The sequence below is a fragment of the Nuphar pumila genome, chromosome 1 (assembly GCF_984573655.1).
Source record: "Nuphar pumila chromosome 1, dmNupPumi1.hap1.1, whole genome shotgun sequence".
NCBI lineage: Eukaryota > Viridiplantae > Streptophyta > Magnoliopsida > Nymphaeales > Nymphaeaceae > Nuphar > Nuphar pumila.
In genome coordinates, this window is record NC_143249.1 from 174,874,645 (window position 1) to 175,017,603 (window position 142,959).

A 142,959-nucleotide genomic window follows, 5' to 3' on the forward strand; every position below is an offset into this window, starting at 1 on the left:
TGTTAGACGAGAACTCAAAGGAATAAGGCATGTCAAACATTAACTGGCTAACGGAAATCAAATTTTTCTTAATTTCAGAAACAACAAAAACATTATCTAGTATCAATTCTTTAGTTTCAACCTTTAAGTTTGTCGTTCTAGTGTGAGTAATAGCAAGTTTAGAGCCATCATCAATTGTGATTTTTTTAACCATAATACTTATTAAGATTGTCAAATTTACCTACATCTGAAGTGACATGGGCAGTCGCTCTTGTATCTAGAAACCAAGCATTATCTTGACCATCAGAGAGTTTTAATACTGTGAGCGCTTGAGGAACATCTTTTGCTTGAAATTCCTGATTGAATCGATGCCAACAATTGATAGCGCTATAATTTGGCTTAAAGTAAATTTTACAAGCCACACCATTTTCTTTATTTTTTTATTGAACTTGATTTCCTGCTTGACCATGGAATGACTTTTTTGGGGCATTTTCACGATTTATGGTTTGACCTGCTTGAGTGAACTCATGACCTTTTGAAGAAAACTGTTGCTTTTTGTTGGAATATCAAAATTTTTTATTTTCAGTTCTTTGACTAAAAAATGTTGAGTGGTTATTCACTCCTTCATAAAGATCGTATCTGGTTTGATGGCTTTGCAATATTCTGACAGCTTGTTCATATGACTGGGTTGGTAGCTTTAGCATGATTGTAACAAATGATTCATAACCAGTTCCAAGCTCATTCAATAACCAAAACACCTTGGTATCATCATCAATTGGCTTGCCTATGGCCATAAGCTCATCACATATATTTTTTAAACTGTTTATATAATCAACTATAGGCCTCTCATTTTTTTGATGCAATTGAAATTTTTGAACAAGAAAGAACTCACGTTCTTTAGATACATAAACAAAGGAGGTTATTAAAGCATTCTATACCTCTCAAGAGGTTTGAAGTTTAACAACAATTCCAAGGACTTCTTCTGTAAGAGTACCAGTGATCCATCCTCGCAGTAAACAGTTCGATTTCCTCCATGCTATGTATTTGGGATTCATGACAGTACCAATTGGGGTATGCATATACTAAGGCAGTGTGGGGTATTCCCCATCAAGAAAGTTGGTCATGTCTTGACTTTCAAGAAGACCAAGAAACTAGGTTTATCATAACAGAAAGTTGTTATGTTTGAGTTTGATTGTCACAAACTTAGTGACATTAAGGTTAAATGAGTATGAGTATTTCACTAATAAAGTTAACTCAGTTGAGATAGCAGCCATAATAATATAAAAAAGCAATATGAACGAAAAAAAATACCCTCATCAGGCAATCGGCTCTGATACCATGAAAAAAAAAACTAATTGAAAGAGCAACTTACTACACATGATATTACGTGGTTCGGTGTTGGGATCACTTCCACAGCACAAATACTATACTCAACTCAACAACTTGAGTAGGTTCCATTATTGAGAGTCTTTATATAGGTTTTACAATTAGATATTTCAAACATATCTGGACTCTCTCTCTCTCTTTAGGATTCATGTTAAATCCTTTTAGCCTTAGCTGATCATTATCAATAACCTTCATTTGGTTATCAACCTTAATTAGCGATAGCCTTCATTTGCCTTAGCCTCCAATGATCATGTATCCGGTTATCCACCTCATCATGAAACGCCTTATCTAGAACCTGATTATAGTGTAATCGGCTATCTACCTCATTATGAACCTCCTTATCATGTATTCAGTTATCTTGATCAAGACCCTTCATATACGCCAGTCGATTATGCCTCTTATCATGAACCTAAACATGAACCTCCTTATCTTTATCATTATCATGGCTGGACAATTACAACCAAAATTCTTAACCTGTAAGTGAAAGCACCAAAAGATCAGCCAAAATTGAGAAGATTGCAATAAACTGAGGCATATTAATTTTTTATAAGGTCATTTATTTCACAGTTAATATATAGTATCTGATCGTTCCCTTTGTAGCAAGAACCGAGCCACAAATAAAGATGTCAGCATACTCGCAACGTAAGTAAGCATCTTTGGATGGACGTTAAATTGTTTTTTTTATTTTTGGTTGATTATGCTACTTTCGATTTTATTTATTCCAGGAAACTTATGATTTTAGTCTTAATCAGTCCAATTTCAAAGATTTAAAACCTGATATATTTCATTTGGAAAAAATATTCACTCTTTGAATGTATTCACTGCTCAATCTGTCATCCAAAGCGTCTAATTGTTTACTTCTCTAGCTTTTTTCTCTTTTTATTGTCAAGACTGATAGTTATATGAAAATTATAAAAGGTCTGATATAGACAAAAAAGATGACAAAATGAAACCAGCTTGCATGTCATTCTCTAAACCCCAAGGGTTTTAGAAGTATATTCATTGTGTGGACACCAGAATAATATAAATTAAAATTAGCATCTTCGAGTGGTATACTTGATAAGCGATGGGTTTTAGAAACAGTGTATTTTTATATATAAAGTTTGGACTTTGGTGCATTGCCATAGAGGGGAAGGCTTAAAACTATGGATAGCGAAAGGGTGATGGAGGGAGTGACGGAATCGTCGATTGTGTGGTCACTTGTTGCATCACCAAACAACTTGGTTCCCTGCACTGTCAAACAGTTTGAAACAGTGCGGTGGTGACATCGGCGTCAATCTTTGCGGGAGCAGATCCTGCCATATTATATTGTATGTAACAGATCGTGTAATGTTCAATCCCCACCACACATCTCACTTTGGAACTTGTGCAACCTCACTTAGTATCTTTGAGACTTGGGCCCACGTACGACTCCATCAGGTGAGATGTGATGTGGGAATTAAACATGACTAATAAATCGGTTATATAACATAGCAATTACATGATTCGCTCCTAATATATGACAGTTTTATTGGTGGACATAACATGTAAATCTGGGTGGTAATTAGAGGTGTCAACCGGTATGACCCAACCCGGATCCGTACCCGACCCTATAAGGTTAGGGTTTGGTTGCAAAGAAGGGGTCCGAATAACTGATGGACCCATCAATGATGAGCCGGGCCAAAGGCCAGGTTCGGGCTGGCCCGTTGGAAAAACCCTGACCCACAGCCTGCCGGTTAGGCCCATGGGCCTAATCGACCTGGGTCAGGCTGGGCCTATTATCTAATATGTAATATATATTATATTATATATAAAATATATCATATATTTTTTATATTATATATTATGTTATATATATAATATATAATAATGAGCTGGACCGTGCCAGAGGCCCGGCCCACCTCTATGAATAACTATCCAGGTCGGACCCATGAGATCCGATTATTAAATTAGCCAGGTATGGTTTATACCGAACCCAAGCCCGACCAGAGATACTGTCAAGATCTGCAAATTTTAATGTAAAAAACTTAAAAAATATTATTTTACTGTATATAGAACAGATCTGATTTATTTGATTCTTATATGGATCTAAGTATGATTTCTCTTATGAAAAACCTGGCCGGACCCAAATCTCGATACAATACCTGCGTCACTTTTTTTTTTTTAGGAATAATAATCATATTATAATGAGCAAGATCAGCAGATGGCAAACCAAATGATGGGAGATCATTTGGAGGTCAATACAGTTCAGAAGATCAAATGTACAGTTAGACACAGCTTTAGAAAACATAATTTTGTAGAAAAAAGGAAGAGAAGACAAAGCGCTACAGAAAAAACGCAGTTGTGGTGGGCAGTGTTCTCCTCGCTCACAAAACACAGGGAGCATCGACTTGGGAGATGAAAGCCCCTCTTCTTAAGGATTGCTTCTGTAATTATCTTGTCCAACAATACTAGATAACCCGTAAATGAAGCTCGTGCGGGCAAGCCCTTTCCCCACAATGAAGCTGAGGGCAGCCAACATACCGTGGGGATCGATGCATACTCAAATGCACACTTTAAATATAACTATGGGCCATCCGAAGCCTTCCACCATAAGCGATCAGCATTGTTATTGAGCACAATGGGAGACAACAAACCCATGAGCTCAATCCATTCAAGAGTCACTTGAGGGAAAGGACTAAACCTCACTTCCACATCCCATCCTCCGTTGTGTGTCCAACGACTCGCCTGTTGGAAATAAAGCAACAAACTAGAGAAGAAGATTGTTCTCTAGAATGAAAAACACACAGAATTGGTGCAAGAGAAGGAGAAGACTACAAAATGCTTCAATACATTCCAATGACTTTTCCAAATGATGATACATGACTGCTATATATATAGCATTCAAGTTCAACTAGAATTTAATTACATAATAAATTTCTACCATAGGAAAACTAAAAGACTATTACATTTTCAAGGAGAAAAATTAAATGAGAGGGGAACCCAAAGAGTTGCATAGAAAACTGCAAATAGCCTTAATGTAAAACGAGTTCCCAAAATGAGGGAGGAATACGAATAGTCTAGCTTATAATTCCAACAAGCCTTAAAGTAAAATGAGTTTCCCAAAAATGAGGGAGGAATACGAAGAGTCTAGCTTATAATTCCAACAGCCCCTCTTAAGCTAAACTATGACAACACCTAATTTTTCTCTCAATTTGTTGAAAGTTTCATTCTTCAATGCTTTTGTAAAGATATCAGCCACTTGGTCTTGGGTCTTGCAAAACTTGACATTGGCATCTCCATCTTTGACCAAGTCTCTAATGAAAAGATACTTGATTCGAATATGCTTGCTTTTGCCATGAAAAACTGGATTTTTGGTGAGTGCTATGGCTGAACTATTGTCACAAAACAAAGGAGTGCTTTCCCATTGAGGATGCTTCAGCTCATGAAGAATCCACCTTAGTCAGAGAGCTTGACAACTAGAAAGAGCCAATGAAATATACTCAGCTTCGGTTGTGGAGAGAGCCACAACTGCTTGCTTCTTCGATGCCCACGAGATTGCACCTGAGCCAATGTGAAAAACGAAACCTGAAGTGTTTTTACTATCATTTCTGTTTCCACCCCAATCACTATCACAAAAACCCACCAATTTTGAATCTTCGACACATTTATAATGAATTCCATAATTGATAGTGCCACACACATATCTCAAAATTCTTTTGCCTATGTCCCAATGAATATTAGAAGGAGATTCCATAAATCTGCTAATCATGCTGACAGCAAACATAAGATCAGATCTTGTAGCAGTCAAGTACATAAGACTACCAACAAGGCTTCTATAGAGAGTTGCATCGATCTTTCTCTCACCATCATTTTTGCTAAGTTTCAAGCCAACTTTCATGGGAGTATTAAGAGGTGTAGCACCCTCCATTCTGAACTTCTTTAATATATTTTCAGCATACCTTTTTTGAGATATGAATATTCCATCTTCGGCTTGCTTTACTTCAATGCCCAGAAAAAAAATAGAGAAGCCCCATGTCAGTCATTTCGAATTCGTGCATCATATCCTTCTTAAAATTTTCACACATGGTTGCATTAGTGCCAGTAATTATTAAATCATCAACATATAAGCATATGACTAAGAATTCTCCTTGATTGCCTTCTTTGATGAACAAAGTATGCTCAAAAGGACACTGTTTGAAACCATTCTTCAAGAAGTATCCATCAATGCGACTATACCAAGCCCTTGGCGCTTGTTTCAGCCCATATAAAGCCTTCTTCAATTGACACACTTTGTTTTCTTCACCCTTCTTTACATAACCCGAAGGTTGATCAATATACACTTCTTCTTCAAGGAGACCATTCAAGAATGTTGATTTTACATCCATTTGAAAGACCTTCCATTTTCTTTGAGCAGCCAAAGCTAACACCATGCGAATTGTTTCAAGGCGAGCCACAGAAGCAAAGACTTCATTAAAATCAATGCCATACCTTTGCTTGTAACCTTTTACCACCAGTCGAGCTTTGCATTTTTCAACTTCTCCATTTGAGTTGAATTTTTTTTATATACTCACTTGACACCAATAGATTTGTGTCAATTTGGGAGCTCAGTCAACTCCCAAGTATGATTTCTTTCAATGGAGTCCATTTCTTGATTCATAGCAATTCTCCACTTCTCTTCTTGAGATGCTTCTTCATAAGTAATTGGATCGGCGTCCGCAAATAAAGCAAAATTCACCAAGTCTTCCTCAAGATTTCTTCTTGTTGTTTCATAAATTTCTTGAAGACTTCTTGTCTTCATAGGAGGAGATTCAGAACTCCTTGAAGATGAGGAAGATGGTGATAAATGCGTAGATGGAGAGGAGAGTGAAGTATCTCCATCACCACTTGGCTCATGACTCTCTTCCTTATTGATGAAATGTGAATTTTTATTTTCATTCTCGCCATCCCAATTCCAAGATTCTTCTTCACTGAATTTTACATCTCTGCTTATGATAATTTTCTTGGTGATTGGATTGTAAAGCTTATAAGCCTTTGAGCATTCACTGTACCCAACGAGGATACATTTTTCAGATTTATCTTCAAGCTTGTTCCTTCGTTCATTGGGAATATGAGAATAACATATGCTACCAAATACTTTCAAGTGAGCAACACATGGTTTTTGCCCACTCCAAGCTTCTTGAGGAGTTAGATCTTGAACACTTTTAGTGGGGGCACGATTAAGAAGATAGATAGCACATGCCACTGATTCAGCCCAGAATATGTTAGGCATACCTTTAGATTTCAACATACTTCTTGCCATCTCCATGATCGTGCGATTCTTCCTTTCCGCAACGCCATTTTGTTGAGGTGTGTACCGAGTAGTCAACTGATGACGGATGCCCTTCTTTTTCAAGAATTCCTCGAACTCATTGGACATATATTCAGCCCCACGATCAGTACGCAAGGTTTTAATAGAAAGATCACTTTGCTTTTCAACAAATGTCATAAATTGCTTAAAATATTTGAACACCTCAGATTTTTCTTTTAGAAAATAAACCCATGTCTTTCGACTGAAGTCATCAATGAATGTTAAAAAATAACGATTACCTCCAATAGATGTGGTGCGCATAGGGTCGCATATATCAGAATGAACCAACTCAAGTGGTTATGATGCTCGCCAAGATTTGCCACCAGGAAAAGAGTCTCTGTGATGTTTCCCAAGAACACAACCTTCACAAATTTTGTCTTGCTGTTGAATATTAGGCATGCCTCTGACCATATGTTTTTTGCACATGAGAGATAAAGAACTGAAATTCAAATGCCCATATCGAAGATGCCATAACCATGATGGATCTTTAATAATAGTATTAAAGCAAGGAAGAATAACACTTTGAAATGTAAATGGAAACATTTTGTTTTGAGTCATTTTCACCTCGGCTATGAGAGTATTCTTCTTGTCCTTGATTTCACATCTTTCTCCTTTGAAATGAAGATCATATCCTTTTAGAATAAGTTGCCCAACACTCAAAAGATTGTGTTTGAGGCCTGGAACATAGAAAACATCGGTGACGTGCTTGCTGCCATGGTTAGTTTTAACAAGAATATCACCACGTCCCTTGACAGCAAGCCTATTATCATCACCTATTCTAACTTCAGTTTAAACCATTTCATTTAAGTCCACAAATAATTTTTTGTTTCCAGTCATGTGGTTACTACAACCACTATCAATATACCATACTTCATCATGTGTTTCTTCTTTGGTATCACAAGCAAGAAAGAGAATATCATCATCAAGAATTTCATTTTTCTCATACATGAAAGTTACCTCCTTTTGGTTTTCTTCTACCAATCGCTTTCTAGAAAACTTTATGGTGTGACCATACTTCTGACAATGAAAGCATTGAACTTGTGAGAGAGAGCGACCACGACCTCGACCTCTTCCTCGCACAGAATAAGATGAATCACAATCATCTTCTTTCGTTTCTTGATTTCTACCACCTCCATATCCTCTTCCTCTTCCTCTTCGTCCTCGAGCACCACCACGAATAGAGAGTTGTGTCTGAAACGCTTGTTCGATTAGAGGAGGATCAAATTGCTTTATACGAAGTTCATGAGATTGAAGTGATCCCATTAAACTATCAATGGACAAGGTGGATAAGTCTTTAGATTTTTCTATAGCAACAACAATATGTTCAAACTTGCGAGTTAAGCTCCTCAATATTTTTTCAACAACTCTTTGATCTTCAAGTTTTTCACCATTTACTCGCATTTGATTAACAATGGAGAAGACTCGATTGAAAAAAGCTTCAATCGTTTCAGATTCCTTCATTCTTAAAGAATCAAATTCACTTCTTAGAGTTTGTAGTCTCACCATTTTTACCTTGTCTTCTCCTTTGTATGTTGTATAGAGAGTATCCCATGCTACCTTTGCCAACTCTGTCGAGGATATCCTTTCGAAAATGGCTTCATCAACAGCTTGATAAATATAGAACAAAGTCTTATTGTTCTTCTTCTGGTTTTCCTTCAACTCAGTTTGTTGTCGTTGAGTGATGCCCTCCGCATTGTCCATCTCATCGAAGCCACTTTCAACGATGTCCCATAGATCTTGAGAACCAAAGAATGCCTTCATTTGAATACTCCACTTGTTGTAATTTTTTCAGCAAAGCAAGGAACTTGTGGTTGCACCATATTATTGGAAATCATCCTAGCTCTGATACCACTATGTTGGAAATAAAGCAACAAACTAGAGAAGAAGATTGTTCTCTAGAATGAAAAACACACAGAAATGGTGCAAGAGAAGAAGAAGACTACAAAAGGCTTCAATACATTCCAATGACTTTTCCAAATGATGATACATGGCTGCTATATATATAGCATTCAAGCTCAACCAGAATTTAATTACATAATAAATTTCTACCATAGGAAAACTAAAAGACTATTACATTTTCAAGGAGAAAAATTAAATGAGAGGGGAACCCAAAGAGTTGCATAGAAAACTGCAAATAGCCTTAATATAAAACGAGTTCCCAAAATGAGGGAGGAATACGAAGAGTCTAGCTTATAATTCCAACAAGCCTTAAAGTAAAATGAGTTTCCCAAAAATGAGGGAGGAATGCGAAGAGTCTAGCTTATAATTCCAACATCGCCACCGATCATCCCTTATGCCTAGCCGCTCGCTAAAGGTTGAGGAAGTCAAGCAAGGGGCGAGTGAAGAAGCCATGCATCCTTTTAAAACAAGATAGACATACCATTTTCAATCTTAACCAATGACTTCCACAACCAGATCTACTACTTTGCTCCAAGTCTTCCATATTCTAGAACCTGCCTTCCATTTGGGAATGAGAGTCCACCTCCACGGCCAACCATACAGCTCATACTTAGCCCTCATGTCTATAGCACACTCTTTGTCAGCAGTGCATAAAGAATAAATCCATTTTATCTGAAAGACTACATTCAGTTTTATCAAATCCCACAAACTCAACCCACTGTGATCAATAGAACGTGACATAACCTCCCAGAACACAAGATGAGGGGCCTTTCTCGCAGTGGGTCCACCCCAAATGAACTTCTTAATCACCTTTGGGAGTCACCACTCAACAGTGGTGGGCATATTAAAGATCTGCATAAAACGAGAGGAGATAGTGAAGAGCACATGCCTCACCAAGATGAGTCACCCTGGAGCCACTACTGTTCTCCCAAGCCAACTATCAATCCTCTTAGATACTCGATCTTCGACCTTCATCCATTGGGTTTCTCGAGTTACCTTAACATGTAAGGGGATCCCCAACTAATAAGGTAATATTTGCAATCGAAGATAATCGGAGCCGCAATTGACACATATCTCCCCCCGCATTAAATAGAAACACCTGGCTCTTATTAGCAAAGAAGGTCATCTGGATAAAGAAGATAGCTAAAATGGGGCTTCCAGGTAAAGAGACCCCTCTGAATGCCCCGTTCTCCTAAGCTGCATCTAACATGGATGAAGGCCCCTACATAGCAATATCAATAACAGTGGGGGGAGAGGATCGCCCTGCTTAAGTCCATGCTTGGGCTTGAAGGGCTCTCCTTTGCTACCATTTAAAGAGATGTAGCCGAGGAAGATGACAGAAGGCACTTAATCTATGATGTCCATCTGCTACGAAAAACCATAGCAAGAAATGATGTATTCCTAGCAAACTCGATAGAATGCCTTAGCTAAATCAACTTTGAAGACGAAGGCACCTTTCTTTGCCTGATGTATATGGTGCAAAGCTTTATATGCCAAAATGATAGTCTCATGAAGCCTTCTGACAATAATGAATGCACATTGTGCAGGGGAAACCACCTTGTGAATGACAGCTGCAAGCCTCTCAGTTAAGGCCTTAGAAATGATCTTGTACACACAACCAAGCAAGGATATGGGCTGAAAGTTGACTAATGTCATCAACCCCTTCATCCTTCGGAATAAGAACCATCATAGATTTGCAAAGCTCTCTCGAGAGCCTAGCATGATCAAAAAAATGTACAAACAATTGCTTAAAGCCTCCCTCGCATGTGTCCTGAATGGCACAAAATAACTCAATAGGGAAGCCATCCATGCCTGGGAATTTACCTAAGGGAAGGGCCTAGACGACGCCCCTGATCTCCTGTCTAGAGAGTGGCTTCTCAAGAGAGGAATTGTCCTCCAAAAAGAGAGGGTAGGGAGACGAAGATCCCCCAAGTCATGTGTCAAGTCAATAGAGGTACAAAACTGTTGTTTGAAGAATGAGGTTACCTCATGAATGATGGAAACACCTTATACATGATAGTTGTTGACAGAAATTGCCAGAATAAAGTTATGATGATGTCTCACTGAAGCATACGAATGGATATACAAAGTGTTTGCATCCCCTTGATGCAGCCATTGCACCCTACTACGTTGCTTCCAACCAATCTCCTCTCTAAGCCTCCATTCTTTGATGAGAGCAATTAACCTATCTTGGTCCACTGAATTTTGTTTTATCTCTTCACAGTTGAGGCCATCCACCAATGATTCCTGCAGTGCGCAAAGCTCTTCCTCCCAAGAAGAGATTAAAGCAAACTTGCTATGCCCTTGATCCTAGGACCAAGCAGTGATTTTAGCCCTAACATAGGTCACCTACTTAGAAATGCGCATTGTCGCCCATCTACACTGAAAGTCCGAGCACCACCAGCCATTCACCAATCTGATGAAGCTCTCCTCTCGAAGCCACCATCATTCGAGCCTGAGCCTTTTGGATTGGCCAGGCAGCCATTCCCCCATTTGAGGGTGATGACTGCATGGTCCGAGATGGAATAGGGATCCATAAGTACGCAGATATCCTGATGCTCCTGTAAAAAGGAGGGGGGCAAGATAAACCTATCGAATTAGCGGAGGTAGGGAGGATTCCATCTATTGGACCAGGTAAATTTTCGTATCTATATGAGAATTCACCAAATCTCATTTTTCCAAAAATTTAGCAGATCGATGCATGCCCCAAGTTAACCCTTGAGTGTTGTCCAAAGTAAGAATAACATTGGCGAGGATCTGACCTGCATCACTTATAATCAGATCTAGGTTTAGACCAACCCATTTTAACGGGGATCCAACTTGTTGACATCCCTAATGGTAATGTCCTCATTGGGTGTTTTACTTCACTGGGTGAACTCATGAAGCGATCTGGCCTTCATTGAGGGTTTATAAAAAAAAAAAAGATGCATATGATCATGCATTCATGTTGAGTATAAAAGCCAATGCAACTCTCTCTCTCTCTCTCTCTCTCTCTCTCTCTCTCTCTCTCTCTCTCTCTCTCTCTCTCTCTCTCTCTCGCTTGAAACCATAGTTACCAGCAAATGGATACAAGAAGCAATGCCCTTGTACATAAAATTTAAAGCGATTATGAAGCAGGAAGTGGGGTCACAGTTGTGAAGGGATTATGCAAGTGCATAAAAAATGAAAAGGAAACACATAGTAATTGCAATATGAAGCAGGATGAAAGCAAATAAAAAATGAAGTGAACACAATTATAAAACGATGAGAGGGTGTTGTGTGTTCACCCCGGAACACAAATTCGCGTGTTCCGATGTGTACGGAGGAATATCTTGGGACCCACGATAATTCATATGCTAATGTTGCCCACGATGACTTTATAATAAAATAACATATAAAAAAGGTAGATATTCTTTTGACGGAAATGTCCTCCCGTAAGATGGATATGCGTTGGACGAAAATGTCCTCCCGCTCCCCGTATATAGATTTGCACATACCGCCTTTGATTTTAGCTTGTGCTACATCACATGGCCGCCTTCTCATTTCTGCCTTGTGTTAGATAGAAAACTTTTTTGGGTTCGTTCCTACCTCGTGGAGATAACTATAAATCAAATGATTGGTTCGATCATTGGTGGGCGTCAAAGGGGGATTTGTCGGCCATCTCTCTTTTTACAGTCTTCTCTTCTTCTTCATTTTCGTTAGGCAGTATGGAAAAAAGTAATGACACACAAACATTCCAACAAGTGTCATTAAAGCGTGGTGAGTACCTTTCCATGTTATCATGCTATCACTACATGACCCCCTGCCGGAAAAAAAGAACGAGGCAGGGGGGGCGACCCCCTGCCGGAAAAAAATGACCCACTTACTTAGGAGATGTCGGGCGAAGGGCGGGAGGCGACGGGCGGCAGAACGGGAGGCGATGGGATGGGGGAGGGACAGGCGGCGACGGGCGGCGAAACGGGGGGCGATGGGCCAGGGAAGGGATGGGCGGCGGAACAGGGGGCGATGGTCCGGGGGAGGGATGGGCAGCGACGGGCGGCGGAACGGGGGGTGATGGGCCGGGGGAGGGACGGGCGGCAGACCGGGGAGCAACGGGCAGCAGGCAGCGGGCGGCGGGCCGGAGAGTGCGTCGGGTAGGAAAGACAAAACAGAAAAGAGAAAAAAGGGTTCTGATTAGGGATTTACGAGAAACTTAGCGACGAATTTGGCAACGACCTACTTCCGTCGCAACTCCGTCGTAAATTTACATGACCAGTTAGCGACGAAATATTTCCGTCGCTAACGTCGTCGCTATGTAGCGACAGAAAAACCTTTGTCACCAAATCTGTCGCTAAATGCCATAGGTATTGCGACAAAAACCTGACGTCGCTAAGCCATCACTAATTAGTGACGGATTTGGTGACGGAAGTTTTTTCGTTGCTATTTTCGTAAATATTACGGATTTTAGCAACAGATTTGTTTCTCTTGTTAATCTATCACAAACTTCCGTCGCTAATAGCCATTTTTCTTGTAGTGTATTGTTGAAGAACGTATGTCATCGTGAGTGTCATTAAGGCGTTGTTTTGTTTTTGCAGATAGATTTTATCGTTTCGACGGTTGGAAACTTGAAGATATTTGTAAGGCGGTGGGATCTCCTGGCAAGAATGCTTGGTTACAAATGTGAGCAAGGGCCTCTACCCTATTTAGTATCGTTCATTCACTCAGTATATGCAATGTATCAAATTACAGTTGTAGTAACATGTATATCAATTTGTGAGATATTGTTTTGTTTGTTAATATCAATTTGTAATATATTATGCTGAATTGTCATATATCGATTTGTAAGATATTATGTGTTTTCTAGTATCGATTTGTGAGATATTGTTTTGTTTGTTGATATCGATTTGTAATATATTATGTTGAATTGCCGTATATTGGTTTATAAGATATTATGTGTTTTCTAGTATCGATTTGTAAGATATTGTTTTGTTTGTTAATATCAATTTGTAATATATTATGTTGAATTATCGTATATCAATTTGTAAGATATTATGTGTTTTCTAGTATCGATTTATGAGATATTATTTTATTTGTTACTATCGATTTGTAATATATTATGCTGAATTGTCGTATATCGATTTGTAAGATATTATATGTTTTCTATTGTCGATTTATGAGATATTGTTTTGTTTGTTAATATCGATTTGTAATATATTATGCTAAATTATCGTATATCGATTTGTAAGATATTATGTGTTTTCTAGTCTAGTGTCAATTTGTGAGATATTATTTTGTTTGTTACTATCGATTTGTAATATATTATGTTGAATTGTCGTATATCGATTTGTAAGATATTATGTATTTTCTAGTGTCATTTTGTGAGATATTGTTTTGTTTATTAATATCAATTTGTAATATATTTTGCTGAATTGCCATATATCGATTTGTAAGATATTATGTGTTTTCTAGTATCAATTTGTGAGATATTGTTTTGTTTGTTACTATCGATTTGTAATATATTTTGCTCAATTGTCATATATCGATTTGTAAGATATTATGTTGAATTGTCGTATACCGATTTGTAATATATTATGTTGAATTGTAATATATCGATTTGTAAGATATTATGTGTTTTCTAGTGTCGATTTGTGAGATATGGTTTTGTTTGTTAATATTGATTTGTTAGCTATTATGTTGAATCTTTGATACTGTGATTCATTCAATCGTTTTTTTGACTTGCTTAATTAACTAATCGGTAGCCATTGTTATATGCATCTTGAATAAATCGTAATAAATGTATGTGTTGGATAATGCAAATTGATATTTTGCTCATGACAGTGTTGAGCATATCAACTAGTTGCAGTGAAGATGATGTATCTTAATCATTGGGAAGTCATGGAGCAACGAACATCCGTACTATCGATGCACCTGAAGAATTGAATATGTACACTAATTAATGATGCACATGATAAGAAGGGTGTAGGCATTGGATTCACTCTTGACTTGAATATTTCAGCAGACGAAATGCAATTCGATAATGAGGTAGACGATCATGACAGTGCAATTGACAAAGGTGCAGGCACATCAAGTCTACATGATAGTACACTTGACTCTGTTCCCATAGAGGGAATGCAGTTTAATAATGAAGAAGTTGCATACAAATTTTACAATGATTATGCCTTAAAACTTGGCTTCAGTGTTAGAAGGTATTCTTGGGCAAAAAATGCATAGGATGTCGTGGTGAGTAAGGCATATGTTTGTTCTAAGCAAGGTTGTAAGAAGTCAAGTGAAAATCCAACAAGGAGCAAGCTAGATTCAAGATGCGGTTGTCCAACGAGAATGATGTTAAGAAGACTTTTGAATGGAAAATATGTAGTTCGTATAATCAATGATCATAACCATGAATTAGCCGCTTCATTTATGACTCCTATATTAAGGTCATATCGTAAAGTAATTGAAGCGCATGCTGCAATTGCTGAAATAGCGTCGGCATTGCACTAAGGAAGACATACAATTTGTGTGCGCACGTAGATGGTGGTCGCGAGAATGTACCATTCATACCTATGGATCTAAGAAACTACTTGAGAAAGAAGAGGTCAGAAAACATAAAGAATGGAGAACTATATTCTTTGGTTGATTACCTACAGAAGCATTTAAGCAATGACCCTGGTTTCTTTAATGCAATGCAAATGGATGAAGATGGGTATGTTGTGAATATGTTTTGGGCAAATTCAAAGTCAAGAGTAGATTATGAATGCTTCAATGATGTGCTTTTTTTTATACGACAGTGAAGATTAATATGAAATAATGGTCATTTACGCAGTTTGTTGGAGTGAACCATCACTCACGGAGTTGCATATTAGGCGGCACTTTTTTGTATGACCAGACCAAGGAAACCTTTGAGTGGTTGTTCAGAGTATTTACACATGCAATGAATGGGAAGCACCCTAGAGTTGTACTTACAGATGGTGATCATGAAATTGCGGTTGCAGTGTCTCTTGTATGGCCATATGCACATCAATGCCTATGTTTGTGGCATATCTTTCAAAATGCAACAAAGAACATAGGACACATTTTTAATCAAAATACAGGGTTTGATAAAAAGTTTAGACAGTGTGTACTTGAGAGCATAGACAAGGTCACCTTTATGTCTGATTGAGAACAAATGATTCAAATGTATGACCTTGAAGACTGTGTGTGGTTACAACATTTATATACAAACAAAGAGAAGTGGGCATTGGCATATGGAAGACAATACTTTTGTGCAGGTATGATAAGCACACAAAAACTGGAACGTGTTTGTCTTATGGTTTCACTTATTCACCAGGTAGGTCATGGTGTTCCAGCAATTTTTAAAATAATATTGGTCCAGAAGGCCGCCGAACTGCACCTTTCATAATCGGTCCTTCTGATATTCACTCAGCTTTCTGAACCACGACAGAACTATAGGCCACTGACACCGCCCTTTCAGCTTTTCACCTGCTACTTTGCTTCTCTTCTGACCTGCCTGTAACACAAAATATCAAATCATAGTTAATCGTTATACAAAGTAATTGTTGTCGCATTAATTGCTATTGCAGTAATCGTTATACAGAGTAATCACTATATATAATAATCACTATACATAGTAATCGTTATATAGAGTAATCGCTATTCATAGTAATCACTCTACATAATAATACCTACAACAGTACATCGCGACATACAGTAGCGATTAATGTACCTTGGTCACACTTTTCTCCTCTTCATCCCCTCCCTTCCTCTGCTTTTGTATTTCTTCCTTCCTTCTGGTATTAACAACCATCATTTGTTTTTTTCTTTTTCTTTTTCTTTTCCTTTTCCTTTTCCTTTTCCTTTTCCTTTTCCTTTTCCTTTCTCTTTCCTTCTCTTCCTCCTGCTTCTTCCTTTCTTTTTCCTTTTCTTTCTCGTCCTGCTTCTTCCTTTCTCTTTCCTTCTCTTTCTCATCCTCCTTCTCCTTCCTTTGCCTTTCCTTCTCTTCTTCGTCTGCCTTCTCCTTCCTTTGTCTTTCATTCTCTTCCTCGTCCTCCTTCTCCTTCCTTTGTCTTTCCTTCTCTTCCTCATCCTGAATATGCTTCCTTTGCCTTTCCTCTTCCTTCTTCTTTAATTGTATTTGCTTCTCTTTCTCCTCCTCCTTTTTCAACTGTCTTTGCTTCTATTCCTCCTCCTTCTTCTTCTTCAATTGCCTTTGCTTCTCTTCCTCCTTTTCCTTATTATTCCTTTGTTTTTTCCTCTCCTCCTCCTCCTTCTTTTGCCTTCACTTCTCTTCCTCCTCCCTATTCTTCCTTTGCTTTTCCCTCTCCTCCTCTTTCTCATTTTGCATTCTTTTCTCTTCCTCCTTCTCCTTATTCTTCCTTTGCTTTTTCCTCTCATCCTCCTCCTTTTTTTGCCTTCGCTTCTCTTCCTCCTTCTCCTTATTTTTCCTTTGCTTTTCCCTTACCTACTCCTCCTTTTGTCTTCTCTTCTCTTCCTCCTTCTCTTTATTATTCCTTTGCTTTCCCCTGTCATCCACCTCCTCCTTCTTTTGCCTTGATTTCCTTTGCTTTTTTTTATTATCCTCCTCCTTCCTTTTATTTTGCTTCTCTTCATCAACCTTCTTCTTATTTTTCATTTATACTTCTTCATCATCATTCTTCGTTGAATTATCATCTTCAATATCTGACGGATTAGGCTTCGCTCTATACTTTACCAACAATTGCTTCCTTTCTTTATAATTTTCAATCTTCATTATTTTATAGTATGCTTCTAATTGCTCATACAAAATATATTGTTCGATAATTTCATCGAGAGATTTCCCCGCTGACAATGAAGTGTTTTTTCTCTTAGGAATGTAAGCCATTGGTAACCTGCACAACACAAAAACTCATCGAGACGGCAAAGGGTGCTCCGACGAAAGAAGATAAAGCATTAGATTTTTTGTGGAACGTTAGGGGGAAATATTGTGAAGAGCTCCTTTTATAGCCGAGGAGTTTAATGCTTATGCGACTCACCAAAGATTTTTTGGCGGTTTATATTTTTGGCGGTTTACGTTTTATAATAAAAGATTTTATAATGATGTCTTTGTCGTCCACAAAGATTTGCCTTTGTTATGAAAATATTTTTATAGTATAATGCAATTCGATGATCAAATATCATACAAATCAATATGGAAATTATTGTTGATAGCTTATAAATCGATATACAGAATCAGGATAGAAATCGATATTTAGAATCAAAACAATATCTTAAATCGAGATTAAGAATCAAAACAACATCTTAAATCGATATGGAAATTCCTATTGATATCTTAAAAAATGATATTTAGAATCAAAACAATGTCTTAAATCAATATTAAGAATCAAAACAATATCTTAAATCGATATTAAGAATCGGCATAGAATTCGATATTAAGATTCAAGACAATATCTTAAATCGATTTAGAAATTCGTATTGATATCTTAAAAATCAATATTTAGAATCAAAACAATATCTTAAATCGATATTAAGAATCAAAACATCTTAAATCGATATGGAAATTCCTATTGATATCTTAAAAATCGATATTTAGAATCAAAACAATATCTTAAATCGATATTAAGAATTAACATAGAAATCAATATTAAGATTCAGAACAATATCTTAAATCGATTTGGAAATTCGTATTGATATCTTGAAAATCGATATTTAGAGTCAAAACAATATCTTAAATCGATATTAAGAATTAAAACAATATCTTAAATTGATATGGAAAATCCTATTAATATCTTAACAATCAATATTTAGAATCAAAACAATATCTTAAATCGATATTATGAATCAAAAAAATATTTTAAATCCATATTAAGAATCAGCATACACTACAAGAAAAATGCTAAATAGTGAAGGACATTTGCGACGGACAAAATCCATCACAAATTGGTGACAGATTAGCGAGAGAAAGATATTTGTCGCTAAAATATCATTTATTTACGATTTTAGCGATGAAAAATATTCTGTCGATAATTTGTCGCTACTTTGCGACAGATTAGCGATGAATTTTATTTTGTCTTCATATATGTCGCAACTTAGCGATGGATAAGCGGTAGAACTATTTCGTTGCTAAGTCGTCGCCAAATAGCGATGACTTAGCGACGGAATTTGGTCATCGCGAATCCATCGCTAATTTCTCCATAAATCCCTAATTTTTTCTCCTTTCTTTCTCTTTTATGTTTTGTCTCTGTCGTGTTTCCCTGGCTCACCTCATGTCGCCCCCCGGCCCGCCTCCCGTTGCCCCCCGGCCCACCTCCTGTTGCCCTCTGGTCCACCTCCTATCACCTCCCGGCCTGCCCCCCAGCCTGCCTCCCGTCACCCTTTGGCTCGTCTCCCGTCGCCCCCAGACCTGCCTCCCATCGCCCCTCGGCCCACCTCCCATCACCCCCCGGCCTGCCTCCTGTTGCCCCCCGGCCCGCCTCCTATCGCCCCCCCAACCCGCCTCCTGTCGCCCCCCGACCCGCCTCCTGTCGCCCCCCAAACTGCCTCCCATCGCCCCCTGGACCGCCTTTTGTCGCCCCCCAAACTACCTTCTGTCGCCCCCAGACCGCCTCCCATCCCCCTCTTGCCCACCTCCTGTCGCCCCCTGACCCAACAACATCGTTGTCGACCCTCCTACCTAACTCGCTGTTACCCCCTCCCTCTCCAGCAGCCTTGCCGACCCCCTTCTGCCACGCACCCGACCTAGGCCGACACCCCCATCCGGACATCCCCTTTCCCCCTCTTTTTCGCTCGTGTTCTGAACATCCCTGACGCCTTACCCTTGTCTCCAACGACCTCACAAGTAACCCCCCGGCCTGCCTCCCTGTATTGTATTATTCATGTACGTTGTTGAGCTAATTGCGCGATGCTTAGTGCTAAGCATCGCATGTGGCTAAAAATGCAATACAAACATAAATAAGAAAAAAATGCAAAGGCATAAGCAATTCAAATTGGGTAAATACCCATGGTAAGTAAGTGATACAAGTGCATCACATGTTATTTAATTTATTGGATGCAACACTTTTCTGTTCACACACTCACTTAGTTGTGGATATCTAGGACTGTTTTGATGGAGTTTTGAGATCATGCTGAGCATGATTTTAATGTATGAGAATAGAAGTGTTCTTATTTTTTTAGTATGGATTTCATGCTCAGCATGGTAGTAGTTAGCGAGATATTGGAGTGTGTTTGCTGCAGGTACATGTTTGATATATGTTTTGATATGAATGATTTGAATGTATTGCAATGTTTGATGTGTCTGTATCCATGCTTGCACGAAGTTATTTTTCATTTGATTTTGCCTTTCATGTAAAATTGTATCCTAAAAACATGCTTCAAATAAATGTATTGTTTTATGAAATGTGATTTCATATTTCTAAATATCCTCGTGATGTGTATAAATATGATGTGATAGTGTTACACACGAAAATTTACACATTCAAAAAATTGCTCACAAACAATCACCAAACAAGAATTAATAGATAAATTAGATATTTTTTTCATCATAGGATTATTAAGATTCTCTTTTGACTGGTGATGATAATATCTATAATATTATAGGACAAAATGACTGCAAACTGTAAATAGATGTATTGTAGAATAGTTGATAATGAGGTGTCACATGAATATATGGATGGTATTGACAGTTTTATTGAATTCGCAACGGCAAGTGTCAATACACTGGATCGCACTAGTCGGATCAGATGCCCTTGCACGATGTGTAAGAATAATCGATTTGCAAAACCTCATGGCGTTAGACATCACCTATACAGGAAGGGTTTTGTTAGTGATTATCAGAATTGGATGCTTCATGGTGAAGAATTTTGGAATAATTTTAATGCATGGGTAAATGTGGTGCACAATAATCCATATGTGGATTTGATATTTGATGTCGTAGGACTAGAAATGGGTTATGCTATGGGACATATTGATGCACCAATTGAGGTAGAGGAAGAAGCAACAAACGATGTAGCTAGTACATTTTATGACTTACTTAGATATGCTGATGAGCCACTGTGGAATGGTTGCGAGAGTCACACTATCTTGTTTGCAGTTCTTCAACTACTGAATTTGAAGTTAGAGTATAATTTGAGTCAATCATGTTTTGACCGTCTATGCTCTATTGTGAAGGGTATGTTGCCCAAAGATGAGAAATTATCACAAAATCTCTACCGTGCGAAGGTTATGATCAATGATCTAGGTATGGGGTATCAAAAGATAGATGTTTGTCCCAATCACTGCATATTGTAATTCAAAGATCAAGAAAATAGCAGATCATGTCGATCATGTGGACATCCTCAGTTCAAGCCAAAGATAAAGAGAAATGGTAGCACAAGGTCAAAAGAAGTGTCATATAAGTCACTCTGCTACTTCTCTCTCACTCCTAGATTGCAACAAATTTATATGTCTTCGAGGACAGCTAAACAAATGATATGACATGCATATAAAGTTTGACATGATGAAGACAAGATCACATATCCTATTGACGCAGAAGCTTGTAGGCACTTTGATCGTACTCATCAGAACTTCGCTTTGGAAGTGAGAAATGTTAGGCTGGGTTTATATATAGATGAATTTAATCCAATTGGGGGTAGATCAACCCCATACTCGTGTTGGTCGGTATTTGTCACCCCATACAACCTTCCTCCAAGATTGTGTATGAAGCATCAAAATCTTTTCTTTTCTCTATTGATCCCTGGTCTGACATCTTCGGGCCAAAATTTTGATGTATATTTAAGGCCATTGATTGATGAACTGAAAATACTGTGGGATGACGGTGTTCTCATATACAATGTCCACAAAAAACAAAACCTTAATATGAAGGTTGTTGTTCTATGGACAATCAATGACTTCCCTGCATATGGTATGTTATCTGGTTGGAGCATACATGGGAGGTTGGCATGTCTGTACTGCATGGAGGATACAAAATCATTTAGATTGACGCATGAAAGGAAGTCATGCTGGTTTGATTGTCACTTTCGATTTCTACCTAGCGATCATTTGTTCTGATGGCAAAAGATTATGTTTCAAGCAGGTACAACTGAAATGGAAGGTTCACCCACAAAGTTGTCTGGCATAGAGATTTTAAGAAGATTGCAATACTTTTCATGTGGACTGATAGATGCTCGTAGGCCAATGCCCTTTATTGGATTTGGGAAGGATCACAATTGGATAAAAAAATCTATATTTTAGGAACTACCATATTAGTTGACCTTGTTGATAAGATATAATTTGGATGTCATGCATGTGGAGAAAAATATGTTTGATAATGTGTTTAATATGGTAATGAATATGAAAGGGAAAACGAAAGATAATCTGAAGGTCCGTATGGATTTAAAAGTAATATGTAAAAGACCAGAATTGGAACTCAAAGAGTATAATGGCAAAGTACTAAAACCAAAGGCAAGGTACGTGCTTGGACTAGATCAAGTAAAGTTGGTATGTCAATGGTTGAGACAATTGATATTTCCAGATGGATATGTTTCTAATATTGCTCGGGTTGTGAAGATAGACGAGGGACAGTTATATGGGTTGAAGAGCCATGATTGTCATGTCATTATGCAACGGTTGATACCCCTAGCATTCCATGATATGTTAGACAAACCTATATAGGGGGTATTGTCCGAGTTGAGTAGATTTTTTAAAACATTATGCGTATCAGAAGTCATAGTATCTGAGGTAAAGAATCTCGAGGAATCTGTCGTAACTACTATTTGTCAGGAAGATTTTTCCACTAGCATTTTTTGATGTTATGGAACGTGATCATACATTTGCCATATGAACTTAGGGTTGGTGGACCTGTGCAATATCGGTGGATGTAACCATTTGAAAGGTATATATTTTTTTTTAATTTTTCTTTTCAATGCTATTAAGAAATTTATTGTAATCTGAGATATATATTGTTGACAGATGCATGTTTGACCTAAAAAAAAAGGTTCAGAATAAAGCAAGTGTAGAGGGCTCTATTTGTGAGGCATACACTTTAGAAGAGATTTCAAATTTTTCATCTATATACTTTGACCTCACATTCCAACACGTTACACATGCCCACCTCGTAATGATGATGGAGAACAATTAACTGTAACTAACAAATTATCTATATTTCAACCACTTGGGCATGCATTTGGCAGTTGCCGGTCAAGACACTTAGAAGATCAAGAGCAAGACACAACACAAATCTATATCCTTTTTAATTGCTCAGCAATCGACCCATACATCAAGTAAGTATACTTAATATGTAACACTAAGTTCTATACGTGCGTACATAGTTCGATAAAATAAGTTTTTGTTAATTACAGACGATTTGATCTGGAGTTGCGAAGAAAACTTTCACATCTCACTTATGTAAAAGTACAGAAAGAACGTGAAAATAAGTTTGTGGCATGGTTGAAAGAGTTGGTAAGGACGATTGTATACATTCTTTTTCTGTAAACAACAATAAGATACTTAATTGGTCGTGATCACAGTCATTGTTTATGCTTGTAGGTCCGCCATGGTGATGTTAAAGATCAAGGAATATGTGATTTACAAAATGGTTCATCCAAAGTTGTGCAATGTTACAACGGGTACATCGTAAATGGTTATCGATTCCATATAAAAGACTATGGTGTCAATAAGTCAATGATGAATAGTGGCATGTGCGTCAAGGGTAGCAGCTATGATGAAAATAAACATGACTACTAAGGTGTTATAGAAGAAATAATGGAGTTTACTTACTTAGGCACAAATAATAGCTTAACTTTATTCAAGTGTCATTGATTTGATCCCACAGTAACAAGAGTTGACAAAGCCTCAGGCATTGTAGAGGTGAATCATAAATCAAGGTTTGGAATATATGAACCATTCATATTAGCCTCGCAAGCTCAACAAGTTTACTATACTTCATATCTGAGTACAAGAAACTCAGATAGAAATGAATGGTGGGTAGTTTGTAAGGTGAAGTCTAAACTATACCCCAAGTATGATCAATTACAAGAAGACAAGATTGTTGAAGAGGGTGATTACTATCAATCAGATGATATGTATGACTTCTCTTATGGTCACGATGTCGCACATGGTATGCATGTCATATCTCCATTGTTCGATGACACATGCATGGAAGAATGTGATCCAAATGATATACCAAGTAGATGAGAGCTAAATGAAGAAGAAGAAGATGATGACGAAGAGGAGGAGGAGGAAGAAGAAGAGTATGAAAGTCAAATAAGTGATGAGGAATCATTCTCGAGCTAGTGAAATATATCTTGTAATACATACCTGTATTTGATCTGAATGATTTGGATGTATTGAAATGTATTGTAATGATTTGAATATTTTGAAGGTATTGCAATATTTGAATGTATTGCATGAACTTATTTTTTAATTTGATTATGTATCTTCGATAGGTATAGAGTTATGAATTGAATATATTGTAACGTGTTAGAATTATTTGAATATATTGCAATATTTGAATGTCTTACATGAAGTTTTTTTCGATTTGATTATGTATCCATGAAGATATAGAGTTGTGTAACTGATACAATTGTATTGCAAGTTGTAAACACCCCAAATTTTTCAAAAATTTGTAAAAATAACCTTTTTGCCCTTGTTTCATTTTCTGAGAAAACCAAAGCTAAATTTTGATCATTCTTCAGATTTTCTGAATTAAAATCCATATTGATATATTCAAAATCGACTCCGGATCCGAATCCAGTGCTTTAAGTCCATATTTCTTCAAAATCCGGATCCAAATGTATTTTCTGAAGAAATTTTCTTAAAATAGCTTTTAAATTCTCAGAAAATTTCCCTTTTGTAAATATTTTTGCAAAAACACAAAAAAATTAGGTTTAAACTTTGTTTTCTCACAAACTTTAGGATTTTATTCTAAAAATACAAAAAAAATGAAAAATAAAACAAAAACCAAAAAAAAAATGGAAAATTTCAAGAAAAATGAATGAGTTTAAACTTTTTAAAGTCGATTTTGCTAAAAAAATCATTTTTAAACCATTTTTATGAAAAAATTTTGTTAAGGGAGCCTCTTTTTGGAAAAACCAAAAATTTTTACAAAAAAAAACCCTTCTTAGTGTTTCTCTTGGAGAGACCTCGGAAAAAGAAGGGATGGTCGCACCCTTCTTCATCGCCCTTCTCTTTCTCTCTCCTCCATTTCCCACCGAAACCACCTCTCTCTCCACCCTCAATCGCACACCTTCCCGAACCGCTCATCTCTAACAAACCCCCTCCTGAAGCTTCTTCTTCCTCCTTAAGAAGGGACTCAGGAGACCCTCTCTTGCATCCATTCTCATCCTCCCATGCGCATTTCCTCTTCTTGATCGTTTTTCACCCCGGCACCCTTCTTCCTCTCTACATCGCTCCTTCCACCGGCCTACCCTTCTTCCTCTGCTTCTTTTCTTCCCCTTTTCCTATTCTCCTTCTTTTGGGTTTTTCCCCCATTCGGCTGATCATTCCGGCAGCAGAGTTACAGGAAGCCCTACAGTCAAGTGTCATCCCTCCTTCAAAGTTCCTGCCTCAATCAACTGCGGCTAGAGGTAAGTAATCACCTCCTTCCTCCTTCGACCTTCGGTGGAAAACTATCTTTAGGTCTTGTTACATTTTTTTAGTTTTGATGGTGTTTTGATTTAATTTTCTACTCGTTTTTCTTTGATCATAATGCATCGGTGGTAGGGTTGACCTGTGTGTAGCAGGATCGCCCTACCCATTGCAACATTAACGGAATGGTTTCATTCCCATATATTTTTTTTTTCTTCTTCTTCTTCCTTTTTTTTTCTTTTCTCTTTCTTCTTTCATTTTACCTTTTGTTTTTGTTGATTTTGCATATGTCAATGTTTTCTTTATTACCTTGCACCTTGAGATTTCAATTTATATTGTTTCTTACATCCAATTTCTCGCTTTAATGGTGTCTGACTGCATTTTTTTTTTTAAAAAAGCTTTTCTGATGATTAGGCTCCCATCTAGATTTCATTTTTTTTTAGCAGTTGCAAAACCCCTTTCACCATTTAGCTGCATTATCAATGATTTTCATATGATATTATGTGTCAATCCATTGATAACCATTCACGGTCAGTGTTGACAAAGGGAAATTCCACTTGCCTAGATCGAGTATCGATTTCCAAGAGCAGCAATGGAACCCTCCTCTAGTTGATTTCAGGATGTTACTTTACCTTCATGATTCTCCCATTACAAATACTCACAACAGTTCACGGTTGTTACACAACCACACTTTTCATAACACCTAGCAGGACGACATTATCAAACATAACAGAAGGTTCAGAGACATGATCATATCCAGCGTTTTCTGGGTTGCCATGATCGTCAATTCCAGCTTTGGGTTTAACCATGACCCAGCTCCTTCACATCGCATCCCTATGATTTGTTGAACATCCAGGAACGGTCAATCATCATCACATCCAATCCCAACTTACAGCTAGGCATTCGTCGTATTTCTTATACATATGTATGCCATCATGCATTATATTTTCCATTGTATCATATTGCATTAATTTGGGCATATCATTTATGTCGGGGGATTCATTTTAATTCCTTATTCTGGCTATTGAGTTCAATATATGTATTCTTTACAATTTTTGTAAATGCTGTTGTATGGTTCACATTGGACTGACATTAATTCTCAACTTCAGTAGCCTATTCAGCATCATTGACTCACATCAGGACTGATGCAGTTCCATTTTTTATGTGGAAAGACATTCTCCTGTTAATAATATTTGGCGTCATAACCTGGGCAAATAGACAATTTTATTCTCTACCTAGATGTTTCTCAGCCAGAGGGAGGACTTAAAATTATATTTATCCATGTTAAAGGGAATCACTGCAGAGATCATCTGGTACCAAGAAAGGAAGTGATGAGTACTTTGATTACTTGTTTGTCTACTAGACAATATATCTGTTATATCTATTCTGCTTTCTCACAGGGAAAAGATCAAAATACAGGAAATGTGACTTTTCAGTGATAATCTATGAGCGTGAAGATGGTTTGCCCAAAGTGACTGTCTACAATCTTTCGGCTGCTGGAAAAGTGACAGGATGACTTCAAGATGGTCAAGTCATTGAAATTGTGTGATTATAACATGGTCAGTAGAGTCACTATCTTGAAGAAAGATGACATGGGGTTGTGAAGACTCAACACCTCATCCGGCCCGAAATGATTGATCCGGCAAAGGCATATATGATAAGAGGGGTCATATTAGGTGCCATTATCCCAGGAGCTGTCAAAACTCAATATGCATTCATATAGTCACTAAACCAGGACTTTCCTTCACCATTAGCTTCAACGCCCGATTTTATATTTTTCCACCTCCAATCACTGACAACTTTTACTGTGAACTAAAACTTTCATTTGTTTATTGTGTAGGCAGCCAATATGGAATCCAATTATGGATTGGAATGGATTGCTGCATCTGGTAGCAGTTAACTACATTTGTCAGTTGATCCCTGTTTGCCCTTTAATCTGATGTTTTGGGTCCCTCTCTCAAATCCCCACTTCATGCTGGTATGAGGTTTTGCTCTGTTTCCCCATCATGTACACAAATTTTGAGTAATATATTATCCTGTAATGATGTTGTCAAAATTGTCGTGTCATTGCTATGTATCCTCTCATTATGCTTACATTTCCTAGTTTTAAAAAAAAAGCTCAAACTAAAAATAAATGGTCATATTGATATCTGCTCGTATATAAGATTGTTTGGGTTCATTGGTCAAGCACCCACTCACCTGCTGTAAATATACCTTCCCTTCCCTTTTCATTTCCTGCTGTCACCATATACCATAATTTGATGTAACATCCTATCCCATTCACTGTAACAAAATATGGTTATCTTTTCCTGTAAATATACAAAGTCTGGTTTAAAGTATAAGAATGGTTTATCAAATATTTTGTAGAAAAGGAAGAAACTCAACTTAATTTCCTTCAAGCTTCAGAAATTTTCTGTTGAACTTTGCTATCGCTGGATAAAAGATTAATCTCTATAGCCATGTATGTCCATTTTGAGGTTCATTCACCATAATTCCATCTATATTTAGCATGTTATTCCAGTATATAATACTGCTCTGCATTACACCCCTTCACACACTGCAACAAATGTCGAGCCCTGTTGCAAGTCACATTTCATTTATAATATCATCACTGCACATACCATGAACCCCTTCTGTAGGTATGGAGCATTCAGATGCTCTGATGGATGAATTAGAATTGTGTAACATTTTGAAGGAATAAAATTGAGATGGAATTAACAGATCTCTGGTCTTAATGATCACCAATATTAGTAACACTAAAGTGGATAATGGTAACAGTGAGCAAGGTCGGACTCCTCGGTCTTGGTCTGGCTCCAATATAGCCTGTGGGATAAGTGACTCCACCATGTCAAATGTTATTCTCCAGATGGATTCACTGCTGCTAACCTCCAGTGGAATGCAGATTCGTCAGTTACATAGGGTGTCTGTTATAATTGATAGGGATGGGCCTGTTCAAACGAGCTAGTAGGTCACATCTTGAGGCACTAGACCCTCAAGGTGGGAGAGATGCCATCACCCAGAAACCTGTTCTATGAAAAGATCAGCTCCCTCATAAGCTCCTCTATCCAAAGTCGAAGAAGAATCAGGTGAACCAAGGGGATCAGGACATCTTGAGTGTAATAAATCTCGCAATTTCTCTTGATTCCTCTCCAGAAATTTCAGTTTTAGGTGAGATTCAGGTTTGTCAGTTGCTGACATTTTGAGTAAATTTCATATTTTCTTTTTTGCTATTTCTGATGGGTTGGAACAATAATGTTCTCTCACACATATTCTTTATTTTTTTTTCTTTTCTCCATTTTTCATTCTAAGCTGGTAGCTTGGCAAATGTGTTGATTATAAATGCAATTTTTTTCCCTGTACAAGACTCCATGGTACTCAATTCATACATCATATGAAAATGCAATATCGGTATCTGTTTAGAGATAGGTTGCTGATAACACACGGCATATCATCACAGCCCATTCACAGTTATCACGGCACTCAATTTTGCTCTCTTCACCTGCTATACATCCACTTCATCCTTCCCTTCACATTATCTGCTGTAAATATCACACACAACACCTCTCATATCTGCTACCTGTCAATACCATTTTTTTTCTTTATCACCTTGCCACAATTTTTCACCCCATATGGTATGTTTTCCTGCAAATATAAGTGGATATTCACTTACACAACACTCAGCTTCCCCCTCCATTACATTATCCAGCACGTCTCCACCATATGCTGTTCATTTCCTGCCATGCTTCATAAACACCATTGTTAATAGTATCCCTTGCACTTCTCCACAGCAACACCCATGCCACATATATGATATGTACCTATATATACAAGTGTACACATACACACACACACACACACACATATATATATATATATATATATATATATATATATATATATATATATATATATATATATATATATATATATATGTATATCCATTGGTGTGTATACATATATGTATGTAAATATACATTATCTTTCGTCATCTTACATTTTAAATCATGAACATTATGGGATATGTATATCCTACCATCTTCATCTCTGAAATTCATGTGATATATATCATTTTCCTTCCATCTTCCATACTAATCAAGTGTTTTGCAGGAAATATATGGAAGATATCATTATTTGAGGTTGTAAATTTGATTCTACATGTTGTAATAGCTAGATTTGAATGAAAATTTACATTTCCTGCTTTAGGTAGAATGAATGAGCATTGTAAATATCATGAATTGTTCGTTTTCATGCATTTTTCTTTATTTCTCAAAAATTCTCACAATGGTAAAACACGAATGGCACGTGCACCATTTCGTAAGAGATAATAAATACTAAGTTGATGATCCACATCAATGGCCATAGTCAGGGTGTGGACAAAACTTAGCATTTTTATCATTTACAAAATAACACTGGATCCATTTTTTTAAAATTCATCATATTTTCCTAAAATATTTTCTTCTTTTATCAGAATTTAACTTAAAATTAATTCAAAATATATACCAATGGCCATAGTCGGGGTATATTGAGGGATAATTTCATTTTAAATTCTATAAAAGCACCAAAAGGGTATTTCATCCTTCATTTGAATTTAGATATGACTATTATATAATATATTCAATGACCATAGTCAGGAGTGTATTATGTCATTAATCTTATTTAAATTCATTTGAAGAATGAAATATAATTTTCAAATCCAATTTCAAACTTATTCAAATTCATTCATCATATAGGATAGAATTGCATCATATTTTCAAAATTTCCTTTTCAAAATTCCAAGTGATTCTTCTTCTTCATGTCTCCGATCAAATCTTATTCAAATCCAATTCTATCTCATTTCAAGATTCAAAAATTCAATTTCAAAGTCCAATTTGACTTTGAAATTCCAAAATCATTTTATATTCAAACTTCAAATTTCCAACTTAATTCAAAATTCAATTTCAAAGTTCAATTTGACTTTGAAGTTTCTGATTTATCTTCAAATTCAAAAATCAAGTTTATCTTCTTATCTTCAAAATCAAAATCACAAGTTTGAGATTGATTTTGAATATTGACTCTTCTTAAATTTTAAATTCAATCTTGGCTTTCAAAACCCAGATCCAGCTTCAAAAGTCCCACTTGGACTTTCAAGACCCAAATCCAAAGTTAGACCAACTTTGATCCAGTCTTCTAAACACAATTCTACTTTTTGGATCTTAGACTTCAGACCCAAATTGCATCATGAATTTCAGACTTTAAACCCAATCCCTTCTAGGATCCAGATCCTCATTCCACTTTGGATCTCAAATTACAGATCAAAATTCCATTTAGGATCCAGATCCTCATTCTACTTTGGATCTCAAATTACAGATCCAAATTCCATTTAGGATCCAGATCCTCATTCCACTTTGGATATCCAATTACAGATCCAAATTCCATTTAGGATCTAGATCCTCATTCCACTTTGGATCTCAGATTATAGATCCCAAATTCTATTCAGGATCCAGAACCCAATTCTACATCAGATCTCAGATTTCAGATCCAAATCCATTCTAGGATCCAGAACTCAATTCCCCTTTGGATCTCAGACTTCAGATCCAAAATCTATTATAGGATCCAGAATCCAATTATACTTTAGATCTTAGGCTTCAGATCCAATTCCATCTTAGGGTCCAGAGTCCAAATCTACATTGGATCTTAGACTTCAGATCCAAATCCATCTTAGGATCCAGAACCCAAATCTACATTTGGATCTCAGACTTCAGATCCACTCCATTCTAGGATCGAGAACCAAAAGTCCATCTTGATTTCTAAATCTCGGATCCCATTTTTTTATCTAGGGTCCGGAATCCAATTTCAATTCTAGATTTCAATTTCATTTTTTTAGATCTAATTTGAATCTCTTAAATCTGTTTCTATTCTTAAATACCATCTGGATTTCTCAAATCCATTCTAAATTTCCAAACTTCAAAAATCTAAATTCAAATTCCATCTCAAGTATTCATTTCCTTTCCTAAATTCAAATTCAAAATTCAAAGTCCATTTCTAACTTTGAAACTTCATTTCCTTTCATTTCAAAAGTTTCAAGTCATTCTTTCTCATTTATTCTTCCAACTCTGATTTACTTCAAAGACTTAGAACTTCTCTGATCTATCTCAAAGTTCTAAGTTAAATTCAATCATTTCTTCACTCCCTTATCAGATTCATCTCAGAAATACTTGGGAATTCTTCAAAACATTTTTCAAAAAGAGCATACATCTTTGTATTTCGCACAAGCATGATTCTTTGTGCACCTAGACTTAGATAATTTCTTAGCAAAACAAAAGGCATAGATTCGACCCTTGGTTCGATTACCCCTGGTAAAGGCGCCAGGAACGGTCGAACCTTGTACCGACGAGCGAATCCCGTCTCCCAGTTTTTCCGCAAACATTTCAAAAATGGAGGTGAGTTATTTTAAATATTTTCAAAATTAAGGTCAAGTGAGACCCCGCAAAAAAATTCCTCTTCTCTTTCTTTTCTCCTCTCTCTTTCTTTCTGCCCTTTTATTTTCTCCCTTCAAAAGGAGGAAATAAAGGTTGGAAAGGAAAAGAGAAGGAAGAGAGAGAATATTACGAGAGAAAAAATTTTTGCGATGATCACACAAGTTAAGGATAAGTTATCCATGATTAGCAAGTGATTTCATATCTTATGTTTCAATGTATTGCAATATTTGATGTGAATGATTTGAATGTATTGAAATATATTGCAATGTTTGAATGCATTGCATGAACTTATTTTTTATTTGATTATGTATCTTTGATAGGTTTTAACTACTGAATTAAATGTATTGTAACGTGTTAGAATTATTTGATTGTCTTGCAATATTTGAATGTCTTGCATGAAATTTTTTTTGATTTGATTATGTATCCATGAAGATATAGAGTTGTGTAATTGATCCAATTGTATTGCAAGTTAAGGATAAGTATTGCAATATTTGATATCTTATGTTTTAATGTAGGTCCATGAAGATATCTTATGTTTTAATGTATTGTAATATTTGATGTGAATGATTTGAATGTATTGCAATATTTGAATATATTGCATAACGTTTTTTATTTGTTAGAATATGGTTCATGGAGGTCACAGTCGTCGAGCACCCAGTGGTAGCCAGTCTGAGCCTTCATCTTCATGGGCTACTTCGACAGGTATATCCTTTAAATAATTATATAATTGATTAGTTTAAATGTGCATTGTGTGAATTTCTAACTCATTGTTTTGTAGGTGATGTTTCGCCTATACATGACCCACCTACACAGGATGCAGGGTCTTCTCAGTGTGACACATGATGATTAATTCAAATAGTGTACATCGATAGTCCACTGTAAGTATTTCATTGTCACTTGTCCATTACTTAACTTATAAAAAGTGTATATTGACAGTCGATTGTTAATGTGCATCAATTCATGTGCAGTGCAAGGTTTGAGCAGCAAGAAATAATACGATAAATTATGAAGTCATTATTGCATCATCTTCCAGGACTGGTAGCGCAATGGAAAGAGTACCTGAGAGAGGTGTTTGACAGATTAATGTCTTCATTCATGGTATGCAATCGTTTATTATAACAAGAAGTGTTTCATATTTATGTGTCTAACTTTCTTAAAGTATTTGTAGGCTTCCCATCACTTCATGACTGCAAACGAGGAGAAAGATGTGAGGGTAATGTGGCAGAAGGTGGCTGACAATCAATTTGTCGATATGTTGCACAATATGAAGATTACAGCAAAAAAAATAGCTGGTAGGATAGATGATCCACTGCAGTGGAAGGGTCATAGACCTTCTACTATCAGGAGAGATTATTGGGCAGGCATGTGCGACAAGTGGGCGAGCAATGAATTTTGAAACAGCTCAGCAAAGGCTGCACAAAACTGAGAGAAGATGCCTGATGCCCATCTACACACAGGTGGATCTAGGACTTTTGGGAGCCACACGAAGAGAATGGTAACTTATCAATATATATATATAAAGTCAAATTTATAAGTATTTCAGCATACTTATTAATCGATTTTTTATCATTTAACATTACAGGAAGCAGAAAAAGGAAACATTGTGCCTTACAAAGATGTGTTTGTTGAAACACATAAACGTAAGAGCACAAGAGATTTTGTATCAGAGAAGGCGAGAGCGGCATTAGTATGTATTTATTGTATTAATAAACATTGTAATATACAAGTTACTTTGAATTACGTTATCATAAACATTATAATTCTAAATTATTAATTCATATTCTAATCATTACTTTGTAGGAGTCATATGAGCAGCAAATGGTACAGCGATATGGCGATGACTCCACTTAGCATCCGCCTTTTGATCCTGCAGCATGGGTGACTGCAACTGGTGAACCCAAAAAGGGTCGTGTGTTCAGGTTTGGGAGTAACATGATGTGAACACCCCAAATTTTTCAAAGTTTTATAAAAATGACCCTTTTGCCCCTAACCCCGTTTTCTGAGAAAATCAAAGCAATTTTAAAGATAAACTTCAGATTTTCTGAGTTAAAATATTGATATATTCAAAACCTATTCCGGATCCGAATCCAGTACTTTAAATCCATACTTCCTCAAAATCCGGATCCAAACCCATTTCTGAAGAAATTTTCTCAAAATAGCTTTTAATTCTCAGAAAATTTTCTTTTGTAAATATTTTTGCAAAAACACAAAAAAAATAGTTTTAATCTTTGTTTTCTCACAAACTTTAGGATTTTATTCTAAAAATACAAAAAAACAATATAGAAAAATAACATAAAAACCAAAAAAATGAGAAAAGCTACAAGGAAAACGGATGATTTTCAAGCTTTTGAAGCCGTTTTTACCAAAAACCTCATTTCTTAAACATTTTTCAAAAATTTCTTAAAAGGGGAACCACCTTTTTGAAATAGGGAAAAAATCCAACGACCCCTTCCCGCGCGTTCTCCCCTCCTTACTCCATCGTCCGATCTGCAACAGCTTACATGCTCCTCCACCATCCATCTGCAACAGCCTTCAGTCTCGAATCATCTGGGCTCTCTTTAAGAAGAGGCACCCCATCTTCTTCAGGGAGAGACTTCACCGATGATCGGGTTCCCTTTTCCATCCACATTCTTTGAAACGACAAGGCATTGAGGATCCGTTTTTCCTTCTCTAGCACCCATTAAACCCATTATCGTCGGAGCTTCTCGGCAAATCAATCGATCGATTGTTCTTCTGAAGGATCCATCCTCCGTGATTCGGATCATCCATCGCCTTTCTCGCTTACCCTTCCCTTTTCTGAAGCTCATCTCCTCCACAGTAGAAGGAAAGAACTTGACTCCTTCATTTAGAACCTCTGCGATACGTCTGTAAGTACCCCTCCTCCTCTGTTTCCTATTGGTTTCCTCTCTTTTCGTTTGGCCCCCATTAACGCATGTTTGATGGTGTTGATGTTGCGAGAGCAACGTTAACTCGTCCTTGTGCCACAGCAAAAGGAATAATCACTTTCCGACAATCTCTTGTGCTTAGTTTATTTTACAGATCTGCAATCTCATTCATTTTTTTTTGGTCATTCCATTGATATGGTGATTTCAGAGACTCGATTATTTGCTTTTCGTGTAACTTAATTTCACCATTCGATGATCGCCAGGCATTTCATGTTTTCATGATGTGAACATCTTCTGAATTCTTTGTATTTCTGATGGTCGTTATGTATTCCATTGATCTCATTTCCGGCATTTATGTTCTGATGTCATCATCTTGTGGGTTCTATGGTCATCCCCTGCATCATGCGGTGTTAGCATCAATTCAGCCAAGTGCACTACTAAATTTTGTTCACCCTGTAATTATTTCCATTCTGTTTACATGGCCTTGATATCCTATCATTGCCATTTCAATTACTAGTTATATGTGAAAATTGGAAACCACCCTGGCAAGGCGCCTAAATTCTGATGACATGACACAAGAACTAAAAAAAAAGGGGGAGAGAGATGGAAGAGTTAGCGCACCATGTTCTGCCACCTGCAAGGGACCCTCTATGCCGAGCTATTCTCAAGGATCGTGTCCTCAGGAATATGAGATGCTGGAATGACTTCTGTTTTTGTTCTTCAGTACGTTAATGCACGTTGTGATATTGTAGAATATTATGTTGCTCTTGTATTTTTTTTTTCTTTTGTTGTTGTTTCAAATACATTCTGCCGGGTGTGATCTCGTTGGTATCTCATTTACAAAGCACTATTCTAGCCCATGCCTATGCTTGAACCAGATCCTTGCAGGAAGGATTTTGGAGTTTTTGCTGAAGTTTGCCCATATTTCAAAATGGATAGTTGGACAGATTTACATTTTAGGAATGAATTGGACCCTCATGGGTCTCTGTATGATTGCTATCTTAATTTTTTTAGTGGAAATCTTTGCGCCATCATCTTCAGGTGTATGGTCTTTTGTCAACAGCAGGATTACGGTCCTGATTACAACTTATAATAATTCTGAGTCAATTTTCCGTCAATAACTATGTTCCCTTGTTGGTCGATTATTACCTTAGATTTGATGCAGCTTACCAATCTTAGAAAGTGATATTCTCATCAGCAACAATATATCATCATTCTTTCTTTCTTTTCTCCACCAGCACACCCATACACCTCAGTCCCTCTCCCATAACAAAATATTGTTACGTCCATCTTATGTCATATACCATAACAGCCCAGCTAACATATGTTTTACCCACTGTATATCCGCCATCTACATTCATATTACCCATTCTTTAGTACCTAGATACAGTACCATCTTGCTGCAAAAAGCCACTGTTAATCACCACTCTCCAAGCAGTTAGGCTATGGAAATGTCATCATCTCTGTGGATGGCTGCCATACCCGTGACCCCCAAAAAAAAATGGATGGTGACAACCACTTAAATTAGATTGGAAATAACTCTGAATTTGGAACACTCTAAAGACTAAGGAGATGTTATGTGTTCTCTCTGGTAATGGAAAGGGGCACTTTGTCCCTGTTTCATGGTTAGAAGCTAATAGAAATCTGCAAGCTTTACCTGAGAAATCTGGTTGTTCAAATGGACTTAAAACATTTGTGGTTGAAATCTCACTCAAATTCTAGTTCCATTCAGAATATTGTTATTCTGTACTCCCTTATTGATCCCCACAGCAGCCCCAGCTGGCCATCTCTATGTTTCCCCAGGTCCAGCTATCATTCCCTCATACCCATTATCATTCGCATTTCTTCTTCCTTTTAAACTGTATCCACCATTCCAGCTTCAGTTGCTTACATCAAAACCACCCATGCCACTACCGGAGTTCTCACCGCCTGCACGTCGGAGGAAGTCCCTGCTCACACTGTATCCACGTCCCTCTCCCACCCGCATAATAAAGCTTGAAGGTGGTGGTGTTTCCAGTGGAGGTCTCTGCGAACTTATACCAGGTATTGCAAGGACATCTGTTGCAGTTGGAGTGGATGTGATCTTTATGGAGGTGCATGATGATCCTCTAAATGCCCCTGTTACTGGTCCCACACAATGGCCTTTACGCCATTTAGAGGAGCTATTAGAAGAGCTCAAAGTAATAGCGAGTATCAGCAAAGGGAAGCAGGAGCTCAAAATTGATCTCACAGCATATAATGAGTCCGAGGACTCTTGAAAACTGTTAGAAAAGAAAGGAAGGCTAGTTTCTGCAATTTCTGCTACTTCTCCTGCATATATTTATTAATTCTGGATAATTCTTTGTTTTTTTTTTTCCTGCAATCTGATTATGTAGACTTCATTGCTTAACCAATGCACTTGGATTTACTAAACTCTATCTTCACTATCTTGGATGCAGAGATCTTGTTTTCTGTTGTTATTTTCTAACTGTTAAATAGCTCAGAATTTAAGCACCTACTTGCACAGAGTCTGTTCCAACCACCAACCATATATTGTACACTAATTGGCCAAAAGGCCACTGTGCTAAATTCAGCACACAAGGAGCCATATTCTGTATTCATAGCCCAGCGAGCCTCCTGATCCAGTCCAGCCCACCACCCTCCCTATTGCAATATGCATGCTGCTTCATCATGCATCATCAAAGCCATTTTCTTTTTCTTTTTTTTATCTCATCTTACACTGTTACACTCTACCTAATGTTGATATGGTTTTCATTACATACTAATCCCAACATTTCAACATCTTACCATAACACTTGCATTTTTCACCTTCCTGCTTTCATTGTTGCAACACTCAGCTTTAACTGGAGTGCTCCCTGCTATACTACCTTCACAGCCATCAATCAGCTCCACCTTGGCCTTACTTCTCCATCCTTATCATCTGTCAAACATCCCTTCAGTTCCCATTTCAGCCTCAGCAGGGCTAAGCACTGCAGTAGCCTCCTTGCATATGCCAAAGATAATCATCATCGTGATGATTTTCCTGCATCTACAGCAATTCCCTGAGTTGTTGTAGTTTCATGTTTAATTGTTGTAAATCACAACTAAATCCACAGCAAACTCAGTTGGCTGTATCTGTCAAACATACTCTCATCCATCTACACTAAGTATCTGTTATATATATGTACGTATATATGTATATATATACATATATATATATATATATATATGTATGTGTGTGTACCCATACGTATGTAAGTATATATAAGCTCTCATGTACATATATATATATATATATATATATATATATATATATATATATATATAAAAGTATGCATGTCATTCTTCATCTTTTTTGTATATCTTGATATATGAACATTTTTTTTTACCATTAATATCCATATGATATATGTGATTTTCCTTCTCTTTTCATTACTAACCAGGTTGTTTTGCAGGAAATATGTGGATAAAGTTATCATTTGAAGTTGTAAAATTAATTTCACATGTTGTAATAGCTAGATTTGAATGAGAATTTACATTTCCTGCTTTAGGTAGAATGGATGAGCATTGTAAACATCATAAATTGCTTGTTCTTATGGATTTTTGTCTTTATTTCCCAAAATTCTCACAATGGTGAAACACGAATGGCACATGCACCATTTCGTAAGAGATAATAAATACTAAGTTGATGATCCACATCAATAGCCATAGTCAGGGTGTGGGCAAAACTTAGCATTTTTATCTTTTACAAAATAACACTGGATCCACACTGGATCCATTTTCAAAATTCATCATATTTTCCTAAAATATTTTCTTCTTTTATCAGAATTTAACTTAAAATTAACTCAAAATATATACCAATGGCCATAGTCAGGGTATATTGAGGGTTAATTTCATTTTAAATTCTATAAAAGCACTAAAAAGGTATTTTATCCTTCATTCGAATTTAGATATGACTATTATATAATACATTCAATGACCATAGTCAAGAGTGTATTATATCATTAATCTTATTTAAATTCACTTGAAGAATGAAATATGATTTTCAAATCCAATTTCAAACTTATTCAAATTCATTCATCATATAGGATAAAATTGCATCATATTTTCAAAAATTTCCTTTTCGAAATTCCAAGTGATTCTCCTTCTTCATTTCTCAGATCAAATCTTATTCAAATCCAATTCTATCTCATTTCAAAATTCAAAAAATCAATTTGAAAGTCCAATTTGACTTTGAAATTCCAAAAATCATTTTATATTCAAAACTTCAAATTTCCAACTCAATTCAAAATTCAATTTCAAAGTTCAATTTAACTTTGAAGTTTCTGATTCATCTTCAAATTCAAAAAATCAAGTTTATCTTCTTATCTTCAAATTCAAAAATCACAAGTTTGAGATTGATTTTGAATCTTGATTCTTCTTAAATTTTAAATTCAATATGGGTTTTCAAAACCCAGATCCATCTTCAAAAGTCCCATTTGGACTTTCAAAACCCAAATCCAAAGTTAGATCAACTTGGGTCCAGCTTTCTAAAATACAATTTTACTTTTGGATCTTAGACTTCAGATCCAAATTGCATCATGAATTCCAGACCTTAGATCCAAATCCTTCTTAGGATCCAGAACCCAATTCATCTTGGATCTCAGACTTCAGATCCAAATCCTTCTTAGGATCCAGAATCCAATTCATCTTGGATCTCAGACTTCAGATCCAAATCCCATTTTAGGATCCAGAACCTAGTTCCAATTTGGATCTCAGATTACAGATCCAAATTCCATTCAGGATTCAAAATCCAATCCTACTTTGGATCTCGGACTTCAGATCCAATTCTATTCTAGGATCCAGAACCTAATTCTACTTTGGATCTCAGATTTCAGATCCAAAAACCATTCTAGGATCCAGATCCCCATTCTACATTGGATCTCAGATTACAGATCCAAATCCCACTTAGAATCTAGATCCCCATTCTACTTTGGATCTTAGATTTCAGATCCAACTCCATTTTAGGATCCAAAAATCCAACTTCATCTTGGATCTCAAATTGAAGATCCGAAATCCATTTAGGATCCAGAATCCAACTTTACTTTTGATCTCCGACTTCAGATCCCAATTTCATCTTGGATTCCAAATCTTGAATCCAATTCCATTCAAAATTTCAGATCCAAATTTCATCTTGGATCCCAATTCTAAAATCCAAATCCATTTCACCCCAAAATTTAAATCTAATTTCTATTTTTCTAAAATCCAGAATTCAAATTTTGATCTCGATTTAAAATCAGATTTTGGATTCAAATTCTGTCTCGAATTCCCAAAACTTTTAAATCAATCTTACTTCTCATTTCTACTTTGATTTCTCATATTTTATTTTCAAAGCTTCAAGGCTAAAATTCAAATCAATCATCAAGTATTCATCCAAAATTCTAAATAAGTCCATTTATGACTTTGAAAATTCCTTTCTTCTCTTTTTCTCTCATCTCAGTTTCAAGATCATTTTCCAAACCCAGATTTATTTTTCCAAAGCTCTTGATTATTCTAAAAACTTAGAACTTTAATCTTAAGTTCTAAGTTAGAAATCATTTCTTCACTTTATCAGATTCATCTCAGAAACACTTGGGAATTCTTCAAAACATTTTCAAAAAGAGCATGCATCTTTGCATTTGCACAAGCATGATTCTTTGTGCATTTAGACTTGGGATAAATTCCTAGATAATTTCTTAGCAAAACAAAAGGCATAGATTCGACCCTTGGTTCGATTACCCCTGGTAAAGGCGCCAGGAACGGTCGAACCTCGTACCGACGAGCGGATCCCGTCTCCCAGTTTTCCCGCAAATATTTCAAAACGAAGGCGAGTTATTTCAAAATATTTTCAAAATTAAGGTCAAGTGAGACCCCGCAAAAGAATTCCTCTTCTCCTCTTTCTCTTTTCTTTTCTCTTCTCTCTTTCTTTCCGTCTTTTATTCTCCTCCCTTCAAAAAGGAGGAAATAAGGGGTTGGAAAGGAAAAGAGAAAGAAGAGAGAGAAATCGCAAGAGAGGAAAAAATTTTGCGATGATCACAGAAGTGGCGACCGTGATGGGACTCGTCTCCGTCCTGTCGAATTTTTGCCTTTTTGCTTTGCTTTGATATTATCTAAGACTTTATTCTTTGAATGTCAGCTTCATTTCCATGCAAACCTTAGGAGCCTAGACTCTGTCCTAAAGCTGACATCATTGCATATAGGATTTAAGTATGGTTTGGTAGGACCATATTGAGGAGATTATTCCATGTTCACATTAGACTTAGGTCTGAAATACAACTCTCCTTAATTCTAGGGATTGAATGCAAAACAATGTATGCAAGTGTATGATTCTCTTCATTTTAATCTATCTCTTTAGGACTTGCATTAGAGCCATCTGATTTCTTGCATGTTGAACATATTTTTGAAAACCTCCCTACCTATGTTTTCCCGGTCTTCACATTGCTGGGTTGTCTCACTGAACCATAGTTCAGGAGAGAGCCTCACAACTGGACCACTTATTTGGGTTCGCGCCCCCATACCACGTACCTAAGGGCCATAGTTCGAAGTATATCGGTAGGTGCTCAAGGATGCTGGGAAGTCATTACCTTAGAACCGGAGAAATATTTCTATGCCACGTACTTCGAGCCTCGGCTTGAGTATATCGGCGTATCTTGATTGGAATCAGATGATTTGAACCCTAGAGTTAGGATTAAGGTCCTACAAGCCATTTCAAATATTGCATTTAGAGTCAGCCTTTAGGGAATGTTATATGCGCATCCTTGTTTGTGCAGCTTTAGTTATATGATAATTCTCTTATTCTCTCATATATATGTATCAAACCCTTTTCGAAAACCCTGTGTGTATTATTCAAAACTTACCCTTATTTTCAAAAAACCCAGGTGTATATTTGTATCTACCTACATTTCTTTTCTCTTTTAGATCAAATTTTCTTCAAAAACCCTGGAAAATTCCTTTAAAAAAATTCATCAACCTTTTCAAAAATATTCCAGGATTTGATTCTTTAAAGAGTCTATTCGTAAGTCCTGCATTTCTATCTAATTCTCCCTATTTTCTTCTTTTGCCCCAGTATCATTTCAATGGCGTCTAATTCTCTCAATGTGGTCTTTCCTCGAGATCATGTCTTCTATCAGATCAAGGATGGATTCCTGGATCAGCGGGTCATCCAGTCTCGTCTTTTCTTCCCTCGGTGGTATTATTCTTGGTTCGCCACCTTCTCACGTATGTTCCCAGACCACCTGGATGACTGTGGGTTGGAGATGGCATCAGCGACAGGCAAGCGAACCATCAATGGAGCTCTGATTCAGGCCATGGCAGAACGGTGGAATCCACGTACCTGCGCATTCTGGTTTCCTTGGAGAGAGATGACTCTACTTATGAATGAGTTCAATGATATTATGGGATTGCCCGAACCAGCTGGTCAACCAGATGATCCTGTCGAGCAGCAGTTTTTGATCAACATCAAAGGGGTGGATGTTCGAGAAGCCTTGGCAAGAGCAACAGGGAGCAGATCCTGGCCTCTCACTGAGATTGGTGGGAATCAGTTCATCGACCTATTTGAACTATATCACAAGTACGGAGCCTACAAAGAGGTTGGCACTCTGCCTCGAGCAGCGAAAGACAGAATTCAACATGCCATGATCCTGTGCACAGTGGGGTTAGCTTTCTTCCAAGATGGCCAGAATTTCATAGATATCAGAGTTGCTCAGCTCTTTCGAAGATGAGGAAGTAAGCAGACCCGTCAACTATCAGTTTCTATGGCAGCCTTAGCCTTCCCTTACAGAGGCTTGACTCGATTTGCTCTTGGGGAGACCATTTTGGTAGAAGGATGCACCTACGCCTTGCAGTCGTGGTTCCTGCGACACGTTCTCTCGAAGGCCAGTTCTTTCAGGTTCAACAGTAAGCAGCCAAAGACAGCTATCCAATGCCGAGCTCTGATCGAGAAATTGCATCAGAAAGAGATTACTTGGGACTTCTTTGACAGAAGAGAGATTGTTCCTCGATACACCTATGCACGTGACAAGCGCTACAGGTTGATGGGCCCTTTCTTTTGTGTTGATTATCAGCCAGAACGATGTCTCAGGCAGTTTTCGCAGCGGCAGATTCGTGCCAACACCCGCTTCCCGACAGGCAACATGCCAGAATTCAACCTGCAGTCTGATCAGTGGTCTGGGGCATATCATGTCGCTAAATATACCTGGGACTCCTTTATTTCTCTATCTGTATTTTCTGGACCAAATGTATCATCTGAATATCGAGTGTGGTGACAAACTGTCTGCCCACCCTCTCTTTGTCTTTGAATGTTAATATCAATAAAAATTACTTTTTGGCCAAAATTTTATTTCTTGTATTCACAAATTTTGGGTGACGACCTCATCCGGGGTAAATGGGACATTCCTCCCACATTTTCTTCAATATATTTTCTCATGGTTGACGACCTCGCCTAGGTAACAAAGCACATTTCTCTGTTATCATCAAATGGTAACACAATTATCACAAATCGTGTGATGACCCAATCTCGGGTAATGGGATAATCTCTTGAAATTGTCTGCCGAAATCCTTCATTCTTTTCCCTCAAAAGCTATAATTTTCAAAAAAGCTTCTCCATATTCTAACCATTCCCATTATGCTACAGGAAAACCTTGGCATCTGAAAATGGTTCAGACAAGGGCTGGTAAGCAGGCTGCCCAACGGCACAGTGACAGCGAACCAGAGGAGATGAACTCTCCCCGATTATCCAAAAAGCATGACTCAGAGGATGAGAGCGATGTTGATCCGGCCATGTACCGGGTTTTTCAAAAGATGATGACTAAGATGATGGTCGAGCAGGCTAAGGCGGTTCCCAAGAAGGCAGCTTCCAAGACCAAAGCTAAGAAGAAGCCCATAAAGAAGCCGGTCAAAATCAGTAAGCAAAAAGTACAGCGTGACAGCACCTCTGAGGATTCCGGGTCAGCAGAAGAAGTCTCCGAGGAAGAAGAGCAGCTGATCTACATCCCGAAACATCTGAGGCAATCCAAGAAGCCAGTAGAAGAGCCAGTGTCAGTGAACAAACCCAAGTATGGGGCCCCCACAGAAGATTCAATCCAGGCACTGACCAAAATTGTTAAAGACCTACAAGTCCGGGATAAAGGAAAAAGATCATACACCAGACAAGACTTCTACCTTGGCTTGGAAGGAGACATCAATTTGGAGAGCCTCCCCCAGAAATTCATTAAATTTGATGGATCCGGAGATCCCAAGGCTCATCTTGCCATGTTCTTTGCAGAATGCGTCCGGTTCAGCGAAGACAACCGTGCCCTATTTCTCTGTTTTCCCCGCAGTCTTGAGGGAATAGCCGCCAAATGGTATGCTGAGCATGTCAATCCCATCGAGTTAAGGAATTTTGACAAAGTCGTCAACATGTTTGTTGAACGCTTCCTGTTCAACACGGAAGCTCTGCCCACTCTGAACCACTTGTGCAACCTAAAGCAGGAGCCCAATGAGAAGGCCAGGGATTTCATTCACAAGTGGAGAAGCCTTTGGAATAAAATGAGGAACCCCATTTTTGAGGAACATGCCCTACAGGTCATTCTCAACAATTTCTCGCAGCCCCTAAAAAGTCTCCTCTTCCCATATCCCTCCAAATCATTTATTGAACTGACGAAGCGAGCAGAATGGCTCGAGATGGGGGTAGAAAACAGGATGTACGAGGGTGTTGCTTTGGCCAAAAATATCTCAGACCCAAAGAAGAAGGCACACTTCACTTACTCCGCAGAGGTTCCAGGGGATGATCAGGGCAGTAGCAGCAAGCAGGGTAGTGGCAGTGGCGCGAAGCCCGAGCAGAATAGAGGCAGAAAGGGCAAATTCTTCAAGAGCAGTGACAAGCCTCTCCCGACCGGTCCCCAACAAAAAGGGGATCTTCAAGAAAAACCTAAGCACATAAACTGGAGCAGGGATCAGAAATTCACTCCCCTCGACCAGCCGCTGGAGAAAATTCTGGAATACTTGCTGTCTTACGGAATGGTAAAACTTTCTAAAGTCGCAGATCCGTTAGTGCTCATGGGAAGATTTAAAGAACAGTATTGCAAGTTCCACAGAGCTATGGGCCATGACACTGAATACTGTTTCATCCTAAAGCATTTGATCCAGGACTGCATTGATAAAATCATCCTCATCGAGGATGAAGAAGAGGGAAAAATGGACATCCTGTCCGCCCCATTCCCAAAGCATTCAGCATCAACCATTTCGGAAGATTCTTTTCTCCCACAGAGTCACATACATCCTTGTTCCAGCGAGGAGATAAGTTTGCAGCATCAGGTAATGGTTCTACGTCAGGATCAACCTGCATCTCAGAGAGGGGATATCCTCTCATTTTTTAACATAAGAAACATGTCAGTTGAGAGTGGGAAAACCCAAGTTTTTCCAAAGAGATTTCTGAGAAAGGAGGCATGCACAGAAGAAGCAGAAACCTCAGAAGCAGCAGAGGAGCGGGCCAAAAACCTTCAGAAGCCTATTACAGCGCTCTCCAACATCTCCATTTTTGAATTAACTCATGATTCTCCTAAGCATCAAGAAAAGTTAGATGACTTACTGAGAAAGATCAAGGTGAAGCCGGGCACCACACCCGAAGATATGGCGCAAATTGTAAATCAAGCAATGACTAACGTGCCTATTACTTTCTCTGATGAGGATTTGCCTAAGCCTCATTCATTCCACAATAATGCACTATACATTGTAGTAAGAACCCGGGGCATGACTGTCCTACATGTGCTCGTTGATGGAGGTAGCAGCCTCAACATTTGCCCAGAGATGACGGCAAAGGATCTGGGATTAAAAGAAGAAGAGTACGTGCCTGATCCCATCACCATCTACGGCTTTGATAATCACGGGCAGACTGCCAAGGGCAAGATCTTCCTAGAAATCTTCATTAATTACTTAGTGCATATGGTGTTATTCCATGTCATCAATGTGCCACTGACTTACAATCTTCTGTTGGGACGAACATGGATCCACAATGCCAATGTCGTTCCATCAACTCTCCACTAGTGCATCAAGTGGTCCAAGGGTGGGATGATTACTACTATCTTGGGCGAAGACCCTAAAGAAAGGCTGCCACAGCCGATGATTCCTCGACCGACATTTACAGCAGATATTCCTAGCATCCGGGAGGCAGAGGAAATCAATCTCAGTGACAGTCTAGAAATGTTAAAATTGAAAGATGTCATGGAAGAAGAGAACGTTCCAGCCACAGTCCAATGACAGGGACCTTGTTTCTTCAAGCTAGGAGGACGGATCTATTACACCTCCTTCAAAGATCATCCCTTATTCCCTCAGTTTTCCAAATCAAGAAAGGGATTTGATCTGTTGATCAAACATGGATATCAGCCGTTCCGGGGCATGGGGAAAGATGAAGACAGCATGATAGAGCCCATCATCCTAGTTCGGCATGCGGACAGTTCAGGGTTGGGATTCACCGGCCAGGATTCCAACAAGAAGACTATTTTTGTCAGAGAAAGCCAATAAAAAGATGATGCCTCAGTTTTTCCTACTTTTCTATTCTCATTTCTTTGTTTAAATCTTGTAGGGACACAGTCCCATCTTTTGTCAGAGTCTTGTAAATACTTTACTTCAATCAATGAAAGATCAAGCTTTTTCTTCATATTCGGGCATCTATCATTCCTTCTTATATTTTGTCTATGTCATTGTTCTTTACTTTATACAAAAAAATTGATTTGGCTCGTACTTTTTCTTAAAAACCTTTTCTTACGTTTTTAGGACTATTAACTCCTGAATCAATGACGAAATTCGTTATCAATCCCAAGTATCTAAAAATGGCAAGGTTTCCTGAGATGAAAGACAGAGCAGAGGTCAGTCAGGCAGCAGATCAGACCGAAGAGCCAACCGAATTTGATTCCACTATTCAGGAATTGCCAGAATTTGCTCACATTCAGAAGCAGGATGAACCCTCATCTTTGGTTCAAGATCCAACTGAGGATATCAACATTGGGTCGGAAGATGATCCGAAAATTCTCAAAATCGAGTCGAGTCTAAGCGAAATTGAAAAAGCTAGACTCATCCAATTCCTCGAAAAGCATCAGGAAGTACTTGCTTGGACTTACGAAGATATGCCAGGATTGGATATCAAGCTGGTTAAGCATCGACTCAAGTTGAAACCAGAAGCCAGACCAATCAAGCAGAAACTGAGGAAGTTAGACCCTCGAATTGAGCAGCAAGTCAAGGAAGGACTTGAAGATTTATTGAAAGCAGGCTTTATCCGAGCTATTGATTACCCAGATTGGTTAGCAAATATCGTGGCAGTCCCTAAAAAGAACGGAAAAGTTTGAATTTGCATTGATTTCAGGGATTTCAATAAGGCTACCCCGAAAGATGATTATCCGCTTCTCAATATTGACCTGTTGATCGATAGCACGGCAGGTCATGCCATGTTTTCTTTCATGGACGGATATTCAGGTTATAATCAGATCAAGCTGGCCGTTCGTGATCAGTCGAAGACTTCATTTACTACCCCATGGGGAACCTTCTGCTATACAGTAATGCCATTTGGGCTCAAAAATGCTGGGGCAACCTATCAAAGGGCAATGACTGTTATTTTCCACGATCAAATGCACAAGAATATGGATGCATACGTGGATGACATCTTGGTTAAGTCTAAAGAAGAAGAGGATCACCTTGATGCTCTTAGTCAAGTTTTTGAAAGACTTATTCTCTACAAATTAAGACTTAACCCTCAGAAATGTGTTTTTGGAGTTGAGTCCGGCAAATTACTCGGCTTCATTATCAGCAAGAAAGGGATCGAGGTGGATCCAGCCAAGGCAAAAGCCATTATTGACATGCCGCCTCCAACTAATCTCAGGGAACTACGAAGCCTTCAAGGGCGTATTCAGTCTATTCGCAGATTCATCTCTAATCTGGCCATGAGATGCGAGCCTTTCAACCATTTGCTAAGAAAAGGAGTTAAATTTGAATGGGAATCAGAATGTCAGCTCTCGTTTGAGCGCATCAAGCAGTATCTCCTTAATCCGCCAGTTTTGAAGCCGCCTAAGCTGGGAAAGCCTCTCTTGCTATATATTTCTGTCAATCAGAATGCCTGTAGTGGATTCCTCGCGCAGTATGAAGAAGGCAGTCTGATAGAGCACGCCATCTACTACGTGAGCAAAACATTCATTGATTATGAAAAGAAGTATTCTCAAATGGAGAAAACTTGTTTAGCCCTGGTTTGGATGTGCTAGAAGTTAAGACATTACTTATTGGCTTCTGAAATCAAGTTTCTATCAAAACTTAATCCTCTCAGATACATTTTGGAACAACCATTTCTCACTGGACGGATTGCGAAGTGGCAAGTCCTTCTGATGCAATATGACTTAGAGTATGTCTCTCAAAAGTCGATTAAAGGCCAAGCGATCGCAGATCAGTTGACAGATTTCCCTTTGACAAAAGAAATTAAAGCAAAAGATGATTTTCCTGATGAACACATCTGTAATATCCAACAACCCCCAGTTTGGAACTTGTTCTTCGATGGCTCTAAAAACATGTCTGGCATCGGGATCGGAGTCTTGCTGATCACCCCAGAAAAAGAAATGATCCCTTATTCCCTCAAGCTTGGTTTCCAATGCACTCATAATATGGCCGAGTATGAAGCTTTAATACAAGGCCTCAAAATTCTGCAAAATTTCAATGTCAAAAGGGTGCATGCCTTCGGTGATTCACTACTTGTTGTCAGTCAAGTTAACACTGAATGGCAAGTGAAAGATTCTAAATTGATTCTGTATCAGAAGATCATCCTAGCTCTTGTGGACAACTTCGAAGAATTCCAACTCAGTCACATAAGAAGAGAGCACAATCAGATAGCCGATGGTTTAGCCAGTCTGGGCTCCATTCTATCCTTCAAAGGTGGTGAGTCATGTCGTTCTTTCGAAGTTGGCAGACTTGAGTAACCTGCTTTCGCTTCAATTATGCAAGTAAACCAGGCTGATCAAAAGGAGAAGCCTTGGTACCAAAACATCAAAAATTTCATTGAGACTGGTGAATTTCCACCAGAAATGCCAAAAAGGGAGCAACGTGCAATTCAGTGCATGTCTACCCGCTATTTCATTCTCGCTAATGTCCTTTACCGTCGTGGTTTCAGTTCTGAATATGCCAGATGTTTAGACAAAGAAGAAGCTATGGAAGTTATCCAAGAGGCACATGAAGGGATTTGTGGTGGCCATGTCGGATATCAGACTCTCGTCAAGCAGATCGTTCGAGCGGGGTACTATTGGAATACCATGCAGCAGGACTGTCATAGATTTGTGAAGAAGTGTGTCAAGTGTCAATTGCACCCGCCTTACATTCATGCGCCGGCCGCATATCTACAATCAGTTGTTTCTCCTTGGCCATTTTCCATGTGGGCTTTCGACGTTGTAGGCCCAATTATCCCTTCTGCTTCTAACGACCATAAATACTTTCTGGCTGCGACAGAGTATTTCACGAAATGGGTTGAAGTTGTTACTCTACGCACAGTAGAAGGCCGCCATGTGGTTTCTTTTATTCACAAGAACATTCTTTGCCGCTTCGGCATACCACATGACATTGTTGCAGACAATGGAACCCATTTAAAAAATGAGAGGATGAAAACCTTCTGTTCTAAATTCAGAATTTCTCATCATTTCTCAGCTCCCTATTATCCTCAAGGGAATGGCCAAGCAGAGGCTACCAATAAAATCTTAATCCGTATTTTGGAAAGGACTGTGAAGACAGGTCGAGATTGGCATGAGAAGATTCATGACGCACTTTGGGCATACCGGACCACCATTCGGACTCCAACTAATGCCACTCCTTTGGAACTGGTTTATGGAACTGAAGTGGTTTTGCCTCTCCATATCCAGAAGCCAGCTCTCAAATTTGCTTCCCTTATAGAATTGCCACTCGATCAGTATCAACAGCAGAGATTGGTGCAGCTGGATCTGCTAGATGAAAAAAGGCTCAAGGCAGTAGAGCACGCTCAAGTTTATCGATAGAGGATAGCTTGACACTATGCCAAGTCCGTCATTGAGAGAAAATTTCGAGTTAACGATTTGGTACTCAGATCGACAGCTCATCTCAAGCATCGACCATGGGGCAAGTGGTCACCCAATTGGGAAGGCCCTTATGTGGTTAAGGAGGCTTTGCCTCGCAATTCGTATCGTCTAATAAATGCAGACGGGGTGGAAATGCCAGATCCTATCAACGCTCTGCATCTGAAGAAATATTATACTTAGAATTTTCATTCTAAAGCCTTTGTACTATTCAAAGAGTCATTTCAATAAAACAATAATCTTCTATCAATTCTTACATTCTTCTCCATGATACTGGGGCATTTTATTTTAATTCATAATCGTCTTCTTCCATCATATGCAGGCAGGATTAGACGAAAGCTCTTTTCCTCAAATTTTGTTAATTCTTAAATTAGTCTTGTGGTCTTTATTTTTTTCATTTCATTTGATTCATTTTGGTTTGATCAAATTTACATCAAGCTAATGCTCATTTATGTCAAGTTTTTCAAACTTATTAAAATTTCCTCTACCTTTATCTTCAAAAAAATACCCTTTCAGGTTAAGGGATAAACTTGATGCCTCCTTTCAATGAGGTATTCTTTTTATTATTTCCCACATTCAAGATAAGGGGATAAATCCTGAATTATCTTCTAAAAACTCATTTTGAAAATCTAGCTCATCTTCAAAACCCAGTTCTCGCACTGGTTATTTCTCGAACTTTTCAATCATATATTGAGCTCATTTAGAAAATCTGGTTCTCACACCGGTAATCTTCTAAAATCAGTCTTCTGACCAAAGACCTTTCTCCTTCTAAATTCAAGTTCTGACTTAAAACTCCCAAAACTTCATATATTTTCAAAAAGATCCAGCATCTCGCTGGTCATGTATTTCCAAAAGATCCAGCTTTTGCCGGTCATGTATCTCCAAAGGATCCAGCATATCGCTGGTCATGTATTTCCAAAAAGATCCAGCATCTCGCTGATCATGTATTTCCAAAGGATCCAGCATCTTGTTGGTCCTGTATTCCAAAAGATCAAACCCTTAGGGTGCGACTCCTCAATTCTATCATTTCCAAAACCTTCAAGTTCTCCAATCTCACAATTCTATCAGTTTCCCAACCTCTGGTTGTAATATCCTCAAAATCTTATCATTTTCTAAACCCTCGGGTTATAATCTCCCAAATTCAATCACTTTCAAAACATCAGATTAAATACTTCATTTTTGAAATCCAGTATTTTTCACTGGTCGGGATTTGAAATCCAGTATTTTTCACTGGTCGGGATTTGAAATTCAGTTTTCATAACTGGTCAGGATTTTGAAATCCAGTTTTCATAACTGGTCGGGATTTGAAATCCAGTGTTTTCACTGGTCGGGATTTGAAATCCAGTTTTCATAACTGGTCGGGATTTGAAATCCAGTTGTCATAACTGGTCGGAATTTGAAATCTAGTATTTTGCACTGGTCGGGATTTGAAATCCAGTATTTTTCACTGGTCGGGATTTGAAATCCAGTTTTCATAACTGGTCGAGATTTAAAATCCAGTTGTCATAACTGGTCGGGATTTGAAATTCAGTATTTTTCACTGGTCGGGATTTGAAATCCAGTATTTTTCACTGGTCGGGATTTGAAATCCAGTTTTCATAACTGGTCGGGATTTGAAATCCAGTTGTCATAACTGGTCGGGATTTGAAATCCAGTATTTTTCACTGGTCGGGATTTGAAATCCAGTGTTTTCACTGGTCGGGATTATCAAAAATCCAGTTTCTCATAAACTGGTCGGGATTTCCAAAATCTAATGTATTTCATCAGTCCAGTTTTCTAAAGTCTGATTCTTACACCATTTCCTTAAATTACAACTCAAGGTCTCATCAAAATCTATATCGAGTGATTATTTCACAAAGAATTCGTGAAAACTTTGTCAATTTGCTAAAAGCATTTGTTGATTCTAAATATTTTTACTGCAGAAAGAGAATTTTCTCAGATTACGTCCAGTACTTCCCTCCAAAAGGTGAAACTCTTTGCGAAAAAGAGGTAAAATTCAAATCTTTTCCTGTTGATGAACCAAAAGGATGTGAGAAATATCCTCGATATGATCAGTGAAAGAAATCTCCAATGATGTTGAAAAACCAGAAGCGAATTGATATTGATCTTGGCTATGACGCATGTTTTAAACAACTTTCTGGCAATCAGGCAGTGGAAATATCTTGAGCTATAAAAAGAATCCACTCAACCCATATCTTCTCATTTTCGTTTAAAAAGTTGCAATCAAATATCTGCAAAAGGGATCTCTCAATTGTCGTCAAGATGAAGGCGAATTAAGCGAGTAGACCCCCGGGGCCAAAGAAGTTTTGAAACATCTCCGAGATGAAGGAGTTTGTGAAGAATCCTTTCAGGGAAAGTTCAGATCACCGTCGAGATGAAGGCGAGTGCGATGAACCTACTGACAAACCCTAAAAGATATTTGATTTCTGTTATCATCTAAAGACCTTTTGAGCCAATATCATATATAATCCTTGAGAAAAAGAAGGATCGGAGCATCTCCAAGATGAAGGAGTTTGTGACGTACCCTTCCTTGAAAAAGAGAGAAAAGTCAGGACATCCAAATGAAGGATGATGTGAAAAATCGAGAAAGCCCAATAACTCAAAAAGAGTGCAAAAAGATCATCGTAGGGAAAACACCCAGATATCAAACTGCCAAAGTTGCCAAAATCATCTTTTCTCATGCAAAATTCTTTCATCAATATCTTTTCATTACTTGCTTTTATGAAATTAAGAATATTTCTTCTCTTCAAATATCAAGGAAATGGATAGCTTCCTCGAAGAAAATCATCAGTGCTAAAAATTTGAATCTGACTCTTAGAACTGAGGAGTTAACCTCATTGGAGGAAATACTCTAGGTAAAAGAGGAAATATCTTCGCACATACGTGCACATTTCCAAGCATTTGAATCAGCTATAGTTTTATCTTATTGGCAAAATTTTCTAGCTATTCCAAAAATGAAATAAACATTCAATATCCATTTTTGATGCAACTTAGCGTTGTCTATATCTTCCAGAAGAGTTGCCTCATTCAGTTGAAGTATCCCTTCCTGTCTCATCGCGGTTTCTTCAGTCAAGAATTCTGTACGGTGTTTCCCACTCAGGTTAAGGGTCAAAACCTGAATTTTCTGTGAGAGGTTATTGATTTCAAAAAGCTATTCTAGTCTCAGCAAATGAGATGCCCAAAATCATTCCTTTTTTCAAGCTTTAGGGAACCCTATATTTTCCTCCTTTCGCAAAACCCCTTTCGGATTTATTCGTCCAAATTCCGAAGGTCCCATTATGGTTTCTCCGTTTGAGAAATCCGTATGGTAGATTTCCTATCCAGGTTAAAAGTTAACCCAGAACCTCGCTTCGCGAGGTATCTTCCTTGCAGATTTGGGTTAAACCTGAGTCTTGTTCCTACAAAATTTCTCGTTTTAACAAGTTAATTTCTTCTAGTCCCATCATGGCTCTTCCCATTAAGGAATCCATGCTTTGTATATCCATCCAAGAAAGGATTTTACTTGAGCTTTGTCTCACGAGGCATTTTTCAAAAATGTCCCATCAAGATCCTCGTGTATTCCTTTCCTTATTTCAAATTCACTTTTGATATATCTTCGTCCCATCCAGGTTAAGGGCTAAACCTGAATCATTCCAAAAGAGTATCTCGTCTCACCCATGAGACCGGATCAAAATTCTGATTTTCCATCATTTTTGGGATTTTCATCCAAAGTCCCATCACGATTTCCTCATTCTCTACTCGATCATATCATTCTCGAGGATTTCGTTTTCCCAAAACCATTCAGGATAAGGTCTTAAGCCTGAAGAGCCATATTTCCAAAATAATTCTTCTGCACCCAGTCCAAATCTGCTGACTGGGGCATTTTTCAAAATTTGGAGTGTTATCTTTGCCACTAAGCTCGGCTTTCAACCGGCTTAGTAGCAAAGAGGGGCATCTGTGAACACCCCAAATTTTTCAAAGTTTTGTAAAAATGACCCTTTTGCCCCTAACCCCGTTTTCTGAGAAAATTAAAGCAATTTCAAAGATAAACTTCAGATTTTCTGAGTTAAAATATTGATATATTCAAAACCTATTCCGAATCCGAATCTAGTACTTTAAATCCATACTTCCTCAAAATCCAGATCAAAACCCATTTCTAAAGAAATTTTCTCAAAATAGCTTTTAATTCTCAGAAAATTTTCTTTTGTAAATATTTTTGCAAAAACACAAAAAAAATAGTTTTAATCTTTGTTTTCTCACAAACTTTAGGATTTTATTCTAAAAATATAAAAAAATATAGAAAAATAACATAAAAACCAAAAAAAATGAGAAAAGCTACAAGGAAAATAGATGATTTTCAAGCTTTTGAAGTCGTTTTTACCAAAAACCTCATTTCTTAAACATTTTTCAAAAATTTCTTAAAAGGGGAACCACCTTTTTGAAATAGGGAAAAATTCCAACGACCCCTTCCCGCGCGTTCTCCCCTCCTCTCTCCATTGTCCGATCTGCAACAGCTTACATGCTCCTCCACCATCCATCTGCAACAGCCTTCACTCTCGAATCATCCAGGCTCTCTTTAAGAAGAGGCACCCCATCTTCTTCAGGGAGAGGCTTCACCGATGATCAGGTTCTCTTTTCCATCCACCTTCTTTGAAACGACAAGGCATTGAGGATCCGTTTTTCCTTCTCTAGCATCCATTAAACCCATTATCGTCGGAGCTTCTCGGCAAATCAATCGATCGATTGTTCTTCGGAAGGATCCATCCTCCGTGATTCGGATCATCCATCGCCCTTCTCGCTTGCCCTTCCCTTTTCTGAAGCTCCTCTCCTCCACAGTAGAAGGAAAGAACTTGACTCCTTCATTTAGAACCTCTGTGATACGTCTGTAAGTACCCCTCCTCCTCTGTTTCCTATTGGTTTCCTCTCTTTTCGTTTGGCCCCCATTAACGCACGTTTGATGGTGTTGATGTTGCGAGAGCAACGTTAACTCATCCTTGTGCCACAGCGAAAGGAATAATCACTTTCCGATAATCTCTTGTGCTTAGTTTATTTTACAGATCTGCAATCTCATTCATTTTTTTTTTGGTCATTCCATTGATATGGTGATTTCAGAGACTCGATTATTTGCTTTTCGTGTAACTTAATTTCACCATTCGATGATCGCCAGGCATTTCATGTTTTCATGATGTGAACATCTTCTGAATTCTTTGTATTTCTGATGGTCGTTATGTATTCCATTGATCTCATTTCCGACATTTATGTTCTGATGTCATCATCTTGTGGGTTCTATGGTCATCCCCTGCATCCTGCGGTGTTAGCATCAATTCAGCCAAGTGCACTACTAAATTTTGTTCACCCTGTAATTATTTCCATTCTGTTTACATGGCCTTGATATCCTATCATTGCCATTTCAATTACTAGTTATATGTGAAAATTGGAAACCACCCTGGCAAGGCGCCTAAATTCTGATGACATGACACAAGAACTAAAAAAAAAAAGGGGAGAGAGATGGAAGAGTTAGCGCACCATGTTCTGCCACCTGCAGGGGACCCTCTATGCCGAGCTATTCTCAAGGATCGTGTCCTCAGGAATATGAGATGCTGGAATGACTTCTGTTTTTGTTCTTCAGTACGTTAATGCACGTTGTGATATTGTAGAATATTATGCTGCTCTTGTATTTTTTTTTTCTTTTGTTGTTGTTTCAAATACATTCTGCCGAGTGTGATCTCGTTGGTATCTCATTTACAAAGCACTATTCTAGCACATGCCTATGCTTGAACCAGATCCTTGCAGGAAGGATTTTGGAGTTTTTGCTGAAGTTTGCCCATATTTCAAAATGGATAGTTGGACAGATTTACATTTCAGGAATGAATTGGACCCTCATGGGTCTCTGTATGATTGCTATCTTCATTTTTTTAGTGGAAATCTTTGCGCCATCATCTTCAGGTGTATGGTCTTTTGTCAACAGCAGGATTGCGGTCCTGATTACAACTTATAATAATTCTGAGTCAATTTTCCGTCAATAACTATGTTCCCTTGTTGGTCGATTATTACCTTAGATTTGATGCAGCTTACCAATCTTAGAAAGTGATATTCTCATCAGCAACAATATATCATCATTCTTTCTTTCTTTTCTCCACCAGCACACCCATACACCTCAGTCCCTCTCCCATAACAAAATATTGTTACGTCCATCTTATGTCATATACCATAACAGCCCAGCTAACATATGTTTTACCCACTGTATATCTGCCATCTACATTCATATTACCCAATCTTTAGTACCTAGATACAGTACCATCTTGCTGCAAAAAGCCACTGTTAATCACCACTCTCCAAGCAGTTAGGCTATGGAAATGTCATCATCTCTATGGATGGCTGCCATACCCGTGACCCCAAAAAAAATGGATGGTGACAACCACTTAAATTAGATTGGAAATAACTCTAAATTTGGAACACTCTAAAGACTAAGGAGATGTTATGTGTTCTCTCTAGTAATGGAAAGGGGCACTTTGTCCCTGTTTCATGGTTAGAAGCTAATAGAAATCTGCAAGCTTTACCTGAGAAATCTGGTTGTTCAAATGGACTTAAAACATTTGTGGTTGAAATCTCACTCAAATTCTAGTTCCATTCAGAATACTGTTATTCTGTACTCCCTTATTGATCCCCACAACAGCCCCAGCTGGCCATCTCTATGTTTCCCCAGGTCCAGCTATCATTCCCTCATACCCATTATCATTAGCATTTCTTCTTCCTTTTAAACTGTATCCACCATTGCAGCTTCAGTTGCTTACATCAAAACCACCCATGCCACTGCCGGAGTTCTCACCGCCTGCACGCCGGAGGAAGTCCCTGCTCACACTGTATCCACGTCCCTCTCCCACCCGCATAATAAAGCTTGAAGGTGGTGGTGTTGTCAGTGGAGGTCTCCGCGAACTTATACCAGGTATTGCAAGGACATCTGTTGCAGTTGGAGTGGATGGGATCTTTATGGAGGTGCATGATGATCCTCTAAATGCCCCTGTTGATGGTCCCACACAATGGCCTTTACGCCATTTGGAGGAGCTATTAGAAGAGCTCAAAGTAATAGCGAGTATCAGCAAAGGGAAGCAGAAGCTCAAAATTGATCTCACACCATATAATGAGTCTGAGGACTCTTGAAAACTGTTAGAAAAGAAAGGAAGGCTAGTTTGTGCAATTCCTGTTACTTCTCTTGCATATATTTATTAATTCTGGATAATTCTTTGTTTTTTTTTTCCTGCAATCTGATTATGTAGACTTCATTGCTTAACCAATGCACTTGGATTTACTAAACTCTATCTTCACTATCTTGGATGCAGGGATCTTTTTTTCTGCTATTATTGTCTAACTGTTAAATAGCTCAGGATTTAAGCACCTACTTGCACAGAGTCTGTTCCAACCACCAACCATATATTGTACACTAATTGGCCAAAAGGCCACTGTGCTAAATTCAGCACACAAGGAGCCATATTCTGTATTCATAGCCCGGCGAGCCTCCTGATCCAGTCCAGCCCACCACCCTCCCTATTGCAATATGCATGCTGCTTCATCATGCATCATCAAAGCCATTTTTTTTTATCTCATCTTACACTGTTACACTCTACCTAATGTTGATATGGTTTTCATTACATACTAATCCCAACATTCCAACATCTTACCATAACACTTGCATTTTTCACCTTCCTGCTTTCATTGTTGCAACACTCAGCTGCAACTAGAGTGCTCCCTGCTATACTACCTTCACAACCATCAGTCAGCTCCACCTTGGCCTTACTTCACCATCCTTATCATCTGTCAAACATCCCTTCAGTTCCCATTTCAGCCTCAGCAGGGCTAAGCACTGCAGTAGCCTCCTTGCATCTGCCAAAGATAATCATCGTCGTGATGATTTTCCTGCATCTACAGCAATTCCCTGAGTTGTTGTAGTTTCATGTTTAATTGTTGTAAATCACAACTAAATCCACAGCAAACTCAGTTGGCTATATCTGTCAAGCATACTCTCATCCATCTACACTAAGTATCTGTTATATATATGTACGTATATATGTATATATACATATACATATATATATGTATGTGTGTGTACCCATACGTATGTAAGTATATATAAGCTCTCATGTACATATATATATATATAAGTATGCATGTCATTCTTCATCTTTTTTGTATATCTTGATATATGAACATTTTTTTTTTACCAATAACATCCATATGATATATGTGATTTTCCTTCTCTTTTCATTACTAACCAGGTTGTTTTGCAGGAAATATGTGGATAAAGTTATCATTTGAAGTTGTAAAATTAATTTCACATGTTGTAATAGCTAGATTTGAATAAGAATTTACATTTCCTGCTTTAGGTAGAATGGATGAGCATTGTAAACATCATAAATTGTTTGTTCTCATGCATTTTTGCCTTTATTTCTCAAAATTCTCACAATGGTGAAACATGAATGGCACATGCACCATTTCGTAAGAGATAATAAATACTAAGTTGATGATCCACATCAATGGCCATATTCAGGGTGTGGGCAAAACTTAGCATTTTTATCTTTTACAAAATAACACTGGATCCACACTGGATCCATTTTCAAAATTCATCATATTTTCCTAAAATATTTTCTTCTTTTATCAGAATTTAACCTAAAATTAACTCAAAATATATACCAATGGCCATAGTCAGGGTATATTGAGGGTTAATTTCATTTTAAATTCTATAAAAGCACTAAAAAGGTATTTTATTCTTCATTCGAATTTAGATATGACTATTATATAATACATTCAATGGCCATAGTCAGGAGTGTATTATATCATTAATCTTATTTAAATTCACTTGAATGAAATATGATTTTCAAATCCAATTTCAAACTTATTCAAATTCATTCATCATATAGGATAAAATTGCATCATATTTTCAAAAATTTCCTTTTCAAAATTCCAAGTGATTCTCCTTCTTCATTTCTCAGATCAAATCTTATTCAAATCCAATTCTATCTCATTTCAAATTTCAAAAAATCAATTTGAAAGTCCAATTTGACTTTGAAATTCCAAAAATCATTTTATATTCAAAACTTCGAATTTCCAACTCAATTCAAAATTCAATTTCAAAGTTCAATTTAACTTTGAAGTTTCTGATTCATCTTCAAATTCAAAAAATCAAGTTTATCTTCTTATCTTCAAATTCAAAAATCACAAGTTTGAGATTGATTTTGAATCTTGATTCTTCTTAAATTTTAAATTCAATATGGGTTTTCAAAACCCAGATCCATCTTCAAAAGTCCCATTTGGACTTTCAAAACCCAAATCCAAAGTTAGATCAACTTGGGTCCAGCTTTCTAAAATACAATTTTACTTTTGGATCTTAGACTTCAGATCCAAATTGCATCATGAATTCCAGACCTTAGATCCAAATCCTTCTTAGGATCCAGAACCCAATTCATCTTGGATCTCAGACTTCAGATCCAAATCATTCTTAGGATCCAGAATCCAATTCATCTTGGATCTCAGACTTCAGATCCAAATCCCATTTTAGAATCCAGAACCTAGTTCCAATTTGGATCTCAGATTACAAATCCAAATTCCATTTAGGATTCAAAATCCAATCTTACTTTGGATCTCGGACTTCAGATCCAAATCTATTCTAGGATCCAGAACCCAATTCTACTTTGAATCTCAGATTTCAGATCCAAAAACCATTCTAGGATCCAGATCCCCATTCTACATTGGATCTCAGATTACAGATCCAAATCCCACTTAGGATCTAGATCCCCATTCTACTTTGGATCGCAGATTTCAGATCCAACTCCATTTTAGGATCCAAAAATCCAACTTCATCTTGGATCTCAAATTGAAGATTCGAAATCCATTTAGGATCCAGAATCCAACTTTACTTTGGATCTCCGACTTCAGATCCCAATTTCATCTTGGATTCCGAATCTTGAATCCAATTCCATTCAAAATTTCAGATCCAAATTCCATCTTGGATCCCAATTCTAAAATCCAAATCCATTTCACCCCAAAATTTAAATCTAATTTCCATTTTTCTAAAATCCAGAATTCAAATTTTGATCTCGATTTAAAATTAGATTTTGGATTCAAATTCTGTCTCGAATTCCCAAAACTTTTAAATCAATCTTACTTCTCATTTCTACTTTGATTTCTCATATTTTATTTTCAAAGCTTCAAGGCTAAAATTCAAATCAATCATCAAGTATTCATCCAAAATTCTAAATTCAAAGTCCATTTATGACTTTGAAAATTCCTTTCTTCTCTTTTTCTCTCATCTCAGTTTCAAGATCATTTTCCAAACCCAGATTTATTTTCCCAAAGCTCTTGATTATTCTAAAAACTTAGAACTTTAATCTTAAGTTCTAAGTTAGAAATCATTTCTTCACTTTATCAGATTCATCTCAGAAACACTTGGGAATTCTTTAAAACATTTTCAAAAAGAGCATGCATCTTTGCATTTGCACAAGCATGATTCTTTGTGCATTTAGACTTGGGATAAATTCCTAGATAATTTCTTAGCAAAACAAAAGGCATAGATTTGACCCTTGGTTCGATTACCCCTGGTAAAGGCGCCAGGAACGGTCGAACCTCGTACCGACGAGTGGATCCCGTCTCTCAGTTTTCCCGCAAATATTTCAAAACGAAGGCGAGTTATTTCAAAATATTTTCAAAATTAAGGTCAAGTGAGACCCCGCAAAAGAATTCCTCTTCTCCTCTTTTTCTTTTCTTTTCTCTTCTCTCTTTCTTTCCGTCTTTTATTCTCCTCACTTCAAAAAGGAGGAAATAAGGGGTTGGAAAGGAAAAGAGAAGGAAGAGAGAGAAATCGCAAGAGAAGAAAAAATTTTGCGATGATCACACATGAACACCACACCAGTCGTTGCCTCCTACAACCACGGCTCTCAGAGTTCTCCCGTCAGCATCAACTCCCAATGTTCAATTGACCATGCTATGTCTTGGGATGGTGTTTGTCAGCGTCTTGAGGACAAAATGCAATACTTGTTAAATGAAGTTATTTCCAGCATTGTCCGTAATGAGTTGTGCAACTTTTTTCACGATAGGGGAACTTCGTATGCATTCAACATGAGCTCTAGTGCCCGTCAAGTATAAAGATTCATGTCATTTGTTTCATGTCGTTAGATTTCAAGCTAGTATATGCATGATTAAATACATATATGCATGATTGCCTCACTATGAATTTTTTTGACATCTTATAACACATATATGCATGATTGATTCACTATATAATTTTTTTGACACCCTTATAACACATATACGCATGATTGAATCGGTATGAAAGTTTTTTTACAACCTTACAACGCATATATGCATGAATTTATCACTATCAATTTTTTCTTAGTGCCTTATAACACATATATGCATGATTTAATCACTATAAAAGTTTTTTGACAACCTTAGAACACATACAAGCATGCTTTCATCACTATGACAACCTTAGAACACATATGAGCCTGATATTAGCATATATGAAAGTTTTTTAATGCCTTATAACACATATGAGTCTGATATTAGCATATATGAAAGTTTTTTAATGCCTTATAACACATATATGCATGATTGAATAACTATAAAAAAAGTTTACTGCTTTAGAATATGATAGGCATGATTGAATCACATATAAAGTTTTTTGACTGCCTTATAACACATAAGCATGATTTCATCACTATAGAAGTTTTTTATTGTCTTGCAACACATATATGCATGATTGTGATACATAACACATTTATTTAACAACCTTATAAACTATATATGCATGCGTGAATCACTGTGAAATTCTTTGACAAACTTAAAACGCATATCTACATGATTGAGTCACTATACATTTTTTTTCAGTCTTAGAACACATATTTGAATTTTGTTAATGTCCTTCAGTTTATTGCAATTCTCTGTGTCATTCAACCATTTTCTTTGTTGCATTAGATTAGCTGCATTGCATATAATTTATTTCATTATATTTTGTTTATAAATACTAAAAAAAAAATCTTTTGTAGGATGCTGGAGATGATCAGCGTAGAGGAGCTGATGGAGGCATGGAGGGAGGCGCAAATCGACAAAATGAAGAGGATGATGCCCAGAATCTTGACGAGGATTAGATTCATTTGTTTAATTTCTTTGGCATACTTGTAACTAATTATAACTTGGCAAGGACTGTATTTGGTTGTTAAAGTTTGCCTAACTTAGAACTTGTGTTACATTTGTTCTACCTGCATATATATTTTTTATGTGTATTTTGTTTTTTATAAGCAGGTTATATAATTTGTATAACGAGAAATTTTTCTAGAGTTTCAAAAAATTTCAAAAAATATATATATTTTTTAAAAAACTTAGCGACGGATAATATTTGTCGCCAATTTGAAGCAGTCATCGATTTGCGACAAAATCAAAGCTGTCGCTAATGTCCGTCACCAAATTGGTGACGGACATTAGCGATGGATATGTATCCCTCGCTATATAGTAGCGACGGATTAAATTTCGTCGCATAACCAAATCAGCCTCTATTTAGTGGCGGATTAACGACGGACATGATCTATCACTACTTAGAGATGGATTGGCGAAAGATAAATTCTGTCATAGTTTAGCGACTAGGGTTATGCGATGGATGCTATCCGTCGTTAATCCGTCGCAAAAGTCGTCGCTAACATATTTAGCGATGGATAGCGTCCTAATACGCATTTTTCTTGTAGTGATATAAATCTATATTAAGATTCAGAACAATATCTTAAATCAATTTAGAAATTTGTATTGATATCTTAAAAATTGATATTTAAAATCAAAACAATATCTTAAATCAATATTAATAATCAAAACAATATCTTAAGGGTTTAGGGTTTAGGGTTTAGGTTTAGGTTTAGGGTTTAGGGTTTAGGGTTTAGGGTTTAGGGTTTAGGATTAGAGTTTTTAGGGTTTAGGGTTTAGGGTTTAGGGTTTAGGGTTAAAGGGTTTACGGTTAAATGGTTTAGGGTTAGGGTTTAGGTTTAGGGTTTAGGGTTTAGGGTTCAGGGTTAGGGTTTATGGTTTCGTGTTTAGTAATATATTATGGGTTTAGGGTTTAGAGTATAGGTTTAGGTATAGTAATATATTATGGGATATATGTACCGATTTGTAAAATATTAAGTGCTTTCTAGTGTCGATTTGTTAGATATTATAGTATGTAATTGAAAACTGTGTGTGAAGAATTTATATTGTAGCGACATGAGGTGGCCATTTGCGTGTTCAAATCGTTGCTCATTTAGCGATTTCTATATAAATCACTTCAAAGCTTTGTACATGTAATTAAATAGTTGTCACGTGAATCGTTATTGTCAACAAGTATACATCGCTATTTTATCAAACGTATAAATCGTTCCTGCTTTAAATGTACAAATTGTTGCTTCAAATGTATAAATCGTTGCAAAAATTGCACCCTTCATAAGTACATATCGTTGTAACATTTGGGATTCAACAGTAAACGTCGTTCCACATCTCGCTCGTTGTAAAAAATCGATATGCCTTGTGAGATCTGGATTCCGGTTGATGATTTATGCGATTTACACAATGACGTATATGTCGGCCACAACGATTTACCTTTGTATAGAAAATATTTGAATAGTATAACGCAAATCGCGATTTGTAAGCTATTATGTTGAATTTTCGTATCGATTTGTAATATATTATGTGACATGTATATTGATTTGTAACATATTATATGTTTCTAGTGTCGATTTATAAGATATTTGTATTATGATATTGAAATGTGACTGCGACATTTACATTATTGCGTGATTGCGGTAGTGATTTGCGTATTCAAATTGTTGTTCATTTAGCGATTAAAATTAAAATCGCTTTACAGCGTCGTAGCTGTCATTAAATCATTGTCACGTGAATCGCTATCGTCAACACACATATAGGATAAATTGTTTCTTTAATTGGCACGGTAAATAACAACTCGATGCATAGTATAGTGTGATGCAACTGACGATCATGACAGATAACATGAAAAATGATGTTCATGTAGATTTAATTTTGCATGGTCGGTAGGAAGAAATCCTTTTGCCTCATAAGTGTGCGTAGTTTTCATTCTCCTCCTTCTTCCTTTACTTTTCCTTCTCTTCGTCACCCTTCTTCTTCATCATCATCCTTAGTTCTTTCTCATCTTTCTTCGTTTGCTTTTCATCTTCAATATCTGATTGATCAAGATCTGCATAATAAATATCCAACAATTTGTTCCTATATTTTTCATGGTCAATGTTCATTATATTTTGGTATTTTACATAACCCTCATATATATTGAATTGGCAGATTATTTCTCCAAGTGTCATCCCCTCCAACAGCGAAGGCTTTCTTGTCTTACGAATTGTAGTCATTGCTAATATGCACACCACATAAATTTAACAGCAAATCATTGTAGAAATTGAACCCTTCATAAGTACATATCGTTGTTAATCATAAATCGCTACTACATTAAATGTATAAATCGTGGCTACTTTAAATGTATAAATCATGAATCATAAATTGGCTAAATCGCTATTGCTTGAAGCGTATAAATCATTGCTATATCGAACAAATTGCTATTGTATTAAATATATAAATCATTATTAAATTCAAACTTACAAATCATTATAGAAATTTAGCCTTCATAAGTACATATCGTTATAATGTTTGTCCTTTATAAGAACAAATCGTGCTAACTATTTTTTGATGCCCAGAAGGTGGATACGTACAAATTGATTTATTTCAGTATGAAAATAGGTGTTATTTAGCGTGAATAGTATAACTAGTTGTAAGATTTAGCATTCTGATTTACGTAACGAAAATCGATTTGTTTACATAACAAAACCTTACACAAAACTCACCAAAAGGACACAAGTTTTGCTAATCTGACAGTGGAGGAGAAACATTTAGAAAGTAGATGCAGTCGATGGTGGCAACGGTGCTTCGACTATGCTCTGATGACAGTAGACAATGAAAAAGGGTGCTCCGGCAGCAGTAGACGACGAAAAGGGGTGCTCCGACGGTAGCATACGGCGACAAAGGGTGATCCCACGGCAGCAAACAACGTCAAAGGCTGCATCGTCAAATAAAGCTCTTGTTACAGCAGATGGTGCATAGTCAAAGGGTGAGACAGAACGTTTAGGGTGACATATTATGAGGAGCTTCTGTTAAAGCAGAATCGTTTACTCCTTAGGGTAAAAACGATAATGATTTTAACCCTTTCTCTCTTTTGGTGGGAAGACATTTTTGTCCTTTACTCGAAACATCATTTTATGGCACTAATGGCGGAAAAGGGTACTTAAGTCTTTGCAAAAAAATTGGACTCCGATGCTAAGTGATGCTGACATACATGGGGAAACGAGCCCCACGTGCTTACATATGTGGTGCTCATTCAGACGCGAGAACATGCACTTGCGTGTTCCGGGGGGGAACATATAACCTGCTTTGTAAAATGATATAAGATCAACATGCAAGCTTGTTATAATAAAATTATTATTTCTTAATATAAAAATGTAGGAAGTGAGTGGGAAGTGACAAGGAGCGAAAGAAAAACATTAAGAAAGTGAGTGGAAATTGATTTGGAAAACAAGGATGAAATGGGTTTCCCATTAAAGAAAATAAAGCTTCCCAAAGATTTCTCTTCTTTCAGGAAGCGAGGACTTTCCTGCTTCTAAAGCATGCTTTTGCGAAAAGGAGCTTCTCCATGCAGCAAGAAGCTTCCAATAACTATTCTTTAAATAGAATATGTATGATTGTTGACATCCAAAAAAATTTGAGTTCTCTACCAACACACATGTTGGCTCCAACACATTAGTCACCTTGGTCACAAGTCGAAAATGTGTCTCTTCCTCTTCCTCATTTGCATCTTCACTTAATACTTCTCTTGAGAGCTTTTCTTTAGGTATTTTATTGGTTTTTAAGGGATTCTTGCTCTCTTTAGCATGAATCACCTTGGGTTCTTTTAAATCTCTCTCCTCTTCCAAAACCATTTTCCACCTTGAAGTGCTGCCCAACCTTAGATTCAAGTTAACCTATGCATCCTTCACAATCAGGGAGGAGACCTAAGGTAAAATCTAAAATTGTTGTTAATTACAATCAAGTTCCATTACTTTCTTGGGTTTTCTTTTTCCAAGATTTTCTTTTTCTTGGAATCTTGATTCTAACAAACTCATTTTCTTAGTCCCAAAGGGGTTTGGGTGGGATGGGAGCTAGGCCACTGGGCAGGTGTCTAGGTTCAAATCCCACGGTCGTCACCCCTTGCGCAAGCCAAAGTGTGGTGACTCCCTAGTGGCAAGGGTGAGCCTGCAGAGTTTTACACTGTCAGGACAACGAGCATAGGCAGGCAAAGACATTGCGGCTAGGTCTTTGAACTTAAGGGTGGTTTCTCTGTGTAAATATTAAAAAAAAAAATCATTTTCTTGGTATCTTTATTCCAAGATCTTTGTTTTATTGGAATCATTATTCCAAGAAACCTCTTTCTTGTGGGAAAGACCCTAATATTCAACTAGAGCCGAGAAACTCTGTTGGATTAACATTTGATCATGCTTGGGATGCGATTATATTGTCAGATTCACACCAAGAAGGAGCTAGGGCTTTGAAGAAGCCTGAGTAAGTTCTCTTTATTTCATTTTTTAATATTTTCCTAGATATTTTATTTGATCACCTTCATTTTGTAACCCACACACACTTTTTTTATGTAGTTCTTGCCTAAGTGGGACCATCACTCAAGGCTTAGCCCATAGGTGCACCAAGAAGTGCAAGGAAGAGTGCTATACTCTTTATCTTATTCCCATGATGTCCAATCAAATGAAAAAGCTAGCCTAGGAAAACTAGCTAGCACAACTAAGCTACCTAGAAGAAACTACCTATTTTAAAGAGGATGGAATAAAAATTTGCCTAATGGGGCCACTCTCTGATGCGAAGGAAAGGAGGGAGTAAGGTAAGCACTCTCAATTCTCCACCCAAGCACAGGCACTCAAGTGTAGGAGCTCACCCAAGTTCAAGATCTGTGAAAAATGAAGCATTTGGGGTGTATTTATAGGCTTCCCATTGCCCAAAATGGCACCAGGGTTGCCGCCAGTGGGTAACACTGGTGCCGACTGATTGGAGCTAGTGGCTCACACTGGCACCAATCCAGTCACTTGGATCAAGTTTTGGATTGGATTTGATCCAGATCTGGTCCAAATCCCAAAAGGATTGGTGCTAATGGGTAACACTGGGGCCAATCCATTGGATCTAGATCTAAATCAGTATGAAGAGGAAATGCACGCTGGCTTAGCTCATTTGCTTAGAAGGGCCATGTCTATGATTTCACTAGCTATGACTATGGGCTTGATCCTACTCACAATTGTTCATAGAAAGACCATCTTTGTAAATGATACACTTCTCTTTCCACAGAAAAAAGTGTTGCCTACGGCTTCACCTTCTAGGACCATGGAGGAGCACGTTTGATATCCAACCCTCCCTCTCTAAATGGAAAAGAAAAAGGAGGATTTTGCCAACTTTCAGTTTACAATCGCAATATTGGTAGGGGGGAAAAGAAAAAGAAAATTTTTGTCTCCTCTCATTTTACATTCACAATATTGGTAAAGGGAAAAGACAAGGGAGGATCTTGTCTCCTCTCAGTTTACAATCACAATATTGGTAAGGGGTAATTGGATACCTTTTAGTTCTTTGATGTATATAATATATCTTCGAAAGCATATTTCTGTAACTTGGGCTCCTTGTATATTATAGTACTGAACTTTTCAGATTCTGTAGCTTTAATCATTAATAAAAAAGGTCATGGCTGGACAATTACAACCAAATTGCTTAAGCCGTAAATGAAATCACTAAAAGATCATCCAAAATTGTGAAGATTGCAATAAACTGAGGCATAATGTATAGTATCAGATCGTTCCCTTTCTAGCAAGAACCGAGCCACATATAAAGATGCCAGCATACTCGCAACTTAAGCATCTTTGGATGGACGTTAAATTATGTTTTAAGTTTTTGGTTGATTATGCTACGTTGGATTTTATTTATTCTAGGAAACTTGTGGTTCTAGTCTTAAGCAGTGCAATTTCAAATATTTAAAACCAGATAGATTTCGTTTGGAAAAAAATCTTCAGTTTTTTTAATGTATGCACTACTCAATCTGTCCTCCAAAGAGTCTAGTGGTTTACTTCTCTAGCTTTTTATTATTCCTATTGCTTTTTTGAAGGTAAAATATAGCATTCCATTCAAAAGAGTGAAACATAATAGAGTTTCAGAAGCAAGCGACTGCTGCAAAGGAAGACAGTACATGAAAACGAAAACAGAGCACCAAGGTATATGAAAATTATGAAAGATGGGATATAGACAGAGAAGATGACAAAGCCAGCTTGCATGTTATTCTCTTCCACTTACAAGCTGCCAAAGACGGGCTTAGAAGTATTCATTGTGTGGCCAAAATAATATAAACTGAAAAGTTTGGACTTTGTTGCCTTTCCATGGAGGGAAAGGCTTCAATTGTATAGATAGCGAAAGGGTGATGGAGTGAGTGACGGCATCGCCGATCGTGTGGTCACTGCTTGCATAACCAAACAACTTGGTACCCTGCAGTATCGAAACAGTTTTAAACTGTGTGTGTGTGTGCGCACCAAAGGTGACATCGGCGTCAATATGTGCAGGATAAGATCCCCCGTCATATTGTAACAGATCGTGCAATGCTCAATCCCCACCACACATCTCACTTGGCTACTTGTGCAATCTCACTTGGGATCTTTGTGAGTTGAGCCCACGAACACCTTCATCAGGTGACATATGCCATGGGGATTAAATATAAGCAGTAAATTGGTTATACACAACTAAAATGAGTTGTGGAGTCTGATTCAGAGTTTTTGCCCTTGCACGAAGGGGGGTCCGGGGGCTCCCCCGGTGTGGGTCCCGCTGTGTGGTCAACGGGCGAGGGGCGAGGGTTTGGAGGGGGGGCAGCGCCCCCCGAAAGAATTTATTTTGGGGGCTTATGTTTGATATCTGGTTTTTTATGGATCAGATCCAACTTGTTTAGGTTTAGGGTTGTCACCTTGCCTTGTATAAATACTTTTTTTTTCTCTTGTAACAGTCAAAAAAGAGCAATAAGATTTCTCTTTGGGCGGCCGTGGTTTTTTACTTTCTCTCTAGTTTGAGAGAAGGTTTTTCCATGTAAATTTGTGTGTCCCTCCTATTTGTGATTTGATTGTTCTTGTTTCTTCGTTTTCTTGCTTAAGTGTTTTCCTAACATCATCCTCACGAACGGGGTTACTGAAAGAAAAGCCAACAAGCTTCATATACTTGAAAAAGAGAAACAAAAAATGTGGCTTCACTAGATCTATGTGAGTCCAAACCGGTACTGCTAGATTATCTAATTAAGCCCAAATATATTGGTTAACTATCTAAGCCCGGTATGGGTAAACCTTTATCCGGCCATTTGCAACGTGCTCTTTCTTTAATCTGACAATGCAACAGATCGAAGATAGCCTCGAGATTACACGCCTTTTCCTTGAAGATGCACTGATTCCTTTCCAACCAAACAAGTTTCCAAGCTGACAAGATCCAAACATGTCATATAAGAACCCAACATGATCCCTTAGATCTTAGGTGAGATGCAATCATTGCATATGTAGGGAAGGCCATGGTCGATTATCTACCCAAATAATCTTGTACCATGATGTGTTTGGGATAGTAGCAATTAGTGAAAAAAAAATACTTGTGCAAACTAATGAAGTGAACCCTCTTGGATAGTCCAAAAGTGAAAATAATTGTAATATTTTGAACCATTCATAAACATCACAGCAAATAAGATTAAGACATTTATAGCTCCCATGTAAATAAGGAGTTGCACAGTAGCTACAAAATAAGAGTTGAATGGAATACGACTTTCCACAAAATTCTATATGTTTATCTATGAGATTGAGTGTGGAATTATGTTTGCTCACTTGAAATTAATTTGTTTCTCTCCTTTTCTTGCTAGGATTAGGAATCATGTATTTTACATATCCATATGATCGAGTTCTTGGGTTTTTGAAATAGTATAAAAAGAAGTGTTTCGTATCATTTCTATTTGACTCAGACCTGTTCTAAAAAAGCCAAGGTATTTCGAATTTGGCTAGCAATCCTGATGAGCATAGAATTTCCCTAGAGCCCCAAACCTTTATTGTTTTAACAAAGTTTCACCCAGATTGGGACAAATGGAAGAAAGGGATTTTCCAAATCAAAGGAACACCACCATTCCTTTAACATGATTAGTTTCCCATTGACAAACCAAGGTCCGGTCTCTTTCATTCATTCATGGTCTCCTTCGATCATTCATTCTTTCTTTCTCACTTAAGGCTAGAAAAATAAAATCCATTCTTGAGGGAATATAGACTAACCTCACCTCTTCACTTCCAGGTTGATTGTTTGACTTATTCCAGATAGTTATAGGGAGGTCTTCTTCCCAGAGTGTAGCCAATCAGAGCGTTCTTGCACCTTTCCATCTTATTTTTTTCTGAGGGATAGACAATGCAACCACTGAAGCCAATGAAGGTGTCTTTACCCAACAGAGCCACCTTTCATTTATTATATATTCATATAAATAAAAATGAAAAAGTGCAATATGTTCATTCATTCTCTCGAGACAGAAACCTACATTACAGTTCTTTATTCATTAATAAAATTCATTCATACACTATGTTATGAAATGCACCCACATGTATTGTGTTGGTCTGCTTGCTCATCATTGGTCTTCTTTATTTATGGCAATACGCATTAAACATTAAGGGTTCATCCCACCATCCACATCGGATTGCTTTGAAAACCAAGAGGGAGAGCGAGAACCAATAAAACTGTACATAGATGAAGTCAAAAAAAATCCATCACTATAAAGTGTCCAACCTACTAAGTCCACCCTTTGTGATAAAAAATACCCTAACAATGAACCCATAATTGCTGCTACCCATTGCTGAAATTTCAAGATTGTAGGATCTTTGTGCAAAACAATGTCCCACGACTCCCCCCCGCTAAACTAAAAAACACTAAGTTTATCACTAAGTTTTTCATATTTGACCTGAGCTATATAGTAGAAGTTTGGAAATGCATCATTAAGCTTAGCTTCCCCACACCAAACATCATACCAAAATAGAGTTTTGTTACCACATTCTACATTTACCTGAACAACTTGGTTAAATAAGTCCAATTCCTTGTTTCAACCTTTTCAAATCTTGGAGTCGTTCTTTCATTTGTGATTCTCAGACCAGTTCCAAGACCAACCTTTTAATTCATATTTTTCTGAAAATATTAAGCTGAGACTACCCTCCTTTTTTGCTAATAATCCATAACCATTTACTCAAAAGGGCGGTATTGAGTTTTCCAAAGTTATGAATGCCCAAACCACCCATGTCAAAAGGTTGAGAAATACGCGACCGATTGATGGGTGATTTAGACTTTCCATCCAGGGACCCATGCCAAATTATTCTTTGAAACAAAGAGTTTAGTCGCTTTTCAACCATCTTGGGAATCTTAAAAATTTGTACAAAATAGAGCAACGAGCAAGAGATATTAAATCGAACAAGATTAATTCTACCCCCACTCCAATATGATTCCCTAGGGTCGGCCAAAATATTTCATTGGTAAAGATCCTGCTTCACAATTAAAAATTGTTAAAGCCAGTCATTGGAAGTCCTCATAGGAATCATTAAATACCATAACTTGGCACTTTCCTTCATTCACGTGCATGCCAAAAAAAAATTGAAAAACATTTTAGCACCACCTACAAGGCCCACATGTTTTTCTCGAAAGCCTCGCCAAAAATCAGCAAATCATATGCAAAAAGAAGATAAGAGATCATCATTGAATTTACATCCATTGAAAACATTGGCCACTTCTGCATTAGAAAGCATAACTGATAATGCTTTCATAGCCATAATAAAGAGAAGTGATAGGGGGTCATCTTACCTCAACCCCCTTTTTGGTTTGAATAAGTTATTATTTTCCCATTAAGAGAGACAGTAATCGAGATCGCGGACTACATCCCTTCTATCCAACATCACTTCTCACCCAACCCCATCTTTTGCAAGCAACATAATAAGAATCTCCAACCGAGGGAGTCAAAAGCTTTTTTAAGATCAATTTTCAACACGAAAAATTTTGTACCTGAGATCTTGATGGAATGAATTGTCTCATTTGCGATAGCACAAACTATGTGAAGGTCGTTCAGGTATGAAAGCACTTTGAGATTTCGAGATGAGACGCCTAATGACGCTTTTGAGACATGTTGCCAAAATCTTTGATATAATTTTAAAGAGTGTGTCCACCATAGAAATGGGCCTGAATCTACTAATTTCTTCGGTTTGCGGGTCTTTTGGGATAAGGATAATTGTTGATTTACCCAAAATTCCCAAAATTTTCAGTGAAAATGAAAGTCCACCATCATTTGAAGTATATTGATTTTAACACATTCCCAAATGTGTTTATAAAACTCGGAACCCATCTATGCTTGGAGTCTTTCCATTAGAAAGTGACTAAATAGCATTTCTAATTTCCCCCAATGAAAAGGCATTAGAGATACCTGCCCTTTCTTCTTCACTACAACAACAACTACAACTACGCCTTCATCCCAAAACAATTGGGGTCGGCGATATGAACCAACAAAGAAAATCATTATGGGTCTTCCACATGAATCCTTCTCCTCCATTCATTTTTATCCAATGCCATGTCCTCGGTAAGGTTCAAAGCATTCATATCCTTTCTTATCACCTTCATCCATGTCTTCCTAGGCCTACCCTGACCTCTTTTAACTAATATATTTTCCCATTTCTCCACCCTTTTTTCTTCACTCAAGGATTTAAATGTCATAAAGGAAATATCATACTTTGATTCTACCGTACAAAAAAAACATACCTTGAAATAATTGGTATCACATGGTAACATATCTGACCCTTCTATGTGGAGGAACATAAATGAAAGAAATGTGCATTTATTTCTCCCGATTTGAGCCGATGAGCTTTTGCTCTTTGTTTCCACCTTAAGCATTCCCTCATCCTCTATTCCTCGATTAGGTTGACTTGATTTTGACATTTTATTTTCAGATTTAATGCCTCCACCACATCTGTTGATGCCTCCTCGTGGATTTGTAAGGACTTTAAATAATCTTTTCAGTTATCAAGATCCTTAAACTTGGCAATGTAATTTGACCGGCTTCATTCAATAAGCATACCTCTCATCAATTGAATCTTTGCATTAATTCTTTGTGCAGTCCACCCACCCACACTAGGGGCCGAATTTCACCATTCACATAACAGGTCCGAAATGACCGGCGCCTGAAACTACCAAAGCTCGAAATGGAACCCACGCTTTGATCGACCCCCACCCTCATCCTAAGACAACAAAATGGGTGAGTGGTCTGATATGGAGATTGGGTCCGCCGTAGCCCTCACATCATGTAGATGTTGAAGCAAATTTAAAGAAACCAAAAATCTATCTAGCATCGATGGCGCCCACTTATTTGACCATGTGAAACACGATCCTTGCATGAAAAAATCCGACAGTTGTGCACTATCAAGAAAACTGACGAAGCATCACATGTTTCTTGTATACCTTTGGTCATGATTGGAGTCCTCCAAGTGAAGAATGGAGTTGAAATCTCCACCAATGCACCAATCTTTCATCAAGGATAATCTTTGATTTTCTTTAATTCAACCCAAAATTCTTTTTTCAACATACTAGTGCATGGTCCATAAACGGTGGTGAGAAGGAATGGTTTCAGTACTCTTACCACGAGAGAAGACTACCAATATGGAGGAGGACCCCTATATGGACTAGATTACCTTTCAATCCATCCTTCCATGTCATCAAAATACCCCCTAACCGCCCCCACTGATGGGCAAGCAGCAAAGGAGCAATTAGGGATGGCAGTGGACCGGGGTACAACGGGCCCCGCCCTGCCTTGCCCCGTTTGGACCGGGGATGAAAGGCATGAAATGGGGATGGAGGCAGGGATGAAGGTTAAAATCTATCCCTGTGCAGGGATGGACTTACGCTTTCCCCCGCCCCGCCCCGTCCCTGTCACAATCCCCTCCTTGCCCCACCCTGCCCCGTCCCGTCTCCAATCCTTCAAGGGATGACTATAGACCTAGGGGAAACGGGCCTCGCCCTGCCTCATCCCTGTTTGGACAGGGGATGGAGGACTTGAAACGGGGATAAAAGCGGAGGTGGTAGTTAAAATCCATCCCCGTGCCGGGATGGAGGTTCGGATTTTGAGATGGGGCGGGGGTGGAGACCTTGTCCCCACCCCCGGTCCACTGCCATCCCTAGGAGGGATTCCTCCAAATATCATCCATAAAAGATATATCAAGCTCCAGCATTTTTGTTTCTTGAATGCAAATCACGTCTGACTTTTTTGAGTATTAGAACTAGAGATAAATAGTTGTTTTTGTCGCCCGCGGGCGTTTCATATCAGAATCTTAGTAATAACACTTCTTTAAAAAATCCCTTTCCCCTAGAGAGAGAAAATCTCCCTTCAAGGGATGGAAAATACTGACCTTGTACACAACCTAGCTCACGTCTTCCTTATATCCAACAAGATTGATGAGCATGAGGACGATGTCAATTTCAACTTCAAGGCATGAAGGTACTCCTCCTTGAAACAGTCTACATATTCATCTTCAACTGTTAGGGTTCCTTGCTTCCATCATTAAAACAAACTGCTCACTGATTCAACAGTCTTCCCCTTGCCACGATTCACGATGATTTCTGGCAAACAGCTGAATCCTGACATTCTGCAGCTACCGAGAGGAGGTTGATCATCGAAACTGCCTTGTCCTGCCACCAGAATCAAACATAACCCGTTGTCTCAGTTCAGCGGCCAGCTCCTCATGGTGAACTGGGTGGCCGTCCATTTCTGATATCTGAATCGATTCAACAGCCATCTCCTTCAGCAGAACCGGTACAGCAGTTCTGGTACCATCTCTTCGAATCGGTTCAGCCTAGAAAGCTTCCAATCGAACCAGTATAGCAGACAATATCTCCATGCGATTCGGTTCATCACCAACTTCACCCAGTTGAACCGGGTTTCTAGAGACCCCTTCAATTTGGATCGGTTCACAATCCGTCTATCAGCGTCAGATAAGGAATGGAGATCCAAACAGTAAGTCAGTTTCAGCTGCAAACAACTCGGCCCCAAATCCAACCACAGGTCCGATATCATAATTGGTTTTGTTCCTGGATCCACAGTCATTACTGTGGAGCATTTAATGATCAAACGGTCAACTATGGAAGGTCCATTTTAAGTTTTTTTAAAAGCCAACTGTATTTTAGGCAGCACACAGTCCCACGCACCTCCTAAGCTAAGAAATATAGAGAGGACAGTTGGGCTACCAAGGCTGATCATGATGGAAAGGCAATCCCAAGTTTTCCAAATAAAAATCCCATTTTTTAAGGGATTCCTTGGAGTATATTGGTCCTCAAAAAGTAGTCGTTAGGATACTAACTCTTGACAAGGTTGAAACGCCCCACCTCATGATCTGAACTTTCCTGCCATATTCAACTTTGGAGATTCGAACCCAGACATAGGCAATCTGGTCGCTGGGCTTGGCAAGCACCTTGACCCACCAAACTGTCAAACCACCTTCAATCACCCAGCTGAAAGGCGCATCATTGATTTCTTGGGTAATCTTGCATTCTGCTGTGAAACATGCTATTCTCTTGCTTTAAACCCACCGTTAATCCATTAGTGGTTCTAGGGATGGCAGTGAACAGGGGTGGGAGAGGGGGACATGGTCTTCACCCCCGCCCCATCTCAAATTTCTGCCTTCCATCCCTCCCTCCATCTCTGCAAGGGTTTTGATTTTAACTTTCATCTCCGCCTCCATCCCCATTTCATGTCCTCCATCCCCGGTCCAAACGGGGTGAGGCAGGGCAGGGCCCCATTTTTTCTTGGTCCATAAGAGATTTTTAGCATTTTACTAATGGGGATCAGGAACGAGGTAGGGTGGTGCAGGAGAAAGTGTAAGTCCATCCAGGCCTTCATCCCCGCACGGGTTTTGATTTTAACCTTCATCCCTGCCTTTATCCTCATTTCATATCCTCCGTCCCTGGTCCAAACGGACAAGGCAGGGCTGATCCCCATTTTCCCCTGGTCCACTATCATCCTTAAGTGGTTTGTTTGAATGCCGCTGGAAAATCATGAACTTCTCATTTTCAGATTTTTTAATATCTTCATTCAGTTCATATCGCCGACCCCAATTGTTTTGGGATGAAGGCGTAATTGTTGTTGTTTGTTGTTGTTGTTGAATATCTTCATTTTGGCTGGAAAGCCAGAAATTCAGGGGACCTCTCTCTCTCTCTCTAACTAACTAACTAACTAGAAAAACAAGATAATATAGTAAAATAGCATTATAGAACAATGTCGTTACCATCTTATCCTGTTTTTCTGGTTAAGGGTAAAAAACGGGTTAACTGGGTGAATCCAAACACCCCCTTAGATGGTAAGTTTACATGCCGTGAAAATGTCTGATGAGACTTATGGGTTTTTGGCTATGTCACTAAGAGTTTGGGTATGGTTATAAATAAGAAGACCTGATTAAGACCTGGGTCTGGACCCGAATGTCCGATTAATACATCTACCAGGGTATAGTTTGTGAAATTTTATACCAGACCCAGACCCGAGTTTCGATTAAGACCCGCAATTTTACAATGTAAAAATGATAAAAATATGGTTTTACCAGGTATGGTCTGAGTTTGGTTCATGTAATTCTTATCAGGTCCGGGTATGGTTTTTGTTATAGTAGATCCAATGAGACCCGGGTCTAAACCCGATACCATACCCGGAAATCCGGTCCAAGTCTTGTTCCACTTGGGTCCGAACCATTGACACCCCTAGCCTTGGTCATGTAATTGATGCCTGAAAAAAGCAGGCTCCATATCAGTTATCGCTTAGAAAAATCAGGCACCATGTCAGTTATCGCCTGGAAAAATTAAGCGCCATGTAAGTTGCCGCCTAAAAAAATCATACACCTAAATTTGTAGGTGATGAAGAGCAAAAGTGTCAAGTAAACAGTAAATTAGTCATCTTGGTTATGTTCCCTAACTTGCAGTTAGCAATGGTATTTCCAATAAAAATAAGGGTCATTCACCTCAATATCCGAAAAAAAAAAACTATCATTTTCACTTTTGAAATTTGGGGTTGATTGTGAGGGCGGGATCACCGAACATTTGAAACTTGGTGATGTAAAAATAAGGGTCATCCACATCTTGGTATCGTTATAATGGATCTGGATCATGTTAGCATAGTTTGTGATTTCATTTTCTGTACATGACATAACCTAAATTGAACCTCAACCCAACTACATGTTATCTGGCCCGGTTCGGTTGCACCCTCATCTGGTCTGTTGACATCCCTAACCTGGATCAAAACCTAATAAGGTTATACGTGGATCCAGATCCGAATTATGATCCATCACAAGTGAATCATTGTTCAACGTTAGAATTATGGCACCCTAACCAAGCCAAGTAACACACTTGCCATTGAAAGTAAGCAAAATGGGAGGCCTCAGCATGACAATGTTGTGCCATGTTCTGTTTCACTCATGTCACTTAGTAGCAATGTCATATAAGCAAGATAGAAACAGTATATTTGTTCAATGATACCCTTATACCCTGGTGGTCTAATATTCATAGCTTCATACATTGAATATAAAGTTTTAGATCCGTTCTACATAAACTTGGATCATTAGATGCATTAGCTGAAAGGAAATGGAATGTATATCAAAACATCCCGTTATTTACTTATTTTCAGGTGAAGCATTCAACCTGCCGATTCGATCCATACTTGGACTCGTTAGACCGGCCGGACTTCCGAAAGGGTTGTAATTTTGCAGCAGCTGGATCAACACTACTTCCGGCAACTCCATCAGCTGTTAGCCCCTTCTCATTTCGCATTCAAGTGGCTCAATTTATCATATTTAAAGCAAAAGTTCTTGAATTGCAAGCTAAAGGTTTGTTACATAGAAAGTATTCAGTCACCTAGGGAAATAGTCATACTATGTGGTCATTCTAGACATAGCTTATGTTGTCAAAAGAAAAATTGTAGGGTATGAAGGGTAATTTGGGCATTTCTAATTCCCGTCTTGTTTGCCAATAAACGAAAAATGAAAGAAAATTTAACTTTGTAAAGATAAAGCAGAAAAAAAGGCAAATCAGAACCGGTTAATATTTGGTACTGATGAAGGTATGAAACTATTGAATAGTAATCACCTTCTTTTCATATTTTTTAAATGTTTTAGAAGGTCGGATACTATCGATGTAATCTACAAGGTTTGTTTAGTAGAAAACGAATTTTGAATCATGTAAAACGTGACATGTAAGCAGGTCTTTTAAGCCTTCAAAAATCAATAACCCACATTGTACCAAAATTTTATGACTCAAAAAATCATATTTTTTACATCTAAAAAGAAAAACATGATTCAAGGTTTGATCCAAACAAACCATGCTAAACACATCTATGTGGTCAGATTGAGTCATACAACTTGAACCTATGATTTCCAGTTCAATAGTTTTGTACCTTCATTATAAGTACTAAATATAAATCCGATTAGAACTATGAACATTTTAAATATTTAAATCGATTAAAAATTTTAAAATTGAGGTTTGTTAGGAAAAAAATTGAGAATGTTTTACAAGAGAAAGTATACGTTAACAATCTCCTTTAAATGGAAAATGCAAATATTACATTAAAACAATGTGAGACTAATAGAGAATTTCAAATCTCATGGCAGTTTCACGTGGCAAAGTCTCTTTTTTTTTGTCTTTCTGTATAATATATAAAGAAATTCAACAACATTGGTGTTGCATGTATGGTAGTATATCCACCAATCTTCCATATTTGATGTTTTAATTGTAAACTGATATTATGCTGACCCTTTTGCTTGCATTGAAGAAGAGATCACACAAAAAAAAGAAACTGCACAGTTATTATTGTCATAAGAAGATTTTTGGATTGATTCATCCATCACCAGTTTTATGAAGGAGAACAAGTCAATGATATAGTTACTAGTTGAAAACAAACTATAATCTTTCTGAAAATATAATAAAATGAAGGCTGTACTACAAAAATTTGGTTTTGGTTCTGTGCTGATTGCTATGCAGTTATTTTATTTTCTGCTGCTTATTTCCTTTATTGTTTACATTAGGTAGTAAATCTCAGAAGCTTATTCCAAAGGAAGAGATTTTCAATCAAGCCCTGTATATGTTTGATATTGGCCAGAATGATCTTGCTGGTGCATTTTACTCAAAGACCGTGGATCAAGTGATAGCATTCATTCCAACAATCCTCTCAGAATTCGAAGATGGAATTCAGGTACAGATCATCCTTCGTTTATGTTCTTATATGCAATTTGTCATGGATAGGGGTATAAACAATCTAAACTGAGCTGAGATTTAGGTTGCTCAGCTTGGGTTATGACACTGAGCTTGTCGTCAGCCTGCCCCAACAAGATTAGTTTCTAAGAATGAACTTGACTTATACAACCTCTATTTTCTGATAGACCGTTGTAAAAACACACTCGATTAACCCAATCTTGGAAAGTGAAAAAGATCACATCACGGACATACCAAACCAAGATGCTATTGGCTATAGAAATTTAGAAGGGTGTGTGTGTGTGTATATATATATATATATATATATATTGATAGATAGAGAGAGAGAGAGAGAGTAATGGGTCCGTGCTAAATGAAACGTGCTAAATGGGTTTTTCTGCTCTTCCGGTGTTTTTTTCGCAGTTCCGATCCCATAAATGTGTTGGGCATGGTCGATTTACGAGGAATCCACACCTGGATCATGTGTTTTCGATGACAAAAATTGATATTTGGAGCCTAAAAATTTTACAAAGGTTTCGGACCGTTGATTTTTTCGAACGTTATAAAAACCCACCCATGTATTGGAAGCGAACACTTCAAGAGCTGATCCCTATAAAATCAAGTACATAGATGACATCTGTACGGTCAGAATTTAAAAATAAAATGAAACAAACTTGAAAAACTCATTTAGCACTTTTCATTGAGCATATTCCATTTAGTACGGACCCATTACTCTCTCTCTCTCTCTCTCTCTCTCTCTCTCTCTGTATATATATAAGAGAGAGAGAGAGCTTGGCAATGCCTGAGTTTGGTTTGATTGCTTATCACCTTAAGATGAGTTCCAAACAAGCTTTCAGTAAGCTGATATCAAGCTTCTGCAGCGTGATTTGATAACTGCCACTAAATGTGAAGGCAGCTCTATCTAATCAAGTTGATCGACATTCATGATATTTGAATACAGAGAAGGCAATCTTTTTCTTGCATTTATGAGAAAGCTTGTTTCCTGATTATTGCATAGACACTTGATTCTAGTCTGCGCAATCATGTCAGATATTGGCAGTTCATTTCTAACAAAGCTTGCATACAGGTAAGCATATAATCAATATTAGCAGAAATCTCATCGTAAGTATTTAGCAATTTTGGAAAAATAAAACTTGAGGCTTAATTCTTAGTCACTGGCAGCCCTAAGATTTTAACTTCACTCCATTGTCTTTATGCTTTAGTATTTTTTCCTTCATATAGGAGTTATACACTGAAGGTGCAAGGAGATTTTAGATTCATAATACTGGTCCGGATGCTTGGCTCAAAACATCGCAATGTTTGGAAAAGATCCCCTCACGTTGGATGGGCTTGGATGCGTAGCCTCTCATAACAGAGCTGCTAAGCTTTTCAATTTGCAACTTCTTGCACTCACAACTAAATTGCAAGAACAATTCACTGATGCCAACTTGACATATGTGGATATCTACACTATCAAAGTCAACTTGATTGCAAATTTTTCCAGATATGGTAATAGAAAATATTATCAGAATGAAAAGTTATAAAAGATAGGCCCTAGATTTTTTGTAATCCAAGAATTGTGAATATTCACATTTGGGGTCATTGTTTATGCGTCTGGTAGTGCAGCCTACAACCAAGTGTCCATGATGGTGCAGCCCAGTGTTATAAAAAACACGCCTTGAGGTGCAAAAGGCACGCCTCAAGGCGCCAGCCTGAGGCGTGAGGCACAAAAAAAAAAGGAAGAAGAAGTTATGTAATCAGTTTCTTAGTTACAGATTCCAGTTATGTAATCAGTTTCTTAGTTAATTTTATTAATCAGTTTCAGTTTCTTAGTTACATTTATATGTTATATTTAATTAGTTTTTTTATTTTTTATTAGTTTCTTTACTTTTTATATGTTAATCTCATATATTTTAACTTTTATAGGTTAATCTCATATTTTTTAGTACTTATTTGAGATTTTCTATTGCTTATTGGTTGTTGCTTTATAGGACATTATATTTTTCAATTATATAATTAGTTTTTCAGTTATGTAATCAGTTTCTTAGTTACTTTTATATGTTAATCTCATAGTTTTTAGTACTCATTTGAGATTTTCTATTTCTTATTGGTTGTTACTTCATCAATAAAGCATTTCTTTATTTATTTGTATTTTTATAATTTTTTTAAAGTTTAAAAAAAATATTTGAGGCTTACGCTTTACGCCTCGAGGCTTTTCACAACACTGGTGCAGCCTTTCTTTCTTTCTTTCTTCTTCTTCTTTCTTCCTTTTCCCCACTTTACAGTCATGTATGTCTCAGTATGGAAGATTCATTGCATCCATAAACAGATGCACCACATAAAGAATAAAGTTTTCATTTTTTGTTGTTTCTTAAATACGGAAATACTTTTTAATTAATTAATATCGACTAAGCAAATAAAGAAAGCTGGAAGCTTGATATTGGCTCTCCTACACAAGAATACATTCATAAGAAGTGGTTGCAACAGTTAACTAAAGAGTAGCATGTATTTTCACTGATTGGATAGCTTCCTGTGGACATAGGTAAATGTAATTATTGGTTATTAATGGGAGATTTGGTAATATATGTGACTGAGGAGTGGGAATATCATTTTTTATGATTTCATGTGCATTTACTATTGGTTTTTAAGAAATCTTCTCTGTTTTCCTTCCTAATCTTTATCATAAAAAAATCTAAAATTTAGTTGACAAATTTTCCAGGATTTGAACAGACAATAATGTCTTCCTGTGGATATGGAGGTCCACCATTAAACTACACCAGCCAGATATCTTGCGGACGGACAAAGACCATAAATGGGAGCTTGGTGACAGCAACAGGATGCAGTGATGTCACTGAATATGTGAATTGGGATGGAATTCACTACACAGAAGCTGCTAACTTTCATGTTGCATCATACATTCTTACTGGAAAATTTTCTGACCCACCATTTGCAGATAAAGTGCTATTTGTTCTGAAATTAAAGTTCCAGGCCTAGAAGCTACTTCATAATGCTCCTATTATGTAAAATGTTGATTCCCAGCCATACACATTGATGTTGTGCCACAGATTCTTTTTCTTCTAATTGGTTAAGCTAGATGGAAGTGCCCTTGCCTTTATTCACAAAAAAAATAATTGAAAATACAAGTTGATTAAGTGCTGAACGATGACAATAGCATAAAATGCATACAACTTCGTGTTGAGTTGGATGATTTTGACTATTCTATGTAGAGTTAATCTTCACATGCTTGAGCTCATACAGCATAACCAGCTCGGTGTTAGTTCAGTGATGTGTTAGCATATGCTGCACCAGTGTACATTAGGGTCACAAAAATATGTCCATGGAAAATTTGCCTGGCCATTCATGCGTGCACAATTGTGCACGCAATTTGTAAATATATGCTCAATCATTTGCAATACATAACAATCTATACAAGGATCGACTCTTCTTGCAGTATCAAGCCTTCCTATTTCTTGGACACATAGGCATAATATTGAGCCATTGGAACCACAAATGCAATTACAAGTAAACCTCCTACTACAAGAGTGAACTGCCCACGCTTCTCTTCAGTCTCTTCTTTAGTCTTAAAATTTGATTCTCTTTTGTTATCTTTGAAATTCGGGCCACCTGGATCTGGCAAACCATCAATTGCAGCCACTAACCGCTTGGCACTACTAAAAATTGCTTCATTGTACTTCTCATCGGTAGCTAAGACTGCATGCAAGAAGTAGAATAGATTAATCTATCCATCTATCTATGTGTGTGATATATACATACATATATATATATAGAGAGAGAGAGAGAGAGCATAACACATTTAAAATATATCTTTTTCTGGGACAGTGAAGCAAAAGAAGAGAGAAAGCAAGGTAATAAAGGAAGGAGGGTAGCCAGAATGATGTCATAAACTACAAATCATCATCCAAAATGACTATAGAATTTGGCAAAGATAGTGCAGGCATAGATATTGTATTCAATGAGTAATAGATATTTATTGTGATGGTAATTGCCATAGTTTGTTTTCACCATCATCATTGTCAAGCCTTATCCCAGCTACATGTTAACTAACCCATTTTAACTAAGACCAGCCAAAAGCACGGCAGTGGGTTTAAATGACAAAAAAAAATGGTTACTTGGTGCTTCTGATTCCAAACACACACACACACACACACACATTAAATTCTGAACTGCTACTGCAAGCTCAAACTTGCATATAATTTTATGTTGACAAGATGCTTAGGGAATCCTGGAATCAAGATTTCAAACAAGCAATTTCCAACATATTTGAATGCTTCATTCCATGCATATACTTCAGTAAGAATAAATGTATTCACATGCCTTGTCATTGTGGCACTTATTCATCATACCAAATGATTAGTGTTGCATGAGGGAATATCATGATTGCAGTAATAATGTTCATGCATATTAGATGTTACTGGAAAGGCACAGTCCTGTAATGCACGTTGTACCATGCAAAAAGGTAAAGAATATACATGGGGAAAGAAATGAGACTTCTTCACTTAGGCTATGTTTGGGAGTGTAACAAATCAAATAGAAAAAGAGAGAGAGATTAGGGTTAGAGGAGACTCAACAAAAGAAGGAGAGAAACCAATGTTCGTATATTCCATATGTTGAATAAGGAGCCTCATACACATTAAAATGGTCAACCCCCTTGAGACTTCAAAATCTAAAAGCCTAAAAAGACTAGTATACCCCTTTTATTATAGAGTTGTACATAATGGCCTAATAAAGGTACTTTATAACTTTATGTTACACTATATTACATAGACTTTCAATACTCCCTTTCAAACTTGGAAGGATGTAAAAGAATCATTCCAAGTTTGAAAAGGAAAGAACTGAAATGCAAAGGAGAAAGACTTTTTGAAAACACATCTGCAATCTGATTCTTTGAGCTGACATGCTCCAAAGCTATAATCCCATCTTCATAAGCCCTTCTTGTGTAAGGGTAATCTATTTCAATGTGCTTAGTGCGCTCATGAAACTCTAGATTCTTTGCAATATGAATAGCGTTTATATTATCACAATATAGTTGAGTTTTCTTTTTATATAGAATTCCCAATTCCTTTAATAGCCATTGAATCCAAATAATCTCATCTATAACTTGAGCCATCGCCCTGTATTCGGCTTCTGCAGTGGACAAGGAAACCTTTTGTTGCTTCTTGCTCTTCCACGAGATTAGGGAGCTTCCAAGGAAAACACAAAATCCTGTAGTGGAAAGACGATCGCTAATGGAGCCTTCAAAATCAGCATCACAGAAGGCTCTCAACTCTTTCTCAGACGAAGACGAGAAAAACATGCCATAGTGCATACCTTATAATCCTGAGTACGACTGCCAAGTGAATTGATCTGGGAGCACTCATAAATTGACTCACTACATGAACTGCATAAATTATATTTGGTCTAGATATAATCAAATATATAAGGCTCCCAACTAATTGTCTATATACTACAGGATCCTCTAACTCAACACCATCAGTTGTCCTTATCTTCAAGTTCGTCTCCATGGGAGAATTTACTTGTTTTGAGTCATTTGTCAATCTTGCTTTCACAATCAAATATATAGCATACTTATGTTGGGACAAGTACAATCTTCTTTTAGAGTAAGCTATCTCAAGCTCAAGAACATACTTCAACCGCCCCAAATCTTTTATTTCAAACATATTGGCTAGCCTTTTTTTGGTCTCTTTAGTCTTCTTTATGTCATTCTCAGTGAGAATCATATCATCTACATAAAGAAATAATATACATCTTCCAACAGCAAAGGAGGACATAAACAAAGCAGAATCACGGTGGCTCTGATCAAAACCAAGAGACCTCACTACTGAATTGAACTTCTCAAACCAAGCTCGAGGTGCATGTTTGAGACCATATAGAGCTCTGCAAAGCATATATACTCTGCCTTCTGGATCTAAGTATCCTTGTGGTAATTTCGTACACACTTCTTCTTGTAAATCCTCATTCAAGAATACATTCTTGACATCTAACTACCAAAGGTCCCATTGTTGTATGGTTGATACTGCTAGCAGTGTACAAATTGTGGTCATGTGAGCCACAGGAGCAAAAGTTTTTGCAAAATCAATTCTAAAACGCTGATTGTACCCCTTAGCTACCAATCTAGCTTGATATCTCTCCACAGACTCATCTGCCTCTATCTTTATCATGTACACCCATTTGCTGCCAAAAATATTTTTCTTTGGAGGAAGTTTTACTGGATCCCATACTTGCATTCTTTCAAGTGCATTCATTTCATCAACCATGGGTCTTTGCCACTCCTCCTTTCCTGTTGCTTCTATATAGCAATGGATTAAGGCTAAGAAAGCAAGATGATGAGGTGAATGACACAAAACGAGACGAAAGTACAGAGGATCTAAGACTTTTACGTACCTAACTAGAAGAAGAAGAGGATGGTAACTCTAGATTTTGTTGTTGTTGTGCAGGATCAACTATCGCATAAATGAGATCAAGATTGGCCCCTTCACTTCCCTGCTCTTCCACTTGATCTAAAAATGAAATTTCAATCACACCTTCATGTCTCTTTGAATAGGTCTGACCAAACCTGTCTCCTTGAGTAGGTCCGACCAAATCTGTCTCCTCGAACTAGAACGTGTTCTACTTGATTCTCCATCATCTTCCCTTTCTTCAAAAGGAACCAAAAAGGACAAGTCTGACTCATTTTCTGACTTTTCTCTAAACTGACTAAAGTATAACACCTTTTCTTAAAACACAACGTGCCTGGATATCCACACTTTCTTTCCAACTAGATCATAGCACTTGTATCATTTTTGGCCCTCAAAAAAACCAAGAAAGCAACATTTGAGAGCTTTAGGAGATAACTTGTCTCTGTATCTATCAACTAGCAAAATAAAGCATAAACAACCAAACACCTTCAACATATTATAGTTTGGAACTTTTCCATACAGTTTCTGAAAGGGAGATATGTCTTTAAGTACTCCAAAAGGCATACGATTTATCTGATAAATGCTCAATTGAATTGCATCTGCCCAAAATACTTTAGATACTTCTCTTTCAAACAGAAGAGCTCTTATTGTATCCAAAATATGCATGTTTTTTCTCTCAGCTATACCATTTTGCTGAAGAGTGTACGGATAGGCTCTTTCAAACAATAACTAATCTATTCGCCACCAAAGTCCATACACAAAGTCTTAATCTTAGTTGTAAATTGGCTTTCAACCAAGGAACAAAAGCTATTAAAAAATTCAAAAAGATCACTTATATTTTTCATAAAGTATATGCAAGTAAACCTTGTACAATAATTTATGAAAGTCACAAAATAGGATAATCCTCCTTTTGACACAATAGGAGAATGACCCCATACATCTGATTATACCAGATCAAAAGGACATTCTGACTCCCTATCACTAGACTTGAATGGCAAAGAATGATTCTTGGCCAATTTACAACTCACACAATCTTTAACATGATTTGACACAACTAGCTTGGATTTTTCAAAAGTTCCCAAGGACACTAAACTTTGCAACCTAGAGATGAAGTCTCTGGTGTCGCAAAACAGATTCATCCAAAAGTGAAGCTCCATATCCGATTCTAACTTCCTTCTGCTTTCTCATATCGATCCAATCAAAGTAGTACAAATCTCCTTTTCTATGGCCAATCCCAATGTTCTTCCCTAACAATTGATCCTGCACAACATAACCAACAGAGGAGAAGATAACATTACAATTAATTTTGGTAATTTGACCCACAAAAATAAAGTTCATAGCAAGAGATGGAACACGATAAACTTAAGAAAAAATAGTTTTACTATCAGGATAAGAGTTACAAGTAATTTAACTTACTTTGGAGATAGACATAGAAGAACCATCTACAATGCGAAAAATGTCACTGCAGGGACGACTGTTGGCTAGGATAGACTCATGAGGGGTCATATAACACGAATCCCAGAGTCTATTAGCCAACTAGAGGAAAAACTGAAGATACTTGAGAAAGCATTACCAGAGGAGGTGTAACGACCCCAACTCATACCCTTGAAAAAGTATGATTTTTTTTTTAAATCAATTGCGAAAAGTTTCCCAGAAACCCGGGGCCTTTACAGTTCTATTTCACATCCCCAAAACCACAAGAGATCTTACACACCATCCTTCAAACTAAACCCAAACTTAATCAACTTTATTAAATTAAGAAATGATAGTCATGAGACAAATAAATAAGAACATCAGAGTACATAAAAGAAAATAAAAAGAAAGTCACGTTGTCCATAGAAGTCTGTCAAGCAGTCGTGTAGTCCTCTCGTAGCTCCTCTCATGAGCAAGTCACCTCATTAGCATCTAAGGCTGCAAAAAACACCAAAAGTAGGGTTTCAGAATCCAAGGAATTCTACGTATGAATCCCTCTAATGAAACAAATAAGCCTAAAAAATACAGATAGGATTCATACAATAATTTAAAGGAATAGTACTAGAATAATTGCACAATATCAAGTAAGCAGTAAGAAATACTCACCATGCAACAAGATGCAAATTCATGCAATTAATATACAGAACAAGTAAACATGCATGATCTAATGCATAACAGGAAAATGCATGATCTTAGTGCATATGCATGAATAATTTATTATCTTTAATCAAGTTCTATTTCATATGCATGTCCCTATTAGGATACACATACATATTTAAGTTTCACTTTTTATTATTACCATTGCCCGCGGATACTCAAAACGGGTAAGAACTTCCGAGGTCAAGTAGGGTTCTCAGGATAACTTAGCACATAAGTTGTATTTTATTACTAGGTTCCAAACTTATCCCTCAACCGATATCAGGAAACAACATCATCCATCAGAACATTAGTAAACAACATCTAATGTCGGGATACCAAAGAAAACAGCACCCACAAGTGTCACTTCTTGGTATACCAAAACAACTGTTGTTTCTACACACCACCCTCAGGCAAAGCGGCAAAAACTCTCTAAAACCGTAGCCAGGAGCAAGAACCTCAATATCGGGTTTAGGGGCAACAACAATGCACACAGAGTTTTTGTATCCTTTCGGTTTTCGCAAAACTGCAACTCCAAGAGTCTCGTACTCCTGATAAGACATCTTAGAAAGTACATTACATTGTTCTTTTATATTATTATTAATAGTTGTTTCATTAATTTGCAATTCAGCATGCCAAATCAATATCATAAATTCACATTTCAAATACGAGGCTCATCACGGGACTCCAGCCCGTGGAGAAATGCAGAACAGTATAATTAAAACCACAATAGCCAATATGACTTTCAAAATGCATAAACAAGTAAAGCAAGAAGCATACCGACTCAAGGCATTTCACTGCCCATGATGATCCACTTTGATCATCTATGGATTCATATGCAAAAATCATAACATGCAATATACACAATGATGTCAACATACTTCCAAATGCACATTCATATATGTCAATTTAACATGTGCATGAAATAATAATATTCATATGCATGCGCATGAGTTCACATTACTAATGTCGCAGGTATGCCTTCATTTAATTCACATGTTCATATCAAATGCATGTTTTCATTCATAATTCACTTCACAAAACACATGTAAATACTTAAACAAGCAGGTTCACACAATGTCACATCCACTTCATGTATGCCCATGCCCGTGAAAGCAAACATGCAATAATAATGGAATTTAGCATGCCATACCAAGTGTCAACCTATGAAATGTCATTCTTTTGCATACATAAACCAAGTCCAGTGCAAATAACTAATCTGGACATTTAATTACATAGCTGCACACATTCATTTTATATAGGCACATGCACTAGAAACAAACTTAAAATGACATATTGCGTATGCATATCATAACCAGCCAAATCATGTGAAAAGTTCCATTCTTAGCATGTATTGAAACCAAATTACATACGCTGAACCAAATCTGGAAGTTTGCATACATGACTGAATATTATATTCATTTTCTTTTCTTTTTTCTTTTTTCTTTTTTTTACATGGCCCAGCTGACCTAGCTGGGTCTGTGTCCTGCTGAACAAGAACCAGCCCAGCCAAACCCAGTTGGCTGGGACTGAACTATCTCAATTCAGTCCAGCCAACTGAGTTGGCTAAAACTCAACCAATTTTTTTTTTGAAGGCACCCAGCTACCCCAAAACATGCCCAGCCAACTGACAGTGGGATGGGGCTAAACCAAGCATGTACCCAGCCAACTGTGTAACAACCGTGAAAAAAAAAAAACCGTGTCGGACACATGTCAGACACGTGCCCTGCACGTGTTGGACACGTGTCACAGTCGGTCCGTTGTGTCGGACACGGATCCGAGCCCGAACTCGGACTCGGCTTCTCGATCATTCGAGAAGCCTGTGACTTTAAAAAGTCACAGGCGTCTCGGGCGAGGGGCAGAACCCCTCGCCCCTCCTCTCTCCTCTACTTCGCCCCCCTCTTGCTACCGCCGGCGATCGGAGACGTCGGCGAGCAGCTCCGACCGGCGATCCTCCCTGCGGCCTCCCGATGGTGCGAGCACTCCCCTCTTCGTCCTTGGTGTCGTACCTCAGAGTTTCGGCAACCCCCTCCGCAACCGCCGACGATCAAGGCCAGCATCGACCTCTGAGCAGCTTCGTCCGACCACCTCTCAGTTCGGCGATCTTCGGCTGCCGACGATCAACGCAGGCGGACACCACCTCTTCGCTTCCTCCCCTTCCGCCGCCAGCTAGCGCCGCCACTGTGAGGCACTCGTCTCCCCTCAGACTCTCCCCTCTTTCTCTGTGTTGGATGGGTCGACAGGGGGGCTGAGCCCCTGTCGCCTCTTGTCGGCAGGGGGTTACCCCACCCCCCACCCCCTGCCTTTTTGCGGTGGGTCGACAGGGGGGCTGAGCCCCCTGTCGCCTCTTGTCGGCAACGGGGTACCCCCTGCCTTTGTGCAGTGGTCGACAGGGGGATTGAGCCCCCTGTTGTTGTTTTTTGGCAGGGGTTTCACCCCTGCCTCTTGGGGTCGTCTGTCAGGGGGCTCTGCCCCCTACCCCCACCTCTCTTTTTTTTCTTGTTTGCTGGTGGTGGACCAGAGCCACCATCGTGGGTGGCTCTGGGTCCACCAGGAGGGGAGGGGTGCCGAGCACCCCTCTTCGTTGTCCCCTCTTTGCCTCCTGGAATGCTGGTGGGTCGGCAGGGACCGAGTCCCTGCCACCACCTTGGGCTTTCGGGGTGTGTCGGCAAGGACCGATCGAGCCCTGTCACCCCCCGTCTCTTCTCGCTTGATTGGGTTGGCAGGGGGCTCCACTTCCCCCTGCCATTTGTTTTGTTGACAGGGGGTTCCTCTCCCCCTGTCCCTTTTTGGTGTTTGCCTGCAGGGGGCGAGGCTCCCCCTGCATTTGTTTTCTGGCAGGGGGCGAGCCCCCCCTGCTCCCTTGTTGTTTCCGGTAGGGGGAGAGGCTCCCCCTGCTTTCTGTTTTTCCTGAGCAGGGGTTGAAGCCCCCTGCTCTCCTGTTGTTCCTCGACAGGGGGTTCTGCCCCCTATTTCCTGGGTTTCGCTGGCAGGGGCTTGCCCCCTGCATCTTTGTTGTTCTCTGGCAAGGGGCTTTGCCCCCTTGCCTTGTTCTTGTTGCCGGCAGGGGCAGAGCCCCTGCCTATTTCGTTCCCGGCAGGGGGGCTGCGCCTCTGTCTCGTGTTCTGACAGGGGGTGTCCCCCCCCCCTGCCTTGTTGTGGCAGGTGTGGCAAGGAGCCTCTGCTCCCTTCCCTGCCTTTCTTTGTGCTAGCAGCCAGGGAGCTCCTGCTCCCTGACTTTGCTGGTGTTGCCAGGCAGGGCTGAGGCCCCTGCCTCTGGCACCCGTGTCTGTTGGATGCAGGGTTTCTGCATCTGCCTCCTGCAGGCAGAAGGCCTTGCTGTGTTTGCTTCTCGTTTCTATTATGACATATTCTAACGTTCTAAGCTCTCCAGGTTGAACGGTAGATCTAGCTCGCCCTCTGTGGCTCGAGCTCTTGTTTGCCTACGTTGCATGCGTACGAGGAACCGCAACCCCTTAAGGTAGGGGATTCTTGCGTGAAAGGACAATGAACTGATAAACGCTAAAATAAGAAAGATAACTAAAAGAGGACGATATATGTATACGTATAATATATATATATATGTATGTCTTTACCTTCAAGGACGCGGTTTCGCGATCCTTGTCCTCTTTACTTTCTTGCAGTTTTCTTTCTGTTGCCGCCGCGGTATATGTGCCTAGGCTTTCCATTTTTGTCTTTACATTCCATGTCTTTTAACTCAAGGACGCGGTTTCGCGATCCTTGTCCTCTTTACTTTCTCGCACTTTACTTTCCTGTTGCCCCGCGCTTTTCGTCCTGACATTTACTTGCTTATGTCTGCTTTGTTCTCCAGGATGCAAATCCTGGTCCTCCTTTACGTTCTTGCACTTTACTTCCTGCATTTACTTATTGCCCCGCGCTTTATGCACCATGGCTTTGCTTCTGCTTTACTCTTCGTACTTTACTTTCCTGTGCTGTCATGCTTGCTCTTGCACTTACCTTTTGTATGTATTCGTCTTTACCTTGTTGCCGCACTTCGTGCATATGCCTTGTTCGTGCATGTATCCTATCTCTGTCGCATGCTTCTTTTCTTGCTTACGCTTATCGTTTAATTGAGGTGCAACCCCATGCCTCGTGAGTCGTCCTTTACACTTGCGTAGTCAATATAGGATCTCATACCTCACGAGTTGCTTACGTAGTTGCTTGCTTGTGTGTTACGATGATCGAGGTATGATCTCATACCTCGTGTGGAGCTCTAGCGTTCTACCCTCGCGGTGCGGCTTCGTCCATCAAGTCTTGCCCCTCGATTTGTCATTATATTAGTATGTGCACGGGTTTGTCCCTTGTCAGCTTGCACTCCCTGAGTGCAGCTTCGAGTGTATAGTGTATCCCGTTTCACTTGTCTTACAAGCCACGACACACACTTATGCACTTCGGTTCTCCAAAGACATCGTCTTAGGTGCAAATCTATTTTCAGGATGTATAGCCTTCATAAAGCAGAGATAGCAGTCAGATCTCTCAAATCGATGTATTTGGGATAGGTGTGTTACAACTTCCGTTCGCCTATCCGATACGACTCAGATAACCCTGTTTAGAAGCCTGTGCATGAGTATGGCGGGGATCCTAGCGAGGTACTTGCACCATCGCTAGATCGACGTTACCTCGCCTCTGATGTGAGACCTAGTTTCTAGGCTTTCTGGTTCAACCATGATTATAGCACCTTCCTTCCTTCATGAAGGTATTGTTGGATCTCTTACGAGGGATCCATGTTCCTCCTCTTGTAGTTGTACCCTTAGTCACGTACGATATGTTTGGGCTACGAAGAGCAGGACGAAAGGTCTATAGTAACCTCTAAGCGTGTATTGACACATTAAGCTAAATCCTGTTATGTTCGCCTAATAGGCAGATTGCTTGCGATTGTCTAAAGGACCCGAGCACGATAAGTTGGAACTTGAATGAGTTCACTGTAGGCTTCTGTAAAGCAGAAGTGTTGGGATTTCCTGCGAGAGATCCATGCCCCTCTCATCGTGGTTGTACTTTTGAACAGGTACATTGCGTACTACGATGAGCAGGATGAGAGGCCTATGTCTGCCTCGAACATGCAATGGCATGTGTTTGGGATCACAAGCGAGATGTTTCTACCCTCACTATGGTTTGATCACTTTCATCATAGTTGTACATTTGAATCACTTTCATCATAGTTGTACATTTGAATAGGTACGATGCGTACTGCGGTGAGTAGGATGAGAAGTGTGCGATTGCCTCGAACGCGCAATGGCGCGTATAACTCACCTAAATAATAATCATGCGCCTTCATAGGCAAGATGCTCGATTGGGTTGAAAGACCAGAGCATGTAGAATGGGACGGCGGTTAAGAAACCCTCCGTCGTGCTCATTCGGGACGGTTCATCAAGAGAGAGGATGGATGGTACAAAACTCCGATGGACAGTCATTAATGGCAATCTCGGGCAAAGATCCGACCTTCCTCAGTCATCGGAGGTTAGGGAAAATACTTTAGGCCACTTCTGCAGAAGTTCGGATGCGCATCCATTGGGCCTTTGTTTGCCTTTGGGGATTTACTCTCTTGGTCACTGGTCGTCCCCTTAGAAACCGGACTCAGTCAGTCATTCGGGGTATAATAAAATACATAGCATAATAGACCCCCGAATCGATCTCGGTTGTTTCTACGTTTTGCCTTGTGCGTACCCACAACGGCTTGCTCAATAATGAGACAAGATATAACTTATACACATGATCATGGGATATGCATGTTGTGACGTGCATTGCTTGCTTGCTTGTTAGCTCGGTAGTTCGGTATGCTACTCGTTGAGCTAAGTACGTCTGTCAAGGCATTACCCTTGTTGGTTAAACTGTTTGCGCAGTTCTGCTAAGGAATGACTAGCTTCTCATACTAGTCAATTACTTATACTAGTAACGTTATGCTAGTTATTACCTTTTATGATATAACTGCTACATGATTGCTTATCATAGCTACTTGCCGATAGACAGAACCATATAATGGTACTTGTGTGTATTACGAGTGTTGTTATGAATACTTGTCTTATGCAATTGCCTTTGCTTGGATGGTGGATAGAGTTAGTTACTCTTCACCTATTATATCTGTGGGATTGCTATAGTTGTTTGTTTAGCACTCTCATTCTTCTTGCTCTTGTACGTAGTTGTTTGTTTTACTAGAGCTTTGCTTACTCTACAGTACTTTTGTTAGATCTGCTAGTCTTGCTTGTTCTTGCTTGAGCTAGCGTTTATCTTGCTTATTACAACCTTTGTTCTTTCTTGTCCTTTGCACCCCTGCTAGTCTGTTGTGGGACTGACCCATTTCATGGGCAGGTGGTGAACAGGTTGAGACAGCTTGCGATGGCACGATGCATTCAAGGCAATGCCCTTTCCTGACGTTGCGCTCCTGGGGATACTTTTGATAAATGTGGTATGAAGTTTCTTGAAAGCATCTCTTCTGATTTAAACTTTGGATTTCTAAAACTGTATTACCAAAATGTGGTTCTTCTTTTCATTTCAATAAAATATATACTTGAACTGCAAATCGGTTTGTAAGGGGGAATCTGCTTTTGGTTGTAATGCGCCCAAGGTCTAGAGACTTGTTGTTTTGAACCTGATCTTCCGCTGAACTTCTGTTTTAAACTCTGATAAATGATTGATTTCAAAGCTTTCAACCTTTTTCATAAAAGGTTTCAAGTCCACGATTTTGGGGCGTTACAAACTGTCAGTTGGCTGGGGCTCTAAAAAAATCTTCTTCTTTGTTTTTTTCTTCCTATTTGAAAAAAAATCCAAATCTGATAAAATTGTCATTTTTTTTTTGAAAGATTTTGATGATTTTCAGTTTTTCTATTCCCTAATGAAAAGGGAAAAAAGGGAACTGTTATTTCTGTGCTTATATATCATGATATTAATGCAATATATATTTTGCCAATGTTTTAAAAATAGCATGATATTTTACAGATATTTTTGTCTCAGTCAAAAGTGTCAATATTATCACTATACTTTCAAAATATCAGTGACTAAGGTTTTTATGATGTGAAATGTGCACTGTTTATAACCACTTGTAATTTTTTTTTCATTTGCCTTTAGTATTTTCTCATGATTATAAATTCATTTTTAGTGCATTTATCATTAGCTAAATGCTTTTTACCAATCTTGATTATTCTTATTTACCTTATTTGTTGTTTTTACCCTGTTTTGTCTATATTGCACCATGCTGATAATTTAATTAATAAGAATTGTTCCTATACTTGCTTCTCTAGTGAAGAAAGTATAAAAAGGAATAGTACAGCCTGTGCAATTCAACATTTCCCCTTCTTTTGGTGCTTATTGAACTAGAAATAAAGTATTCAATGTCGTTTGAATGATATAGCCTCAATACCAGCATAGCACACACAAAAAAGAATAGCAATGAAAATATTTACTCATGCTTAACTCTGATTTTGCATGTATCAACATAATAAGAATTCAGGTTGCATGCAGAATTTTTTTATCTTTTAGACATGTACTCACTGTTAAAACTGCTTTGGGTTGGCTGTTTTATCGTGAATACCGAGGAGGAGGGGAGAAGAGAGGAGAGAGGAGGAGGGATTTTCCTTGGAATCGGCAGCCACTTGTTTTATGTGTTGCTGCACTAAACATCATTAGAATAAAATAGGTTTACAATCACTTTTTACAATGGCAAGATTGCCCCTGGTTAGTAATGTATAATACATTATAATGGTAGCATACACGTGCACATGTTCTATATGGATATGGATCCAGTACTGGATCCATATTCGATCTATATTCTAATACCCTCCCTCAAGTTGTGCATGGGATTGAACCATGTGCAACTTGTTCTTCAGATACCAAAAGCGGTTACTTGTGAGACCTTTTGTGAACATATCAGCAACTTGGTCTTCTGAAGGCACATAGATCGGTTCAATCTCTTTGTCTGCTATCTTTTGTCTGATGAAATGTTGGTCAAGCTCAATATGTTTGGTCCGACCGTGATGAACAGGATTGAACATAATTTGTACAACACTTCTATTATCACACATGAGGATTGAACTTGAGATACTCTCTCCCATTTCTGTAAGGAGATGCCTAACCCAGGTTACTTCTGCTGTGGTAGTTGCCATAGATCTATATTCTGCCTCCATGCTAGACCTTGTCACAACTTTCTGTTTTCTGCTACTCCATGAGATAAGATTGCTTCCAATGAAAACACAGTATCCTGAAACCGACCTCCTTTCATCTGGGTCTCCTGTCCAGTCTGCATCTGTATAGGCCAATATGTCATGTTTCGGTGTTGCCCATGAAGATTGAGCATATTTGAGTCCATAACCCACCGTGCCTTTTAGATATCGGAGAATACGTTTGACGGCATCCATATGACCAGTCTTTGGTTCATGCATAAACTGAGATACTTGATTTACAGAATATACAATATCTGGTCTAGTAAAAGTAACGTACTGTAACATGCCCACTAAAATGCGATACTTTCTTGCATCAGGATACAACTCGCCATCACAAATGCTGAGTTTTTTATTGACAACACTGGGTATAGGCACAGGTTTGCAATATGTCATTCCTGCTTTGGCCAAAAGATCAAGAGTGTATTTGTGTTGAGTTAATGACATTTCTCCATCCTGTCTATCCACCTCTACACCAAGAAAATATCTTAGCTTTCCAAGATCTTTCATCTTGAATCGCATACTCAGCAAAACTTTAATTTGTTGAATATGCTCTGGAGCATTACCAGTGACCACTATATCATCAACATATATAAGCAAGAAAACTACAGTGGTTCTATCCCTGTATATGAATAAAGAATGGTCTAGTTGGGAACGAATAAAACCGTGGTTCTGAATCTCTGAGGAGAAGCTTTCAAACCATGACCTGGAGGCTTGCTTTAAACCATACAATGCTCTGGTTAATTTACATACATATGCTTTTGGGTCTCCCTCTGCATAACCTTGAGGTTGCTCCATATAGACCTCTTCTTTTAAGTCCCCATGAAGAAATGCATTTTTGACGTCAAGCTGACTAAGGCTCCACCCATGTTCAATAGCCAGGCCGAGGATAATACGAATGGTTCCCATTTTCACTACTGGGCTGAAGGTCTCATCATAATCTTCACCATATTCTTGGGTGAAACCTTTGGCAACAAGACGTGCCTTGTATCGTTCAATGCTCTCATCCGGTTTATATTTAATCTTATACACCCATTTTGAGCCAACAACATTTTTATCTGGGGGACGACCAACTATCTCCCATGTTCGACACTCATGAAGTGCCTCTATTTCCTCATTCATCGCCTCAATCCATTTGTTAGATTGAACAGCTTGACAAAACCCAAGTGGTTCTTCATGTTTTTCAACCTTGGATAGGAAAATCTGAAAATCCATAGAGAAGTTATCGTAACTTACCCATTTTTCAATTGGATGCCTTATCCTGCTTGATCTTCTTGGTGCCTCTACGTTATTGGGGAATGTCATGTGTTCTCCAACAGGTGCATCTGTTTGCGCTCTGGGTCTTCTGGTGTAGACATTCCCTTTGTATCTCTGACATTCTGTTTCTGACACCTTATCTGAAACCGTCTCATCATGTATGTTTTCAGGAGCCAAAGTGGTACATTCAGCAGCATGTGAAATAAGTTCAGCACTGAGCCATGGATTATACCAATTATCAGCCATATCACCATGTTCACGATCATAGTTGGCTTTATTTTCTGGAAAGCTATTTTCATCAAAGACAACATTTCTGGAAATTCTGATCTTCTTATTGATGTGGTCATAACACCTGTACCCCTTGTGATGATCTGCATAACCTACAAACTGGCATATAAAGGCTTTGTCTTGAAATTTGTTTATCATGGATTTGTCAACATGTACATAACATGTGCATCCAAAAACTCGTAACTCATCATAATTAGGCTGTATACCAAAGAGAACATAATAGGGAGACTGATTTTCAATAGGCATAGGAAGACGATTTATCACATGAGTGGCAGTGTGAAAAGCTTCAGTCCAAAGGTTGATGGGCAAATTACAACCATGCATCATACTCATTGCACTTTCCACAATATATCTGTGTTTTACGTTCAACAATTTCATTTTGTTGTGGAGTATACGGGCAAGAAACTCTACGATGTATCCCATTATCTTGGAGGAAATCTAAAAATTCTTTGGAGGAATACTCACCACCTCCATCACATTGAAGAATTTGAATATTTTGGGAGAATTGATTTTTAATATAGGCATGAAAGTAACGAAAAATAAGAAAAACCTTTGATTTGTGTTTCATGAAGAATGTCCAGGTAAAACGAGAGAAATTGTCAATAAAAGATACATAGTATTTACTTCCTGAAGAAGAAGGATTGGGAGCTGGACCCCAAACATCAGAACATATTATCTCAAAAGGAATAGAAGATCTTTTATTTATTTGATGAAAGGGAAGTACATGACTCTTGCAAACTTGACAACTGGAACACATTTTATTTTTTAATGAAAGTGAAACAGACTCTGAAAGAAAACCATTGGACACTAACTTTTCAATAAAGACTTGACTACAATGACCAAGACGAGAATGCCAGAGATCTGGCTTATTACATTTGGATAAACTTAGGACGTTTTCAGAGACGTGATCAGACTTGGGCTTCAAGACATTGGAGGCTGGATCTTCATTGAAGACATACATGTTTCCATGTCACTCTCCTTTAGCGAACATCTCCTTCGTTTGAAGATCCTTGACAAAGACAGAAGTAGGAGTAAATTTCACAGATGAATTGGTAGAGTCAACAAGTTTAGATACAGAGACAATGTTTTTCTTTATATTTGGTGCATGAACAACATCAGATAAAGAAATAGATGACTCAGACAAAGGAATAAGAACATTGCCTATGTTTGAAATAGGGTGGTGAGTCCCATCTCCAGTTACAATATTAGATTTTCCAGAATAGGGAACCAAAGTAGAGAATTTGCCTGCATTGCCAGTGACATGAGTCGCTGCCCCGGAGTCAACATACCATATTCCATCATCATTCTGTTTCAAGTTCAAGTTGGCCATCGCAGATAAGAGAAGATCCTTAGCATCATCACTGACCTGAAAAGTACCTGCAGTTCCTGGTGTAGCAATATTTCTATTATTTTGCGCTCTGTTTCGATTCTGCGGGTTGAACCAACAGTTGGCTTTGATGTGGCCCCGTTTATTACACTGATAGCATGTGGGAACATTCCTTGAAAAACTGGCTGTGGAATTTGGTGTAGGTAGTAGTCCACATCCACCCTGGATGGCAGTTCCCCTGCCTCTGCCACGTCCTCCTCGTGTTCGATCAACTATCATTCCTGTGGCAAGAACCTCATGTGTAGATGATTGTTCAGCTGAAGCATCAGACATGCTCTTCAGAGTCATTTCGTATTGAAGGAGTTTGGCACGTAATTCCTCAAAACTGAGTAATGTAGGTAAGCATAATAAAGAGGTCACAAGGACATGATATTCTGATCCCAAGGCATTCAATGTTTGTTGCACCTTTTCTTTATCTGATACTGGATACCCAACCATGGCTAATTGGTCCGTAATGCTTTTAACTTGATTTAAGAATTCAATAATGCTTATTGCCCCCTTTCTTAACATCTGAAATTCGCGTTTGAGAAACAACATTTTAGCCTCTGATATCTGAGAATATGTCTGAGCTAAAACCTCCCATAAAACTTTGGATGTGCAATCATCAGGAATGGAAATCAATATCTCTTAAGATAATGTGGAAGTGATGTATGCAACAAGAGTCTAATCGCGCTTCATCCAAGAAACGAATGCAGGATTGCGGATAGTACTCGGCAATCCTCCATCTTCTTTGGTTTCAATTATGATAAATTCTGGAGGTATTGGAGTAGATCCATCCAAGTGGCCTGAAAGGTCTTGACTACGAATAAAAGGTGCAATTTGCCTTTTCCAAGTCAGGTAGTTGTTGGTAGTTAATTTCTCCGAAACTAGTTGGCCAAGGAAGTTGGAAGAAAGACCCGAATTGCCTGAAGTATCCATTGGTAGCTGGTTGACAACGGAAAGACACGGCTTGCCTGAAGTATTAGTGACTGAAACTGAAATGAAAACACTTGTGGCTGAAGTAACAAGAAGAAAAGAAAAAAAAAACGACAGAGTAATGCAAGGCTAAGTAGAAGAGAATAAAGCAGTCTGACAAAACAGTTTTCAGACCAACAGTAACGTGATGTTCAAAACTGTCAGAGAAGGAAAACAGAAAATAACGACAGCGTGGGAAAGAAAAAGTTGGCGTGATATGGGAATGAAACTGAAAAGAAATCTCAGAGAAAGAAAATAGAAGAAACAGAAGATGACGTTGACAGAAATGAAGTATTTCAGCAGTAGAAAGAACAAAAGGACTCTGGTGCTGTTGGAGAACAAAGGGCTCGGCTGAAGGGGAGAAAGAGATAAAACAAACGTGACCTGTTTGTAAACTCGACTATCTAAAGAGGAGAAAGAGCAGGTACGGTAGGTCGCGGAGCAGGCCCTTTCACGATCCCTGATGAAGAAACAGGCTCGACTGAAATAGGCCCCTTTCACGTTCCCAATGAGGAGAAAGACTCGGCAGAAGGCTTGGCAGATCGTCACCAATGGGGCAGACTCTTTCACGTTCCCTGACGAAGGTACTTTTACGCCCAGATCAATCGCTGCTCTCATACCATGTTAAAACTGCTTTGGGTTGGCTGTTTTATCGTGAATACCGAGAAGGAGGAGGGGAGAAGAGAGGAGAGAGGAGGAGGGATTTTCCTTGGAATCGGCATCCACTTGTTTTCTGTGTTGCTGCACTAAACATCATTATAATAAAATAGGTTTACAATCACTTTTTACAATGGCAAGATTGCCCCTGGTTAGTAATGTATAATACATTATAATGGTAGCATACACGTGCACATGTTCTATATGGATATAGATCCAATACTGGATCCATATCCGATCTATATTCTAATACTCACATGCATCTTTCCAGTCAAATTAGCATGCATGTACAGATTCATGAAGCAACTATACACACATGGCCATGATCACCCTCAACGTGTTTGCATATGCACTGTTATCTAAGTATGCAAACATAAATGAATACATCCAACTACCTTTACATGGGGTTAATCATGGGAATCAATTTACCATGGAACAAACATGTATTGAACAACTTTTAACATAATTAAAATTTCTGTTTTATCGTGTAAATAAGCATATACAAAATCATGCTTGTGAAAAGATGAATAAAATCAAAACACATCCATGGAAATTGATATTCATCAAGAAGAAACTCTAAACAACACATCTACCTTAAATAAAAAATTTGTTTTAGCATATACAGAAATTTACTCATTTGAAAAAGTGAAAAGAATAAAAAAATACACACATGGAAGAGGATCCATGAATCCTCATCCATGTTTTCTAGAGTGAACATATGGATTCACTCTTTAACCATGGATTTCCACCAAAACATTGCATGGAAATCCAATCGGTATTCAATTTCTCACTTGTTTCAAGAGAGGAGACCCATACCTTATGCAAAGGTTGAAAGAAAATATGGATTGAATGGTGAAAACGTTGGACAGTTGGAGAAGAAGGCTCCTCCTTCTTCTTCCTCTCTTTTCCTCTCCTCTCTTTTCTTTTCTCTTTTCTTTCTTTCCCTCTTTCTTTTTTTTTTTGTTTAAGTAGGCCAAGAGGGAGGTGATGCCCTCCCCCTTCTCCAGCCCCTTTTAGATGGGATAGAGAAGAGAGTTTCCTCTTTTGAGGATTCTCTCTCTCTTTCCAAAAAAATTTCAACTCTTTTAAAACTTGAAAGTTTCCAAATTTTTAGAAGTCCTTTTTAAAACCTACTCTAGCCTTCTTAAGCATATGCAAAAACTCCATTTAGAAGTCCCTTCTCAACCCTAATTAAAAATTCAAAATTAATAAAAATTAATTAATTAATTAATAATTATCTACAGGCTTTCAAAAATAGTCAAATTAACATAGGAGACTTCTTAACCTTATTTAACTCCAAATTAAAGCTTTTAGATGAATTTAAAGCTCAAAAATCGTTGGGTATAGATTTGGATCTGGATTGAATCCAAGATCCAAATCCATCTCCAAAAATCCAGATGGATTTTGGACTGGACCAAATCCAGATTAATATGGGTCTTGGATAAAGTCCAGATCCATATTAATTTGGACCAAACCCATTGGATACAGTCTGATCCAAATCCGGATCCAAACCGACAAATTGCTCTTTTTTTAGAAAAACGTGATTTTTATGACAACCGAAACTCGAATTCGACAAAGTAACATACCGTTGCACTCGACATTTCAAGACGCATCCAACGACATATTATACAAATATCAAATTTCGAATTTCGCCCAAAAATAACCCAAATTTCGCTTGAATTTAAAGATCAAAAATAAAATTCTTTCTTACGTTTTAAATGGCTCGTTTAGACCTAGTTGATGAGACCTGGACCAAGATCAGGCTCAAAAACATCGATCTAATAACGAGCTCCAAACGATTTTTCTTCCAGATAGCCAGATTTTTTAAAAATCATAAAATGACTAAGTTCGAAAATACGCGATATTACGAGAGGCAAGAGTGACAGGGGTAGAAAGACCAACGATTGACTAAGCAAAAAGCTGCAATTGCTGGATCTGATGTTGAATCTCTTGTTGTACCTTCTCTAGTCTCTGAATCTGCCCACTACCCATCACTTCACTGCCAACTGATGAAGAACCACCTAACTGCTCATCCTTATGGATGACACCCTCACTCTCAGTAGAAACTGCACATGCATCACGTTTCTTTTTCTTGAGAATGAGACATTAGTTCTTCATATGACCAAAGCCCTTGCAATAGTGACATTGAACTGAACTAATGTCACCTCTTCTACCAAATCCTATCTCCCCTCGTCCCCGAGTCCTACCACCACCTCTGCCTCCAAATCTGGCACCCATTTGACTAGGCACAACCATAACATTATCCCCAGAGAGAAACAATCCAAGAGACTTTATCTTGGTCTCTTCTGCTATTAATTGTGCAATAACTTGAGTTAGAGATGATAAGTGGGAGCGATGCAAAATGGCTCTTCTTGTTCCATCAAACTCAAGTCTAAGAGCCATAAGGAACTCAGTAACTTTGTCAGTCTCCTTGTGCTGATCAAGAAGCCCTTGACGGGTTTGGCATGATGTATAAGACTCACACTTAGTACACTTTTTCTAACCCTCCATAAGAGCAAGAACATCCTAGTTTCTCTGCATGTCAGAATAAAATTCTTCAATGGATCTGTTTCCTTGGTGAATAGTTCTCAACTCTTGAGTGAGTTGATAATGCTTTGCCCAATTCTCTTGTTTATAGACTTGCCGGAGATGCACTCAAGCTTCTTTTGCCTCACGAAATTTGAAAATATTCATGGCAATTCTTTGTTCCACAGACTCGAGAATCCATGCCTTGACTTTTGCATTGTCTATAACCCATTCCTCTATAGACTTATTAAAGCCCTCGTCAGAGACCTTGGGTTTTGACTTTGAACCATCCAAGTAACTTCCTAAAGCTTTCCCCACAATTACTGCTTCCAAGAAATCAACCCAATATGCATAATTTGTTCCATTCAACTTTACTGGAACAATTTGGATCTTCTCATACTTCATGACTCACATAACCCCCAAACTACAGTTTAACCTGCATACAATACAAATCCACAACAGAAAAATAGAACCCAATGGGTTTCTGTAACGCCCCAAAATCGTAGACTTGAAACCTTTTATGAAAAAGGTTGAAAGCTTTGAAATCAATCATTTATCAGAGTTTAAAACAGAAGTTCAGCGGAAGATCAGGTTCAAAACAACAAGTCCCTAGACCTTGGGCACATTACAACCAAAAAGCAGTTTCCCTCTTACAAACCGATTTGCAGTTCAAATAGATATTTTATTGAAATTAAAGAAGAACCATATTTTGGTAATACAGTTTTAGAAATGCAGAGTTATAATCAAAAGAGATGCTTTCAAAAAAACCTTATACCGCATCTATCAAAAGTATCCCCAGGAGCGCAATGTCAGGAAAGGGCATTGCCTTGAGTGCATCGCGTCATCATGCCATCGCAAGCTGTCTCAACCTGTTCACCACCTGCCTATGAAAATGGGTCAGTCACACAACAGACTAGTAGGGGTGCAAAGGACAAGAAAGAGCAGAAGCTGCAATAAGTAAGATAAACGCTAGCCCAAGCAAAAAAACAAGCAAGACTAGCAGATCTAACCAAATGTGTTGTGGAGTAAGCAAAGCTCTAGTAAAGCAGACAGCTACGTAAAAGAGCAGGAAGGATCAGAGTGCTTGAACAGACCACTATAGCAACCTCACAAATATAATAGGTGAAGAGTAACTAACTCTATCCACCAGCCAAGCAAAAGCAATCGCAAAAGACAGGTATTCATAACAACATTCGAAATAAATACAAGTACCATTATATGGTTCAGCCTATCGGCCAGCAGCTACATTAATCGTGAGGCACAAGCTACTGCATCACAAGCAATTATAAGTTACACAAGATAAGCAATCAACTAGTATGAGAAACTAGTTATCACCAAGCACAGAACTGCATAAGCAGTTTAACCAACAAGGGTAACGCCTCGACAGGCGTACCTAGCTCAACGAGTAGCATACCTAACTACCGAGCTAACAAGCAAGCAAGCAATGCACGTCACAATATGCATATCTCAAGATCATGTGTATAAGTTATATCTTGTCTCATTACTGAGCAGGCCATTGTGGGTACGCACAAGGCAAAACGTAGAAACAGCCGAGATCGATTCGGGGGTCCATTATGCTATGTATTTTATTATACCCCGAATGACTGACTGAGTCCGCTTCCTAAGGGGACGGTATGTGACCAAGAGAGTAAATCCCCAAAGGCAAACAAAGGCCCAATGGATGCGCATCCGTACTTCTGCAGAAGTGGCCCGAAGGATTTCCCCTAACCTCCGATGACTGGGGAAGGTCGGATCTTTGCCCGAGATTGCCATATATGACTGTCCATCGGAGTTTTGTACCATCCATCCTCTCTCTTGATGAACCGTTCCGAATGAGCGCGACGGAGGGTTTCTTAACCGCCGTCTCATTCTCATGCTCTGGTCTTTCAACCCAATCGAGCATCTTGCCTGTGAAGGCGCATGATTATTATTTAGGTGAGTTATACGCGCCATTGCGCGTTCGAGACAAGCACACAATTCACATCTTACTCACAGCAGTACGCATCGTAACTATTCACATATACAATCACAATGAAAAGGGGGGTCAATCCTTAGTGAGGGTAGAAACATCACTCTTGTGATCTCAAACACATGCCATTGCATGTTCGAGGCAGACATAGGCCTCTCATCCTACTCATCGTAGTACGCAACGTACCTGTTCAAAAGTACAACCACGATAAGAGGGGTATGGATCTCTCGCAGGAAATCCCAAAGCTTCTACTTTATAGAAACCCGCAGTGAACTTATTCCAGTTCCAACTGATCGTGCTCGGGTCCTTTAGACAATCGCGAGCAATCGGCCTATTAGGCGAAAACAACATAACAGGATTAGCTTAATGTGTCAATACACGCTTAGAGGTTACTGTAGACCTCTCGTCCTTCTCTTCGTAGTCCAAACATATCGTACGTAACTAAAGGTATAACTACAAGAGGAAGAACATGGATCTCTTATAAGAGATCCAGCAATACCTTCACGAAGGAAGGCGCTACAATCATGGTTGAACCAGAAAGCCTAAAACTAGGTCTCGCATCAGAAGTGAGGTAACGCCGGTCTAGTGATGACGCAAGTACCTTGCTAGGATCCCCACCCCTAATCGTGCACAGGATCCTAAATAAGGTTATCTAAGTCGTATCGAATAGGCAAACTAAGGTTGTAACACATCTATCCCAAATACATCAATTTGGGAGGTCCGACCGCTACCTCTGTTTTACAAGCTATACATCTTGAAAATAGGTTTGCACCTAAGACGATGTCTTTTGAGAACTGAAGTGCATAAGTGTGTGTCGTGGCTTGTAAGCCAAGTGAGACGATATACACTACGCACTCGAAGTTGCACTCAGAGAGTGCAAGCTGACAAGAGACAAACTCATGCACATACTAATACAAAGGTACGACGAGGGACAAGCCTCGGGGGCGAAGCCGCACCGCGAGGGCAGAACGCTAAAACTCCATACGAGGTATGAGATCATACCTCGATCATCGTAACGCACAAGCAGGCAACTACGCAAGCAACGCGTGAGGTAAGAGATCCTATACTGACTACGCAAGTATAAAGGACGACTCACGAGGCATGGGGTTACACCTCGATAGATCGCTAAGCGTAAACAAGTAAAGAAGCATACGACAACAATGGAATACATAATGAGCAAGGCATATGCACGAAGTGCGGCAACAAGGTAAAGACAAACGCATACAAAAGATAAGGGCAAGAGCAAGCACGACAGCACAGGAAGGTAAAGCGCGAGAAGTAAAGCAGAAGCAAGGCCATGGCGCATAAAGCGCGGGGCAACAAGTAAATGCAAGAAGTAAAGTGCAAGAACGTAAAGAAGGACCAGGCATCCTGGAGAACAAGGCAAGCATAAGCAAGTAAATGCCAAGGCGCAAAGCGCGGGGCAGCAGGAAAGTAAAGTGCGAGAAAGTAGAGAGGACAAGGATCGCAAAACCGCGTCCTTGAGTTAAAAGACATGAAATGTAAAGACAGGAATGAAAAGCCTAGGCACATATAGCGCGGCGGCGACAGAAAGGAAAGTGCAGAAAAGTAAAGAGGACAAGGATCGCGAAACCGCGTCCTTGAAGGTAAAGACATACGTATATATATTATACGTATACATATATCGTCCTCTTTTAATTATCTTTCTTATTTTAGCATTTATCAGTTCATTGTCCTTTCACGCAAGAATCCCCTACCTTAAGGGGTTGCGGGTCTTCGTATGCATGTAGCGTAGGCAAGCAAGAGCTCGAGCCACAGAGGGCGAGCGGGATCCACCATTCAACCTGGAGATCTCAGAACATTAGTATATGCCATATAAGAAAAGAGAAGCAAACACAGCAAGGTCTCCTGCCTGCAGAAGGCAGAGGCAGGAGCTCTGCATCCTGCAGACAAGGGTGCCAGAGGCAGGGGCCTCAGCCCTGCTTGGCAACAGTAGCAGAGGCAGGGAGCAGGAGCTCCCTGTCTGCTAGCACAAGGAAAGGCAGGGGAGGGAGCAGGGGCTCCCTGCCACACCTGCCACAACAAGGCAGGGGGGTAACACCCTCTGTCAGAACAAGAGACAGGGGCGCAGCCCCCTGCCGGCAGCAAGAACAAGGCAAGGGGGCAAATCCCCTTGCCGAAGAACAGCAAAGATGCAGGGGGCAAGCCCCTGCTCGAAAACAAGAAATCAGGGGGGGCTTCGCCCCCCGCTGGCACAACGCAGGAGGCAGGGGGCCGCCCCCTGCCGGCCCAATGCAAGAGGCAGGGGGACAGAGCCCCCTGCCGAGGGGCAACAAAAGAGCAGGGGGGCTCCGCCCCCTGCCAGGAACAACAGAGGGTGCAGGGGGCTCCACCCCCTGCAGGGAAAAAAACTAAAGGCAGGGGGGCTAACCCCTTGTCGGCAAGCAACACAAAGGCAGGGGAGGCCCTCCCCCTACCGAGAACCAACAAGGGAGCAGGGGGGCTCGCCCCCTGCCAGAAAACAAATGCAAGGGGGAGCCTCGCTCGCCCCCTGCAGGCAAACAGCAAAAAGGGACAGGGGGAGAGGAACCCCCTGTCAACAAAACAAATGGCAGGGGGAAGCGGAGCCCCCTGCCAACCCAAACAAGCGAGAAGAGACGGGGGGGGTGACAGGGCTCGATCGGCCCCTGCCGACACACTCCGAAAGCCCAGGGTGGTGGCAAGGACTCGGTCCCTGCCGACCCACCAGCAAAGAGGCAGGGGGGGGTAACCCCCTGCCAAAAACAAGCGACAGGGGGCTCAGCCCCCCTGTCGACCCACACCAAACAGGAAGGAGCCACAGGGGGCGGAGCCCCCTGCCAAGAAGGGCCAACGACAGGGGGCTCAGCCCCCTGTCGACCAGAAACAAAGGGAGGCAGGGGGGTTTTAAACCCCCTGCCTAGCAGCACTGATGACAGGGGCTCAGCCCCCCTATCAAACCCACCTGCACAAAGGAAGAAAAGGGGAGGGTTTACCTTCGAAAACGACAGCAACAGGGGAGGAGCTGAGTGGAAGGGGCGTCAGCACGGGCTCCAAGGGGAACTAGGAAGAGGAGGGGAGAAGGTCGCCTGAGCTCAAAAGGCCGTCGTCGGCTGAGGACACCGGCGACGGGGAGGCAGCGAGGGATGCTAGCGTCGCCGGGAAGGCTGCCGGAACTCCGAGGGGAGGCAAAGAGGTGGCCGCAGGGAGGATCGCCGGTCGTCGACGGCTGAAGGGGAGACCACTGCTTCCCGGCGGCAGCTGCAGGGAGAAACGGCAAAGGGGGGGGGGGGGAAGAGGTGGCCGCAGGGAGGATCGCCGGACAGAGAGGGAAGGTGGCGACGCCGAAGCTCGCAGGCTGGATCGTCGGACTGATCTACTCGCCGGCAGCCGCGCAAGGGATGGAGCGGATGAGAGAAGGGGCAGCGATCGGGGACTCACCGGAGCTCGAAGGGGGAGAAACGCCGGTCGTCAGGGAGGCCGAGGGGTGCTCGTGTCGTCGGGAGGCCCGTCGGACCGAGAGAGGAGGCGGCCGGACGGAGCCGCTCGTCGGCGTCTCCGATCGCCGGCGACAGCTCGAGGGAGGCGGAGCAGAGGAGAGAGAGAAGGGGCGAGGGTTTTGCCCCTCGCCCGAGACGCCTGTGACTTAAAAGTCACAGGCTTCTCGATCATTCGAGAAGCCGGGTCCGAGTTCGGGCTCGGGTCCGGGTCCAGCTCGGATCCGGGTCCGAAACGACGGACCAACCTTGACACGTGTCCGACACGTGCAGAGCACGTGTCCGACACCGTTTTTTTTTTTTATCCCGAGCTTTACAGTTTCACAATAGGGTATCTGATAAAAAATAAGCTCCACACTCAAGAACTACTACTATAGCATATAACCAGCAGTGGATCTCAATAAATCACCACACGGATGCATACAACAAGCCCAAATATTATTCACACCCAAGAATATTTCCTCTAATCGCATGACTAGGCATCTAAAACCTTCAAACACCTGCTGAACAACTACCAAAATATATAGCAGACATGATAGATTAACACCCAATACTGTAATATCTCGCAAATTTTTGCCAAGTTATAGATTAATAAACAAAATTTTTATTCATATATGTATTTTGTTGCTTAGATTAATGTCAATTTATATATATACATGAGTATATATATGGGCTGACATCAATATGGATCTGGACATGATCCAGGATCCATTGGCCAAGACATATATATATATACATATAGGGGGGCTGACGTAAATATGGATCTAGACATGGTCCAGGATCCATTGGCTGAGTCCTATATATATAAATACATATATATAGCCTGACATCAATATGGATCTGGACATGGGTCATGGGTCCATCAGCCAAGACCCATAGTCCATCCATAATAAGGTACTTTAGCCTTTAAAATGAATACAAATTTAAAACTTTATAATAAAGAAAGTATATATATAAATATATATATATATATATTTAAAGAAGATAGAATAGGAAAGAGTTCTATTTCCATAAGGAAATAGAACTCTATCCTACTTGAGAGGGGTGTTACCTCTTAGAGGAGTCCCTCTCAAGTTATAAAACTTGAGAGATAGCCTCTCTCTCAACATTAGTTTTGAGAGAGAGAGAGAGAGTTGTACAGGAAGCTGAAAGAGAGAGGGGTGTCACCTCCTCCAACGTGTTCTCCTTCCCCAGCTTTTGTTTCTTTTATGCAGCAAGAAAACAAGGTAGAGGTTCTTCTCTTATTCCGATGGTCGAGAGGTTTTAGCATGGACTGAATCATGCATGGGTAATAAGAGGACCAAATCTGTGTTTTATGCACAGTTTTTTATCTTCGATATCTTGTTTCCTCGATTTTTTTTCAACCAATCTGTCTTGATGGGATTTAGTTAACTTAAAAAGATTAAGTTACTTTATGATGTATTGCTGTAATTAAATCCTGTTTAAGTTGGGCATATATATATATATATATATATATATATATATATATATATATATATATATATATATATATATATATATATATTTTTTTTTTTTCTTTTCTTGAACAGGGTTTGTAGCAAGTGTGTATATATATATGTCTGTGTTTTCTGTTCTTAGACAGGGTACACAGTGGATCTATAAACTTTTAAATCTATGTTTATACTGGATTTGGGTTTAAGATAAAAATTTGTGTTTCTTTTGCAGAACCAATTTTGAAAATCTGAATTTCTAGTTGGGTTTAATACAAATTTGTGTAAATTTTGGTTGGGTTTAATACACGCATATATTTTTTTCTGCATGTGTGTTGACATGACCACACGCAGACCTGTCATTATTTTTCTGTGTGTGTGTGGACAGGAACCTGTTAAATTATATATCTAATCATTCAATGTAATATATATATTTTATATATATAAAGTAATACATATACATATATCAATATATATGTATATGTATCTACTTATTATATATATAATATATATTTCTGTTTTGTTTAGCCGTAGGGGTAGATTAGTCTTTTTCTCCATTTTACGCACATTCAATTTATGAATGTGATTGTAATTTATTTTCGTTTTCTTTTTCTTTTATTTTTTATTTTCTTTTATGTAAAGTACCAAAAGGTACCTTGGGGGGCCCACTAACATAGACGTTGGGCCCTCTCCAACGGTCACATTTGTAACCGTTGGAGGGGCTCCAACCGTCTATGAGTGGAGCCCCTCCAAGGCCCCTCTTGTGTTGTTATAAATAGGGTTTCACCCCTTTGTATTTTTCATGGCTTTGAGTCAAAGCCCAAGTTCTCAATAAATCGATTCCATTGTTTTTATGCCTTTGTGCATTTGTAAGTTATTTGTGGATTGTGCTTTTTGTGCACAAGTGTTCTAAAGTGTTCTTATTGTGCTTTCGTGGTGGGTTTAATATCAAGAATATTAAGGTCTTGATATTAGTATCTTATTGGAGATACTTTCACATGGTATCAGAGCCTCGTTGGAAGAAAGAGGATCGTGCATCTCGTCTCTTGTGAAGCACCTCGAAAAACGTGCCCTCAAGCTAGTGAAGTTTTTGAGTGAAGCATTTACTTTGGGCAATATTTTAGAAGCAACTTTTGTCAAGAAAAGGTTGAAAATTCGTTAAGGTACGTATTATTTTTCATCTTCTCTTCTCTCTAATGGGTGAAAAAGACTCTCATTTCTCTCTTGGGTTTAAACTTAGTGGTTCGAACTACCATGTTTGGGCCGGCAATATGGAAGCCCATATCAAAGGGAAAGGCCTTTGGGGTTACGTTCAAGGCTCCATATCGGAACCCGAACCCAAGCTTTCTACTATAGAGAAAGGGGAAATTAAGATTCTAGAAGGAGAAGATAGACAAAAGGCCTTAGAAGAATATTCCAAAAGGCATGATGAGTGGGAAATGAAGAACTTCAAAATATTGTCTTGGATTTTTTCGTCCGTAGAAACCAAGATCAATGCCAACATCATTAAGTTTAAAAGGGCCTCCGAAACTTGGTTATACCTTGAAAAAATGTATACTTCAAAGAACTTGTCTCATAAATACTATCTCCAAAAGAAAGCCTTGACTCTTCAACAAAATGATTTATCTATTCGGGAATATTTTGCCGAATTGTCATCTATTTGGGACGAGCTTGCCATGCTCGAACCAAAATGGAGCGGAGAAGCTATTGAATTAAGACACAAACAACTAGAGGAAGATCGATTTTTCAACTTCCTAAATGGTCTTAGACCCGAATTTGAGCAAATTCGGTCCTCTCTCCTATCGGCTTTCACCTCCCCATCTATTGAAGATGTCATCACCAAGCTAAGTGGTGAGGAAACACGTATGGGGATTAGTAAAAATAACCCAAGCATCCTTGCTACACCTTCTCAAAGTGACTATGAAGTGGTTAATGCCATGTCAAGACCCGAAAATAATTTGAAGACCTACAAACCGCCCCATTTCAAAAATCAATGGCAAAATGATCGGTATGGCAAGAGAAATTATAGCAAATTAACTTGCTATTTTTGTAAAGAACCGGGACATATCAAACCCAATTGTCCCAAATGGAAGAAATTTCTTGCCACGGCTTTAGCATCCCAATCGGAGGAACGGCCTTCAACTTCAAATGAACCTCTTTCGCTTCATCAAATTATGGATGCTCTTCAACCTCTTCTCAAAGGAGGCATTTCTGGAGCCGCTATGTCATCCTCTTCCTCTCTTGGTAAGACATCTTGGTTACTTGATTCCGGTGCTTCGTTTCATATGACTCCAAGCCATTGTTTTCTTTCTAATTATTCTAAAAATTGTCTTCCATCTTTTGTCTCAACGGCGGATGGAACCCCTCTTGAAATTAAAGGAATGGGCAATTTTGAAAAACAAGACTTTTTTATCCCAAAAATTCGTCTTATACCAAAACTAAACATAAATTTACTTTCCGTTTCTCAACTCTCGGACTGTGGTTGCGATATAAAATTCTCTTCTAATAAATGTTGGATACAAGATCGCCAGTCCGGGAAATTGATTGGGGAAGGCTCTAGGAGAGGAGACCTCTACTATGTTGATTTTCTTAAAATTCCCAAGAATCAATTTTGTAATGTTGCTCAAAACAAAGATATTCATGTATGGCATACGAGATTGGGTCATCCCAACATTGTTAAAATCTCTTATTTGCCTTTTATTAAGCATCTTTGTAATAAAAATTTTGTTTGTAATGAATGTATTCTTGGAAAAATGAGAAGTCTTCCTTTTCCTCAAAGATCCATGTTTACAACAAAACCTTTTGAAATTGTTCACTCCGATGTATGGGGTCCGGCTCCAGTGATATCCAAGGGAGGTTTCTCTTACTATGTTATCTTTGTGGACGATTTCACTAGGTTTAGTTGGATATTCTTTCTTAAACATAAACATGAAGTTTTTTCAACATTTAAAACATTTCATATGATGGTTTTAAATCAATTCAATGGAAATTTAAAAAAATTTAGATCCGATTCGGGTGGTGAATACCTTTCCAATGAATTCAAAAGCTATCTTGAAAACCATGGAATTCTCCATCAAAAGTCTTGTCCCAAAACCCCCCAACAAAATGGGTTGGCTGAACGAAAACATAGGCATATTATTGAAACCACACGAACTTTGCTCATTTCCCAAAATATTCCGAAAAAACTTTGGGCGGAGGCCGCTCTTACTTCTGTCTATCTCATAAATAGACTTCCATCTAAAAACTTGGACAAGATTTCCCCATTTGAAAAATTATATGAAAAAGAACCTGATTATAGCAGGTTAAGGGTTTTTGGATGTAAATGTTTTGTTCTTACTGATAAAAATGACAAACTCTCTCCTAAGGCCATTCTTTGTGCCTTTCTTGGTTATTCTGAAACTCATAAAGGTTTTCGCTGTTATGATGTTAAGAATGATAAACTATATGTTTCCAGAAATGTAAGCTTCTTGGAAAATGTTAGTGGTTTCGAAAAACTTGAAACCAATGACGAGAATATTGACTATTCTTTTCTGTTTGATTTATTAACTGAAGATGATGATACTAGTGATGATGAAACTAATCAAAATGACGAAACTCATTCTGATCAACACATCAATGAAGAACCACATAGAGATCCTATAACTTACTCTCATAGAGATAGGAGTACTTTTAGAAGTGCCCTCGAAAGATATGATAGTGAGTCTATCCCTCCAAGTGAAGGAAATCTTCGTAGAACCGAAAGATCAAGAAGACCTCCTTCTAGGTTCATCTCATATGAGTCTTTTTCACCAAAATATAGAGCATGTCTAAGCGCCATTCACTCATACATAGAACCTAGGGATTTCGAGGAAGCACGAAAATGCCCGGAATGGATAGTTGCTATGAATAATGAACTTGAAGCCCTAAAGAAAGCAAAGACCTGGGAGTTTCAAGACCTTCCTAAAGACAAGAAAGCAATAGGGTGTAGATGGGTATTTAAAGTCAAAACTAAGAGTGATGGGTCTCTTGAGAGATATAAGGCCCGCTTAGTTGCAAAAGGATATGGTAAAAACTATGGGATTGATTATGAGGAGACTTTTGCCCCCGTTGCTCGGATGGTCACCGTTCGATGTCTTATAACTGTTGCTTCTATCAATAAATGGAACATCTATCAGATGAATGTTAAGAATGCGTTTTTAAACGGAGATCTAAACGAATAAGTATATATGGATGCTCCTCCTGGAATGGAATATCCTAAAGGAAAAGTGCTTCATCTTCGGAAAGCACTTTATGGTTTAAAACAAGCTCCCAAGGCTTGGTATGATAGGTTTAACTCCATAATGTTAGAAAATGATTTCTCATCCTGCTTTACTGATACTGCTTTGTTTGTTAGAAAATCTAATGCAGGGATTGTCATTCTACTACTTTATGTGGATGACATGCTTATAACTGGGAGCGACTCTAAAGGGATTAAAAGTATAAAATCCATTTTAAAGGATAAGTTTGAAATGTCTGACTTAGGCTTCTTAACTTATTTTTTGGGTATTGAGGTAGCTTACTCTCATAGAGGATATTTTCTATCTCAAACTAAGCTTGCATCTGAGATTATTGACAGGTCAGGTATTACAGATGATAAAGTTTGTGAAACTCTTGCTATAGTAGGAGCTAAAATGAAGATTGATGATAGTGTTCCCCTCTCCGATCCTACTCCCTACAGGCAACTAGTAGGATTGTTGATGTACCTAAGCATCACCAGACCAGATATCTCACATGCAGTGCATACGGCAAGTCAATTTCAGCATGCACCAACTTCTGTTCACATGGGTGCTATCTTACGTGTCGTAAGATATCTAAAGCACACTATTAATAAGGGAGTTTTTTTGTCTTCTTCTTCTGAGTTAAGATTAATTGCTTATACTGACTCTGATTGGGGAGGTGACACCCGAATAACTGTCACTCCACCACTGGTTTTTGTGTATTCTTAGGTGACTCTTTAATCTCATGGAGATGTAAGAAGCAACAAAAGGTGTCTCTATCATCAACTGAAGCAGAATATCGGGCCATGGCAACTACTACCATGGAAATTGTTTGGATTCATCAGTTGTTGGAAGACATGGGGATCACTATTGAAGGGCCTACCAAGCTTTGCTGTGACAATAAAAGTGCGATTTATATTGCTAAAAATCACACTTTTCATGAGCGGACCAAACACATAGAGATGGATTGTCACTACGTTCGGGAGGCGTACCTCAAAGGAATCATTGACCTTCCATATGTCACGTCCGAATATCAATTGGCGGACTTCTTCACTAAAGCCTTGTGTGCTCCGCATTTCAACTTTCTTCTTAGCAAACTCTCGGTCATCCTGCCCTAGGTTTGAGGGGGGGTGTTAAATTATATATCTAATCATTCAATGTAATATATATATTTTATATATATAAAGTAATACATATACATATATTAATATATATGTATATGTATCTACTTATTATATATATAAAATATATATTTCTGTTTTGTTTAGCCGTAGGGGTAGATTAGTCTTTTTCTCCATTTTACGCACATTCAATTTATGAATGTGATTGTAATTTATTTTCGTTTTCTTTTTTTTTTTTTTTTTTTTTCTTTTATGTAAAGTACCAAAAGGTACCTTGGGGGCCCACTAACATAGACGTTGGGCCCTCTCCAACGGTCACATTTGTGACCGTTGGAGGGGCTCCAACGTCTATGAGTGGAGCCCCTCCAAGGCCCCTCTTGTGTTGTTATAAATAGGGTTTCACCCCTTTGTATTTTTCATGGCTTTGAGTCAAAGCCCAAGTTCTCAATAAATCGATTCCATTGTTTTTATGCCTTTGTGCATTTGTAAGTTATTTGTGGATTGTGCTTTTTGTGCACAAGTGTTCTAAAGTGTTCTTATTGTGCTTTCGTGGTGGGTTTAATATCAAGAATATTAAGGTCTTGATATTAGTATCTTATTGGAGATACTTTCATAGAACCACACACTATTCTGTAATTTTTCTTTATGTGCAAGATAGTGTCAAAAAAAATTTTGAGTTTTGCATATGGGGAACGTGGACTTAATTATTTTTGAAAAATGGATAGCATGGTGGTTCAAGGAACTGGTCCTAATAGGGATCGGTTCCGAATTCTTTTTTTGAAACAGATCAGGGCAGCTCTTATGAGGGTTGGGTCTGTTCAGTTTCAAAAAGAAAGAACCGATCCACAAGTCAGGCTCGGTTTAAGCCTGGGTATCCAAATGAGCGCTGACGCTGAAATAGGCATGTCAGCAGCTCAATGTGTATTCATACATGTGTGTTAATTAATTTTGTTCATGTATGATAATGTTAATCTTGTTCATTTATGATAAGTTGTTAGATCTTCTCATAGTTAGTAGGTTGCTCATGCATGAAGGCTCTCAGGTCTGTCCCTGCATTCTATATTTTCTGAATTTCTGAACCATGGATAAGAATATGATTATGTTAGTCTGTCATGTAATTTCAATTTAATTTTTTGTGCCGACTCAGGTTATCATAAAACCGATGCATTCTTTTATGCATGTCCATGTAGTTTGCAGCTTAAATGATCAAACTTTAGATCCTTGTGCATACTTTGCTCTAAAGAATGTACATATAGTATGTAATTGGGCTTTAGATTTATTGTTATGTGTTGATTTTTAACAGTTGTTACAGCTAGGATTTAATTGAGACATATATGAATTTTCACTCAAATCTAAGTTTCTATTTAAACTAGAAATCTGATTTCTTTGACTAAATAAAGATTGGGTCTTATATGGCTAATCAAATCTGATTTTCTGGAGGATTGGATAAATCAGAATTTGTTCCACTATGTTAAATCTGAACCAGTTTATGTGAAAAGTCTGGTTTGAAATTTGATTTGAAACTTGAACTTTTTAAGTTGCCTAAAAATGTGATTTTTATTAGAAGTTGTCAAATCTGATCTATTTTGGATATCTAGACAAATCTGGAATTTTTAGATGCTGGTTCTGGTCGATCACAAAAGTTTGGATTGTTGGCTGATATGATAAATCAGATTTGCTTGGTTCAATGTGCATTCATTATTTGATGTGAATATGCATTGATGTTGCATTGTAAACACCAATTTGAATATCTTTATGTGATTTATGTTCACTGAAATTTGCAATGTCATTTAAATTGTTATCTTATTGTATTGTGGTAATGTCCGAACGACTGATAGGCCTTTGGAGGCCAGGAGCATGTGTTGCTCATGAGATGGTAAACTGTAAATGCATTGCAAAATAATTTTGGAAATTTATTTTTGAAATAATTACACTATTGATGTGACAGGGCAAGGGCCCGAATATATTATTGCATGATGAATTGCATAACTATAAATTTTCAAAATTGTTGGATGATAGGACACCTCTGGATGATTCTACTCCATATCGCCAAATGATTGGTGCCTTGATTTATGTAACTATTACTAGGCCTGATATTACGTACGCAGTTTATACTGCTAACCAATTCCAACATTCTCCTAACACAGTTCACATGAGTGTTGTGATGAGAATTGTTAGATATCTAGAAACCTCCACCTCTAAAGGTCTTTTGTTATCTTCCTCTTCCTCTCTTGAGTTGATTGCTTATTCTGACTCAGATTGGGGAGGAGATCCAAATGATCGATGCTTAACTACTGATTTTTGTGTTTCTGTAGGTGTTCTCTGGTGTCATGGAAGTGCAAAAAACAACAAAAAGTATCATTATCATCTATTGAGGCCGAGTACCGTGCAATGGCTACTACAACATCAGAGATCATTAGGTTGTGAAGATTACTTGAAGACATGAGCATTCATCTTCAGACACCCTTCAAATTGTGTTGTGATAACAAGAATACAATATACATAGTTGGCAACCATACATTTCATGAAAGAACCAAACATATAGAAATGAGTTGCTATTATGTTCGTAAAGAATTTCTGAGGCAGATCATCACCCTACCTTATGTTACTTTCGAGTATCAACTAGCAGAATTCTTCACCAAGGCGCTTCCGTCACCGCGATTTTATTTTCTTCTTAACAAAACTTTCAGTGATCACACCGTAAGTTTGAGGGGGGTGTTAAAATGTATTGTATATATGCCATTTGCATTCCTTTGTATTTTGTATATATATACATATATATAGTTCACTATGTATGTAAACTGAAATACCCATCAAGGGTATTTCAATCATTTCATGTTGTCATATGAGTAATCCACTAGGGACTGACGAGTTTTCTTTTTTCATTTTTTTCTTTTTTATTTTTTTATTTTGATTCTAATAGCTGACAGTTGCAACTGACATCTGATTGGGAGCTGGTCCAACTGGCTGTTGGACCAACCTCAACAGCCAGAAATCTAGCCGTTGGGGCTGGCCCAACTGTTGGGTCAGCCCCTTTATGCATGGGAGTTCCTATATAAAGGCACTCCCTCTCTTGTATTGTTTAAGGCTTGTTGCCAAGCATTATTCAATAAAATCCTTATTATTTTTTATGTTCTTGGCCTAATGATGCTCCAGTTAGAAGGATGGAGAAATGGGAAAATATATTAGTTAAAAGAGGTCGGTGTAGTCCTAGAAAGACATGGATGGAGGTGATAGGAAAGGATATGAATGCTTTGAACCTCACCGAGGACATGTCATTGGATAGAAATGAATGGAGGAGAAGGATTCATGTGGAAGACCCAGAATAATTTTCTTTGTTGGTTCATATCACCGACCCCAATTGTTTTGGGATGAAGGCGTAGTTGTTGTTGTTGTTGTTTGTTGTTGCTATATTTTAAGAGTTTGTGTGATTAGTCCTTTGTAGCTCTTTGTATTTGGCTCATTAGTAGCTCTTGTTCTTGTGAGTGTGCACCTTTGTAGCCACATTGTGGCATTGTATTTGTGCACTTGTTGTTTCATTACAAATACCTCCATCATAATTCCCCTATCATTTGAGTGGATGGTTTCTCTTGGATCCTAGGACTGGAAATCAGTCAAGGTTAGCTTAATATTGTGGAAGAAGGAGCTAAATGGAAGTCAGAGAATGGAACAGTGTAATTTTGGTCTGATCCACGGGCTGGACACTTTCCATTGATCATCCTTATTGAAGACCAAATCACAAAAAAATTATATAAGTCCATGAGACATATATATGTTGCAAAAAGTCTATACTAATCAAAAGGAAAATTGGTTCCTCCTAACTATCCATATGGTGTAGACAATGCTGATTTTTTATGTTTCAAGCAATGTTTGGTAAATTTGACCCCACAGATGTGTTCAGCATAATCCATTTGCTAGGAATCGGCCGTTGGATCATGATTTTTCAATGAAAAAATATGATTTTATAAGCCTTTAAATTTATAAAATTTCTGAGACCGGTTTTTGAAGCCTTGTAAAAGCCTTCTCACATGTCATAACCAGATTATCCAACAGCCTAATCCTATTAAAGAGACCATGTAGATCATATCTATAAGGTTAGATTCTAGAAAAAGAAATAAAAATTGAAAAATTAAGAATGTCCACACCCTCCTACTGTGAGGAGGAACCAATCACTCCTAATCATGGTAACACTTTGCACTGTTTGTTAAGTTTTGTTTTGCAAGCCCCTAACTATGTTCGGGACACGTGTATGGAGTGGTGGTGAAGGAGCTGATCAATTGTTATGGCAGTAGTCAGAGGAGATTAATACCCGAGCAGCTTGGAAGGCATCATATAAGAAAGGCATGATTATTCCTAGGTACAAGCTAACCTGGGTGAAATAGCATGCACAAAGAGCAGCCATCACTCTTAGGATGCAGTGCAGAGCAGACTTCTGACCCAAGAGAGTCTTCAGTATTTGGGGATGTATTTGGAGTTTTGGACACTGGTGCTGCCTTTATAAATAAGCCTCTGAATCTGGTCAATGTTTGTTCCTTAATTGTGTTGTAGCTCACAAGGTATGGAACCAGGTTATTCGTTTATTCAGTACATGGTGCAGACAAAGACATTCATTATCGCAAGCTCTAGCAGAATGGAGTTAAGTATTCTTTAATGATAAATGGTTTGAAGAGGTTGGATGGTGACATTCCAGTTGGTGATCAAAATGTTGGGAAGTCAGGAACTGAATTTTGTTTCAACATGGTCTTTGACAAGATAGAGTGTTGGCTGACATTCTCAACAATGTATGAGATTACCTGCAGCCCATTTTGAGTAATGCTTAATATCTGGTGGAGCAAATGGACATTCATGAACAGGTGGAAACCACTTCCTCCAGGGTGGGTGTCGTTCATAGTCTATTGTGTTATTAAAAACAAATGGATGATTGGATTTACGGCGAGGAATAACTCAGGCTACATTATGCACATGGGATGGATGATGAGACTCTTTATAGCTGGTGAGAGAGAATGGAAATGGTGGAGGTCTATTCTTGGAGACATTGAGATTTGAGACTTATCAGGTAGTGATTGAGTTATCAAGAAGGGATGTGGTGGAGATTTTTGCATGGGCCATGGAAGGTCAGATCTAAGGAAGGATGGTGGAGAATTCTGTTATAAAGTTTTTCATGAAACTCTCTAGGCTTTAATGCACATGGATTTCTAAGGAGTGGAATCATATCCCTAGAAAGTTAGCTAATCTAGGAATCTTGGATTTTGATTGTTTGAGGAAGGATAAACTACCAGACTGGTTTCCTTCATATTTGTCTATTTGTTGTTATGATGAATTTGTGAACTGGTAGGTGTCTGTCAAACCCCAGCTTGCTAATCCCAAAAAAAAAAGTGTGCCCGAATTTCAGACTGCCAACTTAAATGCTCCCCTAGATGCCCCTTAATATCATCAAAAGAGCTAGTCTTGATCCTCAGAGAGAGAGAGTACATGAAAGCAAAAGGATAACTGTTTGTATTAAGAGCTTAACAAGCATCAATAGACAAAATAGATCTAATATGGTAGAGCCTCGATTCAGAAGTAAAAAAAAGGTGTTCCTCAGCATCGAACATAAAAATCACTTAATGCAATTTGTGGCAGAGATCTGTCATTTCATATGTCATAACATAAAATATGCAATTAAAAAATTACCAGGCAAGTTTTCTGATACAGTAGAATCGAGAACACTCTCCCCCACGGCTTGAATAAACTTGGGGCCACCAGTGATAGCTCCTTCTTTCTGACTTGTGACAAGAACAACCAGCCCTTTATTGCCGCCCTCCTCAATTGTGGGATACCAGCGCTCTAGCACTTGGTCAGCAAACTCAAAAGCATCAGCTTTGCTCTGCAAGCATAAATTTTCTCTATAAGAGACTGCTCTCTAAGCATGCAGACAAACATTATTTTCCCAAGCACGAACTCTAGCTTTCTAAGCTTGCAGTCCAACATTCTCATCATTTTTTTTCCAAATCGGAAACAACAAAAATTCAATGCCACAGAGTTCTCTCACAATCCAAAATTGTATTATCGAGACGATGGATTGTGTGTCTTACAATAACGAATCAATAGAATAAATGCTACCAAATTCGCAAAAATAACAGTTCTTCCATTCTGAAAGGCACTTACCGTGAGTTTGCGCACGGTGACGAAATTGATGTGGAAATTCTTCCTCGACTCCAGATCAGAGAGAAGGCTCTTCAGATCAGACTTGGTGACTCTACTCAGCACGCCGGCATCATCGACGACGTACGAGTCGGTGGGCGGGCCGCCATTGAGGACGTCGAACTCGGATGCTAGCGCAGTTTCAGAAGGCAGGACAGGGCAGAAGCTGATGGCCAGAGAGAGCGCAAGTGCAGCTAGGCCATGGTTGAGATTTGAGAACCAAGTTTTGGGGTGAAATTGTGGCAGTCCCAATGTGGGCAGGAGTGGTTTTTCACGAGAGGTGATGGTGGCCTTGCACAAAGAGATCTGAGGAGATTTTCTGGGTTGTAGTGAGGGTGGGGAGAAGGGTTTGGAGAAGAGGGGTTTGGGGTTGAAGAGAGAAGAAGAGCAGAAGATGGTGGTCGTCTCCATGTTGGTGGAAGACAAGGGTGGAGGGGTGACGCTTTTTTCTCCCTCCTCTGATGGACTATGTAGATTTGGATTCGGTGGTTGGATTTGAATGTGGATAAAGTGACGTTAGTTTTTGCAAGCAGCCAACGTCTATTTTGCCAGCCATCCATGGCCCACCCATCAAGGTAGGATAGGGTGACAGCCATAAAATCTTAAAGATAAAAGCTTGGCAAATCGAGGGCTTACAGGGTTTGGGGGGATTGACCAGGGGCATGCTAGTTACGCCAATGAGCCACTGAACTAGCTGTGAGAACCAAGTTGATGGCTGTCTTGCATTGAAAAAAGACTTCCTAGTCAAGTGGTGTATTTGAATAACAAGTCCTCACCTGGTCAGGACATTCAAGAAAAACAAATTAGTTGGGATAGAACTGTCAAAGAATAATATTTTAATGACTATAACTGAAAGATGTTTAATATTTTGGCTATTTGATAAATCATATTGACCATCGAATGAATTATACTTGATGGTTGAAGCCTTGGTGACATAGTATGAAACAAGAAAAGGAAAAGAAAATAATTACCAACGAGGGCTCGCTTGTTGGTAAGAGCTGTTAGTGTACGTCACCATATGTTAGGACGTTGCAAGTTCAAAACCCAATGGTATGTTGGGTAACTGGTGAGGGTCAGACTAACCCCAGCTTGCCTATAAAAAAAAACAATAATTATAGCGTTAGAAATATCTTCACGATAGTTGTTCCAAGAAAAAGAAAACATTACATTACACGGTGGTTCGGTTACTTTATTTTCACTCCAATCCTAATAAATGGTGTTGGAAATATCTTCACGAGTGGGAACTAAGAAGCGAGGAGTGTAGCTATTGCGCTTTTTTTTAAGTGACAGTTGAACCATCGAGTGTAGACTTAAGTGCAGGAGGGTTGGACATAACTTTAGCTTTGAAATACAACCAAACTTGCACTTAGCACCGAGAAGGCTGACCATGACACGACTACACTGAGCAGCTTGAGGGAGAGCACAAAGAAGATGAAGGAAGAGCAAGAACTCTCTTATGAGATACCAAAGGCAGCTAGGATTTAGATAGACCCCAGCTAAACGGTTAAGAGGACCATTTGCAAGCGCCCATAAAGGCAAACATGTAGCATGTCCTTGCTAATGCTCAAACAAATAACGTTCACCCATAATGGCTCAAACGGCCACCCACAAGTAGGGCTGGTAAACAAGCTAAATGAAATGAACAGGGCATGTTTGGGCTTGGTTTGGCTTGGCTTGGCTTGTTTACCAGTTGATTGAGCTCGTCGCTCGGCTCATGTTCATGTTTAGCCTAGCCAAGCTCAAGCTCGGCTCATCCCTGAATAAGACAATTCAAGCACGAGCTGACTCGTGCAAAAAAATTTCATGTTATTTATATATAGAATATACATATTCTTATATATTACACATAAAATATATACTTTTATATGTTATACTTAATAGTTCATATTTTATTATATACATTTTTTCATCCTTCTCTTTTTATATATATTTTATGCATTTTTTATATATTATACATAATATATATGTTTGCATAAATATATATAATATAATAAATAATAATAAATAAATAAATAATTTAAATTCATGTGCAAGTGTGTCAAAATTATCAAATATATACTCATTTATAGATGATAAGATAAATATGCAGGTTATGGTAAACCTCTCTTACTCTGCCTGTTGGTTACAGTAAAAGAGGGTAACCTGCGTTGGTTATGATTATTACCCTTACAAGTTACAATAAAAAAGGGTAACCTATGCTAGTTATGGTAAAGGACGGTAACTTGTATTGGTTGTAGTAAATCAGCCATGTATCACCCTAACTCTCAAGCATATACTCATGTTGTGGCTGGTACCCATAAAGTAGAAAGACAAAGAGCATGAGGGTAGTTACAAGTACAGATAACATTCATCCAGCAAAAACAATATCCATGATGGAATAACTTTCATCATGGGATGCTAAACTTAAGGAAGCAACTCTATAAAAGAGAGAAGTTACATAAGTTCGAGGAGGACAAAAAGAGGAGATAGGAAACAAGAAAAACCAAGTTGTCAAAGTGATAGTGTATTCAAGGGAGCCCAAGAAGACATGAGAATCTGATGGACTCACAAGCCCTAATCTTCTTCTTCCTTTCTCTCTCTCTTTTCTTCTTCTTCTCGCTTATAATATAAGCATTGGGAATCAAAGGCTACTGAAAAAGTGAAGAGATCCCGAAATAAAGTTCAAAGTTTCTATATTTCAATTTGAGTGTTAAAAAAATCAATGCTCTAGTTTGGCACGCCCGATTGGACCTTTGCCTGTTTCTCATCTCCCTTTAAGAGATGCAACAATGGTAGAAAAAAATAAGAGTTCAAAAATCAAGTTGGTGCTCGCGAGCCTATTAAATGACATCAACACTTTGCCTATATCTGCATAAGGGGCCATTTTACTAGAAGCAAAGCCAGAGCTATACCGGCGTCCTTCGATGGCTTGGAAGGCTTAGCCTTGAAATTTGCTGCATCTCTAAAGAGAAAAATATTGAAAGGCTCTCCTACGCAAAAGATGCTAAAAGGCTCATGTTTTTCACCAAAAAATGAGATGCTGAAAGGCTCTCTTATGCAAAGGATGTCGAAAGACTCATCTATTTTATCCAAAAATGAGATGTCGAAAGACTCTCCTACAAAGTGAATGCCAAAAGGTTCTGACATATTTTCAAAGAAAGACATATCGAAAGGTTTTCCTTATGTTCAAGAAAAAATACATAAAAGTCTTTTCCTTAACATGAAAGAAGAAGATGGTTGGACTTTGGTGGTTCTTAAAAAATTATGTTCCTTGAGAAAGAGATTTCTAAAAAATGCATTTGGTGTTATGTCTCCTATAGTGATGCAAGAGGGAAAACCGACATCCATACTGGTAAAGGTGACATCACCAACCAGCCAAACCCCTTTAACACCTGTGACATCACAAAGGGCATCACTGGTTGAAAACATGATCAGCCATAACTTACCCATACAAAAAAAGGTAATGTCATGGGCTGAAAAGGTGACATCACCAACTATCCAAACTCTTTTCTAATAAAGGTGACATCACCAACCAGCCAAGGCTTTTTAGTAGAAAAAGTGACATCACCTAAAGTAAAGCTGACATCACCAACTAGCCAAATCTTAGAGGTGACATCATCAGTGGCAAATATGACATCACCAACCAGCCAAGGCTCTCTAGCACTTGTGCTTGAAAAAGTGACATCATATAAATCAAAGGTCACATCACCAACCAACCAAGACTCTGCAGCACTTGTGCTAGAAAAAGTGACATCACCCAAAGAAAAGTGACATCACCAACCAATCAAGGCTCTTCAATAGAAAAAGTGACACCACCCAAAGAAAAGGTGACATCACCAACCAGCCAAAGCTTAGAGGTGACATTATCAGTAGCAAATATAACATCACCAACCAGCCAAGGCTCTCCAACACTTATGCTAGAAAAAGTGACTTCACCTAAAGCAAATGTGACATCACCTAAAGCAAATGTGACATCACCAACCAGCCAAGGCTCTCCAACACTTGTGCTAAAAAAAGTAACATCACCCAAAGCAAAGGTGACATCACCAACCAGCCAAGGCTCTTCAATAGAAAAAGTAACACCACCCAAAGCAAATGTGACATCACCAACCAGTCAAGGTTCTCCAACACTTGTGCTAAGAAAAATGACATCACCTAAAGCAAATATGACATCACCTACCAACAAAAGTTTATTATCATATGTATCAAAAAAGGTAATGTCATGGGCTGAAAAGATGACATCATCAATTAGCTAGAACTTACCTCTGCTAGTAAAGGTGATGTCACAAGCAACAAAAGTGGCATCACCAACCAGCCAAACTTCATCAGCACCTTGTTAGCATAGATGACATCATCAGTTGAAAAGATGATGTCATCTACTAGCCAACACCAAGTAACTCCTGACTGGAGAATGGTGACATCATCAGCCAGCCAAAGTGTTATAAAACTTACGTACAAAGTGATGACATCACCTATTGGCCAAAGTCTCTCAATGCCTGCACAACTGAAGATACCATGCAAGGTTACATTAACTTTCAAAAGTTACCATCCCATGCCTTACTTTACTCCTAGACAGCCATGTAAAAAAGGATTTTGGAAAAATACAACTAGATCCAGATATTCAAACCCATTATTTGAAGAAGATCAAATCTCACTTCCAAATAGTCCAGTGGCAATGTCTATTATGATGGTTGGAGCAGAACAAGTATTGACCCTAGAAGAGTAATTGCATTACTCAGAAAAATAGTTCAATAGAAAATTTGATCAATTTAAGGTAACAATGACTTCTGGACCTTCTCAAAGTTATTCTAAATCATATCCAGAACATGTGAATAAGGTCTCTTATCCTCCAAATTATCAACCCCAGCCTTTAAGAGATCTAATGGATTGTAGTGTCCAAGAGAATACTTAGCCCATTTCATAGCCCAATGCGGGGACACAAGAAATAATGGTGATTATTGTTTAAGACAATTTGTCTTGTCATTGAAAGGACCTGCATTTACTTGGTATAGCCATTTAAGTCCACACTCGATAATGAGTTGGGAAGAAATACAAGATAAATTCTTGAGTATATTTTATAGTAAACAAAGAATCATCACTACATCTGATTTAGTGAAAACTAAGCAATGACCAGATGAACCAGCCATAAACATTATATTTAGATGGAGGGATATGGCTATCTTATGTGAAGAGCAATTGATAGAAGTATGAGCTGTAAAGATATGTATGAAAAACTTGCAACCATCTATTTCACATTACATGATGTCAATAGAACCAAAAACATTTAATCAGCTCTTAGACATTACTCAAAACATCGAAATGACCTATGATAGGTCTAAGACAAATACTAATGAAAAGAGAAAAAATACCCGCAATAAGGCTAATGCATATTGCAATATGGTTTAAACGGTGTTGAATCTCAAACCAAAGGTTAATGAACCTAAGAATGAAAAGACTAAAGACACCAAAGATGATTGTAACAAGAAAGGCAGTATATAGGGTATGGCCAAGACTACCGTGGAAGAGAAGTTAAAGAAGAAATACTCTTTTAATGATGATGACATAGAAAAGATTTTGGAGTACATGTTAGAAATGGAAATGGTTGAGCATTCAGAGTGCAAAAGACCAAGGAAAGCGAAACAGATAAACAATCTTAAGTATTGTAAATATCGTCGTCTTACTAGTTACAAGACGCAAGATTGCTTTGTCCTAAAAAACTTTATTCAAGATAAGATCAATAAAAAGGAGCTAAGCTTGGAAAGATGGGCACCATCTAAAGAGAAAGTATCAGCAAATATGACCACCATACAATTTGGTTCACTTCCTCTAATAGAATTGCCACAAGTTGTACTGGCTCAACCAATTCTACCTCTTGGTTCCCAAACGGCTCCCCTCTCTGAACCTCAAATAATAATAGAACCAGATTCTTAAGTAACACAACAAATTCAAATAAATAGAGATTGTTGTTGGGATTTGAACTCATGCTATGAGAGTTCTGGTACTTCTTCATATATAAAGGATGAGTTGGCTGATGGGTATGGCGACAATCCAAGGTATATAACATGTACCCAAAAGTCGCAAGACCAAGAGCGTATTCGTGAATAGATTAAAGAAAGTCAAAAACATAATTCTAAACCCATCATACCTACAGGGTGGGGAGAAGAATTTTAAGTTTAAATGGCACCTAATAATGTAAATATTAAAGAAATTCATGAAAAGGATGAAGGAACAAAATTCGGCACACTATGCAATCATATCGATCTGGTTGAAGTAGGAGCTATGGAACTAAGGCCAGGCAGACAATTGCTAGAAAGAGAAACACCTACTCAACAACCAGTTCAAGAAGAAAGACAAAATCGAAGGTGTTGTTCGCCTATAGTTCATGAAAATGTTAAAGCATCTATCAAGTATAATGTAACCGTTCATCTCAAAAATATACCAACATTATTAAGTGTATATGATGCCATGTTATCTCCTGAGATACGTCAATCGTTAATACAAGCACTTAGTAATCTAGAGTGCTATATGACATAAATTAAGTAAAATGGTGATGAATTTGTTGGAGAGATATAAAGTTATTTTGCCTGCCTATCATTTTCTGAAAAAGATTTTCAAAATGTTAAGAAACCCCATAATTGACCTATGTTTGTCACAAGAATAGTTGAATCACAAAGGATTTCCCAAATCATGATTGATTCTGGATCCAGAGTAAACCTCCTCTCATTAAAAGCCTTAGATCTTGAATTTTCTGTGGGGCAGCTGATGAGATCCAAACTCATGACACAAGGGTTTAATCAAGATGGTCAAAAATCCCTTAGAGCTATTGAACTTAAATTAATCATTAAAGAGCTCTCGTCAATGGTTAAATTTCATGTCATTGATGCTACCACATCATATAATGCACTTTTAGGAAGACCATGGATACATGAGAATGGAGTGGTGGCATATTCACTACATCCGTGTTTCAAATTCCTTAAAAATGAAGTCATGAAAACAAAGAAGATTGATCCTAACCATTTTTTTTGAATTAAAATAGACTTCGCTAATGTAAAGTTCTATGAAATTGCCTCCTCATTGATAAAAGAAACATCATTATCTAAAAATGCAAGGAGTGAAATTTGTTCATTGACTGATATGGATCAAGAAATGGTTTAGTCTCTGGCCATAATAATCCTTCCAAGAAGAAAGAAAGATAAGGCAATTTGCTTCCTAAAAGAAAAAAATACTGCAATAAGAAATACACAATGCCTCTAAAAGAAAGAGGAGCCTCAACAAGTCAAAATCTCTACTAAAAAATATAGTCAAAATGCTAAAAAAATGATACAGAAGATGGGATATGACCTTAATAACCCTCATGGCTTAAAGGATGGAGGAATAATTGAGCATGTAGAGCCCTATCTTAGACCTAGAGAGAGAGAGAGATCCTGGCCAAATATGGAGTCTTAAATCGAAAAGGTAAAGTGAAAATAGGGTACCAACATACCGTCATGTTGGAAAAGAAATATGGAGTATGTTACATCTATGCAGATGATACAAAGGAAGATGAAGAGTTTATTCAATAATAACTAGCACCTCCTACATCAAAGATGGAAAGCAGGCAACAATTAATGAATTAAAATAAGTAAACCTTGTCACAAAAGATGATCCAAAAATTACCTTTATAAGTGCATCTCTAACAGAAATAGAAGTAGAGCAATATGTTACACTACTAAAGGAATTTCAAGATGTGTTTGCATGGTCTTATCAAGATATGCCAAGATTAGATGCAAATGTTGTAATGCATCGATTATCAGTTTTACCAAGTAAAAATCCGATCAAACAAACCTAACGAAAAATGCAACCACAACTCTCTAAGCAAGCCAAAATTGAAATTAGAAAGTTGATTGCAGTAGGTTTTATTTGTGAAGTCAAATATCCTATTTGGTTGGCAAATATTGTGCATGTAAGAAAACAAATGGCCACATTAGGATTTGTGTTGACTTCAGGGATCTAAATGTTGCATGCCCAAATGATGACTTTCTGCTTCCAACTACTGAATTACTTGTGGATGATTTAACAAAATACCAAATCTTATCCTTTATGGATGGGTTTTCAGGGTATAACCAAATCAAGATGCATCCAGACGATAAAGAGTTGACAGTGTTTTAAACATCGATAGATATATTCTGTTATACAGTTATGCCTTTTGGATTAAAAAATGCAGGTGCAACTTATCAATGTGCAATGCAAGTAATATTTGATGACATGCTTCATCAAATTGTTGAGTGCTATGTTGATAACTTAGTTGTCAAATCTGCAGATAAAGATGATCATATTCCTCATCTGCGTAGAGTTTTCTGTAGACTTTATGGGATGAAGCTCTGAATGAACCCATCAAAATGTGCTTTCAGAGTAAATTCAGAAAAAAATCTTAGCTTTATTGTCCGGCATAGAGGTATTGAAATTGATCCAATTAAAATAAAAGCTATTGTGAACATGACTCCACCAAGAACCATAAAATAGTTAAGAAGTCTGCAGGGACAATTTGCCTATATCAAAAAATTTATATCAAATCTTGCTGATAGGTGTCAACCCTTCTCACATTTGACAAAAAATGGGGTCCCATTTGTATGAGACCAGTCATGCCAAAATGCATTTGATACCATAAAAAATACTTGCTATCACCTCCAGTGTTGTCAGCTCCTATTAAAGGGCGACCTCTAATCCTATATATTGCAGCATTGGATAAATCACTGGTTGCACTTCTTGCCCAACAAAATGACAAGGGGCATGAGAATGCTCTATACTACCTTAGTCGAGTTTTGCTAGATGCAGAAACTTGGTATTCAACAATTAAAAAGTATTGCTTAGCACTAGTGTTTGCCACTTAAAAGCTTAGACACTACTTACTCGCACATGAGATCCAACTAATCTCTAAAATAAACCCTCGTAAGCATCTGCTCTTAAAAGCAATCTTGTCTGGTAGATTTGCAAAATGGGCAATGATGTTATCAGAATTTAGCATTTTCTTTGTCCACAAAAAAGCAATCAAGGGGCAAGCATTGGCAAATTTTCTTACTGACCATCCAATCCCAGACAATTCACCTTTATGTGATCTACTAGATAAAGATGTATTAATTGTAGAAGAAAAGCCTTCATGAAAATTTCATTTTGATGGGGCATCACAAAACAACAAAGCTAGAGTTGGCGTAGTATTTATTACACCCGAAAACACTATGATACCCCATGCATATGATATTCCTACCTCTTATTCTAATAATAAGGCTGAGTATAATGCTCTCACTTTAGGATTATCAATTGTAGGTACCATGGAAATAAAGAAACTTGAAGTTTATGGTGATTCGCAGTTGGTAATTTTTATCATTGCAAAATTTTACTTTTGCAAGTCAAACTGACATTTGAAAAAGTTTTTGAAAATAAATGCCTCCGTTTTAAAATGCAGGATAATTCTAAAGAATGGGACTCGCCTGTCGGTACGAGGTTTAACCGTTTCTAGCACCTTTACCAGGGGTAATTGAACCAAGGGTCAATTTGGTGTTTTGCTTTTCTCAACTTGTCTAAATCATGTTCTATTTCCTAAATGCACAAAGAATCAGGCATGTGCTATGAATTTCTGAAAATGCAGATTTGAAAACATGATGTATTCTTCAGAGATTTGAAATACTTGGAAAAGATGACATTTTGAAAATCATAAGTATTATTGAGAGAATATTTTTGAAGCAAAAGAAGATCGATTTCTGAAGAAATCTTGAAATTTTTGAGAAAATCGATTTTTGATAAAATTCAAAATGACTTAGAGAAAGTTGATTTCTCTGAATTTGAACTTTGAAATTGAGAATATAACTTGGAAAATTGTGAATAGAGATGGGAAAATACTTAAAAGATCCTTGAAAAACCAAAGAGGGTTTTGAGAAAATTTATTTTGAGGAAAATCAAGGCAAATTTGAGAAAAAATGATTTTCTGAAATGAGGTTGAGAAATAACTCAAAAGAAGAGGCGTGTGGCTCTGTGAAATTGGTTCATGATGCAATCTAAACCTAAATAATTCATGAATGTAATTTTTCAAAGATATTTTCTAAAGAAATTTTGAGAAATCATTGATAAAAGAATTTTTGTGCCTTATAGAACTTAGATGAAATACATTCTTTATATATCCCTGACTATGGTCACGAATACGTATTAAATATATCTTATTTGATTCTAAAAGGAGAAAATAATTAGAAAAGGTTGAAATAAGCAATGGCTTTTGAAGATAGCCTAAAAGTGTAGGTTGATTGTGGCTTAAAAGAAGATGATAAATCTGGATTTTGTTTGTATTCTGACTATGGCCGTAAATACAAACTCAATCGAGTTTACCAACTCCCTAGAAGCTAGTGCATGTGTCATTCGTATAGACCATGGTGAGTTTGAATATGCATGAATTATCATCCATCACACATTGTCATTATTATAAAATTAAACTATATGCACATGCAAACCCTAATCTAAGCAGGAATTTAAATTCTTATTCCAAATTTATTTACAATTTACATCACTAATTGAATTTAAATAAAGAAAAATACAGCCTTGAATATCCCTGCAAAACTAAAAAACTTGTTAGTGAAGATATGTTGGTATTTCTGGATTTATCCAGTAATATCTGAAATTTACTAAATTTATCCAGATATAAGCCTTTTCCATGTTTTTTCTGATATAAACATAATGAAAGATAATGTAAAATTAAAAAAAATAATAAAATAAACAACTTTGAAATTCAGAATTTGGGGGAAAATGACAAAAATACCTTTAAAAACAAGACTGTGGCCTTGAAATCAGGGTTTTTAGAAAATATTTTGGTAAAAATTTTTATTTAAGGCTCAAATAAAATCAAATAACCACAAAATCGGGTGTGAAGCACCCTAATAAGATTAAAAACATGCACAAACCCTAAAAACATGAACTTTTATGAAAAAAATCAGAAATATCACAAAATTTGTGATTTTGCCAGTGTTTTGGGACTCCGCGGGCACCATATTTTTGCAATTTAATCAAATAGCATATCAAACGAGTTCCAAACTTAATAGAAATTGACACATGCACTGATTATAACCCTAAAATTAAACTAAAATAAAAAAATCTATTTTTGGCATTATATCAATACGAAAATTGCATAATATCCCTAAAATATGCGATTTTTACCCGTAGGCATGTACCTGTCACAGTGTCAGACTTGAATTAGGGATCAAATCACCATAGAAATTTATAAAATTTTATAGAAAAATAGTAAACAGAAAAATAAAGATTTTCCTATTTACATATCAGAAAAATCATCTTCGGTTAGAGAGATATCATTCCGGCAATCTATGCTTGAATTTAACGAATATAAAATATATTAAAATAGGTGCTTCCAGTTTTGGGTACACAGAAAAATAGCAAATTTCATTAAAAAATTCTGAATTTTTAGCAGTGAATATTAGACATATAGAGAAAGATTTTTCTTTTTACATATTATCAATCGGATCTTCGGTTAGGGAGATGCAATTGACAAAAGTCGACTTAGGGTTTAAATGAAACATAACGAGTTCTGAGAATGTGATCCTACTTTCTGACAAAGAAAAAATAGCAAATTGAAACATAAAATTACGAAAAACTTACAAAAAATAATAGACACTAATACTAAGTTACTGAAGTTTATGGATCATGAATTGGATCTCGAATGACAGTAATATCGCATATGCAAGTTATACATGAATATCAATAGCGATTTCAAGGGTCAGGAATCATGGTTTGACTTTTTATTTTTTTTACAAAGTTTCTGAACCCAAAACCATGTGATGTTTTTACAGAGATTCACTGACAGATCCTTGAACCTACCCTAAAAAAAATAGATTTTTTTAACAAATATTGATGCATGAAATAATATGATTTCTACAGATCCAGAATCAAAACACATGAATATCCAATAAAATACTAAAAACCCTAATTTGAACATGCAAGTTAATGAAAAAAAATATGTAAAAAGCATAACGAAATTGAAATAGATGATGGAACATGTGAAATAAAGACTAATATGATAAGAAAATAAAAAAAAATCAGGGAATCCATGGTTAGATTTGATTTACCCTTTGAAAAGAGAGATTTAGCCCATTTAACGGGCAAATCTCATCTTTTATTGGTCAAATACATAAAAACCCTATTCTAATCCATTTCAACGGATCAAAAATGAAAAACCCACCTTAGAACAATTAGAACATGTTCTTGATTCTATTTTAGGGTTCTTGAATGAATGGTATGGTCGAATCCAACATCAAATGGGCGACAATGACTAGAACATGTAATAAAAATTAAAAAAAAATGAAAAATTAATAGCAAGTAAAAGGGGATCATACCTTGGATGTTGCAGCAATGGGGGAAGAGGGAGAGTTTCTGGAGAGGAGAGAGAGACTCCACTCCAGCAAGAAAAAGCAATAGGGGTCGACCCCCTCTTTGCTTCTTTAAATAAAAAAAATTTCAAGTCCTAATTCAGAAGAATTCTAATTACTTTAGAACTCTCAAGAGATGGGTCAAATGGGGAGGGGCGATTTTTTGGAATTTTCCTAAACTAACCCTAGCCCTAACTACCTAATTAACACCTAACTAGACTTCTAATTAACCTAAAAGACTCCAAATGTGGCGCCACCTAGTGTGGGCCCACATTGGGTTTTAAAAATTCTAATTTAAAGCTTTAAAACCACTAGTTAAAAACTAAAATCAAATGGATTTTTGAAATCAATTTGGACTCTTCTAAACCCCTAACTTAACTAGACCACTGACTAACCCTAGTCTAACCCTGACTTTATCAAATGTAGCACCACCCAGAGTGGGCCCCATTTGATTTTTCAAAAACGATTTTAAAACTTGAAAATGAGAGATTTTTAAAAGAGGTTTAAAACTAGAGTGAGAATCAAAAGTTTTTGAAATAACACAGAGTCCTAGATGAATCAAAACTCCTCTAGATATGGCGCCAATTGGGTGGGGTCCACATCAAAGGTTTGAAAAAGTTGAAATAAAGACTGAAAATGGCTTCTTCTTCTTTTAAAAAAAAAGGAGTTGAAATCACCAGATGAATATCAAAGGTTTTGAAAAATAGAATCCTAAGTGAACTAAAATTTTGGACCAGAGTCATGAACCAACTAGAATTCTGAGATTTAGGGTTTTGAAAGTCAAACGAAGAGGTTTTTGAAAGATTTTATCAAAACTGGTAGTAATAAGTCAGAAAATACAATTAGGGTTAGAGTCCTCACTTAACCGAAACTCTGAAATAGAGTTCTGAATCAACTGGAACTCTGCAAAATAGATTAATTTCCGAAAAACAAATAGAGAAAATGGAAATGAAGGTAGAAACAAGATTCAGAATAGAGTCTTTATCAGATTAGGACTTTGAGACAGAGTCCTGATCGGACTGAAACTCTAGATTTTTAGTATTTTCTGAAGAACAAATGAAAGAATTTTTGAAAACCAGTGAAAATGGCAACAAGCAGTGGAATCAGAACAAGGTTCTGATCCAACTGGGATTCTGGGGACAGATTCCTAATTTGATTAGGACACTTAAAATTTTGGATTTTCTGAGAAAACAAAAGAGAGGATTTTGAAAAACAGATGAAAATAAGGTAGAAATTGAAATTCGGTTCAGAGTCATGATCTGACTAGGACTTTGAGGAAGAGTCTTAATTCGACTATAACTCTGAGAATTTTGATTTTCTAGAAAGCAGATGATGAGATTTTAAAACAACTTTTGAAAATGAGTGAAAATGAAGTAAGAAAATGAACTCAGGATAGAGTCTTGATTTGATTAGAACTCTAGGATAGGGTCTTGATTTGATTAAAACTCTGGATCTTTGACTCTTTTCGAAAGATTTTAAAAGATTTGGTTGAAAACAAGTAAAATAACAACAAAAGATAGAGTCCTAATCCGACTGAAACTCTGAAGTAGAGTCCTAGTCTAACTAAAACTCTAGAATTTTGACCAGAATGAAGGATTTTAACAAAATTTTATTGAAAATAAGTGAAGATAGATATAAAAAGCAGAGTCCTAGTCCGACTAAAACTCCGTGATAGAGTCCTAATCCAACTGAGACTCTAAGATTTTGGCTCTTTTGAAAGTCAGATGAGAAGATTTTTGAAAACAAATGAAGAACATAAGTAAATGATGAAATCGGGACAGAGTCCTAGTCCGACTGAAACTCTGAGGAAGAGTCCTGATCCAGCTAGAACTCTAAAATTTTGGCTAAAATAAAAAAATTTGAAAGGTTTTCTCAAAAACATATAAAAATGGCAGTAAGAGATAGAGTCCTGATCCGACTAGGACTCTGAAAAAAGAGTCATGATTCAACTAGGATTTGAGATTTTGGCCAAAATGACAAAAATGAACAAGGGATAAGACTATATCTGGTTTAAAATCAAAATGGAGTTTTAAAAAGGTTTAAAAAGATGAAAAGACAGAGTCCTGATCCAACTAGGACTCTGGATTTTTTTAAGAAATTTGATAAGTGAAGGAATCCAGAAGCGACACCACCTAGATGAGTCTCATCTGAGAATTGAAATTAATTAAAATTGAGTTTAAAACGAATCCAAATCATTTTCTGAGAAAGCATTCTGAGATATAAGATCTCGAGGATTGGCAAATGACAAAATGTCGATTCAAAACCCAGGTTTTGAAATTGATTTTGAAAGAAAAGTTTTAAAACTCGAATCTGGATTCAATATTTTGAAAACAGGAGTGTTGAATCTCGATAATGAGATGTGATGACATGCAATGCCATACAATGCAATAAAGTGATATGCCAAATTCATGCAGTGATATGCAACGACACATGAAATGTAAACCCTGGATGAGGGACTTGGAATCCCAAACTCCTGGCAGAGACAAAGAATTTGGAGATTCTCATCTGAGGATGAGAACTGATAATTGAAATTGAGCCAAAATGAGGATTGAATCTTGATTGTAGAATGGAATATTGAAATTTTTGTAAAATTTGGGCTATGAATAGCCCTGGCTCAGATTTTGACCAGCTGGTTCTCTGAAGACTGCAGAGAGTGGGTACCAGTGGCAAGAGGCAGGTGTTTGTGAATGAGGATGAAAATTTGGGGTGTTTACAGTAATCAATCAATTGAAAGGCATATATAAGGTTTGAAAACCCACTATTGTGTCTTATTACTTAAAAGTAAAAGTTTTACTGAATAATTATGATGAAGTCAACATTACTTATATACCAAAAAGTTTTAATTCCCAAGCAGATGCACTTGCAAAGTTAGCAACATTATTTGACGTCAGCAAGGAAATACAAGAAAAAGTCTCGGTGGCATTGTATTGCACACTACTAAAAGATCAAGAAATGCAAATTTCAGAACCAAGTCAGCATCATGTTCTTAATGCATCTATGAACATCATCACTTATGTGGATGACACAGACCTGAGTGTTGTTGCTATAGAACAACTTATTTGGAAGTTGTATTATAAAGTGATATACGCACACGGAGGATATGTTGGCATCATCTTATCTGGGGAAAAGAGTATTTACATGTCTTCACCCTCATGAGTGCAATAGTTTTGCCTTTAGCAAGCTATGAGGCATTAATAGTAAGATTAAAAATGGCTGTAAAAAAAATTGGTTTCTCATCATCCATGGAGATTATCAAGTCAAAAGGGCACACATCAATGCTTTAAATAGTATTAAATGACCTCAATTTATCATATATCATAGGATACTCAAAGAACTAGCAGATTCATTTGATATCCTACCTTTTGGTATCAATGACCCGGTTTCACTTGATTATGCTCTACAATTAGCTCGATAGGACAAAAAGGCATCGATTCCAAAAGAAGACGAATTCCAAATAAGCATAGGAACTCAAACAGTCCTACCTAGGATATATAATCATATGCAAATACCATTTAGGCCCTATTCCATACCAAGACATATTGAGCATGAAAGCAATATAATGGGGCAAGCAGTACCTTCTCGAAGAGCTGGCATAGTTAGCCGAGTAGAATATAGAGCAGCCTATCAATCACGACTAAGTGAAAACACCTCTCAAAGCATACGAGATAATGTATAATATTCTGATTTTGTAGAAGTTTAAAGTTCACAAAGTAGTTGTTTCCCAATCCTTCACGAGGATGAGGTGGCCACAGTTAATATGGTAACAGTATAATTTCATTGAAGAGGATTAACAACAACTTATTTATGACTACCTATAAAATGGGTAATTACCTCAAGAGCGAGAAAAACGTATATGAATCAGAAGGATAGCCCCCTAGTTCATGGTGTTAAATGACACCCTCTATCAAAGATCTTATGATAGAATTCTTTTGAGAAGTCCCACAAGAAGAGAAGCTACTACAACATTACATGAAGTACATCAAGGATCTTATGGTGCTCATTAACCCGGTCCAAAATTGGGTAATCAATTACAAAGAATCGGCTACTATTGTCCCACCATGATGTCAAATGCAATTAAGTTTGCACAGAGTTGTAAGGATTTCCAAATTCATGATGACCTTATACACCAACCACATGACTACCTACATGCCACAACCTCATCTAGGCCTTTTGCATCTTGGAGCCTAGATGTTATTGGTCTTATTTCTCCCAAATCATCAGCAAATCATCAATATATTTTGGCAATTACTGATTATTTTTATAAATGGGTTGAAGTTATACTTGTCAGAATGGTAACTGAAGCAATAGTAGCGAATTTTCTGCAGACCAACATTATTTATCGATTTGGAATCCCGAAGTCAATAACTTCTGATAATGGGACTCCATTTAAAAATCAAGTGGTAGAAAAACTTTGCATAAAGTTCAAAATCAAGCAAAAATTTGCATTGCCTTATCAACCCTCAACAAATGGATTGGCTAAGGCATTTAATAAAACTTTGTGATAGTTTTTGAAAAAGTTAGTTAGCAACAACAAAAGAAATTGGCATGAAAAGTTGGGTAAAGCTCTTTGGGCGTATCAAACGACGTACAGAACGACCACCAATTGTACCCCATATTCTCTTGTCTACTGTTCTGAAGCAATATTACCCTTGAAAGTCCAGCTGAAATCTTTAAGGGTAGCACTTAGCAACTCGTTGACTCAAGAAGAAAGAGCTCGAATTTGTTATGCTGAACTTGATTTTTTAAATGAAAGAAGGTTGTAAGCTCATCAATCTTTACAAGTTTAATAAGCAAGAATGATTAATGCCTATGATCAGAATGTAAAGTATCGGTCATTCAAAAAGAGTGATTTAGTGTTGATGACGCGACGCTCGATTATTTCATCTTGACGCTCTCGTGGTAAATTTGAGCCTAAATGGGAGGGATCATATATGGTCCAGAAAGTGTTTGCAAATGGGGCTTACAGGGTGACATCTCCAAGTGGTGAATATGTTGTTCTTGTCATAAATGGTCGCTTTCTAAAAAATACTTTGTATGAAAGAAAATGCTCCTAGCCATAAGAACCTAAACTGCATGGAGACCACTCTATGGATAGTTACTCCAAGAAAAGCCTCGCACGAGTTTAAACTGCCTAAGGGCATCAAATAGTTTTGCTTTCTCTTTCAAATGTAGTAACTCTATGCACAAGTATAAATTGCTAATAAAAATGTGCCTAATAAATTGCCTTGCAGTTTAAGTTAAAGATTTTTTTCTCCTTGCAACATGAGTTTAAATTGCATGGTAATTTTTAGGTCATTCTCATATATGGCCTAATAACAAATACAGTTTATTGATAAGCATGAAAAATACCAAGAAGTTGTTAAACAAACGTCAAAGGTTTGAAATAAAGAATGTCATTGAAGACAACAATACAAAATTAAAGCACTCCAAAATTTATACAAATATCAATTCTCCATACAAAAAAGAAAAGACAAGAAATAAATAGTTATTCATAGCTTGAATAACTTGGCTTCAGTGTTGCTGATGACATTAGTTATAAACTAAACATCTCATAAAAATGTTAATACACTCTTTAGAAAGTTTCTCTTCTTGGTGGATAATACAAATTCACTGGATGCTAATATTAAAGTTAAAGTTCTCACTTGTTGAAGTTGGATCCACCTATTTGATATTGTTCATGGACCTGATTAAAGTATGCAACACTTATAAGCTGTGGGCCCAGATCCATGTCCACACACATTCAAGTTCGAATCCAGCTTGAGCCCATTTGAGGATTGAGTCCAGATCCATGATTTGTCAACACTAAATCCAAAGAAATAAAATGGATCCAAATCTCATGCCCTTTTATGAAGTGAGTGAAGATCCAAATCAGGCCCTTTCGAGTCCAAAAACAATGAAATGTCACTTATATTGAGTTTTAATAGTTTTTACAATTTCTTTGAAGATCATATTGAAGTTTATGTCGCGCTATTTATTATGGCGTTAACTTAATATTTCTTTGGAGATCATTATTGAAATTCCCAATCTAGCATTAAGGTGATTCGTACCAATGTAGGGAATGATTCTTGGCCATGGAAGGATACAACCTTAATTTTCATAGATGACTGTTGGTTTTTTGCTGTTGTAAATGATAGAGCTTTCCAAAATTTTGTGAAAGGCCCTACGGGTTATTTGTAAGGAGGTCCAATGAAGGGATGGCACCTCCTTGTTGGTTAAGAACAATCAAATGCTATTTTTGAACTTGCAGGTCGTTTCTTGCCAATGGAAAAAGAGATTGTTTGTTATCTGCATTGTTTATATGACATGAAGTATGCACACCCATATGTGCAAGGGTGATGTAAAAATAGTGTATCCATTTGAATAGTGGTTTCAAAAGTAGTGGCTAAATTTTAGGAAGTGGAAGTATTTAGAAAAAGTGGTTTCCTTGTTTTATGGAAATGGGGTAGTGGTAGAAGTTATTAGACATGGAGTTAACAGTTCAGTTATTTCCTTTCTTTCCTTTATAAAGAGCAATATATTTGTTTTACGATGTGAGAAATAAAATGTGGTTACTTTTCAAGTTTCAAAGCTACAGCAGTAGCAAGTGTATTTGTTTTTACGTGATATCAACTATGGTAATTAGTTGATTTTACTAATAGTTGTGGTATCAGATCACTAGGTTCCGACTTGACTGGGCGTCATGTTTATGAAGAAAAGTGTGCAAGGAAATTTGAGAGAAGTGGGTTCTGTGTGGGGGCTAAAGCTGGAGTAAGAAATATTTGTGAAAAAATGGTATGGAGACTAACTCTAATACTCTCAATATATCGCAGTCTTTTGTGCCAATTTTTAATGGTGAGAATTATGAGTTTTGAAGAATTATGAGTTTTGGAGTACTAAGATCAAAACCTTTTTCATCTCAAAAGATCTCTAGGATTTTGTAGAAAATAGTTATGCAGAAATCGAATCTTCAAAAAAGGAGAATGAAATGAAAGAATGTCAAAAAAAAGATGTTAAAGCCTTCTTAGTATTGCAACAAGTAGTGATAGACACTATTTTTCTCAGAATTGCTAATGCTACTAGGTCCAAGGAGGCGTGAACCATTCTCAAACAAGAGTTTTATGGCAATAGCAAGATCACAACAGTAAAGCTTTGAACCTTGTGTAGAGAATTAAAACTTTCTCAATGAAGGGAGGTGAGCCAGTTCAAAATTTCTTTTCAAGTCTTTCAGTTATTGTGAATCAAATGAGAATTTTTTCGTGAATTTATTCTTTATCAGAAAGTTATTGAGAAGTCTTTAAGATCTTTACCCTCTAAGTATGATCATTTTGTTACTGAAATAGAAGAATCCAATGACCTTTCAGTTTATACACTTAATGAGTTAATATGAGTTCTCTTTTAGCACATGAGCAACGTATAAACCGGTCATCCGAAAACACATTAGGGCAGGCTTTTTTATCTAAAATTGATGTTCAAGAAAATAGTGAACCCAAGAATGATGGATGAGGTCATGCATGTGGGGGTTGTCATGGCGGCTATCATGGCCGAGGAAGAGGAAGGTTCAATATGAACTACCAAAAATACAACAGTAGTGATAAAGGTAATCTAAATTATAACGGAAGGCAATGCTATTTTTGCAAAAAAAATAGACTCATTGAGGCAAATTATTTTAAAAAAGTTAAACAACAAGCAAATATTGTAGAAGAAGATGAATTTTTTTCTTACTTGTATAGATTCTAATATAAGTAAGAATGATATATGGTTTTTGGATAGTGGATGTAGTAACCATATGATAGAAAAAAAAGTCTCTTTCAATGTATTGATGAATCAATGAAGTTGAAGGTTTGGCTTGAGGTTAATAATTAGGTTCAAATTGATAGCAAAGTAACGGTGGTAATGAAAAAAAATCAGGTATTGAGAATTTAATTAATGAAGTATACTATGTTTTTGGCTTGGCATAAAATTTGTTTAGTGTGGGGCAGTTGATTCAAAATGGTTGCACTCTTTTGTTTGATAATGATGCATGTGAGATTAAAAAATCTAAGCAACTTATTGCTAAAATTCATATGGTTCAAAATAGAATGTTCCCTCTTAAAATTTCCTATTTCGATAAGTATGCATTGGTAGCCAACGTTGATGAGCAATCGGTTCTTTGGCATCTACGGTATGGTCACTTGAATTTTAATGGACTGAAATTGTTAAGCCAAAAGAATATGGTATATGGATTGCCTTTCATTAGTTTTCTAAAAATGTTTGTGAAAGGTGTATTTATGGAAAACAACACCAACAACCATTTTCAGTTGGAAAAGCATGGAGAGCTAAAAGGCTATTGGAATTAGTGCATGCTGACATTTGTGGCCCAATGAGAAACATGTCAATGAATAATAATAAATATTTTTTTTATTCACTAATGATTTTACTAGAACGAGTTGCGTATATTTTCTTTTAAAAAAATCAAAAGCCATTGAAAATTTTAAAGATTTCAAGATTTTTGTTGAAAAAGAAAGTGGGTATGCCATAAAAGTTCTTCGTACAGATAGAGGTGGTAAATTTTTATCTAACAGTTTTGGTCTTTTTTTAAGCAAAATGGCATCCGCAGGCAATTGACAGTGAGAAAGACCCCTCAATAAAATGAAGTCGGTGAAAGAAAAAATAGAATTGTGGTGGAAATGATAAGAAGTATATTAAGTGAAAGACAACTTCTAAATAATTTTTGGGCAGAAGCAGTGACTAACTCAATGTATCTATTGAATATATCTCCAACAAAAGCGGTAAGAAACAAAACTCCTTATGAAGCATAAAAAAGGAGAAAGCCCAATGTAAGTAACCTGAAAATATTTGGTTGTGTTGCTTATGCATTGATTGATCCAAGTGAACGCTCTAAGTTAGATAAAAAGAGTGAAAATGCATTTTTGTTGGTTACTGTGATGAAACAAAGGGTTACCGCCTATACAATCTTGTCACAAAAAAAATAATTATTTACAGAGATGTTATTTTTTATTAAGAACGGGTATGAGATTAGAGCAAAGAAGAAATTCAGTATTTTTCATTTGATGAAAATATGTTGAAGGTTGTGTGAAATAAAGAGCGAAAAAATGTATCTGAAACTACTATAACTCATGATGAGATGGTGGAAGTTGTTAGATCTCTATAAACTAGTAATCAGAGCATTGAATCCACTCTAGATGGAGACACGCCACCTATAAAGGTGCATACTTTGGATGATATATAAAAGTGTGCTTTTGCTATTATGGTTGTCAAGCCAGTGACTTATGAAGAAGCGTGTATAAATAAAGAGTGAAAAAAATCTATGAGAGAAGAATTGCATGCTATAGAAAAGAATGACACATGAGAACTAACAAAGTTACCTGCAGGGAAAGAACCCATTGGCATGAAATGGGTATACAAGTTGAAATACGATGCAGAAGGTAAAGTATAAAAATATAAGTCTTGTTTATGTGCAAAAATACAGAGTAGACTTTTTTTAAACATATTCACTTGTGGCTAGATTTGAAACTATTAGACTTGTTCTTGCTTTGACAGCTCAAAGGAAATAGAAAGCATTTCAGTTTGATGTTAAATCAGCCTTTCTGAATGGGTATTTGGATGAAGATGTATATGT

The 142,959-nt window shown here is 37.9% G+C and overlaps 1 protein-coding gene and 1 pseudogene across 1 annotated transcript; one reads left to right on the top strand and one right to left on the bottom strand.

The window, feature by feature from the left end:
* The first annotated feature begins 74,931 nt into the window (after positions 1-74,931).
* On the top strand, positions 74,932-81,775 carry LOC149851331 (GDSL esterase/lipase At1g54790-like; annotated as a pseudogene).
* A 296-nt stretch (positions 81,776-82,071) lies between these two features.
* On the bottom strand, positions 82,072-121,444 carry LOC149851332 (UPF0603 protein At1g54780, chloroplastic-like). The gene is made up of 3 exons (XM_090000165.1): positions 120,946-121,444; positions 120,472-120,664; positions 82,072-82,492 (listed from the first exon to the last, which is right to left on the bottom strand). Exons 1-3 carry the CDS (start codon positions 121,390-121,392, stop codon positions 82,245-82,247), a joined length of 888 nt encoding a protein of 295 aa, XP_089856291.1. The 5' UTR covers positions 121,393-121,444; the 3' UTR covers positions 82,072-82,244.
* Between the last annotated feature and the right edge of the window lie 21,515 nt (positions 121,445-142,959).

Excerpts from the sequence above, each read along its gene's own strand:
- LOC149851332 (XM_090000165.1), bottom strand. The coding sequence starts at position 121,392 with ATGGAGACGACCACCATCTTCTGCTCTTCTTCTCTCTTCAACCCCAAA. Across the intron at positions 120,665-120,945 it reads TCACCGTGCGCAAACTCACG|AGCAAAGCTGATGCTTTTGA; the intron begins GTAAGTGCCTTT and ends TTATGCTTGCAG. Across the intron at positions 82,493-120,471 it reads TGTATCAGAAAACTTGCCTG|TCTTAGCTACCGATGAGAAG; the intron begins GTAATTTTTTAA and ends TCTTGCATGCAG.